Source organism: Nycticebus coucang, chromosome 1 (genome assembly GCF_027406575.1).
Source record: "Nycticebus coucang isolate mNycCou1 chromosome 1, mNycCou1.pri, whole genome shotgun sequence".
NCBI lineage: Eukaryota > Metazoa > Chordata > Mammalia > Primates > Lorisidae > Nycticebus > Nycticebus coucang.
The window spans coordinates 161,964,907-162,103,264 of record NC_069780.1 but is presented as its reverse complement, the minus strand read 5'-3'; the positions used below and the strand labels follow the sequence as shown (position 1 = coordinate 162,103,264).

General features: G+C 38.7%; 1 protein-coding gene and 1 non-coding gene across 2 annotated transcripts; one reads left to right on the top strand and one right to left on the bottom strand.

The window, feature by feature from the left end:
• Nucleotides 1-25,227: 25,227 nt before the first annotated feature.
• MROH2B (maestro heat like repeat family member 2B) lies at nt 25,228-133,048 on the bottom strand. The gene is made up of 42 exons (XM_053598847.1): nt 133,021-133,048; nt 131,870-131,931; nt 129,426-129,536; nt 127,484-127,643; nt 126,682-126,780; nt 112,214-112,368; nt 107,809-107,949; nt 107,358-107,450; nt 107,198-107,267; nt 105,803-105,916; nt 104,837-104,910; nt 102,537-102,659; nt 100,866-100,979; nt 99,037-99,193; nt 98,860-98,900; nt 97,801-97,942; nt 97,227-97,270; nt 95,172-95,279; nt 88,252-88,368; nt 85,915-86,022; nt 85,215-85,367; nt 82,430-82,456; nt 81,611-81,730; nt 81,311-81,390; nt 73,160-73,295; nt 72,974-73,069; nt 72,285-72,374; nt 71,631-71,751; nt 69,359-69,456; nt 64,403-64,555; nt 42,661-42,818; nt 41,941-42,067; nt 41,235-41,422; nt 39,927-40,067; nt 38,872-38,986; nt 38,134-38,280; nt 37,709-37,891; nt 27,716-27,871; nt 27,261-27,392; nt 26,747-26,849; nt 25,823-25,888; nt 25,228-25,361 (listed from the first exon to the last, which is right to left on the bottom strand). Exons 1-42 carry the CDS (start codon nt 133,046-133,048, stop codon nt 25,255-25,257), a joined length of 4,758 nt encoding a protein of 1,585 aa, XP_053454822.1. The 3' UTR covers nt 25,228-25,254.
• Nucleotides 68,282-68,399, top strand: LOC128591954 (U5 spliceosomal RNA). Its single transcript, XR_008381716.1, has one exon. It is a non-coding gene; the product is annotated as a U5 spliceosomal RNA (small nuclear RNA).
• Nucleotides 133,049-138,358: the final 5,310 nt, after the last annotated feature.

The following is a 138,358-nucleotide window of genomic DNA, read 5'->3' as shown; positions in this document are numbered from 1 at the left end:
TCTGTCTCTCCAGGTAGTCCTGGCTCCTTTACTGTCCTGCAGACCAGCAGCAGTTAGGTTTGAAGTGTACCTTGTCAGACTGGGGCACAGTTCATGAGTTAGTTATGTGGGAGTGGTTGCTCATTGCACCTACACGGCTGCTATTCTGAAATGTTAGCATTGACTTAAAAAGGCATACCTTTGCTTTTAAACCATGGGAAGGATGTCTCTCCTAATTTTCTACCTTCCTTATTTTGAATATAGTTAGGGGACTTACTCTAATTTTCTCTTTCAAGAATTCATTCAGGGTGAGGAAGCTCACAGTTGAGAACTACAGTACAGAAGGGGGCAGAAGGCTTAAGGAGGGAGGCTGGAAATTGCTGAGATCTAAACAATATTAACAAACAAGCCTAAGTCCTGGGAAAGTGGATCTTGGGATGCTGGCTTATCAAGAGACTGCTGTGCCTGCTTCTAACAGTGGAGGTGGCTGGAGGTGACATTCCTTTGGCTGTAGATGGGAACTACAATCCTACAGTGAATATTCTGGGAGAAAGAAGGTCTTTCAGTCCGTTTGAACTGCTATTATATACTCAAAATGCCACAGACTGAGTGGCTTAAATAAAAACATTTATTTCTCATAGTTCTGGAGTCTGGGAAGTCCAAGAACAAGGTGCTGGCTGATTTGGTGTCTGCTGAGTGCCAACTTTCGGGTTGCACATGGCAGTCTTCTCACTGTGTCCTCAAATAGTAGAAAGAGAGGTGTGCTGGTCTCTTACTCTTGTTATAAGGGCACTGATACCAACATGAGGAGCCCACTCCCAGGACCTCCTTTATGCCTAATTACCCCCCAAAAGGACCACCTGCAAATACCATCATGTTGGAGATGAAGGCTTCAATCTATGCATTTTGGGTAGACAGACATTCAGTCTGTAGCAGAGATAGGGTGAACTGCCAAAATTAATTGGTCAAAACTGTTGCTTCATTCAGTGGGGTTTGAGGAGTCTTACCTCATAGGTTTGCCCTTTGTCAATCTTTTCAAGTAATGCAAAACGATCATAATAAATTTACAAAGCCTGGTGTTTGTTTCTACAGATTCGAGGGAGACATTTTTTCTCTTACATTACACTGTCAGTGCCTCAAAGACCTAAAACAGGTTCTGAGCAAGTCAGGCTAGGAAGGATCATATCATCTGAAAAGGAAAATGGAACTCAGTCTCAGGATAGGGAGTGCAAAGGACTTAATGCTGGAAAACAGCAACATTAATATTTAAAGCTAAAACTTGAATGGTGTTTACCACGTGTCAGTATCTGCTGTGAGCACTTTATATACATTAACTCGTTTAATCAGCACAACAATACTGAGCAAGTACTATAATTAGCCTTGTTTTAGAAATGAGAAACTGAGACATAGAGAAGCTAATAAGTTCACAACCAATCAAAGCCCCTTGGCAATATGGATGAACTTGGGAGATTTTACGTTAAGTGAGACACACACAGGCCTAGAGAGATAAAACACATGTTCTCACTCACATGTGCAAGTTAAAGAGTTGATTTTTTGGATGTAGAGAGTAGAATAGTCATTAGTAGAGGTTGGGCCAGGGAATGGGGAGGGAAGGAAGTGAGAGGTTGGTTAACATATGCAAAATTAGAGCTAGATAGGATAGAAACTCAGGAGGAATAAGTCCTAGTGTTTTATAGTACTGTAGAGTGACTATAATTAAATGATAGTTTATTGCATATTTTCAAATACCCTGTTTCCCTGAAAATAAGACGTCTTATCCTTCCTGTAAGTAGGTCTTATTTTTGGAGGATGTCTTATTTTCAGGGAAACAGGGTAGCTAGAAGAATGAATTTCAACTGTTCCCAACACATACGAACTATAGAATCTTAAAGGAGATGAATGTATTCCTAATTTGATCATTACACTTTGCACACATGTACTGAAATACCACACTGTACTCATAAATATGTGTAATTAATATGCATAAATTTAGGGCGGCACCTGTGGCTCAGTGGATAGGGCACCGGCCCCATATACCAGGAGTGGCAGGTTCAAACCTGGTCCCGGACCAAACTGCAACAAAAAAATAGCCGGGCGTTGTAGCAGGCACCTGTAGTCCCAGCTACTTGGGAGGCTGAGGCAAGAGAATCACCTAAACCCAGGAGTTGGAGGTTGCTGTGAGCTGTGTGATGACATGGCACTCTACCAAGGGCAATTAAGTGAGACTGTCTCTACAAAAAAAAAAAAAAAAAAAGTATAAATTTAGAAAAGTAATAAAACAGAAAAAGGCAACAAAAATGTAACTTTATTTCATACACATCCACAAAAAAATCCAAGCTCCTTGGCTGAACACATCATATCTTAGTCATTGGTCTGATGTGTTACAGATATTAACAGCATTTCTCATTGATATAAGATCTTAACAGGTTCTAAAATGTTTGCTACACTAGGTCCTGTTCAAAATAAGCTGACATCCAGTGTAAGATTTGCTTTCTAAAATAAAAACACAATATCTAATTTTCCATAAATCTTTTTAAAAAGATCCAGCTGGTGTTTGATTGGTAGTGGGAGTGGAGAACAGACCTCAGAGAGCCCTGAGCAGACCTACCACCTCACAGGCCTAGTTATCATCCCACAATGGGATTTCCTGGAGAAACTGCAGCTACCACATCCAGCCCAGTCACCATCATCCCAACCATGAACATGAAGGAGAGACCCAGTGGCTACTGGTCACCCACCTCCCCAGCTGCCTACACTGGGCACCAGGAGCAGGGGCACAGGGAGCCGTGCCCCTCACAGCCTCACATCAGTGGCTTCTGCCTGCCAGGGAGACAAGAAAGTGAAGGTTTTGGGTAAACCAGTAAAATAGTTCAATGTAAGAAATGGGTAGGGTTTCATTCAATAGGAATGGCATCAAGGAAGATGTCTTTGTACACCAGACTACTGTAAAGAAGAACAACCTAGGCAAGTACCCTTCCCTTGAAGAAGATGGGGAGACCTTGGAGTTTGATGTTGTTGAAGGAGAAAAGGGTGTGGAGGCAGTGAATATATTTTTTTCTTTTTTATTAAATCATAGCTGTGTACATTGATATGATCATGGGGCATCATTCACTAGCTTTACAGACCGTTTACCAAGTTTCACATATACCCTTGTAAGATGCACCGCTGGTGTAATCCCACCAATCCCCTTCCCTCCTCTACCCATCTCACCTCCCTTTCCCCCTATTCTTAGGTTGTAACTGGGTTATAGCTTTCATGTGAAAACCCTAAATTAGTCTCATAGTAGGGCTGAGTACATTGGGTACTTTTTCTTCCATTCTTGAGATACTTTACTAAGAAGAATATGTTCCAGCTCCATCCATGTAAACATGAAAGAGGTAGAGTCTCCATCTTTCTTTAAGGCTGCAGAATATTTCATGGTGTACATGTACCACAATTTATTAATCCATTTGTGGATCGATGGGCACGTGGGCTTCTTCCATGACTTAGCAATTATGAATTGGGCTGCAATAAACATTCTGGTACAAATATCTTTGTTATGATGTGATTTTTGGTCTTCTGGGTATATGCCCAGTAGAGAGATTACAGGATTGAATGGCAAATCTATTTTTAGATCTCTAAGTGTTCTCCATATCTCTTTCCAAAAGGAATGTATTAATTTGCATTCCCACCAGCAGTGCAAAAGTGTTCCCTTTTCTCCACATCCGTGCCAACATCTCTGGTCTCGGGATTTTGTGATATAGGCTAGTCTCACTGGAGTTAGATGGTATCTCAAAGTAGTTTTGATTTGCATTTCTCTGATGATTAAAGATGATGAGCATTTTTTCATATGTCTGAAGGCCCTGCGCCTGTCTTCTTCAGAGAAGTTTCTCTTCAAATCCCTTGCCCAGCCTGCGATGGGATCCCTTGTTTTTTTCTTGCTGATGCGTTTGAGTTCTCTGTGGATTCTGGTTATTAAACCTTTGTCAGAGATATAACCTGCAAATATCTTCTCCCATTCTGAGGGCTGTTTGTTTGCTTTACTTACTGTGTTCTTGGCTGTGCAGAAGCTTTTTAGTTTGATCAAGTCCCAGTAGTGTATTTTTGAAGCTGTTTCAATTGCCCGGGGGATCCTCCTCATAAAATACTCACCCAGCCCGATTTCTTCAAGGGTTTTCCCTGCACTCTCCTCTAGTATTTTTATAGTTTCATGTCTTAAGTTTAAATCTTTGATCCAATGAGAGTCTATCTTAGTTAATGGTGAAAGGTGTGGGTCCACTTTCAGTCTTCTACAGGTTGCCAGCCAGTTCACCCAGCACCATTTGTTAAATAGGGAATCTTTTTCCCACTGAATGTTTTTAATTGGCTTGTCAAAGGTTAAATAACGGTAAGTAGCTGGATTCATCTCTTGCTTCTCTATTCTGTTCCAGACATCTACTTCTCTGTTTTTGTGCCAATACCATGCTGTTTTGATCACTATTGATTTGTAGTATAGTCTGAGGTCTGGTAGTGTAATTCCTCCTGCTTTGTTTTTATTTCTGAGTAATGTCTTGGCTATTTGAGGTTTTTTTCTGATTCCATATAAAATGAAGTATTGTTTTTTCAAGATCTTTAAAGTCTGACAGTGGAGCTTTAATAGGGAGTGCATTGAAATTATATATTGCTTTGGGTAGTATGGACATTTTGATAATGTTGATTCTTTCCAGCCATGAGCATGGTATGTTTTTCCATTTGTTAATATTTTCAGCTATTTCTTTTCTTAGAGTTTCATAGTTCTCTTTATAGAGATCTTTCACGTCCTTTGTTAGATAAATTCCCAAATATTTCATCTTCTTTGGCACTACTGTGAATGGGATAGAGTCCTTAACTGCTTTTTCAACTTGACTGTTGTTGGTGTATGTAAAGGCTACCGATTTATGGATGTTGATTTTGTAACCTGAGACGCTGCTGTATTCCTTGATCACTTCTAAAAGTTTTGTAGTAGAGTCCCTAGTGTTTTCCAGATATACTATCATATCATCCGTGAAGAGCAAAAGTTTGATCTCTTCTGACCCTATATGGATACCCTTGATCGCCTTTTCTTCCCTAATTGCAGTGGCTAAAACTTCCATTACAATGATAAAAAGCAATGGAGACAATGGGCAGCCTTGTCTGGTTCCTGATCTGAGTGGAAATGATTCCAATTTAACTCCATTCAATATAATATTGGCTGTGGGTTTGCTGTAGATGGCCTCTATCAGTTTAAGAAATGTCCCTCCTATACCGATTTTCTTAAGTGTTCTGATCATGAAGGGATGCTGGATATTATCAAAAGCTTTTTCTGCATCGATTGAGAGAATCATGTGGTCTTTTTTTTTTTAATTTGTTTATGTGCTGGATTACATTTATAGATTTAAGTATATTGAACCAGCCTTGAGACCCTGGGATAAAACCGACTTGATCATGATGTATAATTTGTTTGATGTGTTGCTGGATTCTGTTTGTTAGGATATTGTTGAATATTTTTGCATCTATATTCATTAGTGATATCGGTCTATAATTTTCTTTTTATTTATTTATTTATTTATATTAAATCATAACTGTATACATTGATATGATCATGGGGCATCATACACTTGCTTCATAGACCATTTGACACATTTTCATCACAATGGTTAACATAGCCTTCCTGGCATTATCTCAGTTACTGTGCCAAAACATTTACATTCTACATTTACCAAGTTTCGCAAATACACCTGTAAGATGCACCACAGGTATGATCCCACTGATACCCCTCCCTCTACCCACCACCCCCCTCCCTTCCCTCCCTTTCCCACTTCCCCCTATTGTTAGGTTGTAACTGGGTTATAGCTTTCATGTGAGAGCCCCAAATTAGTTTCATAGTAGGGATGAGTACATTGGGTACTTTTTCTTCCATTCTTGAGATATTTTACTAAGAAGAATATGTTCCAGCTCCATCCATGTAAACATGAAAGAGGTAAAGTCTCCATCTTTCTTTAAGGCTGCATAATATTCCATGGTGTACATATACCACAATTTATTAATCCATTCGTGGATCGATGGGCACTTGGGCTTTTTCCATGACTGAGCAATTATGAATTGGGCTGCAATAAACATTCTGGTACAAATATCTTTGTTATGTTGTGATTTTTGGTCTTCTGGGTATATGCCCAGCAGAGGAATTACAGGATTGAATGGCAGATCTATTTTTAGATCTCTGAGTGTTCTCCATATATCTTTCCAAAAGGAATGTATTAATTTGCATTCCCACCAGCAGTGCAGAAGTGTTCCCTTTTCTCCACACCCACGCCAACATCTCTGGTCTCGGGATTTTGTGATATGGGCTAATCTTACTGGAGTTAGATGATTTCTCAAAGTAGTTTTGATTTGCATTTCTCTGATGATTAAAGATGATGAGCATTTTTTCATATGTCTGAAGGCTGTGCGCCTGTCTTCTTCAGAGAAGTTTCTCTTCAAATCCCTTGCCCAGCCTGTGATGGGATCCCTTGTTTTTTTCTTGTTGATGCGTTTGAGTTCTCTGTGGATTCTGGTTATTAAACCTTTGTCAGAGATAAACCCTGCAAATATCTTCTCCCATTCTGAGGGCTGTTTGTTTGCTTTACTTACTGTGTTCTTGGCTGTGCAGAAGCTTTTTAGTTTGATCAAGTCCCAGTAGTGTATTTTTGAAGCTGCTTCAATTGCCCGGGGGGTTCTCCTCATAAAATACTCGCCCAGACCAATTTCTTCAAGGGTTTTCCCTGCACTCTCTTCTAGTATTTTTATAGTTTCATGTCTTAAGTTTAAATCTTTAATCCAATGAGAGTCTATCTTAGTTAATGGTGAAAAGTGTGGGTCTGCTTTCAGTCTTCTGCAGGTTGCCAGCTAGTTCACCCAGCACCATTTGTTAAATAGGGAATCTTTTTCCCACTGAATGTTTTTAATTGGCTTGTCAAAGATCAAATAGCGGTAAGTAGCTGGATTCATCTCTTGCTTCTCTATTCTGTTCCAGATATCTACTTCTCTGTTTTTGTGCCAGTACCATGCTGTTTTGATCACTATCTCGATTTGTAGTAAAGTCTGAGGTCTGGTAGTGTGATTCCTCTTTTTTTGTTTTTATTTCTGAGTAATGTCTTGGCTATTCGAGGTTTTTTCTGATTCCATATAAAATGAAATATTGTTTTTTCAAGATCTTTAAAGTCTGACAGTGGAGCTTTAATAGGGAGTGCATTGAAATTATATATTGCTTTGGGTAGTATGGACATTTTGATAATGTTGATTCTTTCCAGCCATGAGCATGGTATGTTTTTCCATTTGTTAATATTTTCAGCTATTTCTTTTCTTAGAGTTTCATAGTTCTCTTTATAGAGATCTTTCACATCTTTTGTTAGGTAAATTCCCAAATATTTCATCTTCTTTGGCACTACTGTGAATGGGATAGAGTCCTTAACTGCTTTTTCAACTTGACTGTTGTTGGTGTATGTAAAGGCTACTGATTTATGGATGTTGATTTTGTTTTTTTTTTTTTTTTTTTTTTTTTTTTTTTTTTGTAGAGACAGGGTCTCACTTTATGGCCCTCAGTAGAGTGCCGTGGCCTCACACAGCTCACAGCAACCTCCAACTCCTGGGCTTAAGCGATTCTCTTGCCTCAGCCTCCCGAGTAGCTGGGACTATGGATGTTGATTTTGTAACCTGAGATGCTGCTGTATTCCTTGATCACTTCTAAAAGTTTTGTAGTAGAGTCCCTAGTGTTTTCCAGATATACTATCATATCATCCGTGAAGAGCAAAAGTTTGATCTCTTCTGACCCTATATGGATACCCTTGATCGCCTTTTCTTCCCTAATTGCAGTGGCTAAAACTTCCATTACAATGTTGAAAAGCAATGGAGACAATGGGCAGCCTTGTCTGGTTCCTGATCTGAGTGGAAATGATTCCAATTTAACTCCATTCAATATGATATTGGCTGTGGGTTTGCTGTAGATGGCCTCTATCAGCTTAAGAAAAGTCCCTTCTAGACCAATTTTCTTAAGTGTTCTGATCATGAAGGGATGCTGGATATTATCAATAGCTTTTTCTGCATCAATTGAGAGAATCATATGGTCTTTGTTTTTTAATTTGTTTATGTGCTGGATTACATTTATAGATTTACGTATATTGAACCAGCCTTGACACCCTGGGATAAAACCAACTTGGTCATGATGTGTAATTTGTTTGATGTGTTGCTGGATTCTGTTTGTTAGGATATTGTTGAATATTTTTGCATCTATATTCATTAGTGATATTGGTCCATAATTTTCTTTTCTTGTTGGGTCTTTTCCTGGTTTGGGGATCAGGGTAATGTTTGCTTCATAGAATGTGTTGGGTAGTCTTCCTTCTTTTTCTACCTTTTGGAACAGGTTGAGTAATATAGGTACTAATTCCTGTTTAAAGGTTTGGTAGAATTCAGACTTGAAACCATCTGGTCCCTGGCTTTTCTTTTTAGGGAGGTTTTGTATGGTTGATTCTATTTCCGAACTTGGTATGGGCCTGTTCAACATTTCCACTTGATTCTGGCTAAGTCTTGGAAGGTGACGTGCTTCCAAGTATTGGTCAATTTCCTTTAGATTTTCATATTTCTGAGAATACAGTGTCTTGTAATATTCATTAAGGATTTTTTTGATTTCTGAGGAGTCTGTTGTTATTTCCTCTTTGTTGTTTCTGATTGATGAGATTAGAGATTTTACTCTTTTTTTCCTGATTAGGTTGGCCAGAGGTTTATCTATTTTATTGACCTTTTCAAAAAACCAGCTTTTTGATTTATTGATCTGTTGTATTATTCTTTTGTTTTCAATTTCATTTAATTCTGCTCTAATTTTGGTTATTTCTTTTCTTCTACTGGGTTTGGGGTTAGAATGTTCTTCCTTTTCCAGTTGCTTGAGATGTCCCATTAAGTTGTTAACTTCCTCTCTTTCCATTCTTTTGAGGAAGGCTTGCAGTGCTATAAATTTCCCTCTTAGAACTGCCTTTGCAGTGTCCCAGAGGTTTTGATAGTTTGTATCTTCATTGTTGTTTTGTTCCAAAAAATTGGTGATTTCTTTCTTAATCTCATCTCTGACCCAGCTATCATTTCAGCATAAGGTTATTTAACTTCCATGTTTTTGTATGAGTATGCAGATTCCTGTTGTTACTCAGCTCAAGTTTTATTCCATGGTGGTCCTAGAAGATGCATGGAATAATTTCTATTCCTTTAAATTTACTGAGGTTCGACTTGTGACCTAAGATGTGATCGATTTTGGAGTAAGTTCCATGGGCTGATGGGAAGTATGTGTATTCAGTTTTGTTGGGATGAAATGTTCTGTAGATGTCTGCTAAATCCAAATGTTGGATGGTTAGGTTTAAATCTAAGATTTCTTTGCTCAGCTTCTTGTTGGAGGATCGATCCAACACTGCCAAAGGAGTGTTGAAATCTCTGACGATTATGGAGCTGGAGGAAATCAAGTTGCTCATGTCTGTTAGAGTTTCTCTTATAAATTGAGGTGCATTCTGGTTGGGTGCATAGATATTAATAATTGAGATCTCATCATATTGGGTATTACCCTTAACAAATATGAAGTGACCATTCTTGTCCTTCCTTACTTTTGTTGGTTTAAAGCCTATTGTATCTGCAAATAAAATTGCAACACCTGCTTTTTTCTGATTACCATTTGCCTGAAATATGGATGACCATCCTTTCACCCTGAGTCTGTATTTGTCTTTTAAGTTAAGATGTGACTTTTGTATGCAACAGATATCTGGCCTGAGTTTTTGTATCCAGTCAGCTAACCTATGCCTCTTTAGAGGACAGTTTAAGCCATTTGCATTAATGGAGAATATTGATAAGTCTGGGGAAGTTTTGGGTATCGAGTTTTTCAAAAGTTCAGTGGGCATTTTTAATCCTTTCGCCAGTGTGGAACTTGGAGTTTGATCCGAAGTTTCTGGGTGAGTTTACTTTTGTGGTATATGATTGGGTTGGTCATTATGGAGGATAGGTCTGAGAATATCCTGAAGAGCTGGTTTTGTTATGGCAAATTTCTTCAACATATGAATGTCATTAAAGTATTTAATTTCTCCATCATAAATGAAACTCAGTGTAGCTGGATACAAGATCCGGGGTTGAAAGTTATTTTGCTTGAGGACATTAAAAGTCGGTGACCACCCTCTTCTGGCTTGAAAAGTTTCAGCAGAGAGATCTGCAGTCATTCTAATATTCTTCCCTTTGAAGGTAATGGTTGTCTTTCTCCTGGCAGCTTTGAGGATTTTCTCCTTCATATTAACTTTAGTGAAGTTAATTATGATATACCTGGGGGATGTCTTATTGGGGTTGAGTTGTGCTGGGGTTCTGAAGCTGTCCGCTATCTGAATTTCTGAATCTCTAGGCATGTCTGGAAAATTCTCTTTCATAATTTCATGTAGAAGGGCCTCTGTGCCCAGCGAGGCCACTTCATCTGTTTCTGGAACTCCTATAATTCGGATATTCGCCTTCTTCAAATTATACCAGAGCTCTCTGAGAGAATGATTCGTTTTTGCTCTCCATTTCTCTTCCTCTTTGAGAGTTTGGGAGCGTTCAAAGGCTTTATCTTCGATGTCAGAAATTCTTTCTTCTGCTTGCTCCATTCTATTGCTGAGGAATTCTACTGTATTTTTCATATCTTTGAGGGCTGAAAATTCTTGCTTCAGTGTGTCTAAGTCTTTGGTGGTTTTGTCTTTAAATTCGTTAAATTCTTGAGACAACTTTTGAATTTCTCCTCGAATTCCTAATTTCACTTTGTTACTCTTGTCTGCAATCCAAATTCTGAATTTGATTTCTGACATCTCAGCCAGTTGTTTATAAATGGGATCTTCAATTGCATCTGCCATATCTTTCCTTGGGGGGGTTGATCTATTCTGGTTATTCATGTTACCAGAGTTTTTCTGCTGATTCCGCCCCATGGTTGTTTTACTCCCTCTGATTTTTTCCCCTGGGGCTTTGTCGAGGGCCCGTACAGTGTTTTGGCCTGAGAAACTGGGGCCCTGTCTGGTGTGGTGGGGCTAAGTGGTTCTGTCTTGTTTTCAGCTGGTTTCTGTTCCGCCCTAGTGAAACAGATACTTTGGATTGAAGTCTCAGCTGTGGAGAAATATCAGCAACTAAGTCACCCCGCCCCCCACTGGCAAACAATTGGAAAAGAAAGATCAAACCTTCCTAGCACCGTGAACCCAGGGCACCACCTGATTTGTCCTCAGGTGATTGGTTCAGTTCAAAAAGGTCCAAATCAATTGTCTCAGTCTGCACCTGGTCTCGGGTGAGAGAGTTTAAGAGTCTCTGGGAACTAGATCTCAGGAGTTTGGTGACTACTCTGGTGTGTCTTGCTCCAGTGCTGCTTGGAGTCAGGAGAAGCCACCCAGCCAATAAATAAGTCTGGGAAGGTTCATGGGAGGCAGCGAATATTACAGGCCCTGGTGGAATTCCAGCTCAAGGCAGTAAATACACGGCAGACCATAACCATTATAGAAGCTGTCCATGTCACAGGGGTCCTCCACGCAATTACCAGCAGAATTACCAGGTAGTGAAAGTGGGGGAAAGAACCAGCTGTGGTGAGTGCTCCTGAAGGCCAGGCCTAACAACACCGGCCCTACCTTACTACATGTGGAGACCCTATGGGCCTTTACCACAGTGTTCCAACCTTCCTGGGCAGGGACAAGTGATGGAGGGTTCTGAAAACCGGGGTCCAGGAGAACAAGGCAAACCAGTAACACAGAATATGTATTGGGGTTATAGACCATGATTCTGCGGGGGCCCTCCTCACCAAAGTCAGCCTAGAGAGGACAGCAACGAAGAGGATAAAGAGGATCAAGGAGAGGAGACCCAAGGGCAGCAGCCATCTCAATGTCTGTACTGCCATAATTTCTATTACTGACCCAGAGGCCCCCAAATCCTTAAACCACAAGATGGTAAAGAGACCAAAGTAGCTGATCCACTGTGTGAGAATTTGTCTGCTCCTGAGGCTGAGCAGGGTGAGGCTGAGTAAATGCTGGCTCACCATCTTTACCATCATCTGCTTTAGTCATCCAAGAAGAAGAAGTAAATATGAAATTCCAGAAATAAGAAATGATCAAAAGACTAGAGCTGAAGATCTTAAGTGTTTGCTTTTTGCACGTTGACCATATAACTAGAACTATCTGTATTATCTATGCAGTATTATTTTTACATAAACACATATTTGGAGGGAAATAACAAACATTTTTTCTTTTTTAAGACAGAGTCTCACTATTTTACCCTCAGTAGAGTGCTATGGCATCACAGCTCACAGCAACCTCCAATTCTTGGGCATAAGTGATTCTCTTGACTCAGTCTTCCAAGTAGCTGGGACTACAGGTGCCTGCCACAACACCCAACACAAGGTTGTCCTTGTTGTTTGGCAGGCCTGGGCTGGATTCGAATCTGCCTGCTGCGGTGTATGTGACTGGTGCTCTAGCCACTTGAGCTACAGGCACTGAGACCAAACATTTTTTTTTAAGCCCATTTTTTTGCCTTTAAATGTTTTAAAATTATTTCATATCTGGTCAAGTTGATACTTTTTATTTTATTTTATATGTATTTTTATTTTACTTTATATTATTTTTTTGAGACAAAAAATGATTTGTCACCTTTGATAGAGTGCTGTGGCAACATAGCTCACAGCAACTTCAAACTCTTAGATTCAAGTGATTCTTTTGCCTCAGCCTCCCGAGTAGCTGGGACTATAAGCACCGGCCACAATGCCCAGCTAGTTTTAGAGATGGAGTCTCACTCTATTTCAGGCTTGTCTTGAACTCCTGAGCTCGGGCAATCCACCCTCCTCATCCTCCTAGAATGCTAGGATTACAGGTGTGAGCCACCACACCAGGCAAAGTTGATACTATCAATAACTTCATTTTTAATTTGTAATAAAAGTCTGCAACTTGATTTTTGCAAGAAAGTCTACAAACTGCAAGTACCTATTAATAAATTTCTTAAATTATAACAATAATGATGATAAAATAATGATGTATAAAAAGGATGAATTTCTTCAATTGATCTTTTAAAGTGAATAGAAGTAAAATTTTAGAGCTCTAGTATTTCATAAATTTGTGTGTGTGTGCATCAAGGGGTATTCCCACCTGGAAATGGGACTACTAAGGTTTGACCTTGACTTTTAATAAAATATTAGCTCGTTTTATTAAATAACATCTACCTTTTCAAACATTTTGGAGATATCAAGATGTATTTCTGTTATTGATTTCTACTTCAGTTCCACAGTGGTTACAGAATATACTTTGTATGATTTCACTCCTTTTAAATTTACTGAGATTTGCTTTATGGCCCAGAATTCGATGTAGTTTGGTGAATATTCCACATACACTCAAAAAGAATTTGCATTCTGGCTGGGCGCAGTGACTCATATCTGTAATCCCAGCACTCTGGAAGGCCTAGGCTAGTGGATTGCTTGAGCTCAGGAGTTCGAGACCAGCCTGAGCAAGAGACCTTTTCTCTAAAACAAAATAGCTGGGCATCATGGTGGGCACCTGTAATCCCAGCTACTGAGAAGGCTGAGGCAAGAGGATCTCTTGACCCCAAGAGTTTGCTATAAGCTATAATGCCATGTCACTCTACTGAGGAAAACCAAGAGAGACTCCATATAAAAAAAAAAAAGAATTTGAATTCTGTTTTTCAGTGGATTGCTTCATACACATTAATAATGACAAGTTGGTCGATAGAGTTGTTTAAGCCTTTTATATCCTTATTAATGTTCAATTGCTTGTTCTATCAATTACTGAGAATGTTTATGCCTCCAACTGCAAGTGTGAATTTGTGTATTTCTCCACGCACTTCTACTGGTATTTGCTTGATGTATTTTGAAGCTCTTATTAGGTGCATAAAGTTTTAAAATTGTTTTGTCCTCTTAATAAATCGACCCATTCATCACCATGAAATGTTTTTCTTTATCCCTGACAGTATTTCTTGTTTTAAATTCAACTTTTTTTGGTATTAATATATGTACTCCAGCTTTCTTTTGATTAGTGTAGAAATACTATATATAAGTACCAGGGGTGCCAAACATGTATACACATTTTAATTGATCTATATATAACTTTTAAAAGTTGAATTATGTAGCAAGGTGTAGTATGATGTTTGCTCAATAGATAGTGTTAATCAAATGAATGCTGGCATCACCATGCAACAGTCAGTACAGCCAAAGAAGATGGCAGAAGCACAGTTGTCATTCAAAGTGAAAGGGGGAGGGGCACTCTACCAGCAAAGATCTCACAGACCACCAAGGGTGGTACTAAAGGTTTTTATTGGCGAGGGAGGGATGCTGCAGATCAGCACCAAGGAGGAGAGAAAAGGACAGAGAGGGGAAAAAAGAGAGAGAGAGGAAAGGGAGAGGGGGAGAGAGGAGAGACCTAGAGAGATAGGAAGAGAGAGGAGGAGAGAGGAGGGGAGAGAGAGAGTGCGAGAGAGAGTTCTATAGGTTCTGTTAGGGGAAGTCTTAGAATGGTGACAGGATGGTAGAATAGCCAACAAGGAGTTACTGCTGTGGCTGGAAGAGGCATTAGGAGCAGGCCGTAAATTTGAAATTTTCAGCGGGTAGCTGTAACTTTAAGAGTGAGATAGCTAATCTCAGTCTGTAGAAAGCAGGAGGGGCTTTTCTGGGGGAGGGGCTTTCTCTGGGGCAATTACCTAACACAAAGAGCATAAGACTATTTTGAAGTGGTATTTGAAATTTGAGGACATTATGAAAGAACAATGACAGAGGAGGCGTGAGTATGGGGACCTTAAAGGATTTGGTGTACTGTACAAAACTGGCAATACTGGTGGTACTTTAGGAAGAAATTGATACAATGATACAAGTGGACACTTTGGTCAAGGTTGCTCAAGCAATAGTTCACCATAATCAGAAATGTGTGGATGCTGATGGTAACCACTTTGAGCACCTCTTGCAATTGCAGAAATCGAATGTGATTTATATTCATCTTTTGTTGAATATATTGTATATATTGAGAATTACAATTTTAATACAGGTTTTTCCTTTCTTAAAATGTGTATACATTTTTGTGGCACCCTCTGTATATAAGTAGTGTTTATTAGTTAGGCTTGTCAAAAGAAACAGACCCAATATTGGGTTTGGGAATAGGGAGAGAAAGAGAGAGAGCTTTGTTATAAGGAATTGTCTCACATGACTATGGAGACTGAGAAATTTCGTGATAGCCTGCTTGAAAGGAAAGCCAGGGATACAAATTCCAGTCTGATTCAAAAAACCTGAGAACCTGAAATGTCAAGGTGATATCTCAGCTCAAGGAGACAGGCAGAGAGAGAGAGAGAGAATACAAATTCCCTTTGCCTTTTTGTTCTATGCAGAACCTCAAGTGGTTGGTCAATGTTACCTGTATTAGATAGCAGAGAGCATCTTCTTAGACCACAGTAGAATAAAACTGATAATCAATTCCAAGAAGAATTCCCAAACCTGTACAAAATTTGGAAATTTTAAAAAGTGTTATTTAAAAATCTTTGGATCAATGACAAGATTAAGATGGATTTCAAAAAGTTATTTTAATTAAATGACTATGGTGACTTAAGCTACCAAAAAGCAGTGATTTAGGGCTATTGAAAAAGCAGTGCTGGGTGGCACCTGTGGCTCAGTGGGTAGGGTGCTGGCCCCATATACCAAAGTTGGCGGGTTTGAACCCGGCCCTGGCCAGCTAAAACAGCAATGAGAATTGCAACAAAAAATAGCCAGGCATTGTGGTGGGTGCCTGTAGTCCCAGCTACTTGGGAGGCTGAGGCAAGAGAATCGCTTAAGCCCAAGAGCTGGAGGTTGCTGTGAGCTGTGATGTCATAACACTCTACTGAGGGCGATAAAGTGAGACTGTCTCAAAAAAAAAAAAAAAAGAAAAAGCAGTGCTAAGAGGGAAGTTCAGAGCACTACACGCCTACATCAAAGGACAGAAAGATTATGGATTAACAACCTAATGTTATATCTCAGGGAATTAGAAAAACAAGAACAAACCAAACCAAAACTAGCAGAAGACAATAAATAATGAAGATCAGAGAGAACCAAACTGCATGGAGAATGGGGACTGAAGACTCCATTCTTGGCAAAGGAAAGCACCCCCAGAAAAAGAGGAAAATTAAAAAGTAAGCTGAGTAAGTTGGGACAAAGAACAGTCAGCTAGTTTACGTTTAAGCCAGCCATTGTTAGCAAGCTTCCTGCCTTTTCTGAAATTCTAGCCTGTTGGGGATACAGCTTACAAACACCCCTGCTGGGTCTGTGAGCACTCTGAGGAAAAATGGTCACAGAAGAGGCAATGACAAGACCTAGAAAGATATATTAATTGTGTTGTCTCATGCCTAGTAAACAAGCAAAGCAGATACCCATTGTGGAGACTTGTATTTGCCTGGGACAGCTGGGCATTAGAGTTTATATCCCTTATGGCAGCAGAAGATCCTCTGTGATGGTGATGGGAGGAAAATTCCTCTCTCCCACAGATTCCTCAGAGGAGATTAATGTTGGTGGCGTTTTACTCCACAGGGAACTATTGGAGTTTAACCTTCAAATGGGAGGCTTTCCCAATATAAGGCTCAGATTTCAGATTTCTCAAGGCTACCCCTGAAGTTAATAATAATAATAGGAGCTGATATGCTCAATCAGAGAAACTGCTGGTGTCTTTGTTCCCTTCCTCATCTTACCCTCTGGGCAAATAGAACTCAATAAAAGCAGAGTGGAGCAAACACTCGGTGCCATTGCCCAAATCCCGCAAACGGGCAATGAACCCCTGAGCTCCCAATTTTAATTCTACTCTATGTCTCATATTTCTTTCTCTACTGCTGTTTCTAACTCTATATTTCTTCAGTCAATCGTGCCAGTTTCCACAGGTCTTAGTGGACCCGCCCCTGGGGATGGGACCCTGACATAAACAAATTTGAAACAACCAAAAAATACAGAGAATAAGTCAAACAAAAAATTAGTTATTTGAAATAATAAAATCAACAGACCATTAGCCAGATTAACCAGGAAAGGAAGAGAGAGTATTCAAATAAGCTCAATTGGAAATGTAAAAGAAAATATTACAACTGATAACACAGAAAGATCATGACTACTATGGGCACCTCAATGCACACAAACAAGAAAATCTAGAGAAAATGGATGAATTCATGGAAAGATACAGCCTCCCAAGCTTAAAATCAGGAAGAAATAGAAATCCTGAACAGATCAATGTTAAGTAGCAAAATTGAATCAGTCATTAAAAACCTCCTGACCAAAAAAAAGACTAGATGGATTCACAGCTGAATTTTATTAGCTTTATAAAGAACTGACATCTATTCTACTGAAACTGTTCCATAAAATCGAGAAGGAGGAATCCTTTCTAGCTCATTCAATAAAGCCAATATTTCCCTGATACCAGAGCCAGAAAATTCCACAATCAAAAAAGAAAACTTCAGGCGAATATTCCTTATGAACATAGATGTGAAAATTCTCAAGAAAATGCTAGTCCATAGAATCCAACAGGACATTAAAAACATAATTCATCATGATAAATGGGAAGTGGGTTCCATGCAGGGATGCAAAGATGGTTCAAGTTATACAAATCAATAAATGTGATTCACCGCATAAATAAAATTAAAAACAAAACCCATATGATCATCTTAATAGATGCAGAAAATACATTTGATAATATCCATCATTCCTTCCACCCATGATAAAAAACCTTAACTAACTAGGTTTCTTAACTAAAAGAAACATACTTCAAAACAATAAAGCCATATATGACATACAGTCAACATTAAACTGAATGGGATAAAATTAAAAGCATCCCCCCTAAGAACTGGAACAAGACAGGATTGTCCATTGTTACCACTTCTGTTCAAGTAAGCAAGAGAAGAAAATAAAGTGCATCCAAATCAGAGTAGAGGAGGTCAAACTTCCCCTTTTTGCCAATGATAACATCTTTCTAGGAAACCCTAAAGGCTCCTTCAAAAATTCCTTGGCTTAATAAATAAATTCAGTAAAGTCTCAGTTTACAAAATTAATGCACGTATACCATTAGCATTTCTATACACTAATAACAAATAAGCTGAGAATCAAACCAGGAACTCAGTATCATTTATAATAGCTGAAAATAAAATAAAATACCTAGAAACATACTGAACCAAGGAGGTGAAAGATCTCTATAGGGAGAACTGCAAAACATTAATGAAAGAAATTCTTGATAACACAAGTTGAAAAACATTACATGTTGACTGGATGAATCAATATTGTTAATAAGTCCATTCTGCCCAAAGTGATTTACAGATTCAATGCAGTTTCCATTAAAATACCAATGTCATTTTTTCACAGAATTAGAAAAATTTCCTAAATTTCATATGAAATCAAAAAGACCCCAAATATCCAAAGCAATCCTAAGCAAAAAGAACAAATCTGGAGGCGTCACAATACCTGACTTCAAATTATAGTACAAGACTACAGTAACCAAAACATTATGGTAGTGGTATAAAAGTAGAGACATAAACCAATGGGACAGAATAGAGAACCCAGTGTTAAAATCATATACCTAATTAACTGATCTTACACAAAGCAAGACAAAGCAAATGAAACCACACACTGAGGAAAGGATACTTTATTCAATTAATGATGCTGGAAAAACTGGATAGCCACATTCAAAAGAATGAAACTGGTCTACCTCTCGCCATACACACAAATTAACTCAAAATGGATTAAAGACTTACATATAAGCTCTGACATCATAAAATCTGTAGAAGAAAATGTAGGAAAAATTCTTCTGGATATTTGTCTAGGGAAAGAATTTATGATTAAGACCCCAAAAGCAAGTACATCAAAACAAACAAACAAACAAACAAACAAAACACATGGGACTTATTAAACTAAAAAGTTTCTTCTGAGTAAATAGACAACCTACAGAATAGAAGAAAATGTTCACAAACTATACATCTACTAAAGGGCTAATATCCAGAATCTATAAGGAACTCAAACAACCAGCAAGAATAAAACAAATAACTCTCTTAAAAAGTGGACAAAATACATGAATAGAAAATTTTCAAAAGAAGATATACAAATGACGAACAAACATATGAAAGAATGCTCAGGCCAGGCTCAGTGACTCACACCTGTAATCCTAGCACTCTGGGAGGCCAAGGCAGGTGGATTGGCTGAGCTCAGGAGTTTGAGACCAGCCTGAGCCAGAGTGAGACCTCATCTCTAAAAAAATAGCCAGGGATTGTGGTGGGCACTCATAATTCCACCTACTTGGGAGGCTGAGGCAAGAGAATCGCTTAAGCCCAAGAGTTTGAGGTTGCTGTGAGCTGTGATAACACAGCACTTTACGGAGGGTGATGTAGTGAGACTGTCTCAAAAAAAAAAAAAGAAGAAAAGAAAGAAAGAAAGACAGAAAATGCTCAATGTTACCAATCTTCAGGAAACTGCAGATTAAAACCATAATGAGATGCCACTTTATCCCTGCCAGACTGACCATTATTAAAGAGTCAAGAGACAAAAGAATTGTTCTGATGCAGTGAAAGGAAACGCTTATACAATGCTGGTGGGAATGTAGACTACTACCATTGCTATGGAAAACACTATGGAAGAAAGAACTAAAAGTAGACATATCATTTAGTCCAGCAATCCCACTACTTAGTAGCTACCTAAAGAAAAAGAATGCATTATATCAAAAAGACACACATACCCAAACGTTTATCACAGCGTAATTCACAATTGCAAAGATGTGGAATAAACCTAGCAACTGATAAGAGGATAATGGAAAAAAATATGTAGTGCATATGTATATATATCATGGACTACTACTCTGCCATAAAAAAAATGAAATAATGTCTTTTGCAGCAACTTGGATGGAAGTGGAAGACATAAGTCTAAGTGAAGTATCTCAGGAATGGAGAAACAAATCCAGCATGTACTCACTTGCAAGTGTGGTATACACAGGCTCATACAGAGTGGTACAATGGACTTCGGAGACTTTGGAAAAAGGGAGGATGGGAAAGGAGTGAGGGATCCAAAATTACCTATTTGGAGCAATGTGTACTATTTGGGTGGTGGGTATAAAGCCCTTCACCACTATACAATTCATCCATGTATCAAAAAGCCACTCATCCTCCCTAAATCTATTGAAATTAATAAAAGAACGTAACAGACTGGAACACTGCCACTCACAAGGCTTGCTCACAGGCTTATCTGCTACACATTCTCAGGATTGCAAGCTAGAGCCCAGCATCTGACGATTGGATGTGGGATAATGAATAGTTTTCTGATGATTCTACCAGGAGCAAGGTAAAGATGCATTTCAACTCTCCCCTATTATTTCTGAAGAAAAAGATGGGAAAGTCCAAGTTAACCCATCCTACAGGCTAATCAGCAGTCTGCGAAGTTCTGCATCTCCAAGATAGGGCCTGTTTTTGACTACTGTGCAGCTAAGCAAGCATTAGGATGCTGGCCAATTTAATTCTCAGGTCTTACTTCTGAGAATATTTGGGGGGGGGAAGGTGGGGACTGTAGAAGGCGGAATTTCTTATCTTGCATTTTTCAGTGGCTCCTAAATTGAAAAAGAAGCTGTGAGTCACATGTATTTGGAAAATTATATTCTCCAAATTTATCTTGCCTTCAGGATAACCATATAATTCAATAAATAAAATCCAGGACACTTTGTCCTGAAGGAATATAAATAAGTAAAGATGCTTTGTTGGATAATAAAGTTTGACAAAATAAAGGTAGGAAGTTAATACCATATTTCAGGTTATGACTTGCTGATCTTATACACACACACACTTTTGCAATGAATTCCACTGTCCTTCTCTCATGTTCCTCTTGATTCTGTAACATTTTCCGCTGACCTGGTTTAAGGGATACCTAAAATAAATGAATAAGAAAAAGAAATCCCAAGAAATGTTAATTCCCAGGTTGCAGCTAAAATGGCATGCCAGGAAATTGCTCTCTGTCAGGGGCTCCTGATTAGCTCAGTACTACTATACTTGGGTAATCTGAAGGATAATGGTGGGGTTGGACACTAGATCAAGTAATAATAAAACACTACTAGAAAATCTTCACTATAAGTTCAGAGTCTTTTGAGGGCTCTGGAAGGAGTTTCTTTTTTTGTATTTTATCCTTCAAAACAATGACAGTACAGGGACAATTCCGGTTAAGCAATTTCTCTGACTTTTTCACTGGAAACCTATTTATTTCTTCCCATCTGTGCTCTTTGTTCTCTTCTTTTCTGGTAAAACTGCCTCCATAGCAGGGTCAGCCAAGCTAAACATCCCTGATTTACCAGAAGAACACTGGCTCTATCTGCTGGGTTAAAGGGCAGAGTACTGAGTTGCAAAATAACAAGATTCAGAGCTCTTGAAAGCAGTGTTAGCCTGTTAGGCAGTCTGCAAACACTACAGAATTTCTGTCCGTAAGTAAACATGAAGTGAAAAATGATTACATGTGCAAATAATAGTGAGGCAAGCAACAGGAGGCAGGCTAAAAGGAACCAGTAATTTCTTTAAGAGTACTTCAGTGTGTAACTCTATTTTCCTGAGACCCTCTAGCAGTCTTTCTCACTTGGCTAGCCTGCCTGTGTTTGAACTCTAGAGAGGAGGCACAGAGGGCCTTTGGAGGATGGATGGGGAGAGAGGCATTATGAAGGACTCATGGTGACTCTTGGAGGGGGAATAGCAGTCATCAGGGAGGATTAATAGGAATAATTGTTGGGGAGGGAAAGTCATCCTAAGCGTCTCTCCTGTCCCTAGCCTGACTTTAGTTTTTATACTCCAGAGTCCATACTATGAGAGCACGTAAGCAGACTTTTGGGGGTTTAGCATGATAATGAGGCAGCTGAGCAAAAGCATGAGCTGCTGAACTGAGATCTCTCGAATTGAGAGGGAGGAGGCACTTCATCTTCTGCTTCCTAAGAAGGGCAGCGACATTCACAGGCTTGGAACATGGTCACATAAGGGTAGGGTAATCAGCTAGTTTTAGATGACTAATCACTGGCCTTATATTAATGTCTGTAATTCTAACAATAATTTTAAAATATATTATTAATATTTATATTATATAGTTAGCATTACTTAAACCACGATTCTGTGTCAGGCTTCTAAATGCTTTTATTTATTTATTTTTGAGACAGAGTTTTACTGAGTAGAATGCCTGCTACAGCATCGTCAGAGCTCACAGCAACCTCAAACTCCTTGCTCGGCCTCCTAAGTAGCTGGGATTACAGGCACCCACCACCATTTATAAGCTAATTTTGCTTCTAAATGCTTTACATGTGTTTTGGTCCAAATGTGTCCCCTGCCAAATTCATATGCTGAAACCTAGACCCCAAAGTGATGGAATTAAGAAGGGTTGCCCTTAGGGGTTATTAGGTCATGTTATGCTGCACCCTTACGTGTAGGATTAGTGCCCTTATCAAAGAGGCCTGAGGGAGCTTGTTTGTCTCTTCTACCACCTGAGGATGCAGCAAGAAGGAACCTTATATAAAGAACAGGTTCTCACCAGGCGCCAAATCTGTCACCTTCGATTTCCCAGCCTCCAGAATTGTGAGCAATAAGTTGTTGCTGTTGTGAGCAATTCTGATGTTTATTAATTACGCAGTCTAAGATATTTTCTTATAGCAGCCTGAACATGTGTTAATCCCCCCAAAAGCACTTTCAGGTAGAAAATTATTATCCTAATTTAGAAATTGGAAATGTAGAAATTGGAGTACAGAGAAGTTATGGTTTTCCCAAGTCACACATAGCATGTAATATGTCAAGTCAGGATGTGATAAAGGGAATCCTGAAAATTCTTGCCATGGTGAAATGAATCCTTCTAAGATAAGGGTTTAGACAGCTAAAGGTTCAGTGACAATGTATATTTCACCTGGCCATTCTCCCTAATTTCTATCAGTCAATCTCTGAGCAAGGCCCTTTGCTGGGTGCCAGGATAAGTGTGGCATAGAGGTGAAGATACATAAAGAAGTTTTTGACAAAGTTCTAAGTCAGTGAATTTATACTTCTGTTGAAGATATCTTGTAGTTTTGTGGTGGCTCAACCTAAATTCTATGAATACTCCTTGTCCTACACTATGAAACTGTCCTGTGAAATACCATAACTACTAGGTACATATGAGTAAATTAATTTTTAATTAATTAACATAAAATAAAATTTAAAATTTAATTCCTCAGATACACTGGCTGCATTTCAAGGGCTCAGTTGTACATGTGACTAGGAGCTACCATACCAATCAGTGCAGAAAGAAAGATGATTTTCATAATTGTAGTAAGTTCTAGTGGTCAATATTATTTTGAAGTCATTTGCCTTAACCTGCCAAAAGAGGGAACCTAAGCCCTTATTCCTTGCCTATTTTTTCTCTCTCTATTTAATATATGTTATACTTGGGAATAGCTTCTGACTTCATTATGAATATAATGTAAACCATTACCCAGAAAATGCACCTGTGCAATTATACCCAGAAACTTGCATATGATTATGTTGGGATCATGGACCCTTCATGTAATAGTTACTTACTGATGCATAGCAAATTAGTTCAAGACTTAAAACACCAAAGTTTTGTTATCTCACACAGTTTCATGGTTCAAGAATTTGGGAGTACCTTAGTTTCGTGATTCCAGCCCAAGATTCTCATTAGGCTGTGTGAAGGTTGCCAGATTTAGCAAATAAAAATATAATATGCTAAGCTAAATTTGAATTACAGATAAATAAGAAATATTTTTTAGTGCAATGCATAATCAGGACATATTTTTGCTAAAAAAAAAATCATTCATTGTTTATCTGAAATTCGAACTTAACTGGGCAATTTCATCTCATAATCCTAGGTTTCAGTCAAGGGAAGATTTCAGTTATTTGTAGACTCTAACTGGGGCTCATGGAATCATTCAGAAGATGGCTCACTGATGCACCTTGCAACTCAGTGCTGGCTGTTTGCAGAAGACATCTGTTCTTTGAGACATGAACTCTTAATAGGGGTGCTTGAGTGTTCTGATGACATTTCAGCTAGCTCTCCCAGAGTGAGGGAGTCAAGAGAGTACAGTGTCTTTTGGGCCTTGTTTTGGAAGTCACCTTCCATCATTTCTGAAATAGTGTGTTGGTTGGCAGGTCAGTCCTATTTGTTGTGGGAGGGGAGTGCACAGGGGCCTGGATATCAGGAGGCTTGAATTACTGAGGACCATCTTGGGGGCTGGCTCCATCCTCTGGAATTATACATGGATTTCATAGAATAGATGCTCCACAAGGGAATAGTTTTTCTATTTTTTCTAACTGTTTAAGTACCAGTGTCAATAACAATGCTTTATGAAATCATAGACATTTAATATGTATTTGTTAAGTGAATAAATGGCCTCCTGACTTAGAATCTCTGACCCAAGAGATTCTTTTGGTCCCTAGGTTCTTAAGAAAATGTTTCCCCAAAGAGTTTAAGGATGAAGAGATTAGAATATCAGAAATAGGAATTTGCAAAGACATTCTAAAGGAATGTACTAATAATGTTGTTAATATATGGTCATAATGGTGTTAAGTGGGTGCCAGGTTCTGTGTTATCAACTTCTTTTAATGTACGTAGTTTCATGTACACAATATTTCACTTATGCATCATGAAAAATGGTAAGGAATTAGGATTCAGATACTATGAAGAAGGCTAACACACATGCACAGACACGCATGCACGTGCACTCACCCACTCGTGAGCGTGTGCACGTCTGCATACTTACACACACACAATTGCTCTGGAGTAAAAATGGAAAGGGAACCAGGAGATTTAATAGAATGTCAGAAAGGGACTTTATAGACAAGTACCTGGCATAGTCTTGACACATAAATTACAACCTGGGAGAGAACTGACAGGTTAAAGTTGATCACAAGGCTGTCTTTTACAAGAGTAGTAATTCAAATCTGACAAAGATCTCAGAGGAAAGGGCTGTGTGTGCAAAACAACAACGTCCCTCTTCTTATTGACAGCAGAATCATGTGTGCCAAATTCTGTCACTTTTTGATATCTGCTGGAATGTGGTTTCTCCAGATGGAGGGCTAACCTGGGCATAGCCATGTGGCTATGTGGCTATCAAATCACAGGTTAGCACTGAAGTAATACTGTGGGATTTACAGTTTACTAATGGAAGCCACCAGGGAGATTCTAGAGAGGATGGAATATATCGTAACTCCAGGGTCTCCATGGTAGGCACTATCTCTCACCTCAAAATCCTACAGTTTTGTGAATTAATAGGACAAAGACAGGAGTCAGTTATAGAAAAAAGCCTACATTTATTTCTGGATGGTTTACAGAGGGATGTTTATTTCTTTACACCTTCTCAGGAGGGTCTGCAAGGCAGCTTCAGCTGCTCTCTGGACACTGATACAGGGGTCTTGCCGAAGTGCTTGGAGCCCTGAATTGGAAAGAAAAGCAAATTTAAGTGGATGAGGAGGGTCAGAGATCCACAGGAAGTGCAACTTCCCGAGGCCCAACCTAGGCAGCACTGCAAGGCTCATCACCAATAGTCAGCCTTCTGTGGGGCTCAGGGCCTCCTGCTCACTCCTACTCTAACATGTAGGATTTAGAGCTACAAGCTGAGAAATTATTTTAACATGGAAATAAAGGAAAATACCTTGACCTTATTATTAATATGTTTAGACATTTGGAAAACTGTAGTCTGTTGGGAATGACGCCTGCAAAGGTATGGAGCTGGAGGTTGCTTTATACTATAGAGAAATGACAGTATTCAGAGAGCATCAGAGATAGTAACTGGTCCTAACATGTTCAATTTCTGCACTCACATGCATTTAGGTAGCAATCTCTTTCTCTAAGAATGTAACAATATGCTGGGTAGAAACTAGGGCTGGTACTCACGTGTGGTCAACTGTTCTCTGTCTAATAGTTCCACATATTGGCTGGTCAAATTGAGAATAACGGAATCTAAAGTCAATAGGAGAGAAAGTTACCAATTATAGGGAAAAGGCTGTGCCAAGTGAACCAAGTCAGACTCTGCACCTGGTCAGAAGGTAAATGGCAAGTACCCAGATGAATAGACTATGTGAGTCCCCTGCACTCCGTAGGATAATGTGAAGGGTCATGAGTGTCATGTTTGCAAGTGATGGTGTGTCTAAATGTATTTGGATAAGTTCACACAATGGTCTTTTCCAGGGGCAGTTGCTGTCAGATACAGTCCCTGTCTTCAAAAAGTTGATAATGTAGTTGGGGAGACCGCATGCAAGATCCTAGAAAGAATTCTTAGTCTTTAACTTGCTCTTAGAAGTGATCGAATGAATGAGCCTATTTATTGTGGGCTGGGTTAGTTGGAACAGGAGTCAAGGTAAGACATACAATTTCATAATAAAATGGTCTTCAGAGATTTACTTTTGTTTTCTTTTATAGTTCAGACAGACAAGTAACACAGAGAAGTTAAACAAAGCCGGGTTTGCTGGCCTCCACCTTACCACACTTTCCACTTTTATCATGTTGCTGTCCAAGCTCTAAGCGTGGAACTGAGCTTAGAGTGCTGAGTGTAGTCTATACTAAGAGATGAAGGGGACCTATTTTTGTAGAGGCAATAGGCTTGGATCAAAGACTTAGGGGGAGGTAGAAATAATGATTTGGAAATGGAAAGGAGTGGATAAGGCCCTCCTGGAGGGGAGAGTGAGTGCTGGTAAGTCAAAGGAGATTATGAGTTTTCTCTTGCAAAAGGAAACAGGTTCCTTTGAGGCTGTAGATCAAAGCAAAACTACATGGAAAAAAGAAGACATGTTGGAATAGGAAATGTGGATGTGAGCTCACCTGTGAGTTTGACAGCTGCACTCCTAATCACCTCCCAGCTGCTGTTAAAGAAGGTGTAAGAGTGTGTGTGGAGAATCCATAGAATTTCCTGGTTTTTCTTTGCCTAAAAGAGATGTGTGTTATAAAGGGGGTAACTGGAAAGTGACTCTTTCTGACAGTCAGCATCCTATAGGCCCTCAGAAGTGAACTCAAAAGGCAGTCAACACTTACATCACCATATATTAACTGGTGGAAAGTTCCTCATAACTATTTTGATCTAAATTTAATCAGGAAGGAACTTGGGCTTGAGGAGTTGATCCACAGATGTGAGTTTCAGGAACTGAGCAGAACAGAGCCCACTCAGGACTTTGGAAAGGAGCAGAAAGGACAAAGTGGCAAGACATGGAGGAACACTGCTGTCCTCTTAAGGCAGTTCTGGCTCTGGCCATGGAGTTTTGCTATGCATTTGCCCTTCTGGGATTTGACTAGACTCTTGTTCTGCCTCTTTTGGAGGCTGCATCTACTGCACACTCACCAGTTTCATGCAGAATTGCCTGTAGAAATCCTTGACCCTTGGCAGATCCTGATCAAGGAGGTGGTCCAATACCCCATAGAGCTCCTGAAGGCCCAAGAAAGGAATGCAGATGATCAAGACATCACGGCATGCCTAAAATACAGAGTTTTCTGCATCATGGTCCATAATGCTAGGATCTTTTTGCAGCAGGGAAATGATGCTGATAGTATCAGTAAAGGAGCAGTGAGTCAGTGGTGTGAAGGGCATTATAGTTATTGCCAGCGCCTTCTCAGTTTCAAAGATGGAAGAACAAACTCAGGAATAGATGGAAAGGAGAACCCAGAACTGGATTTCAGGTTCAGTTCTGAGGGGTGACTTCAGATCTGGTTTCTAGGGCAGCCAGACCAGGTGCCCTGGCACTTCTCAGTCACAGGGAAAGGAGGAGGAGGTGCAGGTGTCTGTGAAGGGTAACTTACAGATCCAGTCTTGGGATTAGGATCCCAGAGGTGAAGAAGAAATGAAATTAAGCTCTTTTTTATTTCTTCAGCAAAAAAAATCTTCCACCTTCTTCCTGTTAGGGATGCCAGATGCTCAAATAATAAGATGGCGGTTATTCTCACATCATCTTGCTCCTGTGGTGACAGTTACACATCGTGGGTGGAAATCTTCACATAGGCCTTTCCCTGCCAGAACACCCTTGGCCCTCAGCCTGCCCCTCTCCACTTCAGCAAAGGAAAGCTTGAACACAGACCCTGGTGCATTATTGGCACAGAATCTCTGTGGAGCAAAGACTCGCTTCCATTCCCAGAAGCTTGCTTTCTAAACCACGTTAGTTGAAAAACCATGGGTCTGGGGTTTAAGTGATGCCACACAACCAAAGACTTGATTTCTGTCTTTGAGCATCTAGTGGGAAGGTGTGGCCATGGGAATGATAAAACAGGAGACCTTGCAGAACAAGGTCAGGAAGGCTCCTGCAAGTTGTGTATTTTACTAAAATTACTACTTGCATCATTAGCCTAGAATGACAAGGCCTCTAATCTAAATTGCCTAAGGCCTAGGACTCTTCAGCAGCTCAGGACTTTGGACTGTGGGCCTCAGAGAGAATTTAAATAAACAAGAGCTTTGTCCTATTTTCAGTGTGTGAAGTTAAGGAACTTCATTGCTTTTTTTTTCCAAGATGGTAAGCAGTAAGTTGAAGAAACAAAGTGTAAGGTGGTGAAGAAAGATGGCTTCCTACTTGTATTATATACTTTGCTGGTATGATTCAGAGTTCCAACAAAGAAAGGAAATAAAGGGGGCAAGACATGATTGTAAGAGGGACTTTACCACAGGCCAGCAGCCACATTTTCTGTTTTACTATTTCACTGATATGTTGCTGTGTTTTGAGATTCCAAGAAAGCACTTAAATATTAAAAGTAAGAAAAGCAAAAAAAGCTGAGGCTGCGCACCAGGCCCACCCTGCCTCCGTGACAGGTCCCCGCCCAACCAGAATCGCCAGTGGAGTAGTGTTCTGCTGAACTCACTGGGCACTGGACACTGCCAGATTCATGTGTAGTGTACCCCTGCTACCATATCCGTGTGCAGCATGCTCCTGGAGCTGCTCCTACAGCCAGAATTCTCTGGCTTTGACAGTGGCAGAGGAGATGTGAAGGGGTATTTCCCACAAAGATCCAGCAACAATGAAGTGATCACGCTGGGGTCTAATCTTGGAGAAACACCCCTCCCAACTCTGTGCACTACCAGAGGAAACCAGAACCCACTCTATAGGGATACTGGTGCTGCAGAGCAGTAGGGGCAAAGGTGCGGTGGCTGAGAGAGATAAGCATTTGCTGGCCTGGTACCCCAAGGATTAGACTGAGCCCAAGTGAACACTTGCCTGTGGCTATTGAACACCCAAGGCAGACAGGCCTCAGCCTCCCCAGCTGGTTGGTAGCTGAGGGCAGTGGCCAGGCCTTAGGGGCATTGACCTTCCTTTGACTCTGACAGGCACTAAGACCTGGCACTTCGCATTACTGGAGGGAGCAGGACAGTAGCCCTGCGGGGACACCAGTGATTGGGCATAAAAAAGGAACAAAGTGGAGAAAGAGAATCATCCCCTTAGTCCTACTGTGCTACTGGGTGGGCCTTTCTGACTCCGTAGAGCACTGGAGAGAGCCAAATCTGAGCAGCCAGTAGACCTCTGCTATCTAGCTGCTGGAGATCTTTCAAACTCTCCCACCTGAGAGTTCATACTGACTGGGTCAATTGGTTCGGAACCCCTAACTTGGGACAATCACCCAGACCCTCTCGGGTGATATCCTGGTTGTGTAGTAACAGGAAGGGTCGATTTTCCCATTCCAGTTGTTATCTGGGGAGGTGGGGTTTCTTAATTGCTTGTATTTCTTCACAGCTAAGACTTCACCACAGTCACTGATCCACCAGGATCAGACAAGAACCAGTTGAGCCACCTAACCCCACCACACCAAGCAGGTTTCCCCAGCCTCAGACTGAAATACTGTACAGGTCCTTTGCAAAACTAAAGGGGAAAAAGTTGCAGTCATCAGTCCCTGATCCTTAACAAAGGGCTGGTTAACCACAACTCCAGGAAACCGCAATCCAACTTCACCTTACCAGACCACCTAGCCAACAGTGAAAAACAATCATGAGGTGGAATCAGTGGAAAAACTCTGGCAACATGAACAATCAGAGCAGATCAACTTCCCCAAGAAACAACAAAGCAGACACAGCACAAGATCCTATTCACAAACAAATGGCTGAGATGTCAGAAATCGAGTTCAGAATTTGGATAGCAAATAAGATCAACAACATGGAGGAAAATTAAATTAAATTAAATTAGCATTTAAAGCAGAAATTCAAACGATGTCTCAAGAATTCAAGGAATTTGAAGACAAAATGACCAAAGATTTTGACACATCAAAACAAGAGTTTGCAGCCCTCAAAGATCTAAAAAATACAGTAGAATCCCTCAGTAACAGAATGGAGAAAGGCAGAAGAAAGGATCTCTGATATTGAAGACAAAGCTTTTGAACACTCCCAAACACTCAAAGAGGAAAAAACATGGAGAACAAAAATGGATCATTCTCTCAGAGAGCTCTGGGATAATTCAAAGAGGTCTAATATTCGCCTTATAGGAATACCTGAAAGTGATGAGATTGCTGCGAAGGATACAGATGCTTTGCTTCATGAAATAATTAAAGAGAATTTCCCAGACATGACCAAAGATTCTGAAATTCAGATAGCAGACAGTTTTAGAACACTGGCATGATTCAACCCAAATAAAAATTCTCATAGACACATTGTAATGAATTTTGCTAAAGTTAATATGAAGGAGAAAATTCTGAAAGCTGTAAGATGGAAGAAAACCATTACATACAAAGGGAAGAACATTAGAATGACTGCCAATCTCTCTGCTGAAAACTTTCAAGATAGAAGAGGGTGGTCATTGACCTTTAATCTCCTTAAACAAAATAACTTTTAACCCAGGATCCTGTACCCAGCGAAATTGAGTTTCATCTATGATGGAGAAATGAAATACTTTAATGATATTCACATGTTGAAGAAATTTGCCATAACTAAACCAGCTCTTCAGGATATTCTCAGACCTATCCTCCATAATGAACAACACAATCCTCCACCACCAAAGTAAAATCACTCAGAAACTTTTGGTCAAATTTTAACTTCCATAGCAGCAAAAAGATTAAAAATGTCCCCTGGACTTTTGAAAAACTCAATACCCAAAACTCTGTCGGGTTTACCATTACTCTCAATTAATGTGAATGGCTTAAATTGCCCTCTAAAGAGACACAGGATGGCTGACTGGATACAAAAGCTTAGGCCAGACGTCTGCTGCATTCAAGAATCGCACCTTACCTTAAAAGATAAACATAGACTCAGAGTGAAGGGATGGTCAACTATAATTCAGGCAAATGGAAATCAGAAAAAAGCAGGTGTTGCAATTTTATTCACAGATACAATAGGCTTTGAACCAAAGTAAGAAAAGACAATGATGGTCACTTCTTATTTGTTAAGGGCAACACTCAACATGATGAAATTTCAATTATCAACATTTATGCACCCAACCAGAATGCACCTCAATTTATAAGAGAAACTCTAACTGACATGAGCAACTTGATTTCCCCCAGCACCATAATTGTTGGAGACTTTAACACTCCTCTGGCAGTGTTGGATAGATCCTCAAAAAAGAAGCTAAGCAAAGAAATTTTAGAATTAAGCTTAACCTTTCAACATTTGCATCTAATAGACATCTATAGAACATTTCATCCTAACAAAATTGAATACACATTCTTCTCATTAGTCCATGGATCATCCTCCAAAATTGATCAGATCTTAGGTCACAAGTCCAACCTCAGCAAATTTAAAAGAATAGAAATCATTCCTTGCATTTTCTTGGACCACCACAGAATAAAAGTTGAACTCAATAACAACAGGAATCTCCACACGCATACAAAAACATGGAAACTAAATAACCTCATACTGAATGATAGCTGGGTCATAGACGAGATTAAGAAGGAAATTACCAAATTTTTGGAACAAAACAATAATGAAGAAACAAACTATCAGAAACTCTGGGATACAGCAAAGGCAGTCCTAAGAGGAAAATTTATAGTGTTGCAAGCCTTCCTCAAGAGAACGGAAAGAGAGGAAGTCAATAACTTAATGGGACATCTCTAGCAACTGGAAAAGGAAGAACTTTCCAACCCTAAACCTAGCAGAAGAAAATAAATAACTAAAATGAGAGCAGAACTAAATGAAATTGAAAACAAAAGAATCATACAACTGATGAACCAATCAAAGAGTTGGTTTTTTTAAAAGGTTAATAAAATAGATAAACCATTGGCTAACCTAACAAGAAGTAGAAGAGTAAAATCCCTAATTTCATCAATCAGAAATGATAGAGGCCAAATAACAACAGACTCCTCAGAAATTCAAAAAATCCTTAGAATACTACATAAAACTCTACTCTCAGAAGTATGAAAATCTGAAGGAAATAGATCAATACTTGGAAACATGCCACCCTCCTAGACTTAGCCAGAAAGAAGTAGAAATGTTGAACAAGCCCATAACAAGCTCTGAAATAGCATCAACTATAAGAAATCTCCCCCCCTCAAAAAGCCCAGGACCAGATGGCTTCACATCAGAATTCTACCAAACCTTTAAAGAGGAACTAGTACCCATATTACTTAATCTTTTCCAAAACATAGAAAAAGAAGGAATACTTCCCAACTCATTCTATAAAGCAAATATCACCCTGATACCCAAACCAGGAAAAGACCCTAAAAGAAAAGAAAATCATAGACCAATATCTCTAATGAATATTGATGCAAAAATATTCATTAAGATCCTAGCAAACAGAGTCCAACAACACATCAAACAAATTATACACCATGACCAAGTGGGTTTCATCCCAGGGTCCCAAGGATGGTTCAATATATGCAAATCATTAAGTATAATATGTCACATAAACAAATTAAAAAAACAAAGACCATATGATTCTCTCAATTGATGCAGAAAAAGCTTTTGACAATATCCAGCACCCTTTCTTGATAAGAACGCCTAAGAAAATAGGTATAGATGGAACATTTCTTAAACTGATAGAGGTCATCTACAGCAAACCCACAGCCAATATCATAGTGAATGGAGTAAAATTGAAAACATTTCCTCTCAGATCAGGAACCAGGCAAGGATGCCCACTGTCTCCACTGCTGTTTAACATTGTAATGGAAGTCTTAGCCACTGCAATCAGGCAAGAGAAGGCAATCAAGGGGATCCAAATAGGACCAGAGGAGATCAAACTGTCACTCTTCGCAGAGGATATGATTATATATCTGGAAAACCCCAGGGAATCAACTTCAAAACTCCTAGAAGTGATCAAGGAATATGGTAATGTCTCAGGATACAAAATTAACACTCGTAAATCTGTAGCCTTTATATACACCAACAATAGACAAGGGGAAAAAACAATCAAGAATTCTATTCCCTTTACAATAGTGCCAAAGAAGATGAAATATCTGGGAGTGTATAACTAAGGATGTGAAAGATCTCTATAAAGAGAAGTATGAAACTCTGAGAAAAGAAATAGCTGAAGATGTTAACAAATGGAAAAATATACCATGCTCATGGCTGGGAAGAATCAACATTTTTAAAATGTCTATACTACCTAAATCAATTACAGATTTAACGCGATCCCTATTAAAGCACCTCTCTTATATTTTAATGACCTGGAAATTTTAGTATTTAGTTTTATTCGGAAAGAGAAAAAAACTTGAGTAGCCAAGACATTACTCAGAAATAAAAACAAATCGGGAGGAATCACGCGTCCAGACTTCAGATTATATTATAAATCAATAGTGATCAAAACAGCATGCTACTGGCACAAAAATAGAGAGGTAGATGTATGGAACAGAATTGAAGACCAAGACACTTATTGTCATTTGATTTTTGATAAGCCTATTAAAAATAGAAATTGGGGGAAAGATTCCCTATTCAATAAATGGTGTTGGACGAATTGGCTGGCAACTTGTAGAAGACTGAAACTGGACCCACACCTTTCTCCTCTAACAAAAATTGACTCTCACTGGTTAAAGGACTTAAACTTAAGACATGAAACTATAAATATTCTTAGAGAGAGTGCAGGAGAAACGCTTGAAAAAATTGGCCCGGGAGAATACTTCTTGAGGAAGACACCCCGGGCAATTGAAGCAACATCAAAAATACATTACTGGGATCTGATCAAATTAAAAAGCTTCTGCACTGCCAAGAACGCACTAAGTAAAGCAAATAGACAGCCCTTAGAATGGGAGAGGATTTTTGCAAGTTATACTACCGACAAAGTTCTAATAACCAGAATCCACAGAGAACTCAAACTTATTACTAAGCAAAAAACAAGTCATCCCATTTCATTGTGGGCAAGAGACATGAACAGATGCTTCTCTGAAGAAGACAGGCGTATGGCCTACAGACATATGAAAAAATGCTCATCATCTTTAATCATCAGAGAAATACAAACCCAAACTACTCTGATACCATCTAACTCCAGTGAGAGTAGCCCACATCACAAAATGCTAAAACAACAGATGTTGGCGTGGATGTGGAGAAAAGGGAACACTTCTGCACTGCTGGTGGGAATGCAAGCTAGTATGTTCTTTTTGGAAAGAAATTTGGAGACCACTCAGGGATCTAAATGTAGACCTGCTGTTTGATCCTGCAATTCCTCTTCTAGGTGTATATCCAAAGGACCAAAAATCATCTGGCAATAAAGGTATTTGCACCAGATTGTTCATTGCAGCTCAATTCATAATAGCCAAGTCATGGAAGAAGCTCAAGTGCCCTTTGACTCATGAATGGATTAATAAATTGTGGTATATGTATACCATGGAATACTATGCAGCAGTAAAAAAAAGGAGACTTTACCTCTTTTATGTTTACATGGATGGAACTGGAAAATCTTCTTCTTAGTAAAGTATCTCAGGAATGGAAAAAATATATCCAATGTACTCAGTACTATTGTGAAACCAATTTAGAATAACTCACACTTGCATATGAAAAATGAAACACAATTTTAGCCTAAGATGAAGGAGGGAAGGGGAGGGAGAGAGATAAGGAGTGGGTGGGAGGGATAGTAGGGGGACCACAACTGTGGAGTACATTGCAAATACAAGTTGAATCTATCATGTGCAGAGTACAAATGTCCTAATGTTATAATTGGGTAAATGAGGCTATATTGATTAGTATGATGTAAACACTCCAATTTGTACAAATAATCAACACACTGAAATTGGCATAAATGTATTTATAATCTATGTGCAAAAGACTTAATAAAAAATAAATAATAAAGATTGGCTCTAAAAAATAATACTAAACTTACTATGAACTTCCTTGCAGTACTTGAAAGTGACAAATTATACCAAAGTATTAGAAGACTGTGAGCAAGCTAATAAACTGGGAGCAATTAACAGCACATTAAGGCAAGTTTTATTTTAGTATTATTAAGAAAATATTCTCTTATTTATATCCATAATCTAGTTTTCTTGTGACTTTGGTAACATATTTTTGCTAAACACTACAGTTTTAACTAATAAATTTTTAGAAGGAAGAAAAAGTCATTTCTTCACCCTAAATTCCATATAGCTTTGCCTTTTCTTGGCTCATTTGTCCATAAATTCCTAGAAAGTATCTTCAGTAGTAAATCTGTTAAAAAGTAGAAATTTAGAAGAATAGTAGACCCTTGCAGGACTATGGCTCTATTCTTCCTGATAATTATGGGAAAGGAGGCTTGAATCTCTAAGTCTTTTTATAAATAGTAATTCAATCTATGTTACATTTTTAACAATAAAAGTTGCTATTAGCATAAAAAAAGAAAAGCAAAAAAAGAGAAAACTTGTGGATTATAGAATTGCATGCTTAATCTATATAAAAACATGGGGGCAAAGTGTCACAGAGGTAAATATACTTGCAGAAAGATGTCATTACTTGAGAATTAGTAGCATGCCATGACAAAGACCCAGGTTTTTCCAACTTCACTTTCATGCAAGACTTTAAATTGATTTTTCTTCTGCAATAACACTTAGAAACGTTATCTTGATCACAAAGCTGTTAGGTAGACTTGAAGTTTACTGGAGGCTCAAATCCAAGAGAATTATTATTATTAGATCAACAACCCAGGAAACCTAACAGGTGGTATTCTGTAGGGATGCCTTCAGCTATTTGATGTTAAAGGTTCTCATCAATTATCCACGTAATGACAAAAAGGACATCTTTGTTATTTTTACAGAAGATTTACTAAATTGGGCTAGGGCCCAGTAAGCACTTTTCAGAACAAGATGAGAATTAACAGGGCTATTAATAAATTGGAGAAAATAGAAACAAGCAGAAAGCTGTTTTCAAAGGCCAGGCTTAGGCTAACACATAGATAAGACTGTAGAAATACAGCACTAAAGAATTATTGACTGTGAGCATATATTGCAGACTAAATTCTAGAGTTCTGTGTGGTTAATAAATAGACTCAGGAAGAAAAGAGCAAGATTTAAAAAAAATTGGAGCAAATAAATTGGAAAAGGTTGGACTTGAGAGGTAATTTTTCTTTGGATTCTATTTACTACTTCCTAGGTCTAATGTAGAGACCCAGCTCAGTCACGGGCTTCCGAAATATTTAATGAGCAGAAAAATCAGGTTTATGATGAATAATGAAGGAAGTGGTGATTTTTCAGTCTGGACCTGGAGACTAGCAGGTAAATAGGTAATTTAATAAAGCCTAATGTGTATGAAGGATGCAACAGAGGAGGCAGCTAGCAGTTCTCCATGTCCTGTACACAAGGAAACAGGTTTAGGTCACAAAATAATAGATTTGAGTTAGATGTGAAATGTATCTTTCTGTTGATGGCAGTGAATAAAAATAAATATGAAAAAACATATTTTCCTAGAAGTTATAAAGGAAAATGACTTTCTTCTGCCTAGGTTTGCTGTCTGATCTTTTTCTGAAATCAGGGCTATGGAGTAGATTTGTGGTCGGCAAAACTTTTCCTTTTCCTATGAAAGGCCAGGCAGTAAATAATTTAAACTTTGTGGGTCATGTGGTCTCTGTAACAGCTAATCAGCTCTGCCAGTGGAGAGTGAAAGCAGCCATGGGAAATACGTAATCAACGTGTATGGACATGTTCCTGGAAAACTTCATTTACCACGACAGGCTGTGGATTGGATTTGCTGGCTATAGTTTACTGACTCCTGGATGAAATGGGTCTTTGACTCTTGTGAGTGGAAAGACAGTGTTGGAGGCAACATTATCTTTATTCAGGCTCTAGTCCTGTCATAATTTATGTTCCCCTGAAAGCAAAGCATGAGATAAAGATGTAGCTACAGGTAATTTATTCAGGAGGTGAGCCCAGCAAGCATGTGGGGGGGTAGGAATGAGAATGAAGTTGGGAAAGAAGGAAATTGGAGAAAGGAAGTATTAATGAGTGTGTTACTCTTATGTGCAACAGGAGCTCAATCCTCTTGTGGAGGGAGGAAGCTGGGGGATTTAAAAACTCTTCTTTCTCGTGGTTTGAGAGTCCTTCCAAAGACATTTCTTCCCCTAGTAATATTGGTCCTATCTGCTTAGACTAATCATGATTTCCCAGGCCAGAAGGCACTCTCAGGTACATAGATGAAGGAAGCTAGTAACCTACATAGGGCTTGCCTCAGGTGACCTCTGGGGCAAACCGAGGAATGGGGACTGAGATTGTCTTCTACAAGCACTACTACCCTGTTTTCCCCAAAATAAGACATCCTCCGAAAATAAGACCTACTTACAGGAAAGATAAGATGTCCCCTGAAAATAAGACCTAGCGCATCTTTGGGAGCACACCTTAAAATAAGACACTGTCTTATTTTCGGGGAAACAGGGTACCTGAATCTTTTTCTGTTCACGCACTTCTTCTGGGAAAGGAAGATTTTCGAATAGGCTCACTTACGTCTTCAAAGAAGGTTCTTGTTTGCAGTACTATTTCTTTGAAGTAGAAGCTCACATCTCGGTCTGTGAGCAGCTCCAGGATCTTCTTTAGAGCCTTCAAGCTTTCACAGACAACTTCGGTGCGAGCCAGGTGATACAGGCCTCTGATGACAGATTCCAGTATTATCTGCTTATGCTTCTTTACCTATTTTGAAATAAGGTCTCAATCTCTAAAATTGTTCTATGTATGTCTGGAATAGGGTAGGGGGTCCCCAGACAAGGGGTCTGAAATTCTTTTAAGGTCACATTTATTTGAACCCACGACCACCACTTCAGCAATTTATTTGGGTTTTCACTTAATTTCTATGTATTGTTGGTGTGGGTTAGTAAATAATTATTTCAAATCTCTACTTAAGTGAACTCTTTCCCTGTTAGAAAGTCTTTTACCTGGTGAGGGGCCCCCGATGCTGTGTTGCCAAGTCCTCGGATGGCCATTTGCCTTAGAATGGTGTTGGAATCCCATGCACTCTGATCCATCAAGATCAACACGTCTCGGAGATTCCCATGTTTCCAAAGGATTGGCTCCTTCATGAGCTGAAATGAAATAACACATTCCCTCTTTTAGATAAGGGCGTGATCTCCCTTTGGGACAGTGCAAAAGGCATCCCAAATTCACTTAAAGAGAGGGCATTGATGTTGGTGGAGCAGAGGTGGAAGCAAGTCTTGCAGAAGCTAAGTTCTAGATGTGAGTGGCCCATAGGTCAAGGTTACTGGAGAACCCCCAAACCTAGTTAAGTGTCTAATCTAAATGGAAAAAAAAATAGGGAGAAAATACAAATTACTGATGGTATTTCTTCTCCGGATTGGTTTTTATTCTAGAGATGTAAGAGTCAGACCCCTATGTTTGCTGATTACTTTCCTTTTATCCCTCCCAAATTTGTCCTCCTTCCTTCTCTTCCCTGCGAGGTTGATTTCTGCACACTAGGGGCAGAAGGTAGGGTGCTTTCTCCTTCCTTCTTCACTCCCTGGTTAGGTACCATATCTCTGGCAGAAGCTGGTGCTCCACCACTAACGCTCCCCTTGAAGGTTCATCTTCCATGCTTCCCTCTCTCCCTGAGCTCCAGGTCCTGGAAAGAAGTATCCTGAGGGGACCCAGTGAGCACACTGAGGGCTGCTCTCCCTTGCCTCAGAGAAGAACGCTGTGCCAGTTATCCGGTAGGTCTCGCAGGAGGAGGTGAGAGATGGGACTAGTTGCTCCATGATGTCCAGTATGACTCCATGTTGCCACACTGCCATGCTCCTAGAAAATGTATTGCTGAGTCATGGAAGAAGCCCAAGTGCCCATTGACTAACGAATGGACTAGAAAATTGTGGTACATGTATACCATGGAATATTATGCAGCCTTAAAGAAAGATGGAGACTTTACCTCTTTCATGCTTACATGGATGGAGCTGGAACATATTCTTTTTAGCAAAGTATCTCAAGAATGGAAGAAAAGGTATCCAATGTACTCAGCCCTACTATGATGCTAATTTATAGCTTTCATATGAAGGCTATAATCCAACTATAGCACAAGAATATGGGGAAAGGGCCAAGGGAGGGGAAGGGAAGGGGGAAGTCAGGGTGGAGGGAGGGTAATGGGTGGGCCCATACCTACTGTGCACCTTAGAATGGGTATAGGAGAAACCTACTAAATGCAGAATACAAATGTCTACATACAATAACTAAGAAAATGCCATGAAGGCTATGTTGAACAGTTTGATGAGAATATTTCAGATTGTATATGAAACCAGAACATTTTACCCCTTGATTGCACAAATATATACAGCTATGTTTAACAATAAAAAATAATAAATAAATAAATAAAACAGAAAATGTAAATTTTAGTAAAGACTTTTATATCCCCAAACAATGGAAGAAATCTTAGTGTATTTGTTCATCTGGTAAATAATTTTAAGCTTTAAAATAGCCTACCCAGTTGTCCAATTTAAATGTAGTTTGTCTAATGCCGTTCACTCGAGGCACCCTTTTTTTCTTTTGAAGGGTGCAGTGAGGGTGGGGCTGATCATACAATCTGTCCCCCACCCCCACACCTTGGCTCTTTCTTCCCTGTTTGTTCTCCATTGACTGTAAGTCCTAGATGAGTCAGTTTCTCTCAGTGAAGTTGCCTGCATTGCATGCCTATTCTTTGTTTTTGGTTTTCTCCCTTGTGTCTGGTTCCGGAATAGCTACACATTACCTGGCCAGTGCACACACTCCTATGTGATGCGTCCCGGGGCTGCTGAGTAGGGTCCATAAGTTGTCCCTCTCCTCAGATTCTTTTGCAAGACCTTCTTTCATGGCTTGGGCTTGCAAACATTTTAGAGTTGCAGTTGAGAGCCTAAAGAAGACAAGTGGGAACATAAAAGGAAGTTAACCCCATACAGAGAGTTGTGAATTTCCAAGTTTACATTTCCTGCTCCCCAGAATGCTCCTCCATTCCCGGATTAGGGATGTTTGCAAGGAAAAAAGAGGCAGCACCATTCTCACACCTTAGTCCTGGGATCTAAGGGGACATGCAGATGACTTGGGCCAGTAATACCATAAAATCTTATCAACACTACGTGAGAAAGAAAAGAAAACCCTAAGAAGGGAAAGTGAAAAATACCGTATCTCAATAATTCTAAAATAGCATCTCTAAAATCAGAATGCATCTTGGAGTGGGTGTGTGTTAAAATTTTTGTTGGACAGACAGTAGTTACAAGATAGTTGCTATTGTCTTTGTATTCACACATGGATACATGGATTTAGGTACAGCTGTTTATACTGTTGTCATTTTAGTAAAGTTACCTGTATTATTGGAACTATATGTGTTGAGTCTAAATGCTGTTTAAAATGTGTTTAAAAAGATTTCCCCTAATTTCACATTGGAATGGAGAGTTATACAAAAGGGTAGAAAGTATGGTGTGATACAGAATGAAAATTTATACTTCATAATTCTAAAATAGCTCTTTTGTTTGATAAGCACAAAATAAAAACTTAAAAGTATAAGAAAGCATTACATCATGGTTTAATTGGGAGTCCTTTCCTTCTTTCTTAATGGTACACAAAATAACGTTGCTTCTTTCTATGGTTGAAGTCTTAGATTTTATAAAATGTGGTATTTATTTTTACTTTTCTTCTTTCCCTAGTGTTTTGGAAGGTGGCAGAATTCTAGATTTCTTAGAAAGGTCTCAGCAAAAGAAACCAAAGAAAATAGAGTGGTCCCTCTAGGGAATAGAGCATAGCACCTTTTGTCGTTGTTGTTAATGAGGCCCAGAGATGTTCCCCCCCTGCTATGTGGGGCTGGCACGCTAACCACCTTATTTCTTGTGTGACTGTTCTAGGCAGCTAGGCCAGGTACTGCTCCAGAAAAAAGCACGGTGTCATGGCATAAGGACGATAGAGCCTTGTTTCTTCACAGTATTTGTTGCCATGTGGGAGGCACAGACCCCGACTTCCACAGTCCCTCTTCTGGGCGTCTGGGATCAGTACAGCTCTGGAAGGCTCTCCCTACTTGACCATTTACCTGCAGGGGTCTGGGATCTGCTGCCGTTCTCCCTGGGGCATCACATGTCGCCTGTGGTTCAAGGAGGAAGTGGGCATCTTCTGTCCCAGTGTACAGCTGACCAGCTTCAGGAGGAGCGTGAACAGCTCTGGATACAAGCGAGTGATGGGGGTGCCCCAAGAGACCACTTCCTGTATAGCACAAGCCACCTGAGGGAGAAAGGCTCTCTTGGTCAGGCAGTCTCCTTTCCTCCAAGGTCACCTGCTCCCTGCATTGAATGGCAAGTCTGTTTTCTCCCCCAGTGAGTGCTTTCAAGTTGGCCAGATTCATGGTAAAAACACATTAAAAAGGGAGGATTTAGGGGTCTGGAAGCTTCTCAGTTCAGACTATGTTTTTCTCTTGGGACTGCCATGTTGATATTATGACTGCCCTGGGGCACCCATCATGTAAGAGGAAATGTTTTTCAGCATTAGAGTTTTTCAACCTAAAAAGGATGCTTTGGATATCTGAAGACTAACATGAAAATATAGATACAAAGATGTTCTTTGGGGCTGATGAGAAATTTGCTTCAAAAAATGATCAGCCACAGACAAAATCACCACCATCTTCATCTAATATAAACTGGAGTAAAGTTAGGGCATAAGAAAAGAGTATGCTTAATACTACAGCACCGAGTTCCAGGTGAGGATACATGAGTTCCAGGCTACTGAAGGGTTGGCCAACTCACTGAAATTGCCTCAATCCCGGCGATGTCATCCTCCAACCCAATCTCCAGTTTGTCTACTAAGGCTCGCATGAGTTTCCCACCGGAGGCTGGGTTCTCAGCCAACGCCTTCCATAATGTTTTTGTATCCCTGGGGTGGCAAGGCAGGAAATTGATAGATAAGGTACAACTCTTTATGCCATGAACTTTTCCATCTGATTCACTCTAAAAATCACATTATGACTAATCATAATTTCATGGACAGATAGACATGATGCCATGCCTGGGGATAATAAAGATACTTTGTTTAATAACCTAGCATTCTGGTTTTGAGTTATGGGAGTTTGTTAATGTCTCTTAGGATGGAAACTTCTCACATAGATGCATTCTGGGACACCAGAAAAAGGAGAAATATCAACTTTCTAATATTCACTTACTTCTATGGTGTATATTTTTTCCAAAAATCTCATTATCATTTAATGAGAATCTGTATTTCCTGATTGAGTATATATACCTTGTGTATGTATATATTTATATCAATCTATATTGAATATATAAGTATATATACTTATGAAAAACTCTTGGAAAAACATTGTGTGTGATTCAGGTACCAATTTTTAAATTGTTATTCAAGTGAGATGCTTTCAACCTTTGTTACTATCTTTATCTCAAACAATAAATCCTTCCCCAATGCTTTATAGAGTGGCCTTTCTGGGAGAAGGGGTCAGTTCAATTAGAATCTACCTGTCAAAGGGCAGAGGTTTCTGTAAAAGGTTGACAACAACTGCATCCATGTGAAAGCTTGCTATCTGGGAGATGGCTTCTAACATAAGCTGAAAACTTTCCTCCTTTTGTCTGAGGACTGGCATGTGATGGTAAATTGCATTCAAGACCTCCAACAGCTACAAAGAAAAAGTAAAGTCAAAAGTTAAGTTGCAGATCTGCACCCTCCCACCTCCAGAAGAGCTGCACCAGGACCCGCAATCTGCACCCTCCTGGACCTCTGGAAGAGCTGTACCGGGACCCCGCTATTGGCACCCTCCTGGACCTCTGGAAGAGCTGTTCTGCGATCAGCAATTGGCACTCTCCCAGACCTCTGGAAGAGCTGTTGTGGGACATGCTACCCCGCCTGCTGGGCCTCCCAATGAGCCGCACAACCCCGCATCCTCCCTCCCTTACCCTCACTGCCTCCACACCCACCTGCTCATCTGGCCAGGGACTCTGGTAGCTGTGTGCCCTCTGGAGCCCTCCCTGCATCTGCGTGGAGCCCTTTTCCTGGCCAGAGACTGCTGGAACCTTGGGCCCTCTATGCCAAAGTCACTGAGCGCCAAGCACTCCCAGAACCGTGTGCACCACCCCCCACCCTATTGCTGAATCTGTTTGTGTGCCACACTCCAGAGCTGCTCCCAGAACAAGAACTGCCTGGCTGGGGAAGCCCCAGAGGAGCTACACAAGGTCACTCCCTACAAAGATCCAGCAACAATAGAGGGATCACACTGGGGTCTAATCTTGGAGAGACACATCCCCAACTCTGAGGATGGCCAGCGGCAATGGTGAAAAATAACCATGAGGTGAAATCAAGGGAAAAACTCTGGCAATATGAATGATCAGAGTAGATCAACTCCCCCAAGGAACAATGGGGCAGACAAAGCACAAGATCCCATGCACAAACAAATAACTGAGATGTCAGAAATTGAATTCAGAATCTGGATAGCAAATAAGATTGAATTAGAATTCCAAGCAGTAACCCAAAAGATGTCTCAAGTATTCAACGAATTCAAAGACCAAATGAACAAAGATTTTGACACATTGAGACAAGAAGTTGCAGCCCTCAAAGATCTGAGAAACACAGTAGAATCCCTCAGTAACAGAATGGAGCAAGCAGAAGAAAGGATTTCTGACATCAAAGACAAAGCTTTCAAATGCTCCCAAACTCTCAAAAAGGAAGAGAAATGGAGGGCAAAAACAGATCACTCTCTCAGAGAACTCAGGTATAATTCGAAGAAAACCATATTCGTCTTATAGGGATCCCCAAAAGCGATGAAGTGGCTTCACAAGGCACACAGTCTCTTCTCCATGAGATTTTGAAAGAGAACTTTCCAGACATGCCAAGAGATTCTGAAATTCAGATAGCAGTTTCAGAACTCCAGCACAACTTAACCCAAATAAGACATCCCCAGACACAACATAATCAATTTTACTAAAGTTAATATGAAGTAGAAAATTCTGAAAGCAGCCAAACAAAAGAAAACCATTATCTACAAGGGGAAGAATATTAGAATAACTGCAGATCTCTCTGCTGAAACCTTTCAAGCTAGAAGAGGATGGTCATCGAATTTTAATCTCCTAAAACAAAGTAACTTTCAACCCAAGATCCTGTACCCAGCTAAACTGAGTTTCATTTATGATGGAGAAATTAAATACTTTAATGACATTCACATGTTGAAGAAATTTGCCACAACTAAACCAGCTCTCCAGGATATTCTCAGACCTATCCTCCATAAAGACCAGCATAATCCTCCACCACAAAAGTAAACCCACCCAGAAAATTTTGATCAAATTCCAACTTCCACAGTCGCAAAAGGATTAAAAATGTCCACCGGACACTCAAAAGGCTTATCAATATTCTCAATTAATATGAATGGTTTAAATTGTCCTTTAAAGAGGCACAGGTTGACTGACTGGATACAACAACTCAAGCCAGATATCTGCTGCATACAAGAATCTCATCTTACATTAAAAGACAAATATAGACTCAAGGTGAAGGGATGGTCATTTATACTCCAGGCAAATGTAAAACAGAAGAAAGCAGGCATTGCAATCCTATTTGCAGATGCAATAGGCTTTAAACCAACCAAAATAAGGAAGGATAAGGATGGACACTTCATATTTGTTAAAGGTAATACTCAATATGATGCGATTTCAATTATCAATATTTATGCACCCAACCAGAATGCACCTAATTTCATAAGAGAAACTCTCACAGACATGAGCAACTTGATTTCCTCCAGTTCCATAGTAGTTGGAGATTTTAACACCCCTTTAGCAGTGCTGGATAGATCCTCCAAAAATAAGCTAAGCAAAGAAATCTAAGATTTAAACTCAACCATTCAACGTCTGGACTTAACATTTCATCCCAACAAAACTGAATACACATTCTTCTCATCAGCCCACAGAACATACTCCAAAATCGACCACATCCTAGGCCACAAATCTAACCTTAGCAAATTTAAAAAAAAAGAAATTATTCCTTGCATCTTCTCAGACCATCATAGAATAAAAGTTGTACTCAATAACAACAGGAATCTGCATACCCATACAAAAACATGGAAGCTAAATAACGTTATGCTGAAGGATAGATGCATTATAGATGAGATTAAGAAGGAAATCTGCCGCACCCCCGGCATCTAGCCGGGGTGAAGTGGCGCTGTCCGCATTATAAAATGCGTGAGTAGGTGGTATGTGCTCCCCGGAGCGAAACCCCCAGCACCCCTGGTTTGCGACAGCAGCGCATAAGTTGCCTAGCATGCCTTTGTTTGAACGTAATGACTCACGAGGTGCGGCATAAAAGCCTAAGAAACCTTTACTCTGAAACCTGTTTGTTGAGTTGAATGCCTGCTTGTTTTGTGAAACTAAGAATAAACATAATGACTTACTGATCCACAATTAAACACAGCAAGAATGGCTGTGCCGAACTCAGTGGCTCCAAGAGAGCCTGCACAACAGCACGTCCCTACCATAAATGTCAGTGACTTGAGACAATGCAGGCACGGCAAACAAGATGTTTCAACATAACATACACTATCACCACCTACAGTAAAACTTTACTTAAAAAAAAAAACATCTTACTTCACTAATTTTCATATGTAATACAAATCAATAGAGTAGTTTAATGTTTAACAAACAATTACTTATGAATCAAAGTATAGTTACTAATAGAGGTAAAAAAATATATATATATATAGAAGTAGTCAAGCATTATACGTAAAAGACTATGTCCAGCTATTTTAAAAATAAGATCATAAGAAACTGAGAACAATTACAGAGCTAAGAGAAGTCACAAGCCTTGACATTCCTAGATAAGAGGAAGTAACCAGGTGTTAAAAATAAACCACCTCCCTAGAGCAAAAACCTTGAAAAGATAAACCACCTCCCCAAAACAAAAACCTTGAAAACATGTAATGCATGATAAACCACATATGCAGACACAAAGATAATTTACAAGCATAAGCAAAATAAAAATTGCATTGTTTGAACCTTGAAAAGAAAATGTATAAATACCAACTTCTGAACTCAATAAAATTTACAGCTGCTTTCTTCATCACTCGTGGTGTGTGGCAGTCTGTCATTTTTTTTTCTGCGTCAACCTTTCAGCCAACCTGTACCGTTCGCCCTGAGCACCCTCGGACTGAGGCCCATCGACCGGCGGTCCGCGGCAGCTGGCGCCCGAACAGGGACTTGAAGGACAGGTGATCTTTCTTTTTCTTTCTTTCTCTCTCTTTTCAGGTTGAAGGCGACTCTCACCAGGGAGCTCGAGTCCCGCCGGTAAAGGCTGACCGGTTACGTGTGAGCAATCCGCAGGTATTCATGGGGCACGCATTGATCAAGGAGGAACGTATGTTAAGTGTCATGTTACAGCGTTTGTTGGTTAAGAATGGATTTCATGTGTCCCTCAAACGGTTGGAGGAGCTTATACATTTTCTTATTAAGCAAGGTATGGAGGAATCTTATCCTGACTTTATTTCTCGCTTAGAAGAAGCCATTAACAGAATGCTCCTCCCGTCTGAGGGCACATCACTGTTGCTCAAACAGTTAAAAGCATACATGGATGCCTCACCAGCTATAGCCCAGGGTATGGCTTATGCTGCAGCAATGCAAGGTCAGAAATTCAGCGCCTATGTTAAAAATATCTTCAATAAAGGAGGTAAGGGACAAACAGCTCCTACCAACACTTGCTACAATTGTGGCAAGCCAGGACGCATACAGAAGGACTGTAAACAGTCCCATACCAATAAGCCGAGGGGGGACCCACCCGGCTTATGCCCTCGCTGTAAGAAGGACAGACACTGAAAAAATAAATGTAAATCAAAATTTCATAAGGATGGAACCCCCTTGAATGACAAGGGGGACACTGATCCTGAGGATCAGGACGTACAGAAATCAAAAAACTAGCAAAGGGGCATTCTCCCAGCCCAGGCCCCAAGGGAGAGCAGGCTGTAGCTTATAACACACAGCCTTTATCTACATTAAATCCTCAAGCCCCTAAATTTACTATTCATGACCTTTCACGGGGCACTCCTGGGAGTGCAGGTTTAAATTTAACAAGTGAAAGGAATGTCTTATTATCCAAATGGGACGGTGTTACTTTAATCCCCACTGCAATGAAAGGGCAACTTTTACCGGGAACAGTTGAAATTATAATTGGTAAAAGTTCAAATTATACTAAAAACTTTGAAGTTATTCCAAGAGTAGTTAACTCAGATTCAGAAAAGACAACGCAGAAAAAGACGCCAGCGGCTGCTGCAAGATCTCACCCGCCGCTTGGAAAAAATGAAAGTACACTCGCCAATAGCAAACAAAACCACCGGACACATTTCCACTGACTCCAAGACGGCTGAAAAGACCCAGCGAGAAAGAAAGCTGAGGGCCCCCCTGCCCTTCGTGGGGCGGGCCTGCCTCCCAAGTGTTACAGCCCCCAGACAGCAGCACTGGCGGAATCCCAAGGGTGAAGTTTAAAACCTTTATTATTGGCCCTTTGCCACTAGTAATTTGTATAAATAAGAAAAATATTTTTACAAACTGAATCTTTGTCAACGAATAAGATTCTTACCTTTTAAACCTTCTAATTATCAGTTTAGCTGAGTGAATAAGTGACTTCATAGTAAACTGGAATCCTGTTTGGTGAAAAGTGAATTTTTGAGAGTAAGAAAAATTAAACAGGAGAATGGCATTGTGTAAAAAAAGAATCTTGTGTGATAAATTTTTTTCTAAAACAGAATAGTTATGTAAGAAAGTAAAAGGCAGAGCAAAAGTTCAAGAAAGTTTAGAATGTTTGTAGATGGTCTGTGCAGGTTAAATGAAACTCATAAAAGAGAATTTGTGAAAGAATTTACATGTGATCCAGTTGACTATGTATTTCCTTTAAAATCTTTTAACTTATAAAAATAACCAATTGTATTACTTCTTCTGATATATTTCATATAAATAATAAATTACTGAATGTTATGTTAATTGTAAAAAAAACCTTCTTATGTAATGTTACCTGTTAATTTACAGAATGATCCTTAGTATGATAATTCTGCTTTACAAGTATTACAAACAGTGAATGAATTAATTAGACCAAAAAGATTTGTAACAACATTAATTTTAGGCATTCTAGCTTTAATTTCTATAGTAACTACTTTTACTGTAGCCACCACAACTTTAGTACAAGTGCACACAACACACTTTGTCAATACTTTAAACAATAACGTAACTTTAGCCTTACTAACACAGGCCAGCATAGATAATAAACTTAAAGCAAAATTAAATATTTTAGAAGAAGTAGTATTAACTTTAGGACAAGATATTAAGTTCATACAACATAAACTACAGACTAAATGTCACTCAACCTTTCAAGCTATCTGTGTTACACCTTTACCTTACAATCTTTCTACATCATGGGAAAAAACAAAAACACATTTACAGGGTGTATGGAAAGACAATGACATAACACACAATTTACACACCCTTCAAAAGGACATCTCAACTATAAGTGAATCTCATCTACCTATTGCATCCCTGGATGCATTAGCTCAATCACTGACTGATAATCTTAAAACCTTAAATCCTGTAACCTGAATTCAGTACATTGTGTTTATAGTCATCATTAAATGTCTGATATTCTGTGTTGTCTTACTGTTACCATGTCTTCTTCGTTGTGTGTTTTCCTCCATAAAGGCTGTTCGCCAAGACCTCTTTAAATTACGCTTCACAAACAAAAAAGGGGAAAATGCCGCACCCCCGGCATCTAGCCGGGGTAAAGTGGCGCTGTCCGCATTATAAAATGCGTGAGTAGGTGGTATGTGCTCCCCGGAGCGAAACCCCCAGCACCCCTGGTTTGCGACAGCAGCGCATAAGTTGCCTAGCATGCCTTTGTTTGAACGTAATGACTCACGAGGTGCGGCATAAAAGCCTAAGAAACCTTTACTCTGAAACCTGTTTGTTGAGTTGAATGCCTGCTTGTTTTGTGAAACTAAGAATAAACATAATGACTTACTGATCCACAATTAAACACAGCAAGAATGGCTGTGCCGAACTCAGTGGCTCCAAGAGAGCCTGCACAACAGCACGTCCCTACCATAAATGTCAGTGACTTGAGACAATGCAGGCACGGCAAACAAGATGTTTCAACATAACATACACTATCACCACCTACAGTAAAACTTTACTTAAAAAAAAAAACATCTTACTTCACTAATTTTCATATGTAATACAAATCAATAGAGTAGTTTAATGTTTAACAAACAATTACTTATGAATCAAAGTATAGTTACTAATAGAGGTAAAAATATATATATATATATAGAAGTAGTCAAGCATTATACGTAAAAGACTATGTCCAGCTATTTTAAAAATAAGATCATAAGAAACTGAGAACAATTACAGAGCTAAGAGAAGTCACAAGCCTTGACATTCCTAGATAAGAGGAAGTAACCAGGTGTTAAAAATAAACCACCTCCCTAGAGCAAAAACCTTGAAAAGATAAACCACCTCCCCAAAACAAAAACCTTGAAAACATGTAATGCATGATAAACCACATATGCAGACACAAAGATAATTTACAAGCATAAGCAAAATAAAAATTGCATTGTTTGAACCTTGAAAAGAAAATGTATAAATACCAACTTCTGAACTCAATAAAATTTACAGCTGCTTTCTTCATCACTCGTGGTGTGTGGCAGTCTGTCATTTTTTTTTCTGCGTCAACCTTTCAGCCAACCTGTACCGTTCGCCCTGAGCACCCTCGGACTGAGGCCCATCGACCGGCGGTCCGCGGCAGCTGGCGCCCGAACAGGGACTTGAAGGACAGGTGATCTTTCTTTTTCTTTCTTTCTCTCTCTTTTCAGGTTGAAGGCGACTCTCACCAGGGAGCTCGAGTCCCGCCGGTAAAGGCTGACCGGTTACGTGTGAGCAATCCGCAGGTATTCATGGGGCACGCATTGATCAAGGAGGAACGTATGTTAAGTGTCATGTTACAGCGTTTGTTGGTTAAGAATGGATTTCATGTGTCCCTCAAACGGTTGGAGGAGCTTATACATTTTCTTATTAAGCAAGGTATGGAGGAATCTTATCCTGACTTTATTTCTCGCTTAGAAGAAGCCATTAACAGAATGCTCCTCCCGTCTGAGGGCACATCACTGTTGCTCAAACAGTTAAAAGCATACATGGATGCCTCACCAGCTATAGCCCAGGGTATGGCTTATGCTGCAGCAATGCAAGGTCAGAAATTCAGCGCCTATGTTAAAAATATCTTCAATAAAGGAGGTAAGGGACAAACAGCTCCTACCAACACTTGCTACAATTGTGGCAAGCCAGGACGCATACAGAAGGACTGTAAACAGTCCCATACCAATAAGCCGAGGGGGGACCCACCCGGCTTATGCCCTCGCTGTAAGAAGGACAGACACTGAAAAAATAAATGTAAATCAAAATTTCATAAGGATGGAACCCCCTTGAATGACAAGGGGGACACTGATCCTGAGGATCAGGACGTACAGAAATCAAAAAACTAGCAAAGGGGCATTCTCCCAGCCCAGGCCCCAAGGGAGAGCAGGCTGTAGCTTATAACACACAGCCTTTATCTACATTAAATCCTCAAGCCCCTAAATTTACTATTCATGACCTTTCACGGGGCACTCCTGGGAGTGCAGGTTTAAATTTAACAAGTGAAAGGAATGTCTTATTATCCAAATGGGACGGTGTTACTTTAATCCCCACTGCAATGAAAGGGCAACTTTTACCGGGAACAGTTGAAATTATAATTGGTAAAAGTTCAAATTATACTAAAAACTTTGAAGTTATTCCAAGAGTAGTTAACTCAGATTCAGAAAAGACAACGCAGAAAAAGACGCCAGCGGCTGCTGCAAGATCTCACCCGCCGCTTGGAAAAAATGAAAGTACACTCGCCAATAGCAAACAAAACCACCGGACACATTTCCACTGACTCCAAGACGGCTGAAAAGACCCAGCGAGAAAGAAAGCTGAGGGCCCCCCTGCCCTTCGTGGGGCGGGCCTGCCTCCCAAGTGTTACAGCCCCCAGACAGCAGCACTGGCGGAATCCCAAGGGTGAAGTTTAAAACCTTTATTATTGGCCCTTTGCCACTAGTAATTTGTATAAATAAGAAAAATATTTTTACAAACTGAATCTTTGTCAACGAATAAGATTCTTACCTTTTAAACCTTCTAATTATCAGTTTAGCTGAGTGAATAAGTGACTTCATAGTAAACTGGAATCCTGTTTGGTGAAAAGTGAATTTTTGAGAGTAAGAAAAATTAAACAGGAGAATGGCATTGTGTAAAAAAAGAATCTTGTGTGATAAATTTTTTTCTAAAACAGAATAGTTATGTAAGAAAGTAAAAGGCAGAGCAAAAGTTCAAGAAAGTTTAGAATGTTTGTAGATGGTCTGTGCAGGTTAAATGAAACTCATAAAAGAGAATTTGTGAAAGAATTTACATGTGATCCAGTTGACTATGTATTTCCTTTAAAATCTTTTAACTTATAAAAATAACCAATTGTATTACTTCTTCTGATATATTTCATATAAATAATAAATTACTGAATGTTATGTTAATTGTAAAAAAAACCTTCTTATGTAATGTTACCTGTTAATTTACAGAATGATCCTTAGTATGATAATTCTGCTTTACAAGTATTACAAACAGTGAATGAATTAATTAGACCAAAAAGATTTGTAACAACATTAATTTTAGGCATTCTAGCTTTAATTTCTATAGTAACTACTTTTACTGTAGCCACCACAACTTTAGTACAAGTGCACACAACACACTTTGTCAATACTTTAAACAATAACGTAACTTTAGCCTTACTAACACAGGCCAGCATAGATAATAAACTTAAAGCAAAATTAAATATTTTAGAAGAAGTAGTATTAACTTTAGGACAAGATATTAAGTTCATACAACATAAACTACAGACTAAATGTCACTCAACCTTTCAAGCTATCTGTGTTACACCTTTACCTTACAATCTTTCTACATCATGGGAAAAAACAAAAACACATTTACAGGGTGTATGGAAAGACAATGACATAACACACAATTTACACACCCTTCAAAAGGACATCTCAACTATAAGTGAATCTCATCTACCTATTGCATCCCTGGATGCATTAGCTCAATCACTGACTGATAATCTTAAAACCTTAAATCCTGTAACCTGAATTCAGTACATTGTGTTTATAGTCATCATTAAATGTCTGATATTCTGTGTTGTCTTACTGTTACCATGTCTTCTTCGTTGTGTGTTTTCCTCCATAAAGGCTGTTCGCCAAGACCTCTTTAAATTACGCTTCACAAACAAAAAAGGGGAAAATGCCGCACCCCCGGCATCTAGCCGGGGTAAAGTGGCGCTGTCCGCATTATAAAATGCGTGAGTAGGTGGTATGTGCTCCCCGGAGCGAAACCCCCAGCACCCCTGGTTTGCGACAGCAGCGCATAAGTTGCCTAGCATGCCTTTGTTTGAACGTAATGACTCACGAGGTGCGGCATAAAAGCCTAAGAAACCTTTACTCTGAAACCTGTTTGTTGAGTTGAATGCCTGCTTGTTTTGTGAAACTAAGAATAAACATAATGACTTACTGATCCACAATTAAACACAGCAAGAATGGCTGTGCCGAACTCAGTGGCTCCAAGAGAGCCTGCACAACAGCACGTCCCTACCATAAATGTCAGTGACTTGAGACAATGCAGGCACGGCAAACAAGATGTTTCAACATAACATACACTATCACCACCTACAGTAAAACTTTACTTAAAAAAAAAAACATCTTACTTCACTAATTTTCATATGTAATACAAATCAATAGAGTAGTTTAATGTTTAACAAACAATTACTTATGAATCAAAGTATAGTTACTAATAGAGGTAAAAATATATATATATATATAGAAGTAGTCAAGCATTATACGTAAAAGACTATGTCCAGCTATTTTAAAAATTAGATCATAAGAAACTAAGAACAATTACAGAGCTAAGAGAAGTCACAAGCCTTGACATTCCTAGATAAGAGGAAGTAACCAGGTGTTAAAAATAAACCACCTCCCTAGAGCAAAAACCTTAAAAAGATAAACCACCTCCCCAAAACAAAAACCTTGAAAACATGTAATGCATGATAAACCACATATGCAGACACAAAGATAATTTACAAGCATAAGCAAAATAAAAATTGCATTGTTTGAACCTTGAAAAGAAAATGTATAAATACCAACTTCTGAACTCAATAAAATTTACAGCTGCTTTCTTCATCACTCGTGGTGTGTGGCAGTCTGTCATTTTTTTTTCTGCGTCAACCTTTCAGCCAACCTGTACCGTTCACCCTGAACACCCTCGGACTGAGGCCCATCGACCGGCGGTCCGCGGCAGAAATCACCAAATTTTTCGAACAAAACAACAATGAAGACACAAATTATCAGAACCTCTGGGATACTCCAAAGGCAGTCCTAAGAAGGAAATTTATAGCACTGCAAGCTTTCCTGAAGAAAACAGAAAGAGAGTAAGTTAATGACTTTATGGGACATCTCAAGCAACTGGAGAAGGAAGAACATTCCAACCTCAGCAGAAGAAAAGTAATAACCAAAATCAGAGCAGAATTAAATGAAATTGAAAACAAAAGAATTATACAACAGATCAATAAATCCAAAAGTTGGTTTTTTGAAAAGATCAATAAAATAGATAAACCTTTGGCCAACCTAACCAGGAAAAAAAGAGTAAAATCTCTAATTTCATCAATCATAAATGGGTAATGATGAAATAACAACAGACCACTCAGAAATTCAAAAAATCCTTAACAAATATTACAAGAAACTTTACTCTCAGAAATATGAAAATCTGAAAGAAATTATCCAATACCTGGAAGTATGCCACCTCCCAAAACTTAGCCAGAACAAAACGGAAATGTTGAACAGGCGTATATCAAGTTCTGAAATAGCATCAACTATACAAAATCTCCCTAAAAAGAAAAGCCCAGGACCAGATGGCTTTATGTCAGAATTCTACCAAACCTTTAAAGAAGAACTAGTACCTGTATTACTAAAACTGTTCCAAAATACGGAAAAAGAAGGAATAGTACCCAACACATTCTACGAAGCAAACATCACCTTGATACCCAAACCAGGGAAAGACCCAACAAGAAAAGAAAATTATACACCAATATCACTAAATGAATATTGATGCTAAAACACTCTATAAGATCCAGCAAACAGAATCCAACAACACATCAAAAAAATTATACACCATGACCAAGTGGGATTTATCCCAGGCTCTCAAGGCTGGTTCAATATATGTAAATCTATAAATGTAATACAGCATATAAACAAACTAAAAATTAAAGACCATATGATTCTCTCAATTGATGCAGAAAAAGCTTTTGATAATATCCAGCATACCTTCATGATCAGAACACTTAAGAAAATTAGTATTTCTTAAACTAATAGAGGCCATCTACAGCAAATCTGCAGCCAATATCATATTGAATGGAGTTAAATTGAAACCATTTCCACTTAGATTAGGAACCAGGCAAGGGCGCCCATTGTCTCCATTGCTCTTTAACATTGTAATGGAAGTTTTAGCCATTGCAATTAGAGAAGAAAAGGAGATCATGGGTATCCACATAGGGTCAGAAGAGATCAAACTTTCACTCTTCACAGATGACATGATCGTATATCTGGAAAACACTAGGGATTCTACTACAAAACTTTTAGACATGATCAAGGAATACAGCAATGTCTCAGGCTACAAAATCAACCACACCCATAAATCTGTAGCCTTTATATATACCAACAATAGCCAAGCTGAAAAAACAGTAAAGGACTCTATTCCTTTCACAGTAGTGCCAAAGAAGATGAAATATTTTGGAGTTTATCTAACAAAGGACGTGAAAGATCTCTACAAAAGAATTATTAAACTTTAAGAAAAGAAATAGCTGAAGATGTTAACAAATGGAAAAACATACCATGCTCATGGCTGAAAAGAATCAACATTGTTAAAACGTCTATACTACCCAAAGCAATGTATAATTTTAATGCAATTCCTATTAATGCTCCATTGTCATATTTTAAACATCTTTAAAAAATAATACTTCGTATCAGCAACAGGTTAGACCATGCAGAAGAAAGAATTTCAGAGGTAGAAGACAAAGTTCTTGAGATAACTCAGACAGTAAAAGAGGCAGAAAAGAAGAGAGAGAAAGCAGAACGTTCACTGTCAGAATTATGGGACTTTATGAAGCGTTCCAACATACGAGTTATAGGAATTCCAGAAGGGGAAGAAGAATGCCCCAGAGGAATGGAAGCCATACTAGAGAATATTATAAAAGAAAATTTCCCAAACATCACCAAAGAGTCTGACACACTGCTTTCAGAGGGATATCGGAACCCAGGTCGCCTCAACTCTAACCGAGCTTCTCCAAGACACATTGTGATGAACCTGTCCAAAGTCAAGACAAAAGAAAAGATTCTGCAAGCTGCCAGGAGTAAGCGCCAGTTGACCTACAGGGGCAAATCCATCAGAGTTACCGCAGACTTCTCTAATGAAACTTTCCAAGCAAGAAGACAATGGTCATCTACCTTTAACCTACTTAAACAGAACAATTTTCAGCCCAGAATTCTGTACCCTGCTAAGCTAAGCTTCAGAATTGACAGAGAAATCAAATCATTTATGGATATACAAACATTGAGGAAATTCGCCACAACAAGACCAGCTCTACAGGAAATACTTCAACCTGTTCTGCACACTGACCACCACAAGGGATCAGCAGCAAAGTAAGAACTCAGAAATCAAAGGACAAAACCTAACCTCCACACTGATGCAAAAGATAAAACTAAGCAATGGACTCTCACCAAATAAGACGAATAGAATACTACCACACTTATCAATTATCTCCATAAATGTTAATGGCTTGAATTCCCCACTGAAGAGACATAGATTGGCTGACTGGATTAAAAAACACAAGCCATCCATTTGCTGTCTGCAAGAAACACACCTGGCCTCAAAAGACAAATTAAAGCTCCGAGTCAAGGGTTGGAAGACAATTTTTCAGGCAAACGGAATTCAGAAGAAAAGAGGAGTTGCAATCTTATTTTCAGATACATGTGGATTTAAAGCAACTAAAGTCAAAAAAGACAAAGATGGTCACTTTATATTGGTCAAGGGAAAACTACAACAAGAAGACATTTCAATTCTAAATATTTATGCACCCAATTTAAATGCTCCCAGATTCTTGAAGCAGACCTTACTCAGTCTGAGCAATATGATATCTGATAATACCATCATAACAGGGGACTTTAACACACCTCTTACAGAGCTGGACAGATCCTCTAAACAGAAATTAAACAAAGATGTAAGAGATTTAAATGAGACCCTAGAACAACTATGCTTGATAGATGCATATAGAACACTCCACCCCAAAGATAAAGAATATACATTCTTCTCATCACCCCATGGAACATTCTCCAAAATTGATCATATCCTGGGACACAAAACAAATATCAACAGAATCAAAAGAATTGAAATTTTACCTTGTATCTTTTCAGACCATAAGGCACTAAAGGTGGAACTCAACTCTAACAAAAATGCTCAAGCCCACCCAAAGGCATGGAAATTAAACAATCTTCTGTTGAATAACAGATGGGTGAAGGAAGAAATAAAACAGGAAATCATTAACTTCCTTGAGCATAACAACAATGAAGACACAAGCTACCAAAACCTGTGGGATATTGCAAAAGCAGTTTTGAGAGGAAAATTCATCGCTTTAGATGCCTACATTCGAAAAACAGAAAGAGAGCACATCAACAATCTCACAAGAGATCTTATGGAATTGGAAAAAGAAGAACAATCTAAGCCTAAACTCAGTAGAAGAAAAGAAATATCCAAAATCAAATCAGAGATCAATGAAATTGAAAACAAAAGAATCATTCAGAAAATTAATGAAACAAGGAGTTGGTTTTTTGAAAAAATAAATAAAATAGATAAACCATTAGCCAGGCTAACTAGAAATAGAAAAGTAAAATCTCTAATAACCTCAATCAGAAACGATAAAGGGGAAATAACAACTGATCCCACAGAGATACAAGAGATCATCTCTGAATACTACCAGAAACTCTATGCCCAGAAATTTGACAATGTGAAGGAAATGGATCAATATTTGGAATCACACCCTCTCCCTAGACTTAGCCAGGATGAAATAGACCTCCTGAACAGACCAATTTCAAGCACTGAGTTCAAAGAAACAATAAAAAAGCTTCCAACTAAAAAATGCCCTGGTCCAGATGGCTTCACTCCAGAATTCTATCAAACCTTCAAGGAAGAGCTTATTCCTGTACTGCAGAAATTATTCCAAAAAACTGAGGAAGAAGGAATCTTCCCCAACACATTCTATGAAGCAAACATCACCCTGATACCAAAACCAGGAAAAGACCCAAACAAAAAGGAGAATTTCAGACCAATCTCACTCATGAACATAGACGCAAAAATTCTCAACAAAATCCTAGCTAATAGATTACAGCTTATCATCAAAAAAGTCATTCATCATGATCAAGTAGGCTTCATCCCAGGGATGCAAGGCTGGTTTAACATACGCAAGTCTATAAACGTTATCCACCATATTAACAGAGGCAAAAATAAAGATCACATGATCCTCTCAATAGATGCAGAAAAAGCATTTGATAAAATCCAGCATCCTTTTCTAATTAGAACTCTGAAGAGTATAGGCATAGGTGGCACATTTCTAAAACTGATTGAAGCTATCTATGACAAACCCACAGCCAATATTTTACTGAATGGAGTAAAACTGAAAGCTTTTCCTCTTAGAACTGGAACCAGACAAGGTTGTCCTCTGTCACCTTTACTATTCAACGTAGTGCTGGAAGTTCTAGCCAATACAATTAGGCAAGACAAGGAAATAAAGGGAATCCACATGGGAGCAGAGGAGGTCAAACTCTCCCTCTTTGCTGACGACATGATCTTATACTTAGAGAACCCCAAAGACTCAACCACAAGACTCCTAGAAGTCATCAAGAAATACAGTAATGTTTCAGGATATAAAATCAATGTCCACAAGTCAGTAGCCTTTGTATACACCAATAACAGTCAAGATGAGAAGCTAATTAAGGACACAACTCCCTTCACCATAGTTTCAAAGAAAATGAAATACCTGGAAATATACCTAACGAAGGAGGTGAAGGACCTCTATAAAGAAAACTATGAAATCCTCAGAAAGGAAATAGCAGAGGATATTAACAAATGGAAGAACATACCATGCTCATGGATGGGAAGAATCAACATTGTTAAAATGTCTATACTTCCCAAAGCTATCTACCTATTCAATGCCATTCCTATCAAAGTACCTACATCGTACTTTCAAGATTTGGAAAAAATGATTCTGCGTTTTGTATGGAACCGGAAAAAACTCCGTATAGCTAAGGCAGTTCTTAGTAACAAAAATAAAGCTGGGGGCATCAGCATACCAGATTTTAGTCTGTACTACAAAGCCATAGTGCTCAAGACAGCATGGTACTGGCACAAAAACAGAGACATAGACACTTGGAATCGAATTGAACACCAAGAAATGAAACTAACATCTTACAACCACCTAATCTTCGATAAACCAAACAAGAACTTACCTTGGGGGAAAGACTCCCTATTCAATAAATGGTGTTGGGAGAACTGGATGTCTACATGTAAAAGACTGAAACTGGACCCACACCTTTCCCCACTCACAAAAATTGATTCAAGATGGATAAAGGACTTAAATTTAAGGCATGAAACAATAAAAATCCTCAAAGAAAGCATAGGAAAAACACTGGAAGATATTGGCCTGGGGGAAGACTTCATGAAGAAGACTGCCATGGCAATTGCAACAACATCAAAAATAAACAAATGGGACTTCATTAAACTGAAAAGCTTCTGTACAGCTAAGGACACAATAACCAAAGCAAAGAGACAACCTACACAATGGGAAAGGATATTTGCATATTTTCAATCAGACAAAAGCTTGATAACCAGGATCTATAGAGAACTCAAATTAACCCACATGAAAAAAGCCAACAATCCCTTATATCAATGGGCAAGAGACATGAATAGAACTTTCTCTAAAGATGACAGACGAATAGCTAACAAACATATGAAAAAATGTTCATCATCTCTATATATTAGAGAAATGCAAATCAAAACAACCCTGAGATATCATCTAACCCCAGTGAGAATGGCCCACATCACAAAATCTCAAAATGCAGATGCTGGCGTGGATGTGGAGAGAAGGGAACACTTTTACACTGCTGGTGGGACTGCAAAATAGTACAACCTTTCTAGAAGGAAGTATGGAGAAACCTCAAAGCACTCAACCTAGACCTCCCATTCGATCCTGCAATCCCATTACTGGGCATCTACCCAGAAGGAAAAAAATCCTTTTATCATAAGGACACTTGTACTAGACTGTTTATGGCAGCTCAATTTACCATTGCCAAAATGTGGAAACAGCCTAAATGCCCACCAACCCAGGAATGGATTAACAAGCTGTGGTATATGTATACCATGGAACACTATTCAGCTATTAAAAAAAATGGAGACTTTACATCCTTCGTATTAACCTGGATGGAAGTGGAAGACATTATTCTTAGTAAAGCATCACAAAAATGGAGAAGCATGAATCCTATGTACTCAATCTTGATATGAGGACAATTAATGACAATTAAGTTTATGGGGGGGGGAAGCAGAAAGAGGGATGGAGGAAGGAGGGTGGGGCCTTAGTGTGTGTCACACTTTATGGGGGCAAGACATGATTGCAAGAGGGACTTTACCTAACAATTGCAATCAGTGTAACTGGCTTATTGTACCTTCAATGAATCCCCAACAATAAGAAAAAAAAAAAAAATTGTATACAAATTATACAGGTGGATATAATGTCATCAATAAAATTTTATATTCAGAGAGATATATTAACATGATAACTTGATTACCACATGTAAGCCATCACAAAGTTATCAAAACATTGTTTATTTAATTTTAATATTTTATTTTCAGTTGAATGTATCAAAAATATTTTATTGAAAATTTTTCATTTTTCATGTTAAGTTTTCAAAATCTGAGATGTACTTCAAATTACTAAAACATCAGACTCTAACTATGAATCAATAGCCATGGCCCCAGGGGAATTTTTATCTATGACTTACACATACTTTGATAAATAACAAAAAGCATTATTTCTCAAATTAGTATGTGAAACACATTATTCAACTTGCTACCTTTTTAGCAAGGAATAAATACTTAGAATCCCAAAAAAAAAAAAAAAATACTTCGTTTTATATGGAATCAGAAAAAAACCTTGTATAGCCAAACATTATTCAGCAATAAAAACAAAGCAGGAGGGATCACGCTACCAGACTGAGACTGTACTAGAAATGGATAGTGATCAAAACAGCATGGTACTGGCACTAAAACAGAGAATTAGATGTCTGGAACAGAACAGAGAACCAAGAGATGGATCCAGCTACTTACCGTTATTTGATCTTTGACAAGCCAATTAAAAACATTCAGTGGGGAAAAGATTCCCCATTTAACAAATGGTGCTGGGTGAACTGGCTGGCAACCTGTAGAAGACTGAAACTGGACCCACACCTTTCACCATTAACTAAGATAGACTCTCACTGGATAAAAGATTTAAACTTAAGACATGAAACTATAAAAATACTTGAAGAAAGTGGAGGGAAAACTATTGAAGGAATTGGCCTGGGTGAATATTTTATGAGGAGGACTCCCCAGGCAATTGAAGCAGTATCAAAAATACACCACTGGGACCTGATCAAACTCAAAAGCTTCTGCACAGCCAAGAACATAGTAAGTAAAGCAAGCAGACAGCCCTCACAATGGGAGAAAATATTTGCAGGTTATACCTCCAATAAACGTTTAATAACCAGAATCCACAGAGAACTAAAATGTATTAGCAAGAAAAGAACAAGTGATCCCATCTCAGGATGGGCAAAGGACTTGAAGAGAAACTTCTCTAAAGAAGACAGATGCATGATCTACAGGCACATGAAAAAAAGCTCATCATCCTTAATCATCAGAGAAATGCAAATCAAAACTACTCTGAGATATCACCTAACCTCAGTAAGAGTAGCCTACATAACAAAATCCCCAAACCAGAGATGTTAGCATGGATGTGGAGAATTCTACACTTCTGGTGGGAATGTACACTAATACATTCCTTTTGGAAGGATGTTTGGAGAATACTTAGAGATCTAAAAATACACCTGCCATTTGATCCTATAATTCCTTTACTAGGCATATACCCAGAAGACCAAAAATCACAATATAACAAAGACATCTGTACCAGAATGTTTACTGCAGCCCAATTCATAATTTCTAAGTCATGGAAGAAGCCCAAGTGCCCATCAACCCATGAATGTAGCAAACTGTGGTTCATGTATACCATGGAATATTATGCAGCCCTAAAGAAAGATGGAGACTTTACCTCTTTCATGTTTACATGGATGGAGCTGGAACATATTCTTCTTAGGAAAGTATCTCAAGAATGGAAGAAAAAGTATCCAATATACTCAGCCCTACTATGAAGCTAATTTATAGCTTTCATATGAAGGCTATAACCCAACTGTAGCACAAGAATATGGGGAAAGGGCCAAGGGAGGGGGAGGAAGGAGGGAGGTTAGGGTGGAAGGAGGGTAATGGGTGGGGCCACACCTACAGTGCATCTTAGAATGAGTACAGCTGAAACCTACTAAATGCAGAATACAAATATCTATATACAATAAGGAAATGCCATGAAGGCTACATTGAACAGTTTGATGAGAATATTTCAGATTGTATATGAAACCAGTACATTGTACCCCTTGATAGAACAAATGTACACAGCTATGATTTAACAAAAAAGAAAAAAGTTAAGTTGCCATTTTCTATGTGAATGACTCAGGGCAAGTTACATCAGCGTGATGTGGGTGGTTGGTTAATGAATTATAAATAATGTCAAAAAAACAGCGATTTAGGCTCAGCACCTGTAGCTTAGCAGCTAGGGCACCAGCCACATACACTAGAGCTTGTGGGTTCAAATCCAGCCCAGGCTTGCCAAATAATAATGACAATTACAATAAAAATATAGCTGGGCATTGTGTTGGGTTCTTGTAGTCCCAGCTACTTGGGAGGGTGAGGCAAGAGAATCACTTAAGCCCAAGCATTTGAGGTTGCTGTGAGCTGTGACACCATAGCACTCTACTGAAGGGCAACATAGTGAGACTCTGTCTCAAAACAAACAAACAAACAAAGGAAAACAGACAGTAATTTATTCTACACATGGCCTATTTCTCACTCGAGAGGATTACTGGTGAATTGGGTAGCTATTCTCAAATCAATTTAGCAAACATTTATTGAAAGAGTGCCTTATGCTAGGTGTTGCTCTAGACGCTATGGAGAATTTACCAACAGTGAAAAAGATGGACCAAAGGAAGTATGTAATCGAATAAAGGATATTAGTTATATACCCAAAGAACTGTGCCCAAGGCAGTCTATGGCAAATGATATATAAGAGGTACAAAAACCTGACAGGGGAATTCAGAAGGAACTGAGTCATTTTGGAGTGGTATTTGGTCTGAATTTTGAAGGATAGATTGTGATTTCAAAAGCTAAAGTGGAGATGGTAGACAAGGGCATCCATCAAATATGTCATATGAAAGATGTGAAAGGCAGGGCATGGAAGATTTTCAGGATAGCGAAACTATTTATATGGGATGACAATGGTGTTAAACCCATAAAATTGTACAACATCAAGAATGAACCCTAAACCCTAAAGTTCAGGTTAACTATAGATAATGACATGTCAGTGCAAGTTCGACAATTGTAACAATGTGCCACTCTGTCATGGATGTTGATAGAGGGGAAGGCGGTGTGTGGGCAGGAGGAAGAGGAGAACTCTCTGCTCAATTTGCTTTGAGCCTAAAACTGCTAAAAAAAAATTATATTTTTCAAAGAGATCATGAAAATATGAATGTAAGAAAATTCCCAAAAGATTTCTAGAGTAGTGAGAGGAAGATGACTTAATAAAACAAGAAGCCAGATGCCAAAAAACATTGAAGGCCATCATGCTGAATTTGGGTGTTAATCTCCAGGCAGTGGGGATTGATATTATATATTTGGGTTTTTCGATATGGATGAGGGACTATTATCTATGACAAATTAAGTTTATTTCTAGTAGATATTTCTCTCTCTTATTTAGATAGACATTTAAATTGGACATTCGTTTTAAACATGACATTTTGTGTGAATTATAATCGCTTAATCATAAATATCCCCCAAATATGAGTATTATAGAGTCCCAGTTCAATAATGTTTGGAGAGGGTTGAAGCTTCCACTGCAAACCTTTACCTGTGCATGTGAACAACTCCTCCTAGAACACATTTGCAGTCCACATTTACTACATAGTATGTGTTCAGTAAATGTGTTTTTGAAAGACTTATTAAAAAGTAATTAGTACAGACGCCACTTCTAACCCCCTTGCACAAAAACTGCTTTTTAGAGAATTTTAAAATTGAGGGTGGTTAAGTGGGCTATGAGAACAGACTTCTTTCTCTTGTTCTCCTTAAGATTTTTATTTAATTAAAGTTTTTTTTTATTCTTATTTATCCTTGAATAGCTTGAATGTGTTTCCGATTTGAGGTGAGAGGATAGCGGCATCTCTGTTTGGAGATTTTAGCCAAGCTCACGGAATTGAAATCCTATTTACTCTGCTTAACTCTCCAGTTGGGAAGAAGAACCGAGGTCTTCCCCCAATTCAATGACAGCCTTGCATTCCAGACAATAAATTGTGTGGCCTGTGGAAGAAAAGCCTGAAGTGGCAATGGGGTTAGAAACTCCTGTGCCATCCGTGGTGATCTCAAAGGCATCTCCACGGGCACTTTTATCTCACACATCTAACAACCAGTTTTCCACGAGCTAAATGGTCTTGGTTTGAAACTGCTTCCTCTGGTCAGAGTGGGACTGTGTGGAAAGTTTTTATGATCAAAGACCAGAGAGGCAACTGGAGGTGGGAACTCAACATGAGCCTTATTGTTAGCACATAGCTTGGGTCTCTGCTGAGGCCTCTGGAGATTGTGCATGCTCTTGTCTGTGGCCCATCAGAGGACAAAGAGAGGAATAGTGACCCAGTTAGCATTTCAGAAGTGTTAGAATTCTACACAGCTATAAAACCAGACATCAGGTCACCTGATCTTCCAGAGCCATGCCCTGCTCCTTAAGGGCAGTGATCATCCACATTCCACAGGCTGTTGTGCACGTGGGGTTGAGGTTCTCCAGACCATCCAGAGTTTCCTCCAGAAACATTTGAATTTCTTCATTTGGGATGAATTTACTGACAATCTGAAAATGCACCCAGAAATATTCATGCTGTCAACCACCTCACTTTCTGGCTAGATACTTAGAACATACTGCTATTGTTTGTTTTAGAATATTAAAACCATTGGGCTTTCCAACAGCACATAATTTGGGCCACATGAATAAGAGAAAATGCTGACACAGGACACAGACATGAAATTTTATCTCTAAGCAAACTTTCCCTGGAGTTGCCTTTTCACTATTTCATATTTTTTGAATCTCAAGGTTCCCCTCCAAATCTAAAGTTATAGCGTATTATGTAGGGAAAAATAATGCATGATGTTTACATAGCAACTTACATACATGTACTTTCACCTACATTTTGCATATCATAGAAACATGTCTTGAATTTGCCAAAGAACAGCTAAGCCTTGAGAATTCAGGAAAACCTCAGTTTCCATATAGAGTATGGATTACTCGTCCATGTTTCAGTATTAAGAATAGTCAATAAGAGGTCAAGTAGACTGGGCACAGTGGCTCCTGCTTATAATCCTAGCACTCTAGGAGGCTGAGGCATGTGGATCTCCTGAGCTCAGGAGTTTGAGACTAGCCTGAGCAAAAGCAAGACTTGTCTCGAAAAGAAAGAATAAGAGGTCAAGAAAATTAAAAGAGTTGCAATCTTGGTCTACAGAACCAAAACATTTGGTTGCTAGTACTGTGTGGATTTAAGTGTGCATACCTGTATTTGTGTACCAATGAAAAGGGGGCAGGCAGGTAAAAAGTTAGCAGCTTTTGGAGAAGCATGAATCTTATATACTCAATTTTGATATGAGGACAATTAATGACAATTAAGGTTATGGGGGGGGAAGCAGAAAGAGGGAAGGAGGGAGGGGGTGGGGCCTTGGTGTGTGTCACACTTTATGGGGGCAAGACATGATTGCAAGAGGGACTTTACCTAACAATGGCAATCAGTGTAACCTGGCTTATTGTACCCTCAATGAATCCCCAACAATTAAAAAAAAAAAAAGAAAAAAAAATAGAATGACCTGAAAATGCAAAAAAAAAAAAAAAGCTAGCAGCTTGAGTGAGCTCTAGGAGATGGAAATGATTATGAGTCTGTTAACATAAGAACCTTCCTATTCCCAACTCACTTCCCCTCTATTAAATGGCCTGCAGATGTTTTGCTGGGGAGAAGTGAGCTCCTTCCTGCACAGCCCGGCCCTTTTTTGAGTTATCATTATCATGGTTCCACAGTCAAAGGACTGGACTGCTGCTCCTGTCCTATCTAACACTAAATGCTCACCTGGTGTCCAAGCTCAACAGTTATCTGTTTTGTTCTCACATTGGGATGGATTTTGTTTTAGGAGGAAAGGAAAGGAGGGAGCTTATGTTTTGAGCATGTTTTTGAGCATGTGTCAGACACTTTTCAGGCATTTGACATAAGTTTCCTCCCTGTCCCCTGAGTGGTTTCTCTGCCATAGCTGATCACTTTCTCACGTCTCTATTACTGCTCCCTCAGTCCTACCTACCTGATGTGACATCTGGATCTTTGTAGTTTCCTCCAGGCTGACTACCATGATTTTGTTTTTCCCCTCCTATATTCTAGTCTCTGACAGTAACCAGAGCAATCCTTCAAAAATGCAAATCTGATCATATTTCTCTCAGAACCACTGCTAGTCCACAAGAGACCTTTGCACATTAGGAAAATGTGCTGTCTTCAAGATATTACATTTGTCTCTATAAGTGTAGTGTCATACATACTGATTTTGTAGGATCCTTTTCTGGAATTAGGAAAATTTCCAAAACACAAACATAAATCTGTAATGTTTACGTTATGAATGATGCTGTTTTGCATGAAGGTACCCTTTTTCATTTCACAACTGGCACGATTATACACAGTAGCCCTGACTCTTCTATTAGCTTTTGATTTAAAGATGAAGTAAAAGACAAGGTCCTTAAAAAGGCCTGGGAGTCAAGTCAGCCCTTGGCTGTCTCCTACGAGTCCTTATCTGCCTCTTTCTCCATCTCAGAGCCTCTTCACTTGCTATTTTCCTTCTGCCTGGGCTGCTGTTTTCCAGATATCTCCATGGTTTTCTTATTCAGAGTAGCTTTCTCTAGGGGCCCACCTCTTTTATTCTCAATTCCTTTAATGAACTTTATTTTTCTCAATGATCATTATCTGGTATTATATTTATCTGTTTGATTCTTTCCACTCTAATGCAAAGGATTTTTGTCTTTTTCTGTCCTTAGAGCCTACAATAGAGAGTGGCACATCGTAGATGTTCTGATGATAGCAGGTGAAAGAATGCATGACTGAATGAGTGATTGAATTGATTTGTCAATCTGCACACAATCACTCTGAGAGGTAAGCTATGGTCTTTTTTTTTTTTTTGAAGATGAGGAGACTGGGCTTCAAACAGTGCACACAGAATGTATCTGAGTAACCTCAAGTCTTTTAACCTTCCACCCCACATCACTGCATCTCATACTCTAGAAAAGGCCCTTGGTACAAGGTTTCTCATAGTATGAAACAGCATAACAGTTGTTGACTAGTCATGTGTATTTACCATAGTATTAGAAATCCTAGCCAGAGCAACAAGGCAAGAGAAAGAAAGAAAGTACATCCACTTGGGAAAGAGGAGGTCAAGCTATCAATGTATGAAGGTATAGGATCTTTTATCCAGAAAACCCTAAAGATTTTACCAAAAAGAACCCTGAAATTGATGAATAAATTCAACAAAGTCTCAGGTTACAAAATCAATGTACACAAATAAATAATATTTCCATATTCTAATAAGATTCAAGTCAAATCAAGAACTCAATACTAATCACAGAAGCTATAAAGAAAATAAAATACCTAGGAATATAGTTGGTATATCTTGAAGTAAAAGATCTCTAAAAGGAGAACTATAAAACACTGATGAAGAAAATCTCAGATGACAGAAACGAAATGAAAAAAAAAATTCTCATGGAATTGAGAATGCTCATGGAATGGTAGAATTAAGATCGTTAAAATGTATACACTTCCCAAAGCGATTTATAGATTCCAGACAATCTTTATTAAAATATGAGTGTCATATTTCACAGGTTGAGAGAAAACTTATCCTAAACTTCATTTGGAACCAAAAAAGAGCCTGACAAAGCAAAGCTATCTTGAACAAAAAGGACAAATCTGGAGGCATCACATTACCTGACTTCAAATTATACTACAAGGGTATAGTAACCAAACCACCATTGTCCTGGTAAAAAAAACTAGAGACATAGACCAGTGGAACAGAATAAATAAACCAGAAATAAAATAATCTACTTAAAACGAACTAATCTTTGACAAAGCAGACAACAACATACAGTGGGGAAAAGAAGCCCTGTTCAATAAATGGTGCTGGAAAAATTGGATAGCCACATGCAGAAGAATTAAACTAGATCTTTATCCCTTGCCATATACAAGAAACTAATTCAAGATGGATTAAATACTTAAATGTAAAGTATGAAATAAAAAAAATCCTAGAAGAAAATGTGGGAAAAACTCTCTACCCTGTTTCCCCGAAAATAAGACAGTGTCTTATTTTAAGGTGTGCTCCCAAAGATGCACTAGGTCTTATTTTCAGGGGATGTCTTATCTTTCCTGTAAGTAGGTCTTATTTTCGGAGGATGTCTTATTTTGGGGGAAACAGGGTACATATCAGCCTAGGCAAAGAATTTATGGACAAAGACAAATATAGCAACAATAAAATAAATAAATGCAACTTAGTTATATTAAAAAGCTTCTTCATACTTTGGTTTCTCTTCAGATCATATAAATCTTTCACCTTTCATTAAAAAATTTCCATGGAAAGAAACAACTCTGAGGTCTTTGACCCATTTATTGAGGACTTGAGCTCACGGGGCTTATAACAACAAAAAAAGCTTCTGCACATCAAAGTAGATGATGAACAGAGTGGAAACACAACCTACAGGATGGGAAAAAATATTTGCAAATTATACATCTGACAAAGGACTAATATCTATAATCTACAGAGAACTCAAACATGTTAGCAAGAAAAATACAAAACAAATAGCCCCATTGAAAACTAGGCAAAAGAGATGAATGGATGTTTTTTGAAAGAAGATAGTCAAATTGCCAAAACAAACATACGAAAATATGCTCAATATCACTAATCATCAGGGTAATGCAAATCAAAACTATAATGAGATAACCATCTTATTTCTTATTTCTATCAGAATAACCATTATAAAAAAGTCAAAAAACAATAGATGCTGGCATGGATGCAGAAAAAGGGAATGCCTACACACTTTGGTGGGACTGCAAATTAACACAGCCTCTATGGATAATGTGGTATATATATATATACCATGGAGTACTGCTCAGCCATAATAAAGAATGGAATAGTGTAATTTGAAGCAACATAGGCGGAACTAGAGACCATTATGCTAAGTACATTATCTCAGAAATGGGAACCCAAACACTGCATGTTTTTGCTACTAAGTAGGAGCTAATATATGGCACACACAAGCCCAAAGGGATAGGAAGGACATGAGAAGCCAAGAAGGGAGAAGGGTGTGGGGCGTGTGGGATAAAAACTCACCTCTTAGGTACCATGAACACTCTTCCGGAAATGGGCATACCAGAAACCCCAACTTAAGCATTATACAAGGAATCAATTGTAACAGAAACACTTGTACCCCCTCAATTAATACTTTGAAATTAAAAAAAAGAATAACAGGATGAAAGGTCCTTCATTGAAAGTCTAGACATTCTCTTCATTGTGGGGAGTACACAGCTTACTCATTAGGAAATCAATTCTGAATCATCTTTACATTCCTTGGGAAGACTTCTATATTTATTACCTTCGCTATTTTAGAAGAAATCTTGATCTGCACCTCTACGTCATCACATTGTAGTCCTTCCTGCAGACCCTGAAGTCGTTCTACTTCCGGTTGAATGCCTAAAATCAACAAATAGAGAAATGGGCAAGAGTTCAAGGATCCTGCTGGGGGTTGAAGGGGCTGCCAATATTTTGGTGTGATACTAAATCAGTTGCTGTCTGGTGGGGGTGGTAAACACATTGAGTGTTTTCTACATGGTGGTACTATGCTGAATACCTTGCATACAAAGATCTCATTTATTATTTACAAAGATTGTAAGATTATCTAAGGTAGACTCTCCTGTTAGTGTCTAAATTTTGGAAATGAGAAAGCTGGGGGCAGAGATATATGATGCTGTTGCCAAAGGTCGTGCAGTAAGTTAAAATAGGAGAATCAGAAATTGAATCCTGATCTGCTAGACACAAATGCCCAGGCTCTGACTACTCTGCTATGCTGCTGTCTCTTTCAGAGTTCCAATCTTTAGTGAGCTATCTCAATGTGGAAATTGAAAAGTAACTACTGTGATAAAAAATTTCCATCAGCAACTGCATAAGTGATTATTGATATCAATTTATGAATGCAGACCTAAGCAATAATTTTCTGTTTGTTATTTGAATATATAGTAATTGTGGAAATTAGGACTTGAACATTCTGTGGAAGACAACCTAGCCCAATGCCTGTGGGCACACCTGGGCTCAAAGCCCAGCCACGCGACTTTCAGTGCTTCAAGGAATAGATAAACTTTTAAATTTCAGATCTCTCATCTCAAAACTAATTGGTTACATCCATGAGAATTAGTGGGTATTTTATTTAGCAATGCACTTGCTACCTGTGCCTAGTAGGTGTTTAATAAATGGCCCACGTTTTTTTTCTCTCCCTCTATCACCCTTGTTTGAACAATCAAGGAAAAAGAGTTAATGCCAATTATGAAGCATGGGGTTTCTTGTTAGTAGAGAGTGCACGAGGAACTGAATTTTGCATGTTCTGGGAAAATAAAGGAGGCAAAAAGAAGATTAGGTAGAACCAATAATAGGTAGAGCTCAAATTCCTTTCATCCTGTGAGTCCTTTTCTGGCACATTTCTTTTCTTATTGCAATGGTTCTTTAGTTCTTTCATTTTGGGGGGGGGTTCTTGGTAAAAGTATATATTTTTAATAAATTACCTTCACATAGTCCGAGAGATTTTTAATCTATTCTGACTCTACTGATAAACTTTTTCTTTCTGACTGGATACTTCCTAACCCCCAATCAAATCCCACTTTTTGGCTTTAACATACTTTACTTACATAAGTCTTATAGTATCTCTAAGTCCTCAGTATCAGAACAGCATCTGACACATGGAAAGGAATTTGATATACATTTTGAGTAGCTAAAAGATGATGAGCAGCACATAGGCATGAGATGGCATTAAGCCTCAACCTAGTGTTCCTGGCTGTACCTGGTATCCACAGAAATGTGCACACACTTGGACTATAACTTCAGCAACTGTATTGGGGTTAAGAGTTTACAGTGGATTTGAAGTTAGTCTTAGAACAAAATCTTTACTACGTCATTTTCCTGACCCTCAGTTTTCTCATACCTTAAATGTTGTTAATAATACCTGGTGAATCCACCTGGATAGGACACCTTGATCGGTGCTTTCAGCCTGAGACTGAGGTTTGCTTTCAGCCTGAGACTGATTTTATTTTGAAATATAAAATTCCTTATATTTTCTGATATTGACAGTTATTCCCATGTACTTGGAGAGCAGGAGGAGGTCCTGCTCTGTTGAAAAAGCCTCCACAAAGTTCTGTCTTTGAAAGTCACTTAGCACCATAATAATAGTGCAATTTTCTCCTGCAGAAAAGTATGTGATAAAGGAAGCATTGCTAATATACCCAATTGCTCAGTGATTTAAATCAGAGACTCTCAAAACATTTTACCTACTTTAATGGACCTTTATAATGCTTCAGTGTTACTATCTTTATTTAAAAAAAACAGGAAAACAGAGCTACTGAAGGGAAAAAATGACTTGTTTCAGATCTAAGAGAGACACAAATTCTCTGATGTAATTAAGGTATTAAAACAGAAATGGCTGAATTAGAGAAAAGGAGAGGAGAGGAGAGGAGAGGAAAGAAGTGGAGAAGTGGGGAGGAGAGCGCGGAGAATAACAGGGGTGGAGGAAGAAGAGAGACATTCCCGCACACAGAGAAAAAGAGAATAAAAGAAATTTGGTATCTTTTCTTTTTTTTGCGGCTTCCCCACCGTTCCCTCACCTTTTATACAGAGCAGACCAATAGTGGAGCTAGCAGCGGCCTGGCGGATGGAGGGCAGGGTGTCGCAGCAGTGAGGAGCCAGGAGCCCGAGGAGCGAGCCTACTTTAAAGTTCTGTGGGGCCTGCAAGACAAAGGAGGCATCCCATATGCTGGGATGGCTGGATGATTTCCCGGGGTATTCCCAACACCACATCTTGAGGCTTTTATTTGTTCTGCAGATTCTTAGAATGACCTTTTAGTTTTGAACTTTCCCCTCAAAGGTGCCTGATTTCATTCTTTCTTTCTTTCTTTTTTATTAAATCATAGCGGTGTACATTAATGCAATCATGAGGCACCATACACTGGTTTTATAGACCGTTTGACACATTTTCATCACACTGGTTAACATAGCCTTCCTGGCATTTTCTTAGTTATTGTGCCTGATTTCTTAAGAGCAGTGGGAAAATAAGCAAGCATGCAAAGGCAACCACACAGCTCAACTCTAGTGCACCTGCTGCAGGCCGGAGTTGGGAGATACCTGTCCAGGGGTTTCTCAGGAAAGCTCTCCACTTCGAGTCCCGAGGTCCACCAGGCAGGTGTTTCCAATTCCAGAGGCCTCAGCGATGCCTGCCATTTGCAAACAATGAAATCTATTTCTGTTAGGGGATTACGTACCTCAATATCATTCGTCAGTACTTTGGCAGAGATCTGGAAAGCTCTTTCTCTTTCCCATTCTTTTGGTGAAACAAGCCACATCCGGAGAAGCTGTGGGTCAAGGAATAAATATCTTTTTTTTTTTTTTTTTGGCCGAGGCTGGGTTTGAACCCACCACCTTTGGCATATGGGGCTGGTGCCTTACTCCGTTGAGCCACAGGCACTGCCCGGAATAAATATATTTCAGTATTCTTCATGTACATTCTGCTCATCGTCTCCCTCCCTGTTTTTGTCTCTCTCTCTCCCCTTTTCTCACATCCCCATAAACAATTTTTTTTTTTTTAGACAGAGTCTCAAGCTGTCCCCCTGGGTAGAGTGCTGTTGCATCACAGCTCACAGCAACCTCCCACTCCTGGGCTCAAGAGGTTCTCCTGCCTCTGCCTCCCAAGTAGCTGGGACCACAGGCGCCCACCACAACACCTGACTATTTTTTGGTTGCAGCCGACATTGTTGTTTGGCGGCCTGGGCTGGATTTGAACCCACCAGCTCAGGTGTATGTGGCTGACGCTTTGAGCCACAGGCGTCGAGCCCACAAACAATTTTTTGAGTGGACTGGCTCTCTGTGTGCGTGGAGAGGGGAGGCCGGATGTCTTCCTGTGGAGGACGTACTAGGTAGGATGGGCATGGATTTGAGCAGAGGCCCCACTCACACTGAACATCTCCAGACAGTCCTCTGCATTCACATTGTCCCACATCATGGTCCGCAGAAGTTTTCCTAGGGCGTCCATGGATCGTTCGTAGAGAAACTGAAATCAGATGTGCGCGCGTGAGTCCCAGGCTGAGGTGAGAGTGAAGTCCCACTCCGGGTTTCCCCCTGCTCAGGCTGAGCCACGTACGTTTATGTGCTCCTTGTCCTTGTCCGTCTGGCCCTCGTTTTTCAGACTTTCCAGTGGTGGGAGGGGCAGCAGCCTCCGAATATTCTCTTCAAGAATATGGAGGTGGTCATTTAGTGAGAGCTGAGGCTTCAGTTTACTGAAATGACAACCATGAGGAGGAAAGGGTATTACGATGAATGAGAACCGAATCCGGACATGTGGCAAACGTGGCACCTTTTCTGACATGTTGGGATGTTGGGGGAGGTGGTGACAGGAGTAGCAGAGATGGGGATGTAGAATCAGTCTGCACTGGTGAGCGCAGTTAAGATGCCTCGGCTCCATCTGATTAGAGTGAAGCAGAAATCATCACTGGCTTTGTGGGATTTGACACTTTGTCACACGTCTGCGTTAGCATTACCTCCTTGTTTTCTCCGTGATATGTGTGTATCTGCGTGTGTGTGAGAGAGAGAGAGAGAGAGAGACAGAGACAGAGACAGAGATATCTCCCCAAGCAGATTCTAAGTCTGGGGCAGGGAGTTTCATCAATTTCCCATGTCCTCTTTTGTTTTCAGTAGTGTGGCACTAATTACAGTTTGGCGCGAATGCACCAGTAAATAAATGGCACCAGGGTCTTCCTTCCTTCCCTTCTGTGTTACTTTCATATATTTACATGGACATGAGGATATGAAAAAATCTGGACATGACTTGGGAAAACACAGATGTTCAATAAACATGAAAACCCTATTAAGTAAATATAAGTTAAGACAAGATACCACTTATCAGTTACCAAATTAGCAAAGAAATTAAACATGATGACACTATCAGGGTAGGGTGAAAACAGTTTTCTAAGAGAGGAATAAAATTCAGTACCACCAGGGAAGGCTCTATGAGAGTCTTCTCATCTTTGTTGTCTGGCTGACTGCTTTTTAAAATGTCAACTTATTGAGTTATAATGTATGTACAATAAACTGCAGCCATTTAAAGAATTTTGACAGATGTCCCTTAATTTTTTCTTATTCCCCTTTGCAGTTCATCTTTTCTTCCCCCTTAACAGCTAATTTTCTTGCTGTCATTAAAAATTAGTTTTCAAGTTGTACAGCTGTCCTGTCTAAGTGTGAGTAGTCACTAGCTGTGAATGGCTACTGAACACCTGAGCTGCGGCTGGTCTGAGTTAAGATGTGAAGTAAAAGGAAAACACACTGAAGTTTGAAGATCTAGTATAAGAAGTAATGTAAATTATCTTTTCAATTTTTTGTATTGGATCCATGTTAAAATTATAATATACAGAATATATTGTATTAAATGAAACAGTCATTAAAATTAATTTAATCTGTTTCTTTTTACTCTTTAAAAAATGGTTACTGGAAATTTCAAATGATGTATATGACTTGTGTTGTAGTTCTACTTGACAACACTGTTTACTAGAGCTTGGTTAATTCTTAATTCATTTTCAAGATTTATTTATTTTTGTTTTCTACAAACTTCCCTCATCTTTGTTAATGTAACAATCTGTGATTTGCCTTATCTCACTTTTTACCACAAAAATTACATGGGTGATTTTTTGGATCTGTTTTTTCCAGTAGTCTAAAATTTCTTTGGAGATGGGCTATGCTGTGTTCATTTTTTAAAACTGAACCTAGCTCAGTGGCTGATAATGATATAGATGCCACTCAATAATATTTATTGAACAAAATTGTCAATTATACATAGAAGTTCAGAAGACACTTTTTTTGACTACAGTGTTCATAAAGGTAATTATAGGTTTTTAAAATATGCAGAAATTAAATATAGCAATAGGAGGTTGGTTAGGTAAAATGAGGTTTACAACAAGACAGTAGGCAGCCATAAAATGAGTAAAATATTTGTTACCTCAGGATAATAAATGCCACATATAATAAACTTGTAGTTACCACCATACTCAAAGGTGAAAGATAGAAAACTTTCCATCTAAGATCAGAAACAAGACAAAAATGCCAATTTTACATACTACTTCTATTTAACATAGTACTGAACATTCCAACCAGAGAAATTACACAAGAAAAAAGAAATAAATGGTAACCAAATTGTAAAGGGAAAAAGTAAATTATCTGGAGCATAATGTCTTCCAGATCCATCCATGTTGTAGCAAATGGTGGAATCCTTTTTCTTTTTTTAATTTCAGATTAGTATGAGGGTACTTACAATTAGGTTGTATCGTTTGCATTTGTAAGGGGTAACTCCAGGTTGTAGCTGTGTCCTTCACCAAGAGGTATGCCATATATCCAGGCATTGGAGCTGTTGGGTGGGAACTTAGTGAAACCCTTTCCCCCTCCTCATTGCTTGAATTTAATTGAGTTTTTCTCTTGTGTGAGCCTATAGTTGTTAATTTACTAGTTTCAATTTAGTACTGAGTACGTGTGATACTTGATTTTCCATTCTTGTGATCTTTCAACTAGGAGAATGTTCTCCGTATCTGTCTAGATCATTACAAAAGATACAAAATCTTCATTTTGTAGTGACTGAATAGTATTCCATGGTATACTTGTACCACAGCCTATTTATCTATTTTTAAATATCAGATTAATATGAGAATATAGTCAATTAGGTTACATTATTTATGCTTGCTAGGTAAAGTCCAAGTTGTAGTTGTGCTCCTCCCACAGGAGGTGTGCCATATAACTTTACATTGTGCCAATTACGTGACAGTACACCTCCCTCTTTGCCTCTCTCACATTTCTCCTCCTCCCTTTCTTCTCCCACCTCCCTCTCACTTGAGTTTAATTGTGTTTTTCTCTTATGTGGGCATATATATTTGTTCATCTACTGGTTTCATATTAGAATTGAGTACATGGGGTACTTTTACATTTTTGTGACACTTTAAGAAGGAGAATATTCTCCAACTCCATCCAGGTTAATACAGAAGATGTAAAATCTCCATCTTTTTAATGGCTGAATAGTATTCTATAGTATACATATACCATAGTTTATTAATCCATTCATGGGTTGATTCCAAATCTTGGAGACTGTAAATTGAGATGTGATAAACATTCTAGTGCAAATGTCCTTATGATAGAATGATTTTTTTTCTTTTGGGGCTAGTAATGGAATTGTGACATCAAATGGAAGATCTACTTTTAGTTTTTTGAGGATTCTCCATATTACTTTCCAAAGAGGCTGTATTAATTTGCAGTTCCACTGAGAGTGTAGAAGTGTTCTTTTCTCCATGCCCTCACCAGCATCTGCAGCTTTAGGACTTTGTGATGTGTGCTATTCTCACTGGTGTTAGGTGTTATCTCAAGGTGGCTTTGATTTGCATTTCTCTGATGATTAAGGATGATGATGAGCATTCTTTCATGTATTTGGCCATCTGTCAATCTTCTTCAGAGAAGGTCCTGTTCATATCTCTTGCCCAGTGATGGGGTGGGATTGTTTGCTCTTTTTTTGTTGATTAATCTGAATTCTCTGTAGATTCTGCTTATCAAGTCCTTTTCGGATTTGTAACTTGCAAATATCTTTTCTCATTCTGAAGGTTGTCTATTTGCTTTAATTGTTCTGTCCTTAGCTGTGCAGAGTTTTTTTAGCACAGCTAAAAAATTAATTTAGTTGCTAAATTAAGTCCCATTGATTTATTTTTGTTGTTGTTGCAATTGCTGCTGAAGTCTTCTTCATAAAATCTTTCCCCAGGCTGGTATCATCAGGAATTTGTCCCACACTTTCTTTTAGGGTTTTTATCATTTCATAATTTAGATCTAAATCCTTTTTTTATTATAATACTGTTTTTTTTAATTAATATTAAATCATAGCTGTGTACATTAATGTGATCATAGTGCACCATACATTTGTTTTATAAACAGTTTGACACATTTTCATCACACTGGTTAATATAGCCTTCCTGGCATTTTCTTAGTTATTGTGTTAAGACAATTATATTCTACATTTACTAAGTTTCACATGTACCCTTGTAAGATGCACTGCAGGTGTAATCCCACCTATCACCCTCCCTCCGCCCATCCTTCCCCCTCCCTCCCCCCATTCCCCATATTCATTAGGTTATAACTGGGTTATAGCTTTCATATGAAAGCCAAAAATTAGTTTTATAGTAGGGCTGAGTACATTGGATACTTTTTCTTCCATTCTTGAGATACTTTACTAAGAAGAATATGGTCCAGCTCCATCCATGTAAACATGAACGAGGTAAAGTCTCCATCTTTCTTTAAGGCTGCATAATATTCCATGATGTAGAGAAAAGGGAACACTTCTGCACTGCTGGTGGGAATGCAAATTAATACATTCCTTCTGGAAAGATGTTTGGAGAACACTTAGAGATCTAAAAATAGACCTGCCATTAATCCTATAATTCCTCTACTAGGTAGATACCCAGAAGACCAAAAATCACATTACAACAAAGATATGTGCACCAAAATGTTTATTGCAGCCCAATTCACAATTACTAAGTCATGGAAAAAGCCCAAGTGCCCATCGATCCAGAAATGGATTAATAGATTTAAATCTTTTATCCATTGTAGTCGATTTTTGTAAGTGGTGAGAGGTGTGGGTCTAGTTTTAGTCTTTTGTATGTGTATATCACAGTTTATTAGTCCATTCACATCTTGAAGGGCACTTGAGTTGTTTCCACATCTTTGTGATTGTGAATTGAGCTGCTATATACATTCGTGTGCAAATTTTCTTGTAGAAAAGTGTCTTCTTCTCTTTTGCGTGTACACTTAGCAATCGTTTGCTGGATCAAATGGGAGGCCTGCTTTTAGTTCTTTGAGGAATCTCCATACTTCTTTCCATAAAGGCTATGCCAGTTTGCAGTCCTACCAACATTGCATGAGCTCCACCCACGTCAGCATCTGTTGTTTTGAGATCTCATGATGTGCACCATTTTCACTGGAATTTGGTGATTTCTTAAAGTGGTGTTTTAATTGCATTTCTATGATAATTAGTAATGATCATTTTTTAATGTGTTTGTTAGACATTCATCTATCCTCATGAGAACATTCATGTCTCTCTTTCTCTCTTTTTTTTTTTCCAGGGTAACAAAGAGGAATTTTATTTAAGAACAAAGAGAAAGTTTAGAATACTTCCAAAGAGAGTTGGAAGTGGGTCCCTATCATGGAGGAGAAAAGGTAAGAGAGACCTCTGTTCATGTCTCTTGCTCAGTTTTTTTTTTTTTTTTGTAGAGACAGAGTTTCATTTTACTGCCCTTGGTAGAGTGCCGTGCTGTCACACGGCTCACAGCAACCTCCAGCTCTTGGGCTTATGTGATTCTCTTGCCTCAGCCTCCCGAGCAGCTGGGACTACAGGCGCCCGCCACAACGCCCGGCTATTTTTTTGTTGTTGCAGTTTGGCCGGGGCTGGGTTTGAACCCACCACCCTCGGCATATGGGGCCGGCACCCTACTCACGAGCCATAGGCGCCGCCCTCTTGCTCAGTTTTTAATGGAGTTGTTTGCTTGTGATTTCCTTGAGAATTTTCCTTTCTTAAGGTGAAATAATATTCCACTGTATGTATAAACACAATTTATTTATTTATTTGTTGACAGACACCGAGGTTGCTTCAATATCTAGGCTAAAGTTAATAAGCTTCAATAAACATGAGAGTATAGATGTCTTTTTGAGGTGATCTTTTCTTTTCTTTTTCTTTCCTTTTTTTTTCTGAGGTGATGATTTCATTTCCTTTGGGTGTATATACCTAGAAGTGCAATTGCTGGTTCATATAGTCATCCTATTTTTAATTTCTTTAGGAACCTCCATACTGTTGTCCATGATGACTGCACCAATCTACATCCTCATCAACAGTGTACAGAAATTCCCTTTTCTCTATAGCCAACTTTTGCTTTGCTATTTTGGGCAACATTTTTGTTAATATTTGTTATCTGTCTTTTTGATAATAGCTGTCTTAACAGATGTAAGATGATGTAATAGTTTTGATTTGTATTTCCTTGATTATGAGTGATGCTAGCCATTTGTATGTCTTATTGTCAGAAATGTCTATTCTGGTCCTTTGTCCATTTTTAAAATTGGGTTACATATTTTCTAAGTTTTAAAAGTTTTTTTTTATAAATTTTGAATGTGAACCTTCTATCAGATATAGGGTTTGAAAATACTTTTTCCCTGTCTATAGGCTTCCTTTCATTTTGTTGATTGCATCCTTTGCAGTGTAGAAGCTTTTTAGTTTTTAGTTCAGTTTAGTGCCATTTATTTATTTTTCCTTTTCCAGCCTGAGATTTTGTTGTGAGGACAAACTTTACAACGAATGTTGTTGAAAAACTTAATGTCCACATGTAAAAGAATTATGTTACACCATATACTAAACTCAGCTCACTATGAATCAAAGACCTGAAGGTAAGAGCTAGAACAATTAAACTCTTAGAAGAAAACATAGAGGGAAAACTTCATGACATTGGATTTGACAATGATTTCTTGTTCAGAATAACAAAAGCACAGGCAACAAAAGTGAAAAATAAATACAGTACATCAAAATTAAATATATTTGTGCATCAAATGATACAATCAACAGGGTGAAAAGGCAACTTATGATGTGGGAGAAAATACTTGCAAGTCATATATTGATAAGGATTAATATCTGTAATATATTAAAAAATCTCACAACTTGATTACAACAAAAAACAACTTGATTTAAAAAATGGAGAAAGACTTGAATAGACATTTCTCCAAAGAAGATATACAAATGGCCAACAAGCACACGAAATGCAAATCAAACGATAATGAGATACCACCCTTAAACTCAATAGAATGGCTACTATCAAAAAACCAAACCAAAACAAAACTAGAAATCAACAAGTGATGACAAAGATGTGGAAAAATTTGAACTCTTGCACACTATTGATAGGAATGTAAAATGATGCTTTTGCCATGTAAAACAGTGTAGCAGTTTCTCAAAAAATTTAAAATAGAATAACCATATGATCTAGCAGTCCTGCTTCTGGGTATATACCTAAAAGCAGGATCTTTAAGAGGTATTTGTATACCTATATTCTTAGCAGCATTATTCATTATAGCCAAAAGGTTCCATCAATGGACAACTCAAGTGTTCATTGAATGATGAATGGATAACAAAATGTGGTATATACATAAAATGGAATATTTTCAGCTTTATAAAGGAATGTAATTCTAATACATGATGTCACAGGACTCACAGCAACCTCTAGCTCTTGGGCTTCAGTGATTCTCCTGCCTCAGCCTCCCGAGTAGCTGGGACTACAGGCACCTGCCACAATGCTCGGCTAACACTAAACGTTTTTATTTATATAAGCTACTTAGACAAATTCATAGTGATTCCCAGGGGCTGTGGGGAGAAAAGAATGGAAAGTTGTCCAATGAATATACAGTTTCAGTTTTATACAATGGAGAGTTCTGGAGATTGGTTGTACAAAAACATGAATGGTAGATGGACTTAACACTATTGAACTGTCAACTTAAAGAGGAAAAAATTTGTGTTATGTATTTTGCCATAATCAAATGTAAAAAATTAAGAAATGAAAAGTGATTTTGTTCATGAAGAATTGGTGCTAGTGTGGAAACATGTAATGTGAAGTGAGAAAAAGCAGGATGAAAAATTGCATGCAGCATAGAGTCTCAACTCTATAATAAAAAGGGAAGACTAGAAATAAAGACTTGAAGAAAATGTTTTGAAATGTGGAACACAGGAAGATTATAAGTGATTTCACTATTTTAAAGCATTTTCTGTAGTTTTCAAATTTTGGCAATAAACTTTCTTTCTTTCTTTTATTTTTTTTTACTTTGAGCGAAAATATTATTTTAAAAATGTTAAAAACATGCCTAAAATTATTTTTTTCTTCATGTTTCTTGCTGCTGACCAGCTAGAATATAATCAGGGCTTTCATAAGTTTTTAATTGGAAGATTAAAATTTGCCTATAGGCTAAGATCTAGGGAGAAAAATTTCATTTCGGGCAGAAATTTCAGTCCTCATATATGTGGGTGTCAATAACTCTGGGAACAGCTCTTTAGTCCTTGTCAGTCATTAAAAGATCAATTTCTCAGCTAGTTTTATAGCTCTTTGGAAGGAGAGAATGCCCCAGTTTGAAAGTATTCACTTTGGGGGAGGGTATGCTGGTGTCTGCACTGAGAGATAAGTCAGCTGATCAGGAAGAGGATGAGGGAGAAGAAATACTTCTTCAATAAGAACAACAAAATATTTTCTACCTGAGGTATCTAATGGCGATTAAGGCTTTCCACCGAACAGGGGTAGCTAAGGAATCCAGGGGCTCAGCCCTAATGAAGTCCTGCAATACAAGCAAGGAGGTGAAATATTTCAGAAAGGCTTGAGTAAGTTTCCAGATACAGTTGCAACTTCTCTGGACCACTGGGTGCCCTGGGTCAGAAATAAGGCTGAGATCTGTTAAGTGGGAGACTGGTGGGTTTCATACATTTTTAACAAGACAGCCCTGTACACTTGGTCATGGGATACTAAGGGTCTTCCTTATTCCCTCTCTGCACACTCACCAGCATGTAACCAATCAGGATCTCCTTGTAGGAAAACTGGAATATGTGATCGTCAGCATCTTGGACAGCAATGCCAATTTCAGTGATGCTTCTTGTGAAACTCATTTGTACATCCATGTCCTAAAGCAAAATAATTCATGATGCAAGCCAAAGTCTTAGGCACCACACTCGGGTCTATAAACATGTGACCTAGGGTTGAAATATGTGCCCAGACAGGAGTGAGAATCTTTGCCTCCTTTGCCATTTCTACTCCAGCCTAGGATCTAACTACTGGGAAAGGGGAGAAACAAAGGTCAGTCTCTTCCCACAACACCCACTGAAGGTTCTCCAGAGGAGTGGCTTTTAAACTTTTAGACCATAAAATAGGAAAAAGTTTACAATTCCAGTGCTTAACTGTATGCACAAAATATATCTAACATAGAACTAAAATAAAATGTACTATTACAGTACTTAACAGTTGCTTTATAAAATATACTTTTCTATTTTCTCGTTTACATTGTTCATTAAAAACATTTGCTGGTTGTGACCTCTTAAATTGATTTTCTGGTCATCTAGTGGGTCACAACTCAAAGTTTGGAAAACACTACTTTAGTTTATAGCTCAACTTTTAAACTACCTGGAACCAGAACATAGCTACGTGTTTTCCCTACTGAATCCTGATTTTGGAATCAGATTAATTAGTTATATACTGAGATCCTTTCCACTGGAATCAAATCATGAAGATGTTTGTGGTTGGCACACTTCAAGGAAGCATGATTTGTCTATCTATCTATCTATCTACCTATCTATCTATCTTTCTGTCTTTATTTCTTCTCATACCTTGTTCATCACAGACATTCCCAGAATCTGAAAAATCAAAGAGAAAAGCAGATACTTAGCAGCAGTTAGAGGAAGTCCTGCTCCACCAACCATCAACAACAGTGAGGCAGTAGTGGAGCCCTGCTAGGGGAGGGAGGTCCTTGCCAAGGGGAAGGGAGCTGTTCCCTTCCTCCTCCATTTTTAAAGTTAAACCTTGTACCTTGGCAGATTCTTTCCTCTAAGTGAGGGGTGAATAAGCTACAGAAGGGAGGATAGAGACTTCAAGCCTTTGGGTTTCAGGTTTCATAGTCAGTTTCAAGAGGCTTTACAGACTTCTGTAAGGAGAAAGGGTAAAGGCTCTCGGAAAAGCCAGCAGTGGAAAGTTGTAAAGGGAAGTCACAGAGCAGTTGAGTCTGGAACTGAGAGTCCAGTCAGTTCTGCTACAGTGCTTGACTTGGAAATGCAGAGTTGTTCCAAGCAGATGAATGTACTGTATTAGGGACACTTTAAGCATGTGCCCAATTTACATTTGCTTAGGAGCAATTTCCTCTGAGGCTGAAGTTGCACAGTTGAACGGAGCCTTGTAGGAACACCCAAAGCAGCTGCACATGCCCCAAGCATCTACCAGCTGCCTCAGTTTACTCATGAGCCACTCCTGTCCAAATCTGATATCTGTGGGATTTATTTATTTATTTATTTATTTATTTATTTATTTATTTTTTAAGACAGAGTCTCAAGCTGTCACCCTGGGTAGAGTGCCGTGGCATGACAGCTTACTGCAACCTTAAACTCTTGGCTTAAGTGCTCCTATTGTCTCAGCCTCCCAGGTAGCTGGGACTACAGGCGCCCGCCACAACTCCCGGTTGTTTTTTGGTTATAGTTGTTATTGTTGTTTGGTGGGCCTGGTATACACCAGCTCTGGTGTATGTGGCTGGCTCCCTAGCCACTTGAGCTACAGGTGCCAAGCCTATCTGTGGGATTTAATAATCCTCCCTTCTTTCACTGTTTTGGAATAACTCACAACTTTCACGACTGACCTCAGGTGTTTCAAGATAAACAGCCCTTGTTTTGGTAGTACTTCTGTACTTTTAATTTTTTAAAAAAGTTAGATTCCCATCTTTTAAAAATAAAGTATGTCATGATGCTGTTTTGACAGCTGTGCCTGACCCTATTTCCCCCATAATCTCTGTGTTTTTCCTGTAAATAGGTAGTGTTATAGGAGAACAGACCGTAGCATGAAAGCTTATAGTAACCTTTACCTTAATCATCTTTATCTCCCTTCCTTTTTTGTTTTCCTCCATGATCAACTAAACATTAAAAACATCTTTCGTGTTTTCGATTCTCCCCATTGCTTATCAGATTTTGGGGGCATCAGAGTCAGCTCCTAAGGAACATGTTCAGTCAGTGATCCACCCCTGAACACTGTCATTAAACATCTCTGGTTTTAACAGGCTTTCCAGGCAATTCTCATGCAACTAAGATATGAGGATTATTGCCCTATTCTCTGCTACCAGCACATACTTATGACAGTGATTTCATATTCTCAGCACATACACTTGTGAATAACTGCCAAGAGCATGTCTGCATCAGATACGTGGTTTGTGAGATACAGAAGAGAGATTAAAGAAATGTCAGGCACAGTCCCTAACATCAAGGTGCTGACCGTGTAATAGAAGAAGCAGATGTACACATAGTCAAAGAAAGCTCCCACATCTATCTATAAATGAGAATCATTCACAAACATTTATTTTGTTATTTTTTTATTTTTTGTAGAGACAGAGTCTCACTTTTTATGGCCCTTGGTAGAGTGCCGTGGCATCACACAGCTCACAGCAACCTCCAATTCCTGGGCTTAAGCGATTCTCTTTGCCTCAGCCTCCCGAGTAGCTGGGATTACAGGCGCCCGCCACAACGCCCAGCTATTTTTTGGTTGCAGTTTGGCCGGGGCCGGGCTTGAACCCGCCACCCTGGGTATATGGGGCCGGCGCCCTACTGACTGAGCCACAGGTACCACCCCATTCACAAACATTTTAAGCATACAGATTTCTAGCATTTTCCTGAGACCTGCTGAATCAACTTCTCTGGGAAGCTGTATTTTAAACTTGATCCTTAAGTGATACTTAATTGGCTAACCTGGTACTTGTTAGCGAAAGTGGGTGAATTGACCACGTGTATAAAGTAGTTTGCCAAAGATACAAAGGAAAGTGCTATGAAGACAGAAATGATCAGAGCAGTTCTGACTAAGTTTGGGGGCTGGAACATTCTTGGCATGTTTGAGGACCATCGAGGAGGGTCAGGGTAGCAAGGATGAATATGGAGGGGAAAATAGGTAAAAGTGACTTGAATAATTTGATGAATGATGTTTTTTATCCACTTAAAAATGCACATATGGAACTTACCATTTTGGTGGTTTATAAACATTTCCGCGTTGAAGTTAAACTACCACGGTTGAGTAACATTTCTGAGATTATTATAAGGAAATAATAAGCCAGTTGCCCTAAAGTAGCAGCACTAATTGTTTTAACTTCAAACAAGGGTGAGATCACTATGGAAACAATTTATCCGGGAAGACATCATAGGAGTGGTAGGACATGGACTGCCACAAGGCCTTAGGAAAGAAACAAATTACCTGACTTTATTTCATAATAAAATTTTCCATGCCACTATGTTCTCATCTCCCAAATTTTCTAGAGCCTAACTATTTTGGGTCTATATCCATTGAGCGTGAAGTTTCCCAGGAACTGGGCCCCTACAACATTTGGGAACCCCAGTCTAGAAATGTAGGCAGTTCTGCCATTGGTATTACCTGAGAGCATTGGCTGTAAAGTAACAGGACTTGGGATACGATGTCTTGATCAAGCCTGGTGAGAAGTTGCCTCTTGGGAGCATGGAGGGCCACAGCTCCATAGATTACCATGATGTCTGTCTTGGTCAGTTTCTTTTTCCCAGAAAAAATGCCCTGAAGACCAGGAAAGAGAGATGTGAAAAATGTGACCTAAGGAGTATTCTTTTTTCTTATGCTTTTTAATTTTTTTAAACCTACGTACAGGGGTTAAGAGACTGGACTAGAGTGAATAAAATGAATCTCAAATTGATACACTCTTGTTTGTGTAAGTGTAAATGGCCAAGACTGTGTTGTGGTCTTATCAGGCCTTCACAGAGGCTGTGAGGCTTTTGTTAACTATTTACTTATCAGATCCTTCATCTTCAGGGAAGCAGAATATAAGAGAAACTGGGAGGCTCAACAGTTGGTAGAGGGACAAACCTAGGCACACATGGAGTTCATTAGGACCTTCCAGATCAGCATTAGTGACAGAGAAAATGGAGTAGACTTGTTATATAGCTGGTCATCCTATAGAGCCTGGGCGTGAACAGTTCTGACCTGGAATAAGGACCTGGGAACAGGTATAATAAGAATAATATAGAGAAAGAATATTCACTGAAAAAAATCAGTTTCATTCACCCTTGAAGTGACCAAGAGCTTCGAAGGAGATTATTCTTTTTACCTTGCATCGATTCACGAAAAACTTTTCCTGATTTTGGAACGTTTTAAGAACTTTTAAAACAATATCCAAGTGGTTCTCAGCGCAGTGTCCTAAAATAGATGTTATTCCCTAAAATCAGAAAAGGCATGAGATTTTGAATTTAAACATTCATTTAGTCAACAAATATTTATTGAGCACATACTATGTGCCACACACTCTTCCAGGTGCTGAGGATAAAGCAGAGAGCAGAATACACCAAACTCCCCATTCTTGTGGAGTGTAGGAGGACTGACAGGGAAGCAAGAGTAAGTGAAATTAGTGTAATACAGAAATTTAGTAAGCATATAAATATATAGTGTTCCAGAAATGAGTGGTATAGAGATAAGTAAAACAGGAAAAGGAAAGAGCTGTCTATGTTAAGGAAAGTTTGTAATTTAAATAGGATGGCTGCAGGAACAAGCTGACATTGACTGAAATGAATGAAGGAGTGAGTCATTGGACTTTCTGAAAAAGAGAGTTCCAATTAGGTGGTATGTGTAAAGGCCCTAAGGTTTGTGCAAAGGCCCTGAGGTTTATCGAAGGGCCAAATGAACAATCAGGGAGGAGGACAGTGCAAAATGAGGTCAGATAGTAGGACCTCATTTTGCACCCTCATAGTGAGGGTGAGTTCTAATATGACTTTTAAACCATCCTAAAGATTTTGGACTTTTATTTTTTTTGATTTTTAATTTTTTTTTTGTTTTTGAGACAGAGTCTTACTATATTACCCTCAATATAGTGCCATGGTGTCACAGCTCACAGCAACCTCTACCTCTTGGGCTTAAGCAATTCTCTTGCCTCAGCCTCCCCGGGGACTACAGGCGCCTGTCACAATGCCTGGCTATTATTTTGTTGCAGTTGTCATTGTTGTTTTAGCTGGCTGGGGTTGGGTTCAAACCCGCCAGCCTCGGTGTATATGGCCGGCACCCTACCCACTGAGCTACAGGTGCTGCCCAAGATTTTGGACTTTTAATCTGAGAAGATTGGTGGGAAGGCAATGAAAGATTTTTTTTTTTTTTTTTTTTTGAGCTTGAGTTAGTTGACATTTTTAAAGGATTGTTCTGCTGCTAAAACTTTTTGGTATCTTAAGTGATTATTTTATAAAGCTAGAAGCTTTTGTTTCACACTCTAAAGTTATGATCTCCTCTACCCACATTCTCCTCTCCCTATCTTTCTTATCTAAGGCTGATTTCACCACAGTAGCTTCATAGAAGTTTGTTCATGAACCTGATTATATTTCATTTGGTTGCAAATGCTGCTAGAGGTACCATGAGAACCCACAGACTAGACCAGTCTTGAAGACCCAAGATTTTAATCCAGCTAGTCTAAGCCAGAATTAGAGCTTTTGGCCTTACATGATTGAAAGAGCCATGGTTAAAACAATATAAGCAAATTAGACTTGGTGAGATTAAGAAACACATGTTTTAACACTCTACTCATCAAACTGTTTGGCACACACCCAAGAACGTAGAGTTAAGTACAAGCAGTATTTCAGGAGTGCAAATGGGTGTCATAGTTTTGTCTTTTAAAGGTTTTGAACTCCTCAGACCTTCCTTATATCTAAAATCAACTTTTCCCCCTAGCCTATAGAAGAACTAAAATGGAAAAATGGTGCTAGAAATACTGCCAAGAGCAAGAAATTATAAATTATCTTGCAAGGAAAAAAAATAATATAAAACTAGATTCAAAGTTCAGTAAAGTCTAGTGGTTTCTGGCATTTAATGTAGGCCAAAGAATATCTCAAGGCTTTCTTAAGAGAGTATCTAATGTACCACACAACAGTATTTTTATACTGGTGGTCTATATTAGCCTGGGAAGGTTTGTTTTGTTGTTGGTGGTTGTTTATTTGTTTGCTTTTTGATACTCATCCTCTGCCTCCTCACATTTACATATGCTCTCCGTCTAGGTTATGATAGAAAGTAAATGCCTTGCAAAATCTCTTCAGGTTGTACTTATGTTCTCTTTGGATTGAAAACCAATGCTCTATGACATCGTTTTCACCTTTTAAATTCAAAGATTTTGATGTTCACAGTCATGCTCTAATTTATAAAGCCAAGGTAAAAATATGTGAAAGATACCTTTGTAAAGTAAGAATAACTAAAATGCATTTTTAAAAGTTTTCACAAATTTGATTAAAAATGAAGTATCAATATTTAAATAGGGTATTCTCATATCTCTGAAAAATAGTGTTGGGCTATTCTGAATATATTCATGGATTATTCTGGTTAAGTAACACATTATCATAGAGCTCTCAGAAGTTTTGTGGTTAGGGTCAATTTGTGATCATCATAATAGGAAACTGAGAGAAAGGTGTCCCACCTGTCTTTGGTCTCCCAATTGGTTGGGAGCAATAAGAAATTCCTTAATTTGTGAGCTCACAAAATCTGTGTCTTGGCAGCATGCCAAAGTGGTTCCCAAGGCTTTCCAAAGGAATTTCTGGAAAACAAAAGACAAGCGACAGGATTTTAAAGGTTGGAAAGCAAGATTTTGATGAAAAGAGGGAAGAGTTAAAATAGCCATCTGAAGGAATGAAGGTGGGTTTTTTTTTTAATAACCATGTAATCCAAGTATTATCTTGAGGAATCTTGAGAAGAAAGTGTTTCCTTCCCCTAAGATATGCTCTTGATCTGTCATCTTCTATAACTTGTGCCCTGCCATCAAAATACCTTCACTCACTATTGTAATTTATTTTTTTTAATTTTTATTTATTGTTTGGAATTAATTGATGGTACAAAGAATTTTGTTACACTGATTCCGTTTGTTAGGTAAAGTCCCTCTTATTATTGTGTACCACCCCCAAGAGGTTATTTTCTTGTTTGTCTCTATGCTCAGAATTTGGGTTCTTGGTAGCAGAGGATAATATGTATCATTTCCCGTTACAGTTTTTGGTATCTAATATTTGCTTAACAACTGCTCATTGAATAAACATGCTTAATGAAAAAATATTATTCTGAAGATAGCCTTAATTTGTTTTCTAAGACTCAAATCATTTATTGCTATATAATATCAAATTGGCAACTCTTTATTTAAAATCTCCATCTTCAAAGAACTCAAATTAGACCTCCCATTTGATCCTGCAATTCATTACTAGGCATCTACCTAGAAGAAAAAAAAATCATTTTATCATAAGGACATTTGCACTAGATCGTTTATTGTAGTTCAATTTACAATCACCAAAATGTGAAAACAACTTAAATGCCCAGAAACCCAGGAATGGATTAATAAACTATGCTATAGTATACCACGGAATACTATTCAGCTATAAAAAGATGGAGACTTTACATCTTTTGTATTAACTTGGATGGAGTTGAAACACATTCTTCTTAGTAAAGTATCACAAGAATGGAAAAGCAAATATCCAATGTACTCAGTGTTAATATGAAGCCAGTAGATGATCTAATTTACACCCATGGAGGAGGAAAACTCAATTCAATTCAAGTCAGGGGCAGGGGAGCAAGGGAGGAGGAAGGAGAGGGAGTTGGGATTTTTCCACTTAAAGGGCATAAGGTAAGGGTATATGGCACACCTTTTGGGTGCACGACACAACTACAAGAGGGACTTTACCTAACAAATGCAAATATTGTAACCTAGTTGTTTGTACCCTCACATTAACCTGAAATTTAAAAAAAGAAAAAAAAAAGATAATCTCCATCTTGTCACATGCAGGAGAGGAAACCAAATAGATGGAGCTAAATTAGTCCATTCAGAAGAACTCCTGTAGACCCGTCTGACTTGGGATAAGAGGGAGCCATAAGCTGGAAGAACAGGTGGAACGTTACTGTTACCTCAAGTGCTCTGTGAGAGCAGCCTCAACCAGAGTGAGACTCTGAATAGGTAGCAACCACTCCACTCTCAGTCATCCAGGCAAAAGATTGCTACGATAAGGGAATTATAATGAGGAAAACTGTGTACAACACAGAAGTAAATATTAATTGGGGACAAAAGTGCTAGGGTCTAATTAATTCCACCTTGGAAAGAATCTTGGAAAGTCTTGTGCTGCAGAAAAAAAAAAAAAAAGATGTCATAAAGGAGAAAACCTGAATTATGTGTAAAAGGTTAGTCTCAGTGCCATCCAGTCTTGCTGACCTGTTTCTTCTCTGCTGATTTTGGTTCACTGTACTGTATATACCTGCTTTGGGGCTTGGTCTAGGAGCCAAGAAATCAGGAACCCCAACTGTGTAGTGCAAAAATAGTCACATGTCTTCTGTCCTTCCTCCATCCATGTGTCTTTCTATGGGATGTTGTATCTTCTTCCACCAAGGAAGGCCTCTGTCTTCCCTGTGTTTGAATCTGGGCTGATCTTGTGGCCAATAGTATGTGGTGAAAGTGGCAGAGGGCAGGTTCTGAGCCTATACCTTCAAGAGACCTTGCATACCCTGTAGCTAACAATTTGAGAGCAAGCCTGTGCAAGGTTGCTGGAGGATGAGAGAAATACGTTGTTTTAGTTAAGACTATTATAAACCAGCCAACTTCCATATACACTCTGAGCTTAGTTGAGATCAGGTGACTGCTCAGCTAAGACCCATCCAAATTGCCAACTCCAAAATTGTGAGCTAAATAGGTTGCTATTTTAAGCCACCGAGGGTAGTTTGTTATGTAACAAAAGCTAATTAGTACACACATTACTCCTGTTCAACATAAGGGTTGAGAGTCAACCCAGGAAGTCCATTGCTTAAATTGCTCTGCCTACCCATGCCAGCATTATTCTGGAGTGAGCTTGTGGGTCTCAAAGCTGCTGGGTGAAGAGTATGACATTAGGTGCACAGGGATAGTTTGTCTGATAAGATGTGCTCAGCAAGTTGGAATAACATGTGTCTGTAGGCGTGGCAGGCTAACTTCAAGACTCAATACTCTGTACCATATTAGAGAGTAAATAAGTGAGCAGAATTTTGAAAGTTACATATGAGAGATGAGGTTGATAGTGAATAATTTGTGGGAAGAAATACACTTAAGCTGCCCCCAGCAGAGAGCAGAGTGTCTTTTCCTGAGAGATCTGGGCATAGGGTGGACTGCCAACCATCAGGATGGAATCTCTGACTAGTGGGGAAGAAAGAGAGTGTGGGAAGAAAGGGACACTCAGCATGAGGAGGAGCAGTCCCCTGGTTATGACTTTGCCTGGCCAGTGGTGATGTTGACCCTCAGTTCGGGCTATGTCTGGAGGGAGGCAGTGCAGAACTCCAAGCTCTGATGGCGCCCTCAGTGAGAGGGTGGTTGCCCTGTGTGGACTGAGTTCCATGGGTAGGGATGGTCCCCAGCACCAGCTGGGCCTGTGAGCAGAGGCTTGTCAGGTGTGGACTGAGACCTGAGGGCAAGGGCATGGTCCCCTGACTCCAATAGAACCCTCTAGCAGAGGTTTGCTGGGTGTGCACCCCTGATTCCAACAGAGGTGGCAAGCCTCTGGGAATGGACTGAAACCTGTGGGCAGGGGTGTGGTCCCCTGAATCCAGCTGGGCCAGCAAGCAGAGGTTTGCTGGGATGCTGGGGGTGGACTGAGACCCACAGGCAGGGCATGGTGCCCTGACTCCAAAAGAGCCTGCACACAGAGGCTTGCCAGGTGTGGACTGAGACCTGTGGGTTGGGGCGTGGTCCCCAGCTCCAACTGTGCCATTGGAGACCCTTGGATCCCTCTCTGTTGAGCAGGGTTTGTACTGCCCAAGACAATTTAATTGGAACTTGTGTCTGGGGCTATCCACCCAGGGACACTCTGAGGTTGACCTTCAAAGTTCTTTAGCAGAAAAGAACTGAAGGGTGGGGGCTGGGCATCACAGCTGTCTGTATCTCTTCATAGCCGAGATTTCAACCTAATACCGTGGCTTCTTAGGATACGGTAGAAGTTGGCATATATCAAAATAGAGCTGGCTTGCACTATCTCACCAAGTAGGTCCTCAGAGTCTCTGGCCAAAACTCTGAAAGGGTTTGTAAGGTTTAGGAGATAAGTCACAATTACAAAGCCTAGTGTTTTGGTAAGGGGCTGATTATCTCTACTACCTGGAACCCCAACTCAATCTCACTCTATTAGTTCTAATAACAAAATGGTGGAAAATAACATGGTGTGGAACCAACTGAAGAACTCTGGCAACATGAATAAACAGAGTATATCAACCCCTCCCCCAAGGAATGACAGAGGAGATACAACTGAAGATGCCATGCATGGCTGAAATGTCAGAAATAGAATTCAGAATATGGATCGCAAATAAGATGAATAGAATGGAAGATAAGATAGAAATTGAAATCCAAAGAGTAGTTCTAAAGTTATCTCAAGAAATTAATGAATTCAAAGACAAAGTCACCAAAGATATGGACACAATGAAAAAAGAGATAGCTGAGCTCAAGGAAATGAAAAGTTAGTCAGGGAGCTCCAAAATATAGTAGAATCCCTCAGTAATAGAGTTGGCCAGTCAGAAGAAAGGATCTCTGAAACGAAAGACAAAAATAAACTTTTGAATGTTCCCAAATGCTCAAAGAGTCAGACAAATGGAGAACAAAAACTGATCAAAACAACTTTCAACCAAAGATCCTATATCCAGCTAAACTGAGTTTATTTGTGATGGAGAAATCAAATACTTTAATGACATAGACATATTGAAGAAATTTGTCATAACTAAACCAGCTCTTCAGGATATTCTCAGACCCATCCTCCATAACAACCAGTGCAATGCTTTACCTCCAAAGTAAACTCACTCAGAAATTTTTTAACAAAACCCAACTTCCACAGTGGTGAAAGGATTAAAAATGTCCACTGGACATCCGAAAATCATGACACCCCAAACACAACCAGGTTTATCAATTCTCTCAATTAATGTGAACGGTTTAAATTGTCCTCTAAAGAAGCACAGGCTGGCTGACTGCATGCATAAACTCAGACCAGATATCTGCTGCACATAAGAATCTCATGTTACCTTAAAGGATAAAAATAGACTCAGGGTGAAGGGATGGACATCTATAATACAGGCAAATGGAAACTGGAAAAAAGCAGGGATTGCAATGTTAGTTGCAGATACAATTGCCTTTAAACCAACAAATATAAAGAAAGATAGGATGGTCACTATATATTTATCAAGGGAAACACCCAACATGAAAAGATTTCGATAATTAACATTTATGCACCCTACCAGAATGCTCCTCAATTTATAAAGCAAACCCTAATGGATATAAACAACTTGATAGTTGGAGACTTTAACTATAATAGTTGGAGACTTTAACACCCCTTTGACATTTTTAAATAGGTCCTCTAAGAAGAAACTAAACAAAGAAATATTAGATTTAAACCTGACCCTAGAACAAATGGATTTAACAGACCTCTACCGAACAGTTCCTCCTAATAAAACTGAATATACCTTCTTCTCATCAGCCCATGGATAATACTCCAAAATTGATCATATCCTAGGACACAAGTCTAACTTCAGCAAATTTAAAAGAATAGACATTATTCCTTGTATTCTTTCAGACCACCATGTAATAAAAGTTGAATTCAACAGCAACAGGAATCTTCATACTCAACATCATGGAAACTAAATAATCCTAGGCCTAATGATAGCTGGGTAAAAGACAAGAGTAAGAAGGAAATCACCAAATTTTTGGAACAAAATGATAATGAAGGCTCATTATCAAAACCTGTGGGATACTGCAAAGGCAGTTCTAAGAGGGAAATTTATAGCATTGGAAGCCTTCATCAAGAAAACAGAAAGAGAGGAAGACAACAACTTAATGGATCATCTTGAGAAACTGGAAAAGGAAGAATATTCCAAACTCCAAACCCAGCACAAGAAAAGAAATCACCAAAATTAGGGCAGAATTAAATGAATTTGAAAACAAAAGAATCATTCAGAAGATCAATGAAACAAAAAGTTGGTTTTATGAAAAGATTAATAAAATTGATAAACATTTGGCTAACCTAACCAGAAATAGAAAATTAAAATCTCTAATATCATCTATCAGAAACGATAAAGGAGAAATAACAACAGACACCTCAGAAATTCAAAAATTCCTCAGTGATTACTACAAAAAACTCTATTTCCAGAAATATGAAAATCTGAAGGAAATGAACCAATACCTGGAAGCATGCCACCTTCTTAGACTCAACCAGAAAGAATTAGAAATCTTGAATAGACTCATATCAATCACTGAATAGCATCAACAATATGAAATCTCCCAAAAAAGAAAAGTCTGGGACCAGATGGTTTCACATCTGAATTCTATCAAACCTTTCAAGAGGAACTAGTACCTATATTATACAACATTTTCCAAAGCATAGAAAAAGAAGGAATACTTCCCAACACATTCTATGAAGCAAATATCACCCTTATCCCTAAACCAGGAAAGGATCCAACAAAGAAAGAAAATTATAGACCAATATCATTAATGAATATCGATGCAAAAATATTTAGTAAGATCTTAGCAAGCAGAATTCAACAACTCATCAAAAAACACATTTAATATTGGAACTGATGACAGTTAAATTTTTTTCCAGGAAAATCAATTTGTGAATGATATTAATACAATAAAAATCCATGATCAAAGCCACTTTTATGTTGAGGACATGCCTTGTGCTAGGCATTTCACTTATGACTTTATATGATTAGACCTTTGTAATATTACAACCCTGAGACATGGGTATTATTGCTGTTTTATTATGAGTATAGTGGGGATCCAGAAAAATTAGATTATTGAACTAAGTCTACAGTTCTAGCAAGCAGCAGAAAATATATTCAAACCCCATTTGGAATGGATGGCTACAAGGTGGAGGATTAGGCAGAGGCTGTTTGGAGACAGAAGAATGGGAGAACTGGCTTTTGAGAGTTCTTTTCAATGCTAAGCTTTTGCTAAATTGTGGTAGATGGTTTCTGATAGCCAGCCTCAGAAGACTGGCGTAATGGAAACGGAGACCCCACTAGCATTACCTGGTGCTTGGCAGAGACTGCTATTTGCCTTCCAATATCTATTCTTTTTCAGCCTCCAGAAAGAAGCCTTAAATTTTAGTCAGATACATATGTATCTTATAGGCATCATTCCTCCCAGTTTTCCTTGTAGACAGATGTGGCATATGAGTAAATTTTGATTAAATATGAAATGAAGAGAAAGTAGTATTTAACCTTCCACAACAGGCTTTAAAAGAAGGGAAGTCCTTTACCTAATTATTCCTTCCTCCTTTTGCTTTCAGTACAGACATGGTGTGGCTTGAGCAGCCATTTTAAATCACAAAGTAACTTTGAAAGTTCCCACTTAGCTAAAAAACCAACCTTCTCAATGGAGATGTTGCTATAACTGCTCATTTGCTGGATGAAATCCCGACTCAGCTGAATGGTCCAGGCTGCATCACTGATCTTCCATAAGGTTTCTTTGAGCAACTGTTGTAGGAAGTGAAAGTTAGATGTGAGTGCGATGGTTTAATATGCTCCCTTGATACTTTTTGGTTATTTTATCTTTTAAAAGAATAAATATATATAAAATGGGATTATCCTTTTTTCTCATAAAATAAGTGGTTCCTTAAGAACTTTCCTGCTTAGTTTATATAAAAAATCACTTTCCAATAATGTTCTGAATTCCCACTAAGAATAAGACACACAGACTGTGGAAATAACTCCACCTAAGTGCCTTCCTTTTTTTCCCTCTTAAGCAAAAATTGCTGACTCAAAATAGAAACAAATCCGATCTGAAACTTAAGTTGAAGTTGACATTTTTCAAGTTTTGATAGATTTGGTAAAACTTCATTTTCAGATATTAGTTCGGCTTATCATATACTAAAAAAAAAACAAAAACAGAAAGATGATATTTGGAGTCAGGAAGTAGATGTCTTGAAGAAGGGACACATTCAGAAGTCCAGGTATATTTCTGCCAACTTCACCTCTAGTACATAAAGATTCCTGGTTTTACCAATTGCACTCAGACAGGGTCACAATCTGAGCCCATGTCCTTCTTCATTGAACAACAAATAAAAAGTATTTTTGTCTTTTTGGAGGACAAAAAATTACAACTCCCCATTGTAATTTCTAAAATATATTATTTTTTCTATGTTTTTCTACTTTAAGCTTAAAAAAGGGCACTTAATGTCAACACTAACAAAAATATTAGGATGCATTTTCTTAAGAGGAGCTCATTCACTAGGGCCTTTAAAAAAAAAAATAAATTAAATGGCCATGGAAGTTTAAGGGAAGAAGTTGCATGTGGACAGTTTTGAAAAAAGACTAGAAATATATTCAACATTGGAAGGGGGAAAAGGACTGCTTTCAAGATTTCCACTATAGAAAAAATTTCTTCCAAGTAAAAATAGTTATTTTAATATAGTAGCAGGGGAAATTACCTAGTTTTTATGTGAATAGATCTTTGGTCATTTACTGTCAAAAAAGAAGGAAAAGTAGTAGCAAGTGAAAATCTGGTATGACTTTGACAGAGGGAGGAGAAGATAAAAGAAGCATAAAAGTGGAAGGAGAGGTGGATCTCATAATTGAGGACCAGGGGAGTGGAGGAGTAGTCAGTTTTAGTACTTATATTGGATAAGAATCACTAGTAGGAGCCTTGAAAACATGCCAGTTCTCAGGTTTCACCCTCAGAGACTCTGATTCTGGAAAAGGTGGTGATGGGAGGTAGGGGAGGTGCTGTGAAAAGGGGACTGAAAATTCACACCTTTTTCTTTTTTTTTTTTTCAATTTCAGAAACTACAGGTAATTCCCATGTTGGCTGGTTTACAAACTGGAGACCTATGTTACAAGCTCCCTCTCTGTGGGTTCCTTGACCTCATGAAGAAAAAAATCTCCCTAAAGCTGATGTCCAACTCCTGTCTGCAGCTTAGGATTCCTGGGATTTGGTATTGCCTGTGGCAGTGTTTTGTTATTAAGGTCAGAGATGAGAGGGGGAATTTTTTTTTTTTTCTAGAAAAGGGATACAATGTGTCCCCTTGGGTTTTAGAAATTAGGAAAAAGAGAGCAGCAGATAGGGGAGGAAATGAAGTTGTAGGTTAAATACAACCACACAACTTGGTATGTAAGGATGTAGTGTAGTTATAAGGAGTTATAAGTATTTTCAAAATACTTGAAAATTAAAGAAGATTTAAGAAGACACAGGGGAAAATATTACTGAGTTTTCAAAATTGCCTTAAATTCTTAATCTATTTGAAAACTTAAGATTGTTCAAATTGTGGTGTCTTAAAGAGCATTATCCTTAAATGATCACTTCTAACACTCTAACACTTACCCCAAGAAAAGCAAGTGTTATTTACTACCCTTAGTATACTAGCTCTTGCTAGTTAGAATGGTTAACTTTGGCTGATTTCATCATATCATCGAAGCAACCCTTACCTGAAGCAGCATGGTTTCCCATAGCACAATACTGGTGTTCTTTCCTAGAAATAAAAATTGATGCAATAACTGCAAAAAAAAAAAAAAAAAAGAAATACAAGACTCAAATTCTCCCTTGCCAGGTCTCCAGTGGATGCTGGAGTCCCATTTCAAGTTTCTCCATGCTTAGAATGTCTATTTGAGATCAAATTATCTACGCTGGCAACTTTAAAGTATTAGTCAGGTGAAGAGATAGTCTTTAATCTATGATAAAAACTTAGAAAACGTTGATATTCTAATGCGAACGAGTAATACGTTTTTAGGAAAATACTAAAAGAAAGTTTCTCTAGATACAAGAAGACCAGAACAAAAATAAAAATTCCTCCTGAGCATGTTACTCACTAGGTCTTCTCATAGTATGAGTATTAGGGGAGAAACAGAACATAGTCAGGAAAAAACCATAGCTGTCTACCTTGCACATCAAGTTCATTGCTTTTATTGCCTAAAATGAGCAATGACTTTATTCAGAGAAATGGTGCATAATGTCTTGATGCTCTTGCTTCCTGGAATAAAGACCAGATCCCACTGCCTTTACCTTCCAGAGGCTGCAGGAGCTCAGGTAATCGTGTTTTCCATAGGTCTACCAATTTTGGGTGAATTATCTCAGGCATTATCTTCAAAAGTCCAATTGCACCAGCCCCGCGTAATTTCCCTAAACTGGCAAGCACAGATATTACCTGGAGGATGGAAGAGAAAGTTCTCACCAATTTAAAAAGTGGGATATTTTAAAAAGCCCACTTATCTTTTCTTTTTTACCATTTTCCTGGATTCCCTTGATTCTGAGACTTGATAATCTTTTAACAAAACATCAGTCACAGTATGTTCTTTTTTGTTCTAGGGGGTAGCTAATACTTAGTCTGTCTTCCTGAAAAAAAATTTTTTTCCCCCTGGGGATAAATTGAAAAAAATACATGGCAATCACCAACTCAAAATAAATGAGAATAACCAACACTTAGACATATCTATTAATTAAATAAGGGCATGTGGAAATAATGCTTGAGAAAATGATTTTACATATGTGGCCAAAGGCAGAGAAGGGGCTCAGTGCCCATAGCTTAGTGGTTAGGGCGCTGGCCACATACACCAAGGCAGGTGGGTTCAAACCTGGCCCAAGCCTGCTAAATGACAATGACAACTACAACAACAAAAAATAGCCAGGCATTGTGGCGGGCACCTGTTGTCCCAGCTACTTGGGAGGCTGAGGCAAGAGAATTCCTTAAGCCCAAGAGTTTAAGGTTGCTCTGAGCTATGATGCCAGGGTACTCTATGAGGGCGACATAGTGAGACTCTGTCTCAAAAAAAAAAAAAAAAAAAAATCCAAATAGCTGTGGAATTTATTTGCTGGTACTTATGGAGAGTCAATATACACTCATTTTAAAATCACAGAGTTTAATGGGCATTTCGGACTGTGAAGATAATCTTACCAATAATAAATATTCATGAGTGTCATTAGCATAGAAGAACATTTATTATGGCCCTTGAGGTTTTCTTTTGGTTTGGAGTATCTATGTAGTTGTTACTGGCATTTATTTGGAACCAAATTATCTTTATCAAGTTAAATTTCTCCTGCATTGGTTTTTTGTGACTCACTCACCAGAAGTCTGGCCAGTAGCTGCTGTGGTGAAGGAAGTTTCACTAGAAAGAAAAAGCAATTTCATCAGCACTGTCGGGGTTAGAGATTGGGGTTGGGTATAAGATCAAAGCACTGTAGCCTTTCTGGAAACAAGTCTCTCATAATAGAAAATTTTGCTTCGTTTATGAATGTACAAACCAGCTCCTGTAGAGATGACAAGTGCTGTTGATTCCTTGGCACTCTGCTTCTTCCTCTCCTCTGCCATAAGCAGAATTCTGATGATACTGAACAGATGGTCCAGAGTTTCTGTATATTCTACAGGTACCACAAAAGTCAGGATTCTTGGCCATAGCACCTGTGGAAAACATAGGGCGCGATGCAAGCACTACTTTTTCTTTTTCGTTATTTCTCCCAGGTCCTCCCTGCGTGTTTCTCTCTCATTCAGAGACTTTTCTTTTGTTTGTTATTATTTTGCTTTTCAGGTCAAATCAAGGTGAAATTGTTCAATAAAATAAATCCCTGCACATCACCTTTATTTTCAGGAGCTAGTTGTAGTGAGTGCTGGGCAGGGTTCTCCATAGAGTTGTTGCTGGAAATGGGGCGGGACAGTTTTAGGCACTGCAGGTGGTCTAGCTTCCCTGGGCTAACTGTCGAGTAATTCCCTTGTTAATGTGACAGCCAAAAAATGTTCCATATATTTCCCCAAATTCCCGGGTCTGTGTGGGACTTCCCCAGGTGAGAACACTGGGAGAGGATATTGAATAGACTAGGGCTATTCTCTGTGCTTCGGGCTCTCATCTTCCTGCTCTGGAGGTCTCAAACACCTGCAGTTTCTTATGTCCCTATGCTTCATGTTCTTCAGACAATTCCTTTGTCCTAATGGAAACTTTGGTGTCAGCTTGTACATTTCCCTCTTCCTTTTCATCTGTATTTAATCATTGAGCTCAGTCCCTTTTTTATTTATCTCTCACGCCCTTCTATGTTTCACTACTATAGTGATGATGTTGCTCTTGTTCTTATGAGTTTGTCTGATCTGACACACAGCCTCTTTGCTCTTAGTCTAGCCACATGTCAATCCACTGGCTTCCTACAATTATCAATTTAAATTTTTAGCTCTTCATTAATTTTTTTTCTTTTTTTGCAGTTTTTGGCGGGGGATGGGTTTGAACCCACCACCTCCGGCACATGGGGCCGGCGCCCTACTCCTTTGAGCCACAGGTGCCGCCCAATTCTTTATTAAATTTTTCATTGGCTTATCCACCATAAGGTGGGGAAGTTTGGCATTCTAAGCCCTTGAGACTTTGGCCCTAGACTATTTTTTCATCACGTACTTATATCTCAGGTGTTTAATAAGTATCAGAAATATTGGAACTTCTGTGATTGCAGTCTCATGGGCCCCAGGTCCAGTATGCTGATTCAGTAGGTTTGATAATGTGGCCTGGAGATTTGCACGTAATATCCAAGATAATTAAAAAACCACACATTATCCTAGACAGTCTTTGATTCACAATAATGGGTCAGTCTGTTGACTGTCTTTTGGCTCTGCCATGTATTTCCAATCAATAAATCCTTTCTCAGGCTATTTTCCTTGTGGAAAATACAGCTTCTAAGTATTTTCCCTTGAGTTTCAGATTAATTAGGTCTCCAGTGAGGCCTGAGAATGACTGCTTTTAACACCTTCATCAATGAATAGGCAAAGTTTGGTATCGAGAGCCATCACTCACTACTTAATGTATTTATATGTGCTAGAGGAAGAGAAATAATATATTAAGGTGCTTATAAACTGTTATGTACCATTCAGGTACATGATAATTTATATTAATTATCTGAGTTAATTAACTAATTTGACATCTGGTTTTGGGGAACGACAGTGTGAGGGATGCTGAGCACCACAATACACTTCCTCTAGTCAGAGCATCAGAAAACTGATGATCCATGGAGCACAAAGTCGGGTTTTTACTTCTAAGTGGGCAGAGCTTTAGGCAGGTAATCAAAGTAACTGTAAGTGGCAAAAAGAGATCCCTTACCTGAGGCATTCCAATGACGAGTGGGTCTAGAGTTTTTAACACCTCAAGACTTGTTTCTTGCACAGATTTCTCTTTCTTTTCATCCTCCTGGGAGTTAGTTTTCGCTAGTTTCTCCTTGAAGAAAGATGAAACAGGTGATTTGTTAATAATCACCACTGTTGGTGTCCTCTGACCTTGCAGGGATGTGTTCTCAGATCTGCTTAGAGGATGCAATTGCTGTAGAACCTCAGATTTAGGCCCAACAGTGTGACACTGGTGCTTGGAGACAGAGAATAAACCTTGGCAAAAGCTAGAAGATGGGAGAGCAAAATACCTCACATCTGTCCTTCCTAAAGAAATGCAGCAGGGAGCTTTTATATGGCTGGGGAGGAAGAGGAGGATGTGGGGATTCTGTGTTGTTTTTAGTCTTAGATAACATCCTGAGTAACCAGACTTTTGTGTGTCAGCAACTGGTTGTTAACTTTTTCAGAGACATTCATTCTTTCCATAGAACAAATTTACAGATTCTCCTGGTGACCCTGGAGTTATCTCCTCTGCTTGATAAAGAAACAGTGTATATGCAACTAATAATTGCTGTGAGAGCAAAAGGTTCTGGGCAGGAAGCAAGTGGTTAACATGTGTAAACACCCAAGGGCCTAGTCTAATTTTACATTATTTCAGTCATTAAAAAATGCCAGGGTACCAAATTCTCAAGGGGCCCAGCTACAACATAGTCACTCAATTTAAAGGACTCATAAAACCCAGGGATCTTGGTCTCCCACATTGAATTCCCTGTTTGAAAGTGCCCTCTTGGAGGAATGGGTTGAAACCCACACCCCTAGCTAAAATAGAAAAGCAAAAATTGTGAGGCTCCTTGAACTCTAGATATTCCCTCTGTCCCTTTGCTGTTTTCTCTGGAGCAAAAATTTTCAAGACATTGATTCTTTGTGGCATGGGCTGTAATTTCAATTGTGACTAACTTGCTAAAATACTGCGATCTTAAGCATGTGGATTTCAGCACCCCCAGTTTCTATGATCTGAATGTTGGTGTCCCACCAAAATTCATATGATGAAATTCTGACCTCCAAGGTAATGATATTAGGATGCGTGTTCTTTAAGAGGTGATAAAGTGATGAGGATGGAGCCCTCCTGATGGGATTATTACCCGCATGTAAGGCTCCCCCCAGAGAGCCAGCTACTCCTTGGACATAGTTAGAAAGTACCATCTATTAGGAACTGGACCCTCACCAGAGACTGAATCTCAGACTTAGCCCTCAAGACAGTGAGAAATAAATGTGGGTTGTTTATAAACCACTGGTTTGTGGTATTTTGTTATAGCATCCCGGAAAGACTGAGCTACCAGTACATCAGGTATTGATATCTCCTTTGTTCTCCCTAAAACAGTCCACGCTCCTCTCAAACCACACCCAGCCCAAGTCTTTGGGGGTCTCATTGCCTCCTTCTCAGGGAAAACTGGGACTTAACCTAAGGTGTTTATAAGTTAGCCAGAATATTAGCATAAAGAGACTGAGAAACTTGAGGCTGAAAAAAGGATTATCTATGAATGTGGTAAGACTAAAATATCAATTCAAGTCAGTTCTTCAGTTGAACCCCAGTGATATTTTAAAGAAACCCAGTTGAGACAACTACACTTGTTTTGGTGCAGCCCACTAAATTGTAGCCCTCTCTTACCAAGTTCCGGTTTGACAGCACAAACTGAGAGAAGACATAGTCAATCAGAGGCCATCCTTCCCGAGCTTCAATGTAGCACTTTTCACACATGGTTTGGATGAGGAGGAGGGTGGAGTTCCTTACCTAAAGCAAGAACAACGCAGTTGCAACACTTTACTAGGTTTGGCAGATTCACCTTCTCCTCTTCTATGACCTTAAGGACCATTTAGTGGGAACCTTTTTAAAAAGGAACATAATTTGGACGATCAGCCTTTCTGATCCTGATCAAATGGCTTCGTTATTACTTCTTATTTGTTCATAAATTGGACAATGCTAGTCACTGAGCATCCCTCATCCAAAATGCTTGGGATAAGAAATGTTCTTCTGATTTGGGATTTTTTAAGATTTTTGCTTATTCATATTATATTTCTTGGCTAAGCATCTCGAATCCAAATATCCCCAATTCAGAATGCTCCAGTGAGCATTCCCTCTGAGCATAACCTTTGTCATTATGTCAGTGCTCAAAAAGTTTTGGATTTTGGAGCATTTAAGATTTTGAATTTGGGGGTTGGGCACAATGGCTCACTCCTATAATCCTAGCACTCTGGGAGGTCAAGGCAGGTGGATTGCTTGAGCTCAGGAGTCTGGGACCAGCCTGAGCAAGAGCCAGACTTTGTCTCTACTAAAAAAATAGCTGGGTGTCTCTGGGTGCTGTGATGCGGCCCTTAATCCCAGCTACTTGGGAGGCTGAGGCAAGATTACTTGAGCCTAAGAGCTTGAGGTTGCTGTGAGCTCGAGGTTGCATAGCACTCTACTCAGGGTGGCTGAGTTAGAGTCTGTCTCACTTAAAAAAAATTGATTTTTGGATTAGGGATATTCAATTTACATAAATTGATAGAGCAGGAAGTGAACTATAGGTTATGAATGAGTCACTGGAAATGGTCTCTTTAGCCAAAATCTTTCTCCCCGGCTTCCCTAAAACATATCCTGTATTACTATATATTATGAAATGTTGGTAACTTTGGACTAAAGCACTGCCTCACTTTAAAGGTACTCAATGGAAGATAGCACATTGAACTATGAGTCTACAATCGCTTATGAACAATTTCAACATCCAGACAACTCTGAAAACTGGAATTCTTTTTCTTAAATTTGATATCAACTCATTTGGTGGCAGAGCCACCTGAATCAAACTGTTTTAAAGCTATTTTTAGCCTTATTCAATGTATTATGGATGTACACACATTTTCTTGCAGATATATTAATGGATGTTAATTGTGGGTTACTCTTAAACAATGTTTTTCTAAAATCTGGAAAATTATGAATTCTGAAATATATCTGGTTCCAGGATTTGGAGTGAGGTCTTGTGACCTTGTGTTATAACATTTCTAATAGTTTGGTTTTAATTTTTTTGTCAGATTATTTCCCTGGAGGATAGAAAGCTAAGAACCAATCTCTTAGTGAATGGGTCTTTCAGTGAAGGGTGGAAAGTGAAGAATAATTTTGAACAGGAAGGTGGGGCTCTTTAGTGGCCAGTGCAATTAGCATGAAGGCACAGAGGAGTCTGCCTAAGTAGGGGAAAAGAGGAACACCTATCTATTTTTGCACAGGGAGCTGGTCTTCCTTAAAGTATCTGTGCTCTTTTATTCTACCCTTAACTCTTCTCATAATTCATCTATTGGCTTGGTCAGTTACCGGGCCTGGCTTTTATTTATAGTCATTCCATTGTTATTTATTGCAAAGCTTTTGTAATTTTAAGCATAGTCACTGGCAACCTAAGCCTCTTAGAGGCGTTTCTCCTCTTCACTTGGCTTTTGTGCAGATGTTTATTCCAAACAAAATGTGTTTTTTACACAAATATAATAATTACTAATTTTTCTTAATTTTTCCCATTGTAAGTTTTATGTTTTATAACTTGGAATTCTTTAATCAAATCATCTAGAAATATTGAGCAATCTACTATGTGTAAGACTTGCTCCAGGTGTTACTTGGTTGAGAAATAAGATGGCTATTCTAAGAACAAGGTTTGGGGTTATTCTTTTTTGAAGGAAGATACATAAGCTTTATGATTAACAAATAATTTTTAAACTTTATGAAGTGAGTTTGCATAATGATGCTCTGGGCAAAAATCTCTTTTTCCACTGTGAAGTCCTTGAGGTTTTTTAATCTTTGTGGATAAGATAGAGCTCTTTTAAAAGTGGAATTGGTCACAGACTTCGTTTTAAGCAATCTTATAAGTAGATTTTGAAAAAAGTCAAAATTATGGTATTCATTTCTAAAACCACCATCAACCCAATAAAAATCCCTTTTAATTCTCTTACTTTTACACTGAGGTCATCCATGATGAATTTGACTGTTCTTTCAATTGAAATGATGTGATCTCTCAATCTGGGCTCTGAAAAATAGAAGGAGAAATTGAAAGACTAGACATAAGAGGAGTGCATTATGTTCTAGAATTGCTGGAAACCCATTAGAATTGTGAGACATAATTACAAAATCTCTTGTTTTTAACATCTTATGTTATTCAATTTCCAGGATGTAGGGTGTGAGGGCTTCCTTTATTTCCTATTACATTTGTTTATTCTTGTTTAAAATGTTAGGATATAAAGTGGATTCAATACATCATGCCTGATAGATGAACGCTAAATTTTGTGAGACTACTTCATATTTATTTTCTGATTCTTTCATAGATCATAATGCTAACTGAATTTCAAAAAAACTGTATCATGTTATGCAAAAATGGATTCTCATATTTTATTGAATCTAAGATATCACCAGTTTCATGATGCACCAATATTTTATATTGCACCAAGAAAGAAAAAATAGTGGCCAGTTATAATTAAAGATGCTATCAATTGTAAGATGCACTAAATTTTATGAAAGTATGTGTTTCTTGGAAATAATGAAATATGGTTAATTCATTAAATTCTGCTTTTTTCTAAATCTACCAGTCTCTAGACAATTGTGCCCTCTGGGATCCCAAAACACCCCACTTATTGGGCCACTTAACCTATCTACTACAACTTCTAAATTCTAAATTTGATCCTCAAAATTTCTATTTATTCTTTTCAATGGGGTGCATCCAGAAACATGAAAGAAGAGAGGTAACTAGAAAATCTCTGTTGAAAAGGATTGTAGATTGTAGAAGACCAAGAAGGCAGAGTTCCCACTTGTGCATGATGTAATATAAGCATCCAGAAGACATGGGATAGGTTTAGAAAATGCATAGGCTTCAGTTTGGTTCTTGGCATGAAATAAATAACTCTGTCTTCAGAATCATTGCTTACCCTCTGCATTGATAGCCGATTTTAACAAAGTCAAGATTCCTATTCGAATGTCTTCATTACTACTTCTTATTTGTTCATCAAAAAACTCCAGCAGATCTGCAGGGTTGGAATGGGCTGCAAATTTAAGAAATACTGGGGTTGGAAGGGCTCATTTTTATCTTAAGTAAAATATTTGTGAATGGGCAGAGGGGAATTTTGTCACGAAGATTACTAAAGTCGCTCTCTGGTTGGTAATTTGACTTTATTATGTCTGTGCTTCTTTAGTATCACAGAATTAGTTAAGCAGTTTAGTCACTAAGAGAGTGCTCTATACCTAGGCCACTTCTGTTTATGCCTGTGGATATAGTCATATTTGGAAACTGAGGTCTTTGCAGATGTAATCAAGTTAAGATGAAGTCATTACAGTGGTCCCTAGTTCTATATGACTGGGGTTTTTATATGAAAAGGAGAAGAAACACAGACAGGGCACAGCGAGAACCATGTGTGAAGAGTGATGCCTTATCAGCTGTGCAGCCAGAGAGCTGCAGGGAAGGCTGAGGAAACCTGGCTGGAGGAGAGGAGTTTCTTTTGGAAACTGTCAGTGAATTAGGCTGGGGCTGGGGGAGAAGAAGGAAGTGTAGAGACAGAGGGGCCAGTGAGGAAAGAAATGGAAAGGTTTGCATACATAAGGCATGCATAATAGAATGGTATGCAGGGAACTAGGAGAAATGAAGTGTCCAGGGGAGGGAAGAGGAGTGGGAGGTGTCAGATTGCTGTGGTCTCTTCCTCAGAGACTATGTTGGAACACAGTTTGTATCCTGGCCCTGGCACCTTCCATATAACCTGTATTCGGGTATTCTAATCTGACTTTTGAGGAGCTTGTGATCTAAAGGCGGGAAGAAAAGGGAAAGAGTGAAAGGAAGCGGGGCGGTCGTGGGTGCAAGACAGAGACAGAGTATGACTGATAGCTTATGAGGCTTAGACACTCAGAGATGACCAGGGAGAAAAAAGGTGACTCTGGATTTGACACAGTTTCAAGTAATCTTAAACACCAAGAAAGAAGCAATTTCCTACCTGTGGGGTCACTAACTCATCTCAGTTCTCCTGGGACTTTTCTGGTTTGAGAACTGACAATTTTAACTCTCTGAAATCTCCTCCCCAAACCCGCCCAGTTCTGGACACCTGGGCATGATTGTCACACTTCCCCTTGTGCTCCTGGTGCGGAGAAGGGCAGGCACAGAAACTGGGAGCTGAAGAAGCATTGTGTGTGTGTGTGAGTGAGAGAGAGAGAGAGAGAGAGAGAGAGAGAGAGAGAGAGAGAAAGCAACTAACATGACAGTTTGCACATCCTGTGCCTTTGCCATCATCATCGGGTGTAGACATGTTTGCTAAAACCTTCTAGATGTTGCGTCCTACCTAAAATGAGGAAACAGCTTGAGGCTTCAATTTCATTTTCCTTTACTGGAGGTTCAGGAATTCTGCAGATCTGAATGGGAAGGAAGAATCAGGGGTGGATGTTAAAAATAGAAAGCCAGTTAAAGTTAAACAATCAGATTTGACAGCGTGGTCTTCTTACCTGGTGGAGTAAATGGGTAAAGATGGATTTTCTCAAGCTCTTTGGAAGGCCAGCATCGTAAAGGACTACTGCTGTCAATATTTGTTTAAGACTCTGAAATGGAAGTTCTCGAAGGTTAGCTGGGGGCTGCCAGTGAAGCACTGGCACCAGACGTGGAAGGCAAATAATTGTGTTTTGTGAGAAAACAAAGCATAACCTTCCTACAGTTACAAGTTTTCTTTAATGCTTCTGACCCCTCTACCTTGTTCAGTGTCTCAGCAGCTTGAAATAAAGGTTCTTAATCCCTTTCTGGGCTTTCCATCATCACGTAACGACAACCTCTTTTCTGCCTCATCTTTCCCAAGAGATGTTTAAGTTCAACTGCCCAAACAGGAGTTTAAGTGCCTCAGGCCTCTTTGAGACTTAATAGCATTGACCCTCTGATTCGGTTCCTTTAGGGTATGGCTCTTACCTGAGTGATGTGGAAATCAATCTCTTTGTCTTTATACTGACTCAGGAGCCAGGGCACCTGGCTCAGGGCATATTCACAGAGGTCTTCCCGATGTAGCAGCAGGCTCACTGTGGGGCCATAGGCCTTAATGATAAGCAAAGCCTGTAACGGTGACAAATGAATACTATTTCTAATACTTCATTATGCTTTTAATATGTTTTCAGAGCACAGGAGCTTTAGAGGCACCACTCCACCCCCCACCCCCATAATTTTTTTTCTCACTATTTTCAGCCAAGAAAGGGTTCTTTAGAATCTGTAAAAAATGTTCAGGTTAAGATTATTGCATGAGACAAAATTTGTATTCATATCTACCCCTCTCTTTATAAGGACAGTCATTTCAATACTGATCCTTCTCTGCTATTGTTTAACCTCTATTAGTCACTTTCTTTCAGTATATTAATGAATTTAAAATTTTCCTTATGTTAAAAATATTTATTGATTCCGCCACATCTTGACAGCCCCTATTATCCCCATTTGATGTTTTTTCTTTTTGAGACAGAGTCTCAAGCTGTTGCCCTCAGTAGAGTGCTGTGGCATCACAGCTCACAACAACCTCCAACTCTTGGGCTTAAGCGATTCTTTTGCCTCAGCCTCTGAAGTAGCTGGGACTACAGGCACCTGCCAGAACACCTGGCCATTTTTTGGTTGTAGTTGTCTTTGTTGTTTGGCGGGAGTGGGCTGGATTTGAACCTGCCAGCTCTGGTGCATGTGGCTGGCACCTTAGCTACTTGAGCTACAGGCACCGAGCCCCCATTTGATTTTGTTTCTCTTTTCTTTTCTTTGGAGCAAAGTTGTTTTTTTTTTTTTTTTAAATTAAATCATGGCTATGTACGTTAATGCAATCATGGGGTATAATGTGCTGGTTTTATATACAATTTGAACTGTTTCATCAAACTGGTTAACATAGCCTTCACGGCATTTTCTTAGTTATTGTGTTAAGACATTTATATTCTACACCTAGTAAATTTCACACCTATCCTTGTAAGATGCACTGTAGGTGTGGTCCCACCAATTACTCTCCCTCCACCCATCCTCCCCTCTCCCAACTCCTCCCTCTCCCTTTTCCTCTTCTTCTAGAGCTATAATTGGGTTATAGTTTTCATAAGAAAGCTATAAATTGGTTTATAGTAAGACTGAGTACATTGGATACTTTTTCTTCCATTCTTGAGATACTTCTGGAGCAAAGCTTTTTTGAAGAAATGGTTAACTTTGTCTCCACATCTCACCTCCCATTCGCCCCTTCAATCTGTTATAATCTGGCTTCCATTTGATATAGAAAATGATCAACCTCTGCAAAAATGTAGAAATCACAAATGCTATGATGAAGAAAAAAAACATAGTACCCTCAGTACCCATAGATAACCACTGTTGGGTATATTTTAATATTTTTTAATTAATTTGACTTAGTCTTTCCTATTTTATGCACTTTAATTTTTTAAAAATTGACACCATTCTTTAATATATAGTTCTATATTCTGCTTTTTCTATCTAATATTATATGATAAACTTTTTATATCAGTTGAGTTTTACTGTACAACAAACCACCTCAAAACTTAGTGGCTGATGACAATAACCATTTATTTCATTTAAGACCATCATCTGGATGGTTCTCTAAACCACACATTTTCATGCAATGGACACTTGTTATGATTTTTTTTTCTTGAGCACTGTAACAATGGACTAGGAAGATATTTCTTTGCTTCTTGGAAATTTTTGCTTTCATTATTTCTAATATCTCATTCTGTTTGGCTCTTCTACTCCTTTAAAAGTACCCTATTCACACTTTTACACTGTTGGTGAGATTGCAAACTAATACAGCTTCTTTGGACAGAAGTATGGCAAATCCTCAAAGAGCTCAAATTAGACCTCTTATTTGACCCAACAATCCCATTAATAGTTTATTCAGAAGAAAAAAATTATTTTATCATAAGGACATTTGCACTAGATTATTTATTGCAGCTCAATTTACAATTGCTGGAATGTGGAAACAACCTAAATGCCCACCAACCCAGGAGGTGATTAACAAGTGTGGTATATGTATACCATGGAATACTATTCAGCCATAAGAAAATGGATGCTTTACATCTTTCATATTAACCTGGAAGGAGTTGAAACATAACTCTTCTTAATGAAGTATCACAAGAATGGAAAAACAAGTATCCAATGTATTCAGTAAGAAGCTAGTAAACAATGTAGTACATGCCCACACAAGACAAAAACTCAATTCAATTCAAATTGGGAGGAGCAGTAAAGGCAAGAGTGGGGAGAGGGGAGAAGGGAGGGGGATTGGTGTGCTCCCACTTAATGGGCACAATGTAAAGGTGTATGGCACACCTCTTAGGTGCAGGCCACAACTACAAGAGGGACTCTACCTAACAAATACAAATGTGTAATCTAGTTGTTTGTACTCTTATTTTAATCTGAAGTAAAAAAAATAATAAAGTACCATGTTCCCCATCATGAGTCCTCTGTCATGAATTCTCCCTTTGCTCCCCTGCATTCCTGGATGCCCCCAAGAAATCTATTTTTGGCCCTTTCTCACTCTACATACTTTCTTCAAGCAGCATTATGTAGAACTATTTATTCAGTTGTCACTTATATAGTAATGATATTCAAATCTATATATCTATTTTTTCTTTTATTTACTTTTTTCTACTTATTATTTTTAGGTGGAGTTTTGTTTCTCTTCTTACATCTAATCCTGAATTTCCCCAAACCTACTGTTATTTCCACTTGAATGTATCATAGATGTTCAGGTCAAAGTGACAACTTTAAATCCATTTTGCATGGATCCAAATTTGATATTCCTCCTATTTTCTCAACTCAGTTAATGACTTCAAGATTACTGAAGTCGGAAATTCAGGAATCACCCCTGATGCCTCTATTTCCCTCGTTATAAACATCAATTGATTCACAAATCCTATTGATTCTACTCTTCAGCATCTGACTCCTATGAGCAGTACCACTGGCACTATATTAATTGATTTTCTTGCCATTTATGACCTGAGATGTTTTTATAGTCTCCTAACTGACTGTCTTGTCTTAATCCACGCCTATGCCCCATCCATCATTAATGCTGATAGTAGAATGATCATGCTGATACAATATTCAAATTCTTTCTTAAAACCTTTTAATGGTTTCTCATTTCTTAAAAAAAAAAATGCAAATTCCTATGTAGCATTTACAGGTCTTCTTTATCCATATAAAGAAGAGGCTAAGACCCTCTTTCCGATTTGCTTTCTCTTCACTTTTTATCTCCTCTTCTCTGCTCCCTCTGCGCTCACCCCAGTGTACATGCCATCACTTTTCCAGCCTATGCTTCAGTAGGTTTAATTGTCTCTTTAAGGAGAGCATCTTCCCTGTGGTGAGCAGCTTCATGGGCCACAAGACTTCATCCCAATGTTGCAGCTCACCCCCGGAGGGAAATGCTTCCCTCTCTGTGCTCCATTATCACTTGTGTACCTTCTCACTCACTCGCCTGGCCTTTCCTGGGGGAAGCAAGGATGGCAGCCATCAAATGGATGCATTGAATTTTGTTTTCTAGGTGCCTCAAAGAAAAGACTTTTACAGAGTGTTTTAAAGGCTCCACGTTTGCTAATGATTTAACTTCCCTAGGATGCTACAATAATAAATGCTTCAGTAATTTTAAAGTATAGAAAAGAAACTGAACTAGAGAAGGTGATAAATGTTAAACCTTTTATAATACAGCAATGAAGAGACCTAAATAGAAAATAATTTAGCCTACATAACAAAAATTATTGCAATTATGAAAGATAAGGTGAATGAACTTTTAAAGCAAGACATATGTGAATGTACTTAGCTATCTGTGTCCTATAAGGCATTGCAGTATTTTGGAGCAGCCAAGTACAGTCTTTAGATGATATTTTATTAATCATGATATTTGCAGACTCAGGAGATTTCTGTGGCTTGCTGTTTTTCCTGATTAGAGATTCAGCTTTAATATGGGTTATGACTTATGAGACATGAAATGGCTAACATTTTCTATTTTTTACTCATTTTGTTTTATTTATTTTTCTCTCTGAACATTGGGATGTCAGTTTCGTGAATGTGGGAAATTTGGTCTGTTTAATCTCTATTATATCCCCAGCACCTGGGGGCAGATATCCTAGAGATTCAATAAATATTTTTTGAAAAAAATGTATAAAGAGTGATTTAAAATATATAGGAAAAATAGAAGAGTCAATAAACCACATAAAATACAACTAATAGCAACCAAAAGAATTGAACTGAAATATCATGTCATGAAGAGAAAAAGAATTTCAACCAGCTTGTGTGTGTGTGTGTGTGTGTGGGCCGGGTGGGGTGGGGGGACATGCAGCTTGAGGTGTCTTGAGGCCCCACTCACATGCACAGATGAGGCCAGGGGTGCCCATCTCTCCATTATATACCGGAACAGCATGAAGATTTTGTCAGACAGTCGGTTGGCATCCAGTCTGGGATAGGGGAAATCTCTCCAGTGGTTGACATACTTGTAAATGGCCTTGCTGAACTTCTCAAGGGCTATATTAAAAAATACAACAACAGATTGAGAAAAACGTAAGGATGGGAAGGACCATAAAATAATTTGAGAAGATAGTGATGATTAACCAATGTGTAATAATTTCTATGCAATCTTACAACTGTATCAAATAAATATATAAAAAGTGTCCAGCCATATTAATGAAATGCAAATTAAAACCATAATGAGAAACTACTACATACTATTCAGAATGGCTAAAATTTAAGACAGACCATGCCAAATGCTGACAAGACTAAGGTACAGCTGGTATTCTCACATATTGCTAGTGGGATTGTGAATTAGTGTAAATGGATTGAAAAACTCTTTGGTTGAATATACATTCCATATGATCCAGCAATTCCAGACTTAGGTATATAGGCATTAGGTAAATGTACATATAGGCACCTGTAAAAGACTTGTACAAAAGTGTTCATATTTGCTTTTTGTTTTGATAATAGTGTCAAACAGAACATATTTTAAATATCTGCTAATCAGTAGAATGGAAAAATATAGTATAGACATAGCACATATGAATAAAAATGGGTTATAGCTGCACAGTACAACATGTATGAATCTCACAAACAGGCAAAACTAATAGTGCTAATGGTGTTAGAAGTCAGGATTATGGTTACTCTTAGAAGGAAACATGAAATAGGCCTCTGGACACCAATAACCTTCCACTTCTTAAGTGGTGGCCATAAGTTCATTTTGTAGTAACTCATCAACCTGTACATTTCTGATTTGTATGATTTTCTGTATCTGTGTTTAACTTCAATAAAATTTAAAAAAGGTCTGGGCCCTGCAAAAATACAATTTGGGGCACTAATGCATATATTTGTATTAAATGCATTAAATAATAATATATTTTTTTTAGCCTTCATGCCACCCATTTCATTAAATGACAAAGAAAATTCATAGTTCATTCTTCATGAACACCTCACATACACGGAATACTCTGGAAAAGCCCCTGTGTGTGTTAGCTTTAGAGCTGGTCATTTATTGGCTCATCACATTCCCTCCAAACTCCTGATTTCCTTGAGAATCTCCTGCTATACTTTACTGTAATCTTTTTCTCTGTGTGTGTGTGTGTGTGTGTGTGTGTGTGTTTCTGTGTTTCTTCTATTGGCTTATAAATGACATGAGAGAAGAGAAGATGTCTTGTTAATCTAAGTATCTGAAGTAGACAGCACAAAATCTGCTTATTTGCTAATTGATTGAATGACTAGGTATGGCAGGACGAATGGATGGATGGATGCCTATCAAATTTTAGGCCTTTTTTAGGCCTTTTAGACCTTTTCTTTAGGCAGTCAGTCAAAAAGTTGCTTTAGGACAAAAGACCACTTAGATTAATTTGGTAGGATAGTAACTTTGTAATAGGTAGGGATAGTAAGAAGTATTGAAAAGTGGTTAATCTAGTATAGCCACTTAGGTCTTTGAGTCAAATGAGGTCACAGATGACAGTCTTGACTCTTACAGCTGTGTGACCAAAGGTAAGCAGTTAAATCTTTCTAATCCTCAATGTTCTCATCTGTAAAATGGAGGGAAAATGTTACTTACTAAATAGGGTTTCTGTGGAGGTTAAATAAAACGATAATCTTAAAATACTCAGGTGATGTTCAAGCATGTAGTAAATCTCAATATATTTCATACAAAAATATTACCTTCATTGATGACAGAACCAGAGGAAATGGGCAAAATGAAATTTAAAAGGCTTAGATGATAGGTAAAAATGATATTCTTGAGAAGATGGGCTTTTAAATATTACAAATGAGTAGTTTTAGGGTATATAAGAAGTGGAAGGACTTTCAGAAATTATTTATTCTGATGTTTTTAGAGTGAAACTTGGACTGAGAGAAGGCAGTGTCACCTGCTGGCTCAGTTAAAAGAGAATCCAGGGCTCCGGAATCACCCAAGCAGCCTCCATCTGCATTGCTGAGGCTTCTTCCTGGGAATTCCAGGGCATGTTCTCTGTAGATTCTTTTTCTTTTGTTTATTTTTTTAAATTTCAGAATATTATAGGGGTACACACATTTTAATTACATAATTTGCTTTGGTCTACTTAAGTTATTGGTGTGTCCTTCACCCAGAAAGTGTACAGTTGTACCTATTCAATGTATCTGTTGGGTGGGAATTTACCCATCCCCTTCTTCCCCTCCTCTTGACTTGGTTTTCATTGAGATTTGCTTTTATGTAACCATACAGGTGTTGATCAGTTAGTTCCAATTTATTGTATTGGGAACATTTAGTGTTTATTTTTCCCTTCTTGTGATACTTCACTTAGAAGAAAGGTTCTGAATTCCATCCAGAATTATTTATTTGATGTTTTTATCTTTTGTTATGAAAGATACTAGATCTCCATCTTTTTTAATGGCTAAATAGTATTCCATGGTGTACATATACCATAATTTATTAATCCATTCATTTATTGATGGGCATGTGGGTTGTTTCCAAATTTTTTTGATTGTGAATTGTGCTGCTATGAACATTTGGGTGCAAATGTTTTTCTCATAAATGACTTTTTTTCCTTTGGGTTTATAGGATCAAAAGATAGGTCTATTTTAATTTCTTTAACAAATCTCCACATCACTTTCCATAGAGGTTGAACTAGTTTGCAGTACCACCAACAAGGTATGAGTATTCCTTTCTTTCCACATCCATGTCAGTATCTGTTGCTTTTGGACTTTATTATGAACCATTCCAACTAGAGTTAGGTGGCATTTCAATGTGGTTTTGATTTGCATTTTCCTGATGATTAGAGATAATGGGTGTTTTTTCTTTCTTTCTTTTTTTTTTTTTGTCATTAGTCTATTGTCAAAATAGAAGTTTCTGTTCATGTCTCTTGACCAATATCTAAAGGGATGTTTGATATTTTCTCGTTGATTTCCTTGAATTATTTTTAGATTCTTGTAATCAGTCCTTTATCAGATATTTAGCATGCAAATATTTCTGTACCTTGTCTGTTTGCTTTACTGACTGTTATTAGTTGTGCAGAAACCTTTTAACTTGATCAGAGCCCATTTATTTATTTTTGTTGCTGCTGTGATTGCCAGTGGGCTCTTCTTCATAAATTATTTTCCTAGGCCAATATCTATATAAGTTTTTCCCACAATTTCTTCTGGAATTTTTATAATTTCACAACTTAGGTTTAAATCTGTTATCCACCAAAAGCTAACTTTTCTGAATGGTGACAGGTATTCATCCTATTTCAGTCTTTTACGTGTGGCTAACCAGTTCTTCCAGCATCATATATTAAATAGGGATTTGTTTCCTCAGTGTATGATGTTTTCCGCTTTGTCAAAGATCAGATGGCAATGCAAGATTGATTTCATAGCTAGATTCTCTGCTCTGATGTATATGTCTCTATTTTTATGTCAGTATCATGCTGTTTTAATCCAAATAGCCTTGTAGTATAGCCTGAAGTCTGATAAAATGATGCCTTCATATTTGCTCTTATTTTATATGATTGCGTTGGCTATTGGGGATCTTTTCTGATTTCACACAAGGCATAGAGCTATTTTTCTAAGATCTGCAAAATATGATGTTTTAAAAGGAATTTTAAAAGGAGTTTTAAAAGGAATCTGATTTGCAGATTCTGTGCAGGATGTGGGCATTTAAGGCAATGAATTTTCCTTTCAGGACTGCTTTTGCAGTATCCTGCAGGAATGCTTTCAATTTTTCTCCATCAACTTAGGAAGCATAGACATTTTAACAATATTGATTCTAGCAATCCATGAGTACAGTATGTTTTTCCATCAGTTAATATCCTCTGCAGTTTCTTTTCTCAGTGTTACGTAAGTTTTTCCCTGTAGAGATCCTTGACCTCCTTTGTTAAATATATTCCAAGGTATTTCATTTTTCTTTGATGCTACTATGAAGAGTATTAAGTCTTTATTTTATTCTTAGTTTCGCTGTTGTTGGCATATATGAAAGCTACTGATCTGTGCACAGTGATTTTGTATCCTATCATATTGCTATATTTATTTATCAATTCAAGGAGTCTCTTGGTTGGATCCTTGGGGTTTTCTAGGTATAAGATCATAACATCAGCAAAGAGTGATAGTTTGATCTCTTCTATTCCCCTTCGGATACCCTTGATGTTTTTCTCTTGTCTAATTGCTCTTGCTAGAACTTCCAGGACTATACTGAATAGTAGTGGTAACAGCGGGCATTCTTATTTGGTTCCATTTCTAAGCAGGAAATGCTTTCAATTTTTCTCCATCCAAATGATGTTGGCTGTGGGTTTGTCATATATGGCTTTTATCATTTTAAGAGATTCCCCTTCTATGCCTGTTTTCTTAAGTGTTCTTACCATAAAAGTGTGCTGAGTTTTGCTTTTTCTGCATCTATTCAGAGGATCATATGGTCTTTGTTTTTACTCTGTTTATGTGGTGAATTACATTTATAGATTTGTGTATGTTGAACCAGCCTTGCATCCAAGGGATGAAGTCTACTTAGTCATGATGAATTTGAATTCTGTTTTCTAGGATTTTATTGAGAATTTTTATATTTACATTCAATAGACATATTGGTTTGTAGTCTTCTTCTTCTTCTTCTTCTTCTTCTTCTTCTTCTTCTTCTTCTCCTCCTCCTCCTCCTCCTCCTCCTCCTCCTCCTCCTCCTCCTCCTCCTCCTCCTCCTCCTCCTCCTCCTCCTCCTCCTCCTCCTCCTCCTCCTCCTCCTCCTCCTCCTCCTCCTCCTCCTCCTCCTCCTCCTCCTCCTCCTCCTCCTCCTCCTCCTCCTCCTCCTCCTCCTCCTCCTCCTCCTCCTCCTCCTCTTCTTCTTCTTCTTCTTCTTCTTCTTCCTCTTCCTCTTCTTTTTCTCCTTCTCTTCCTCCTCCTCCTCCTCTTCTTCTTTTAGTTTCTTTCCTGGCTTTGGTACTAAGGTGATATTTGGTTCATAGAATGAGTTGGGGGTGGCAGGGCTGTCATTCCTTCTTAATGTTGTGGAATAGATTCTGCAATGTGGGTACATGTTCTTCTTTGAAGGTTTGGTCAATTCTGATAAAAATCCATCTAATCTGGGACTTTTTGTTGGAAGAATTTTTATTGTTGCTTCAATTTTGGTGCTTGATGTTGGTCAGCTCAGAAGTTCTCTTCTTGGCTGAGTTTAAACTGGTAGTGTAAATCCAGGAATTTGTTCATTGCCTCCACATTTTTATATTTATGGGCACAGAGATTTTTATAGTATTCAGTGGTGATATTTGAATATCTATGTTATCTGTTGTTATTACACTTGTTTCATTTTCAGTTGAGCTTATTAGAGACCTTACTTTTTGTTTCTGATTAATCTGGTTAAAGGATTATCAATTTTGTTAATCTTTTCAAAGAATCATCTTTTTGTCTCATTAATCTTTTGTATGGTTCTTTCATTCTTGATTTAATTTAGCTCTGATCTAATCTTGGTTATTTCTTTTATTCTGCTGGGTTTTGGATTGGTTTTCTCTTCTTTTTCCAGTTCCTTGAGGTGGTTCAATAGATTGTTGATTCGTTTTCTTTGTGATTTCTGGATATGAGCATTTAGGGCAATAAATTTTCCTCTCAGGACTGCTTTTGCAGTATCCTGCAGGTTTCGATAGCTAGTGTCCCCATCATTATTTAATTCAAAAAATCTTTTGGGTTTTGCCTTTATCTCGTCCTTTACCCACCTATTACTGAGCAATAAGTTGGATAGTTTCCATGACTTTGTATAGGGATGAGTGTTTCTGTTGGAATTGTTTTATATTTTTATTCCACTGTGGTCTTTAAAGATGCATGGTATAATTTCTATTTTTTAAAATTTGTTGAGGCATGTTTTGTGGCCTAGGATGTGACTAATCTTGAAGAGTGATTCATAAGCCAATGAGAAGAAGGTATATTTGATAGTATTGGGGTGGAATGTTATGTAAATGTCTGCTAAGCCCATTTGTTTTAGAGCGATGTTTAAGTCCAAAGCATCTTTGTTATTTCTGCTTGGAGGATCTGGTCAGTTCTGTTAGTGGAGTGTTGAAGTCCCTGGAAATTACAGCATTATTGTTATGCATTTTGTTAAGGTCCAGTAGAATTTGCTTGATGAATCTTGGAGCATCTAAGGTGGGTCCATAAATATTGAGGATCGATATATCTTCCTGTTAAATTGCTCCCTTGACCAATATATGTCAGTCTTTCTCAGTTTTTACTTTTGTTGCTTTCAGAAGAATGGCATCAGTGATGAGAATTGCAGCTGCCATGTTCTTTTTGTTTCCATTTGCATAGGATCTTGTTTCCCAGCCCTTAGCCCTGTGCATGGATGCAATAAGTGTTTTAGTGCAGCAGAAGATAAAGATACTCTCTCTCTTTTTTTTTTTTTATCATTTTCTCCCATTTAGGTTTTAAACAATTAGGGGTGGTCCTTTCCTAAGAAAAATATGGACAGTGTTCCTGCCATACCATAGTTGGTTGCCAATTCAGCCAGGACAAGCACAACAAATTCATTTGGTAACTCTAGGATCCTGAAGGTACTCTGTACTTCATTCATCACAAATCCTTTCTACCCAAAAGTAAGAGGTAATGACACTAATGAAAAAATCTTAGTCTTCATTAGTCTTTTTCATAAGTTTTCTTCATTAGTGTCTTCTTCATTAGTCTTTTTCATTAGTGTCATTACCTCTTACCTTTGGGTAGAGAGGATTTGTGGTCATAGTTCTCTTGTCTGTTTTTCTTCATTCTATGGTTTTTATATCTTGGTTACTTTCTTTACTTATAATTTTAATGATATTCCATTATAATCAGGTGCCAGAATTTACCGTACTTCTAAGAGCTGGCAAGTGCTTATAATCATTGTAGAGAAAGTGCAATCCAATGAAAGAAGAAGCCAGAAGATATGGAGGCTGTAAAGAGCAGTGACTCTGTGGTGTTGGAGACCTGGATTTGAATACCATGTCTGTATCTCATTGACTCTGCCATCATTTGGGGAACATTGCAAAATTTTCATGCCCTTCACTTTTTCATCTGTGAAAGGGCATGCTGACCTTGCAGAGTTGCTGGGAGGACTGCCTGAGATTATTCCCTGATAAATACTTTCCACATGGGGGGGGGCACAGAGACAAGATGGCTGACTGAAGCCAGCTTTCCACAGAGGCTCCCATACAGAAGGAGAGTTAAAGAACAGAAATTTAGCAAGTAACCCGGTGGATTAGAGCTGCACCAAGAGAGAAGGTTGAAGAACGCACATCAACCCCACTGAGGCGAGCTATGACCCCAAGGATACAAACAAAAGGTACAAATCCATCACCAAACAGACGGGAGTCCTCTCCCCCATGAGAACGGCTTGGAGTGCCCCAAAAACAAATGAGCAGAGTTCAAAGAACCTCCCACTACACTCCATGGGAGAGACCCTTTAAAAACTGGACCTACCTCCCCTACTAGGGGGCCACGGCATTCTCCTGCCAGGCATAAAACTGTATATATTCTCTACCTGCAATTCCGAGCTCCCAGCACTCCCCTCCACTCTCACTCAGAGGTCTAGAGGCCTGTCCCCCAGGAGTCCAGATTCTTGGGTGATTTCTCGAGGGGTGTGGACAGGGCCTAGACTGCAGCTGGTCAGTGCTGATTCTGCGGCATGGGAGTAAGGAGAGGACGGTTGGCTGAGAGGGAACCACACCAGAGTGGCGGTACCCGGAGGCACAGAGCAGCAGCCAATTTTGGCAACAATAGGGCTCACTCCCGGATGTTTTGAAGCCACACCCCCTGCCTCCCTGGGCAACCAGAGGAGGCTGGGCATCTTCTCAGGTCACAACCACTGCAGAACAGATCTGGTATGGAAATACAAGCCCTGTGAATAAAGGGTTTGCCTGAGGCAGTACCGGCCTGGGTGGAGAGTGGGGACTAGAAAATTCGTGCGCAGAGCCGGGAAATTCCCAGTGCGGGACTGACCCAGAGGACCACTTTACTGAGCCTAAGATGCACCCGGCCCTCAGGGGATCGTCAACCTATAGACAAAGGAAGGCAGGAGGCTAGAACTGACAGCTAACCGAATACAAACCTGCAGAAGCAAAGACAGGGCCTGAGGCACAGGCTCTGGGAACTCAAAACAGGTTCTCTTCTGCAAGGGAATTTAGCAGGGACAGAAACAAATTCCCGCAAAGTTGTTCTGTTCTATTCTGTTAGTAACATCAATCAGGGGCGGGGCTGGAACTAAGTGAACACCCCCCAGCCTCCATCAAGCTCCCGAGGTTGTCAGGCCTTACCTTCCCTTGCTGGATAGAGGCAGAGTGTAGCAGCCTGGCTGAGCAGATATAGATTTCCTTGTGATTCAGGCAGGTGCAACCCCCTGGAGTATCTGTTCACTAGAGGCATCTGGTTCACAGCCCTGCGGGGCTATCAGTGATTGGGCGTGACAGAGGTGCAAGGTGGGGAAGGAGGCATCATTCTTCCCAGACTAATCTATTTGCTGGGTGGGTCCTCCTGACTTCATGGAGTACCGGAGCAAGTCATATCTGAGTTGTCACCAGACCCCTGTGATCCAGTTGCCAGAGACCTTTTAAACTCTCCTACCTGAGACAGGTGCTAACTAAGACAATTGAACTCTCCCACCTGAGACAGGTGCTGACTAAGACAATTTTGAACTGAGCCAATCGCCCGAGGACTATTCAAGTGGTGCCCTGGGTGAGTGGTTGTAGGAAGGTTTGATTTTCCTTTTCCAATGGTTGCCTGTGGGGTATGGGGTGACTTAATTGCTGGTATTGCTCCATAGCTGAGACTTCAACCCAGAGTAATTGTTTCACTAGGGTCAAACAGAGACCAGCTGAAAACAAGACAGAACCACTTAGCCCCACCACACCAAATAAGTGCCCAGTTTATCAGGCCATAGCACTGTACGGGTCCTTGACAAAGCTCCAGGGGAAAAATCAAATGGTGTAAAATAATCATGGGGCGGAATCAGTGGAAAAACTCTGGTAACATGAATAACCAGTATAGATCAACCCCCCGAAGGAAAGATAAGGCAGATGTAACTGAAGATCCCATTCATAAATAGCTGGCCAAGATGTCAGAAATCGAATTCAGAATTTGGATTGCAAACAAGACTAATAGAAGGGAGGAAAACTTGGAATTAGAAATTCAAGCAGCAATTGAAAAGTCGGAATTAGAAATTCGAGGAGAAATTCAAAAGTTGTCTCAAGAATTTAATGAATTTAAAGACAAAACCACCAAATATTTTGACACACTGAAGCAAGAATTTGCAGCCCTCAAAGATCTTAAAAATACAGTAGAATCCCTCAGTAACAGAGTGGAGCAAGCACAAGAAAGGATTTCTGACACTGAAGACAAAGCTTTGAATGCTCCCAAACTCTCAAAGAGGAAGAAAAATGGAGAGCAAAAACAGATCATTCTCTCAGAGATTTCTGTGATAATTCAAAGAAGGCTAATATCCACCTCATTGGAATCCCTGAAAGTGATGAAGTGGCCTTGCAAGGCACAGAGGCCCTTCTCCATGAAATTATGTAAGAGAATTTTCCAGACATGGCTAGAGATTCTGAAATTCAGATAGCAGACAGTTTCAGAACACCAGCACAACTCAATCTGAATAAGACATCCCCCATGCATATCATAATTAACTTCACTAAAGTTAATATGAAGGAGAAAATTCTGAAAGCAGCCAGACGTAAGAAATCCATTACGTACAATGGGAAGACTATTAGAATGACTGCAGATCTCTCTGCTGAAACTTTTCAAGACAGAAGAGGGTGGTCATTGACTTTTAATCTCCTATAGCAAAATAACTTTCAACCCCGGATCCTGTATCCAGGTAAACCGAGTTTCATTTATGATGGAGAAATTAAACACTTTAATGACATTCATATGTTGAAGAAATTTGCCAAAACCAAATCAGCTCTTCAGGATATTCTCAGACCTATTCTCCATAATGACCAGCCCAATCCTCTATCACAAAAGTAAACTCACTCAGAAACTTTTGATCAAACTCCAACTTCCACAGTGGTGAAAGGATTAAAAATGTCCACTGGACTTTCAAAAAACTCGATACCCAAAATTTTTCCAGACTTATCAATATTTTCCATTAATGTGAACGGCTTAAACTGTCCTCTAAAGAGGCACAGGTTAGCTGACTGGATACAAAATCTCATGCCAGATATTTGTTGCATACAAGAGTCACATCTTACCTTAAAAGATAAATATAGACTCAGGGTGAAAGGATGGTCGTCCGTATTTCAGGCAAATGGTAATCAGAAAAAAGTAGGTGTTGCAATTCTATTTGCAGACACAATAGGCTTTAAATCAACAAAAGTAAGGAAGGATAAGAATGGTCACTTCATATTTGTTAAGGGTAATATTCAATATGATGAGATTTTAATTATTAATACTTATGTACCCAATCAGAATGCACCTCAATTTATAAGAGAAACTCTAAGACACATGAGCAACTTGATTTCCTCCAGCTCCATAATAGTCAGAGATTTCAATACTCCTTTGGCAGTGTTGGATCCATCCTCCAATAAGAAGCTGAGCAAAGAAATTTTAGATTTAAACCGAACCATCCAACATTTGGATTTAGCAGAACATTTCATTTTACAGAACATTTCATCCCAAGAAAACTGAATATACATACTTCTCATCAGCCCACGGAACTTACTCCAAAATTGATCACATCTTAGGTCACAAGTCTAACCTCAGTAAATTTAAAGGAATAGAAATTATTCCTTGCATCTTCTCAGACCACCATGGAATAAAAGTTGAACTCAGTAACAACAGGAATCTGCATACTCATGCAAAAACATGGAAGTTAAATAACCTTATGCTGAATGATAGCTGGGTCAGAGATGAGATTAAGAAGTAAATTGCCAAATTTTTGGAACAAAATGACAATGAAGACATGAATCATCAGAACCTCTGGGATACCACAAAGGCAGTTGTAAGAGGGAAATTTATAGCATTGCAAGCTTTCCTCAAGAGAATGGAAAGAGAGGAAGTCAACAACTTAATGGGACATCTCAAGCAACTCCAAAGAGGAGTTGGAAGAACATTCCAACTCCAAACCCAGTAGAAGAAAAGAAATAACCAAAATTAGAGCAGAATTAAATGAAATTGGAAACAAAAGAATTATACAATGTATCAATAAATCCAAAAGTTGCTTTTTTTTAAAAAAGATCAATAAAATAGATAAACCTTTGGCTAACCTAACCAGGAAAAAAAAAACCTAACCAGATTCTGTAATCTCATCAATCAGAAATGTCAAAGACCAAATAACAACAGAGTTCTCAGAAATTCAAAAAATCCTTAATGAATATTACAAGAAACTTTCTTCTCAGAAATGTAAAAATCTGAAGGAAATTTACCAGTACTTGGTAGCACGTCACCTTCCAAGACTTAGCCAGAATCACGTGGAAATGTTGAACAGGCCAATATGAAGTTGTGAAATAGCATCAACCATACAAAATCTCCCTAAAAAGAAAAGCCCGGGACCAGATGGCTTCATGTCAGAATTCTACCAAACCTTTAAAGAGGAACTAGTACCTATATTACTTAACCTATTCCAAAATGTAGAAAAAGAAGGAAGACTACCCAACACGTTCTATGAAGTAAACATCACCCTGATCCCCAAACCAGGAAAAGACCCAACAAGAAAAGAAAATTATAGACCAATATCACTAATGAATATAGATGCAAAAATATTCAACAAGATCCTAACAAACAGAATCCAGCAACACGTCAAACAAATTATACATCATGACCAAGGCTGTTTTATCCCAGGGTCTCAAGGCTGGTTTAATATACATAAATCTACAAGTATAATTCAGCACATAAACAAATTAAAAAACAAAGACCATATGATTCTCTCAATTGATGCAGAAAAAGCTTTTGATAATATTCAGCATCTCTTCATGATCAGAACACTTGAGAAAATTGGTATAGAAGGGACATTTCTTAAACTGATAGAGGCCATCTACAGCAAACCTATAGCCAATATCGTATTGAATGGAGTTAAACTGAAATCATATCCACTCAGATCAGGAACCAGACAAGGCTGTCCATTGTCTCCACTGCTCTTTAACATTGTAATGGAAGTTTTAGCCACCGCAATTAGGGAAGAAAAGGAGATCAAGGGTATCCATATAGGGTCAGAAGAGATCAAACTTTCGCTCTTTGCAGATGATATGATTGTGTACCAGGGATTCTACTACAAAACTCTTAGAAGTGATCAAGGAATATAGCAGCATCTCAGGTTACAAAATCAACATTCATAAATTGGTAGCCTTTGTATATACCAACAATGTCAAGCTGAAAAAACAGTTAAGGACTTTATTCCATTCACAGTAGTGCCAAAGAAGATGAAATATTTGGGAGTTTATCTAACAAAGGACGTGAAAGATCTCTACAAAGAGAACTGTGAAACTCTAAGAAAAGAAATAGTTGAAAATGTTAACAATGGAAAAACATACCATGCTCATGGCTGGGAAGAATGAACATTGTTAAAATGTCCGTACTACCCAAAGCAATATACAATTTTAATGCAATCCCTATTAAAGCTCCACTTAAAAGATACTTAAAAGATATCATACTTTAAAGATCTTGAAAAAATAATACTTCATTTTATATGGAATCAGAAAAAACCTCAAATAGCCAAGACATTACTCAGAAATAAAAACAAAGCAGGAGGAATCATGCTACCAGACCTCAGACTATACTATAAATCGATAGTGATCAAAACAGCATGGTACTGGCACAAAAACAGAGAAGTTGATGTCTGGAACAGAATAGAGAACCAAGAGATGAATCCAGCTGCTTACCATTATTTGATCTTTGACAAGCCAATTAAAACCATTCAGTGGGGAAAAGATTCCCTATTTAACAAATGGTGCTGGGTGAACTGGCTGGCAACCTGTAGAAGATTGAAACTGGACCCACACCTTTCACCATTAACTAAGATAGACTCTCACTGGATTAAATATTTAAAGTTAAGACATGAAACTATAAAAATACTAGAAGAGAGTACAGGGAAAACCCTTGAAGAAATCGGTCTGGGTGAGGATTTTATGAGGAGGACCCCCTGGGCAATTGAAGCAGCTTCAAAAATACACTACTGGGACCTGATCAAACTAAAAAGCTTCTGCACAGCCAAGAACACACTAAGTAAAGCAAGAAGACAGCCCTCAGAATGGGAGATAATATTTGCAGGTTATGTCTCTGACAAAGGTTTAATAACCAGAATCCACAGAGAATTCAAACGTATAAGCAAGAAAAGAACAAGTGATCCCACTGCAGACTGGGCAAGGGACTTGAAGAGAAACTTCTCTGAAGAAGACAGGTGCATGGCCTACAAACATATGAAAAAATGCTCATTATCTTAATCATCAGAGAAATGCAAATCAAAACTACTTTGAGATATCATCTAACTCCAGTAAAATTAGCCCATATCACAAAATCTTAAGACCAGAGATGTTGGCGTGGATGTGGAGAAAAGGGAACACTTCTACACTGTTAATGCAAATTAATACATTCCTTTTGGAAAGATGTTTGGAGAACACTTAGAGATCTAAAAATAGACCTGCCATTCAATCCTATAATTCCTCTACTAGGTATATACCCAGAAGACCAAAAATCACATTATAACAAAGATATTTGTACAAGAATGTTTATTGTAGCCCAATTCATAATTGCTAAGTCATAGAAAAAGCCCAAGTGCCCATCAATCCACGAATGGATTACTAAATTGTGGTATATGTACACCATGGAATATTATGCAGCCTTAAAGAAAGATGGAGACTTTACCTCTTTCATGTTTACATGGATGGAGATGGAACATATTCTTCTTAGTAAAGTATCTCAAGAATGGAAGAAAAAGTATCCAATGTACTCAGCCCTACTATGAAACTAATTTATGGCTTTCACATGAAAGCTATAACCCAGTTATAGCCTAAGAATATGGGGAAGCGGGAGAGGGAGGGGAGGGAGAGGGGAGGATGTGCGGAGGGAGGGTGATTGGTGGGATTACACCTGCGGTGCACCTTACACGGGTACATGTGAAACTTAGTAAATGTAGAATAAATGTCTTAACATGATAACAAAGAAAATGCCAGGAAGAGTATTTAAACCAGTGTGATGAAAATGTGTCAAATGGTCTATAAAACCAGTGTATGGTGCCCCATAATCGTATTACACAGCTATGATTTAATAATTGAAAATAAAAAGACTTTCCACATGGCAGGCACTCAATAATTGTTAGCCACTACTATTAGACAGGATGATACTGTAGTTAAGTTGAAAAGAAGACTTTTCCTCAATTTACAAGACTAGTAGTCTGCAGTGTAGTCTTAAGTAAAGAGGAAATCACAGGGTACCCACCAATGCAGAAAGTCCCCTTCATGTTCTCGTCCTCGGCCAGCCTGAGCATGGTCTGCATGGTGAGCAGGTTCATCATCATGAAGGGGATGCTCTGGGACACTGCAGTGGGGGTGACAGAAGAGAGGCATTGTCTATCTCTGTACACTGGGGGTTCTGTGTCTCCTCTCACAAGAACAAGGACCCTTTCAGGACTCCATTGAGGAGGGGGATGATGTCCAATAGGAAGGTATTCCTACTATTCCCCCTCATTCCTTCCCACCTCATGCCAGGCTGTAGTGAGAGAATCAATCAATGAGTGGTGGGTTGTAGGCCCTAGAAACTGTATAACCACCTGCAGCTGTTTTTCAGTAACAATTGCTTATTTGGATAATTATTTTGTTAATGCTCGTCTGTCTTACCAGACCTTCCCTGTATACTCAAGGCACATATAACACATGTACCAGGTGCTCACCAAATGTTTGTTAAATAAAGTAGTTTAAGAAGAAACAGTAGGAAACAATCTAGGTGTTCAGTGGTTTGAAGAATATAGCTTATGGAAAACGTGCTTCTGCAAATGTAAAGCCAAACGGTAGGGCAAGGTGAGGATGACAGAGAATCCAGTCAAATTCAGAGCAGTCTGGACTAATGGCTGGTCAGCGGGCTCATCTATCCTTATAAAGAGCTGCCCACATTCCCTTATCAATATTTTTTAGTGCAGCAGAAGGTAGAGATACTCTCTTTTTTTTACCATTTGCTCCCCTTTAGGTTTTAGACAATTAGGGTCCTTTTCCTGAGGAAAATATGGACAGTGTTGCTGCCATACCATAGCTGGTTGCCAATTCAGCCAGGGCAAGCACAACAAATTCATTTGGTAGCTCTAGGATCCTGAAGTTACTCTGTACTTCATACATCACAGAGTTGAAATCATGTGCAGCAAGAGACACCAAAACCTCACCAGCTAGCATTCTGATTTCTCTGGGAATCTGAGGAAGAAAGGAAAAATCATAATTACAAGAGGAAGAGCAAAGTGAGTTTACAGACAAGAATGAGTCTACATAATTTTTATTAAGTTCCTCTAGCTTCAGGGTACAGAGAGAACAGTATGTTTCAACACTGCAGCTGTTGGTGGCACCTGTGGCTCAAAGGAGTAGGTCACCAGCCTCATATACCAGAAGTGGCAGGTTCAAACCTGGCCTCGCCAGAAACTGTAAAAAAAAAAAAAAGACAAAAACTACAGCTGTTAGTAGTTGGGAAAGCAGAAGGAATTGGAGTGCACTTAAAAAATTAGTTTTGATAGGGTTCTTATGAATTTGGGGTCGATAGATGTTTTCTTGCTAATTGATCAGGTACCAGGAACATAGGATTTATATGTTATGTTTATGTGATCTAAGTACTATGATTAAAAGATAGAAGCGAATGGTGAAAGGAGACGGAATTAGAGTTGAAAGGTTTGCTTTGGGTATTATCCTGGTAATTATCTTAGATATTGGAGCTATTGGAAAGGATTTCTGCTTTTGGTGATGGTGAACTAAGTAAATTTGATCAACACACTGCTGAGGAAAATAAAAAGACCTGGACAAGATATTAAAAAAACACCAACATATTCATAAGACATTAGGAAGCTCACGATATAGAGTAGAATGAGTTACTGAGTTGAGAATCTGGAAAAGACTGGGAATCCAGAGAGATAAGCCCAGCATTAGAAGCTACTTTGCAGCATTCTGGGGCAGTAGTCAGAGTTTGGGGCCAACCAATGGTGAGAGCTTGGTCATTCCACTGGCTGTCTTTTGGTCCAAGACCCCAAAGGGCTGGATTTAGACAAAATGTTAAATCAGTCCTTGCATGAACTGTATGAGTCTAACTTTGGGGCCCAAAAATGGCCCAGAAATTTCAAGCCATAAAAGTAATTATAGATTGCTAGTCCCCTTGGCAGTAGCAAGTAAAAATTATTCTTGAAAGAAAATAGCATCATCCTAGAGTTAAAAGTATTTCTACAAATAATTTTTATTGGGCCATACATAGTGGCTCGTGGCTGTAATCCTAGCACCTTGGGAGGCTGTGGTCAGAGGATCACTTGAGGTTAGGAAATTAAGATTAGCCTGAGCAATAGAGAGACCCTGTCCCTACCAAAAATACGAAAATTAGCTAGGCATGTTACACTGTTTAGTAAAGATATTATACATTGCTTTCTTTAACTGTGTTCTTCATTTGAGCTGCGTCTGATTCCTTTGTTTTTGCAACTCAAGTTTCCAGTCCCTGCAAGCCCCAGCTACTAAGGAGGCTGAGGCAGGAATATTGCTTGAGCCTAGGAGGTTACAGTGAAATACGATGGTGCCACTACACTCTAGCCACCACAAAAATTATATATGTAATTTCTATTTTGCTATAATGTTTATCAGACAACCTAATGAAAATAAAGTCAAATGGAAACCTAGAAGGCTAGGTTCTAGTTACTTGTTCTGTCAATAGATAGCTGTGTTACCTTGAAAGAAACCTCTCCAAACATCAACTTCCTCACCTAACAGGAGGTCTGATAATATTAGCTCTAAAGTGATTTTTAGCTTTGCCTCCGTCTCCTCATCTGTGAAGCATACGTAGCAGGTACTTCAATTCTATCCAAGTTACCAGGAAGAACAAATAAATGTTATTTACCATCCTGGAAGCAATGTAGAAACAGCTCATAGACATTCATATGGGTGCAGTTGGGTCACTTAAAGATCCTGTTGCTGCCTTGATTCTGAGCCGCTACCAAGGGCCACACTTACCGTGTCGTCTCTCATGTCCTTAGACGCATAATAAATCAACCGCTGGACAATTGCATCATCCAAAATGTCAGAATTCTGAATAATAGAAGTGAGATGACTGTAGATGTCTTCCTGGGAATACACAAGGGTATACACAGAAGCTTGAGTTGCAAAAGCAAAGGAATCAGATGAAGCTCGAATGAAGAACACAGTTAAACAATGTACAATATCTTTACTACACAGTGAATTTTATATGTCTTAATTGAGGCTTCCTGAACGTAATATGCTAGAAGTCAAACGCTTACAAGGAGATAAAAATTCACTCTGAAAACTATTTTGACTACATTTCACAGGCAGGGCAGGCTGCCCAGCACATCAAAGTCCCTTGAAAATCACCAATATAGGGCACTCAGGGGAACGGAACTACCTGTCACCCTAATTGCTGCCCTTTCTACCAAGGAGTGAGAATCAATCTTACTAGGCAACACATTGTAATTCCTCAAGAGGCTACTAAGCTATGAAACTGGGTCCTTAGGGAGATTTGGTGGCCTTTGTTTTACTCATGCTTCTGTGGAGAGATGATTGTGGACAACATTTTGGATATAGCTGCAGTCTCCAGGAATTATGAGGTGTGATCAGATGCTGTGTTTGATGGTTCTTCTAAATCTCTTAGGTGGCTACATGTCCTCTGGAAGATGCAAGAGAGCCTGGTGTTCTGAAAAGCCCAGCAGCCTCACATGTACCTCCAGGTACTGTACCCATGTTTAAGGTGTGAAATATTAACAACTTCTTTTGTCTTACTTCTCAGGGATGGTGGTTGGAAAATTTGAGACTGAGGTATGGTTTGTCTTTGCTTTCTTTCCTGTAGGTAATTTCACAGCCTGTTTAGCCATCTCTGCGAGTCTCTCTGGCTCTGTGTTTTCTCTGCTTTCTGTAGGCTTTGCTCTATTGGGAAGGCTAATGTTTATAGACCCCTTCCTATATTCCTGAAATTCCAGCACGCTCTTCATCTGGAGTGTTTCATTAATGCTGACAACAAGCCCCTGTTAGGAACCAGTAATACACTCACTTTGCAGATGAGGACATTAAGCACAGAGATCTTAATGTGGTTACTGTTACATGGTGATGCTACACTTTGAACCCAACGGTCTGACGTTTACGTGGCCCGTCAACCCCTTGGGTTTGTTAGCTATTACTATTCTCTAACTTGACCCCCCCATAAAAATAATTTGCAAGTACCTGTCAAAAGTTCATGTTCTCTGGTCTCTTCCCTGGAAAGTTTTCTTCAGTATTTCTGGGATCTAGCGATCATTCCCTACGTAATTCTCAATTTTGAGAAATAGCACTTGATGGGAAAGTTAATTCCTACTAAGAGGGTGATGAAATGTTTTTCAGCCATGCCTAAATGTAAGGATCATCTCCATGAGCTTAAATGCCCAGATTATTCATAGAATGATCCAAGGAGAATCCCTGGTAGTGGGGGTTGCCTGTTGATATTTTCCCAAAACTCTCCAAGGGATTCCAATATGCAGTCAAGGTTGAGAAGCCACTGAATTAAGAGATAGAGAATGAACCTGTGGCCTCAAGGCCATATGTGACCCTCCAGATCCCCAGGTGTGGCCCCTCAACTGAATATAAACTTTGCAGAACAATACTTCTTTAGAAGGATTTCTTCTGTAAAATTTGGATTCACACTCAAAGATCCAGAAGGCTGCATGTGGCCCCAAGGCCAGAGGTTCCCCATGCCTGGTAGGCACTGCTCTTCACAGGGAGAAACACTGAACAGTGACTAGGAGATGCTTTTTGGAGCCAGATGGGCTTGCATCTTGATATAGTCCCACTGTTCTCAATTGGGCAAGTCATGAGACTTCTCTGTGCTTCGTCTTTTCTCAGCTGTCAAATGGAAATAGCGATACCTACTTTGTAAAGCTGTTGTGAGGAGCAAATATTATACAATGCACCATTGCTTGGAAAACAGCTAGTGCTCTGTGTCTATAATAGGTAGGCATTCAATGAAGGGTGGTTACTGTTATTTTATAAAACGTTGTTGAAATCTTAAAAGCCTTTATTTCTCAGAGAAATACATTTCTAGTTGTGAAATAGCATTACAGATGAGTAGCGGAGACCCTTTGGGATTTCTGTAGGACCCCTCAAATTAGAAAGGAGGCTGTCATCCACATGGCTGTAAGTCTGACATCCTTCTCTTTCCACATCTGCCTGTATAAAGTTTGAAAGGAAATATTTTTTTGTTATCTTACAGAAGTAGTTGCTATGATTTTTGAAAGGATAAATGTCATTATTTAAATATTAGATATAATGAGTCCTATTACAACTGCATTTTCTGAAAAACCTAATGCCATGTGAGAATCCAGAGAAAAATAAGAGAGTTCAGGCAAAGAACATTGTATATGAAATGTTGCAACATCTGGAATTAAAAAGATGAATAGAAAAGAGATTTGCCCTACCTTGCTAACATTATCTTCCTTGTTCAGCATGCCAAGAGTGAGGTTAATATCTCCAAACACTTCTAAAATGTACAGAAAAATAAGAATTAAAATATGTGCTAAAATGACCACCTATTAATTACTTGGCAGTAGTCATAGAAAATTCATTCATTCATTTATTCCCTTCCTCCTACTCCTCATATCTCTTTCTACTGCGCCTTTAATTGCTATGCACTTTGATGGCAAGTACTATCTTATATTTTATATTCCCAGCATACTTGAAAATAGCTGATGCTTGGTAACTTTTTTCAAAACCTAAATTAAATGCGGAGAAAGTATGAGATGTTTGATTCCTATTTATTTCTCCAATAAAGCTGGCATTGCCCTATATATCTTCTGTAGCAAGGCTCAGCTCTAAGATTCAATGAGCTGAATCCCTTACTCCTGACCTGAGTGTTAGAAGGCAGTGGTGCACTGTTTTTTTTCCACTTATCCTTCCTCAATACCTTGTCTGTTGTTTTTTTTTTCCTGTACCTTCTAAACTTCCATCTACCCTCCTCTGCCTGCCAGGTTCCTCTTTGTGCTCCCCTGTTCATGAGACCTTGTTTTTTGATAATGACCTAAATGTTTTAGGCATGCACTTCCCAGGCAGATATGTTTTTTAGGGGAAAAAAAAAAAAAACACAATCTAGAAAATTGAAAAATTTAAGTCAAAGAAATTGAGCAATTTCAGGCCACATGGGATGTTGGTAGGAGACACGCTTTTCCCATGAGCCTACAAGTAAAACAACACACCTCATTAGTTTAGTGCAGCCTTTTTGGCAAAGCAGAACAGAAGCCATACATGGAAACTGGGGGAAAACATTTCCAAAGGACTCCTTTAATATTTGAAATTAAACAACAAATTGCCTTTCTTTGTTATGTGGCCACTTTCCCCCCAGGTAGGCTATACATTTTTTAAAGAAGATAAAGAACAGGCCTCCAGCCTGTCATTGGTCCATCACAATCAATATGAGTGTATTATTTTGAAATAAAGTACAGAGAGAAATGATCCTACTTGGAAGTGTGCAGACTTCCTGCAATGACACACCATTGCCCAGCCCCTGTAAATGTGTGACAGGCACAAAACACACAGCAGAAGCCCTGACTCTGCAGTGCCTAATGACACTTACCTGTTGATTCCTCCGTGCCACGAGCCATGTCTCGGCTGTTTCAGGCTCTCTAAAAGCTAGCACCTAAGTATCAGAAATAGTAAGGCGAAAAAAAAAATCAAAGAAGCAGGTTGGCAACTTTCTCCTATAAGGCTCACATAAGGTTCTCTAAATGAAAATCCCTCCTCCACTTGATTGGTACAATGATCTGGAGCTTCCAGCAATGGGTATGCTGTTTCGGATGGTGCTGTGTTCTACCACTCTGACATAGTCTTGCTTCTCATCTCCTGCTGACCAAAAAAATGGCTGCATCTCACCAGATATTGTCCTTTTGGTGGAGGCCAGAATATTTGAGAAGGAAGAAATTAGAGACTGGGATTCAAACCATTGTTGTAGACCAAAGGAGTTTCTCTCTCTAAACTTGGGTCCATTGATCACAAATTTGAGAATGGTTTTCCTTGGTCACTTCACTGGCCTGGTGTTGGGAAAGCCTTTATGGTGATCCTGCTGATTGTTGTACTTGGTGAAATTCAGTCACACAAACGGGGCATGCTCAGTGGGCCGGAATGCCCATGGGGCAGTTGAATGGAATGTCCAACTGACAGCAGCAAAGCAAAGCTATCTTTGCCACCCTCAGTGATGTGGGCAGGATCTTAGCTTCACTCCACACTCAAATTTTCCTCTGACTCCATCCTTGCTGTAGGGATTCATCCTATATAGTAGTAGTTCTATTTCTTGATTATAGGATTATAAGAGTTTTCATCAAGTTGAAATAATTAGTTTAAACAATATTTATTGGCTTGATTTAATCATTTTGCAATGTATACAGATACAAACAATACATTTTATGCCTAAATATATGTAATTTTATACTTTAATAAGCTTGTGAAAAGTTCCATGTCTGCCCCATAAAAATAAATAAAAAAAAATATTTTACTCTGTTAAATTTAGTCTTCATTGTTTGGGCTTATCATGCTAGTCTATTTTGATTGTTTTGTCCTCTTAACTTATTGATTATACCTCTAACTTTCAAAAAAGTTTAAATTATTATACCTTAAATGAGGTAGTTAAAATAAAACCACATTGTTATTACACTTTTTTTTTTTTTGTAGTTTTTGGCTAGGGCTGGGTTTGAACCTGCCACCTTCGGCATATGGGGCTGACGCCCTACTCCTTTGAGCCACAGGTGCCACCTATGACACTCTTAATGAGTCTAAGAGTTTTATTAATGAAGGATTTTCAGAGGGCTTCAGAGGGACGTTCCGAGGCGGAGCCTTCACATCTTTTCCAAGAGTTCATTAATGATATACTCAAGTTTAACCCTCCTTAAATTTTTTTTTTTGGCATCAAATTATAGTTTTCAGCATTGATTTTCCTTCTCTTTTTGACAATTGGGACATTTCTTTCTTTGTAGTGTTTATTTGTTTTGCATCTCTATCTCAAGAATTTCTTCAGTGTTAAGAATGGTTTCAAGATTGTAGCCGCAATTTCTGTGCACTAAAATGTAATTTGACTCCAATTAAAGCTTTGATTTCCATTATTAACATGGCTAGATGCTTGCATACTACTGTCACCTACCTTGCTTAATTTTGTTTCTTTTAACTTTTCCTTTATAAAAGTAACTTTCATTCTTGGAGAGATTGGAGATGTTTATGGTTGAGTCATTCTGCTTTATCCATCTTATCTTTGTTGACAGACCTCCCCAGCATCGACGCCTTCTTTATCTAAGTCTTTCCTTCATGCACAGCCCTCAGAATCCAGTTCTTTCATGCCTGCATGCCTCATAGCCTTCTAAGCTTTGAACACCCCTTTGCAATTCTCAGGGTCTCGTGTCTTTGTTTTGTATTTGCTTTTGATTACATGAACTCTATGAAATTTCCAGGCCTTGCAGTTCTCAAAAAAGACAAGAAATATCCTGCTGGGGTCAGAATTTAAACGTTGTTTCCCTCTTCTATGCCGACTCCTTTCTTCTACATCCCTCATAGAAAATTCATGTAATAAACTTCCACAGAAAGTACTTCCTGAGCACATACCATATCTCAGATACTTTTAGAGCATTTCACTATTTTGATATTTGTTCCTTCAACATTTGAGCATTACTATTCATATTTCACAAAGGAGGAAACCAAGACTCACAGAGGATATGATGAAAGGCAGTTGAAGAGAAAATCGATTAATTTTTACAGCGAGACTTGATCCTTATTGTCTAGATTTGAGTCAAGTGGTTTAATAGATAAAATTTCTCTAAAGCACTTATGTCTACATTTCCCTTTTGAAACAAAACCTAATTTCATACTCTTTGTGCCCCACTCAAGCACAAAAGTAGTTCAGTTAAACTTGACTTTTCTTTACTCAGTCCAAATTTAGCCAGGTTGTAATCCATGCTCTATGGTAGACTGTCCTATTGAGCAAGACCAAATTGGAACAATCTGATGAACGCCTCTCTGTATCTGCCCTCTAGGTTTAGATTTTACAATACTGGATATGTTTGTGTATTGTCAGAGATGCTTTTAGAGACCTAGGTCCAATCTAAAGAAACCACAGTAAGAGTACAAATTTCAGTTATCATCATAGCTGGTTTATATTGAGACTTTGGGGAAGGGTGAAGTCACAAGGACAGAAAGATTTTCAGGACCTTTAACATATCCCATGTCCAGTGTGTTCAGAGAACACTTTGATCCTCATGCCTTTGGCTTATAAAGTGCATATTGTCATCTTCAAAGTGCCTTCACATCCTTTATTTTATTGAAACTCCACAAGGTAAAAGAGCTCAGTCGTTCTTAATTACATTTCATTATACTCTTGAGGAGACCAAAGTTCCCACAGGCCTGGCAACTAGTCCAAGGTCTCCTGACTTTGGGAATAATCCCCTCTTCTAACTTCCTTATTAAAGCCAGCAGGTGCTCTCTGTATGTTAGAACATGGAATTATTGGGAATTATTTTGCTGAGTACTGAGGAGCAGGACAGGAGCAGGGGGCTTCTGCAGGCTTAAAGGCAGAGGTGACAGTTGAGCAAACATCATTGTGGGGCCTATGGGTGTCATGGCAGAGACAGCAGTGCAGAATGGAGGCAACTATCCCAGGATGCAGGGGCTATTGAGTAGGATTTTGTAAGAATAATTGACATAAGACATTGATAATATAAGTGAAAAATATCAGTGCGGACAATGAAAAACACTAGGGATAGAAAGCACAGTTCTCTAAGAAAAAAGAAAAAAACTGGATAATATTAATATAATTCAGAGATGCTACTTCATTTTGCACATTACTGTTTTGTCTGGGAAAAACTGCTCCTTTTTTTTAGATCAGAGTCTTGGCACAGCAATGGCAACTTCCCAGCATCCTCCTTCATTTCTGCCGAGCACTGACTGTTGGAATGCTTTTAATGAAGTCCATTACCATTTTGGCAGCTCAACAAGATTTCCAGGAGAGGAGCAAAGGGCTTAGTTTGGAACAAACACATCTCTGATCTGTTTTCTATTATTCATACAGACTATTCAGCTCTTATTTTGTAGAAAACTAGATTAGAGTAAATATTAATTGCTGAATACCTAGAAACTAGTAAGCTACCTTTTTGGGTGATATAGTCTTTGGGAATCCTTTTGGTCTTTCCCCAACACATAAGATACACAAAGAGAACTTGAGTTCATGCTTAAGTGCAAAAGAAGAAGCTTTTTGTGGTCTCTAAGGGCTCATTTGTCTTCATATCCCCATTGCCTAGATACTACCAGGCACTCTATATCAACTTTAATTGACCTTATTTCCACTTGTAATCATGTTTCTACTTTATGATTACATAATTGATGTCATGAAGACAAGGACCATATGTACTTTGTTATATATTTGCACCCACTGTGCTTAGCCAAATGCTTTGTGCATGTCTGTCCTTCAATAAATAGATAACCACTAACCATGTAATGAATATATACCGTTCACCAGCCTGAGTATATTTGTGAAATTCATGGAATTTTCCTAATACAAATCTTGTGGTAAGCAAGAAAAAGACTAGATAGATTAAATCCTCTGTCCATTTCAGGCAGACTGAAATTATGGGCTGATTTGAAATATTTCTTTAAACATCTTTTTCAATACTCATTTCATGGATGTAAGGGGATAGATGATTTTTATTAAATACGTGTACAAAGAGACAGATTTATTTAAGGATTTATATGCACTGTCCAAGGCAAAATCAATATTTAAAAATTTGTCAAAATGTTTCCTTTTCATTTAAATTTCTTGATGTTTCTGGGAGGGCTTCACTTGTTTCTGTCTGCATGAATTTTACATTTCTGGATTTTTGTGTATCTCAAAACTTTTATAATGACAACATATATAGCCACAAATTTGTAGTCTAAAAAGTCAACTCCAGACATTAAAGAATCAGTAAAAGAGAAGCATACCTTTAGAGTTAGAAAAAGAGAAATAATACGCAAAATGAGCAAGCTATAGTTATAGTCTGTTCATTCTCACATCATCATTCTTTCTCTTAATAAATGAGAGAAAAGTAAATTCTCTGAGGGAAGGTATATATGAAGCTATATAGAAAAAAAGATAAAAACTAGTGAAATTTCCTGTGTCAGTTTTTTGTGAATATATTTATTTATTTAATTATTTTTTATTTTTCTATTAAATCATAACTGTGTACATTGATGCATTTATGGGGTTCAGTGTACTGATTTGATATACAATGTGAAATGCTTGCATTGAACTGATTAACTCATTCATGACCTCACTTATTTGTTGTGGTAAGACAATAATACTCTTTTCTTAATAGTTTTGAAATGTACCATTGTATTATGCACATTAGGTGAAGTCCCCTCAAATACCCTCCTTCCTCCTAGCCTTCCACCTTCCTTCCCCTCTCTCTCCTCTTCTCTCCATTTTTCTGAACTGTAGTTATGTTTTGTCATTCATATGATTGTGTAGGTGGTTATATATTGATTTCATAGTAGTAGTGAGTACATTGGATACTTTTTCTTCCATTCTTGAGATACTTTACTAAGAAGAATATGTTCCAGCTCCATCCACGTAAACATAAAAGATGTGAAGTCTCCATCTTTTTTATGGCTGCTTAGTATTCCATGGTGTACATATACCACAATTTGTTAATCCATTCATGGTCGATGGGCACTTGGGCTGTTTCTATGTCTTGGCAAGTATGAAATGGACTGCAATAAACATTCTGGTGCAAATGTCTTTGTTGTAAAATGATTTTTTTTTTTGAGACAGAGCCTCAAGCTGTCGCCCTGGGTAGAGTGCCATGGCACCACAGCTCACAGCAACCTCTAACTCTTGGACTCAAGTGATTCTCCTGCTTCCGCCTCCCAAGTAGCTGGGACTACAGGCACCTGCCACAACG

Bases quoted from the DNA above. Each gene is read 5' to 3' on its own strand.
- MROH2B (XM_053598847.1), bottom strand. From the start codon at position 133,048: ATGGCTCGTGGCACGGAGGAATCAACAG. The intron at 82,457-85,214 runs GTAATACCAATG...TTGATTTTTCAG, and splicing joins TTTACAGCCAATGCTCTCAG to ATTCTGGGAATGTCTGTGAT. The intron at 37,892-38,133 runs GTAAAAGACTTT...ATTTCAAAATAG, and splicing joins CATCGGGGGCCCCTCACCAG to GTAAAGAAGCATAAGCAGAT.